This window comes from Mauremys mutica, chromosome 25 (genome assembly GCF_020497125.1).
Source record: "Mauremys mutica isolate MM-2020 ecotype Southern chromosome 25, ASM2049712v1, whole genome shotgun sequence".
NCBI classification, from domain to species: domain Eukaryota; kingdom Metazoa; phylum Chordata; order Testudines; family Geoemydidae; genus Mauremys; species Mauremys mutica.
This window is the reverse complement of record NC_059096.1, coordinates 3,540,256-3,677,646: the sequence shown is the minus strand read 5'-3', so window position 1 is coordinate 3,677,646 and position 137,391 is coordinate 3,540,256. Positions and strand designations below refer to the sequence as shown.

General features: G+C 55.8%; 7 protein-coding genes across 11 annotated transcripts; 5 read left to right on the top strand and 2 right to left on the bottom strand.

Moving 5' to 3' along the window:
• The first annotated feature begins 26,032 nt into the window (after positions 1 to 26,032).
• PPP1R1B (protein phosphatase 1 regulatory inhibitor subunit 1B) lies at positions 26,033 to 49,615 on the top strand. Its single transcript, XM_044999423.1, has 9 exons — positions 26,033 to 26,316; positions 29,958 to 30,018; positions 30,777 to 30,799; positions 32,708 to 32,783; positions 39,861 to 40,037; positions 43,062 to 43,145; positions 45,564 to 45,635; positions 46,626 to 46,775; positions 48,070 to 49,615. Exons 1-9 carry the CDS (start codon positions 26,236 to 26,238, stop codon positions 48,168 to 48,170), a joined length of 825 nt encoding a protein of 274 aa, XP_044855358.1. The 5' UTR covers positions 26,033 to 26,235; the 3' UTR covers positions 48,171 to 49,615.
• A 2,647-nt stretch (positions 49,616 to 52,262) lies between these two features.
• STARD3 (StAR related lipid transfer domain containing 3) lies at positions 52,263 to 84,663 on the top strand. Of its 3 annotated transcripts, none has more exons than XM_044999403.1 (15): positions 52,263 to 52,420; positions 67,826 to 68,107; positions 71,911 to 71,988; positions 72,262 to 72,339; positions 72,437 to 72,490; positions 72,592 to 72,709; positions 73,709 to 73,807; positions 74,504 to 74,559; positions 75,514 to 75,606; positions 76,383 to 76,445; positions 77,402 to 77,497; positions 78,044 to 78,123; positions 78,565 to 78,669; positions 80,553 to 80,646; positions 82,868 to 84,663. In XM_044999403.1, exons 2-15 carry the CDS (start codon positions 67,892 to 67,894, stop codon positions 82,970 to 82,972), a joined length of 1,335 nt encoding a protein of 444 aa, XP_044855338.1. In that variant the 5' UTR covers positions 52,263 to 52,420; positions 67,826 to 67,891; the 3' UTR covers positions 82,973 to 84,663. The 3 variants fall into 3 exon arrangements, with proteins under 3 accessions (XP_044855338.1, XP_044855341.1, XP_044855339.1); XM_044999404.1 differs by lacking the exon at positions 52,263 to 52,420 and adding an exon at positions 67,444 to 67,589; XM_044999406.1 differs by lacking the exon at positions 72,262 to 72,339.
• A 137-nt stretch (positions 84,664 to 84,800) lies between these two features.
• Positions 84,801 to 95,241, top strand: LOC123356295 (melanoregulin-like). 2 transcript variants are annotated; one of them, XM_044999431.1, is made up of 5 exons: positions 84,801 to 87,021; positions 88,463 to 88,622; positions 88,940 to 89,030; positions 89,434 to 89,597; positions 89,804 to 95,241. In XM_044999431.1, exons 1-5 carry the CDS (start codon positions 86,951 to 86,953, stop codon positions 90,014 to 90,016), a joined length of 699 nt encoding a protein of 232 aa, XP_044855366.1. In that variant the 5' UTR covers positions 84,801 to 86,950; the 3' UTR covers positions 90,017 to 95,241. The 2 variants fall into 2 exon arrangements, with proteins under 2 accessions (XP_044855366.1, XP_044855365.1); XM_044999430.1 differs by having other exon boundaries at positions 84,801 to 88,622.
• Positions 95,242 to 96,955: 1,714 nt separating this feature from the next.
• LOC123356298 (telethonin-like) lies at positions 96,956 to 99,303 on the top strand. The gene is made up of 2 exons (XM_044999434.1): positions 96,956 to 97,210; positions 97,809 to 99,303. Exons 1-2 carry the CDS (start codon positions 97,062 to 97,064, stop codon positions 98,227 to 98,229), a joined length of 570 nt encoding a protein of 189 aa, XP_044855369.1. The 5' UTR covers positions 96,956 to 97,061; the 3' UTR covers positions 98,230 to 99,303.
• Positions 99,304 to 102,498: 3,195 nt separating this feature from the next.
• Positions 102,499 to 105,185, bottom strand: LOC123356297 (telethonin-like). The gene is made up of 2 exons (XM_044999433.1): positions 104,446 to 105,185; positions 102,499 to 103,849 (listed from the first exon to the last, which is right to left on the bottom strand). Exons 1-2 carry the CDS (start codon positions 104,592 to 104,594, stop codon positions 103,429 to 103,431), a joined length of 570 nt encoding a protein of 189 aa, XP_044855368.1. The 5' UTR covers positions 104,595 to 105,185; the 3' UTR covers positions 102,499 to 103,428.
• Positions 105,186 to 108,205: 3,020 nt separating this feature from the next.
• On the top strand, positions 108,206 to 113,036 carry PNMT (phenylethanolamine N-methyltransferase). Its single transcript, XM_044999424.1, has 3 exons — positions 108,206 to 108,397; positions 108,980 to 109,187; positions 111,419 to 113,036. Exons 1-3 carry the CDS (start codon positions 108,244 to 108,246, stop codon positions 111,852 to 111,854), a joined length of 798 nt encoding a protein of 265 aa, XP_044855359.1. The 5' UTR covers positions 108,206 to 108,243; the 3' UTR covers positions 111,855 to 113,036.
• A 3,764-nt stretch (positions 113,037 to 116,800) lies between these two features.
• On the bottom strand, positions 116,801 to 136,473 carry PGAP3 (post-GPI attachment to proteins phospholipase 3). 2 transcript variants are annotated; one of them, XM_044999420.1, is made up of 8 exons: positions 136,198 to 136,473; positions 133,795 to 133,892; positions 131,964 to 132,116; positions 125,271 to 125,333; positions 124,249 to 124,310; positions 122,605 to 122,741; positions 120,803 to 121,007; positions 116,801 to 119,367 (listed from the first exon to the last, which is right to left on the bottom strand). In XM_044999420.1, the coding sequence occupies exons 1-8, from the start codon at positions 136,385 to 136,387 to the stop codon at positions 119,304 to 119,306; spliced, it is 972 nt and encodes a 323-aa protein (XP_044855355.1). In that variant the 5' UTR covers positions 136,388 to 136,473; the 3' UTR covers positions 116,801 to 119,303. The 2 variants fall into 2 exon arrangements, with proteins under 2 accessions (XP_044855355.1, XP_044855356.1); XM_044999421.1 differs by lacking the exons at positions 116,801 to 119,367; positions 120,803 to 121,007; positions 122,605 to 122,741; positions 124,249 to 124,310; positions 125,271 to 125,333 and adding an exon at positions 127,745 to 131,223.
• Positions 136,474 to 137,391: the final 918 nt, after the last annotated feature.

Genomic DNA, 137,391 nt, shown 5'->3' with positions numbered 1-137,391 from the left:
CCGTGTGACCGGAGCTAGGCCAGGCGTGTACCACGCACAGAGCCGTGTGACCGGAGCTAGGCCAGGCGTGTACCACGCACTGAGCCGTGTGACCGGAGCTAGGCCAGGCGTGTACCGCGCACTGAGCCGTGTGACCGGAGCTAGGCCAGGCGTGTACCGCGCACAGAGCCGTGTGACCGGAGCTAGGCCAGGCGTGTACCGCGCACAGAGCCGTGTGACCGGAGCTAGGCCAGGCGTGTACCACTCACAGGGGCTGTGTGACCGGAGCTAGGCCAGGCGTGTACCACGCACAGGGGCTGTGCGTTGCTCTAGAACAGGGATACTCCGACCTCAGGGGTTCCAGAGCCATATTCGCGATCTGCATGACCCGGAAGAGCCCCAGGCGTGGGAATTCACTGTTTCATTTACTATAGTGCTTTATAGTCCTATTTAACCAGTGGGACTGGAGATACTTTGTTTTTAAATAGACATTATTCTCACAGCAAAAATGATCAAGTGTTTTATCAACCCCATTTGGTTAATAGGCTAGTAAAAGCCGGCTGCCTGGTTCATAATTAAATCACACCGGGTTTTAATATCCCCTGTTGCAAAGCACTGTGAGAGAGATTAGAGCCCCATGCGACTGGCGAGCCTCAGTCTGAGCACCACTGCTCCGTAGTACAAGCCTCACTAATCATTTGCACGTCTGTTTCACTTTTCATCCCATAATCTCCAAGTGTTTTACGAGGGAAGGTCAGTGTCCCTACCCCATTTTACAGAAGGGGACACTGAGGCAGTGGGCCAGCAAGTCAGTGACGGAGTTGGGAAGAGAACCCCGCCCTGTGCTCACCACGCACGCACACACATCCATTCATAGCTACACAGCATGTCAAGACCCTATACAGTCACAGACAGCCAGACTTGCATACAGACCCGCTGGAATACAGCTCTCCGCCCACAACTCCTTTCCCGGGGCATGCCACGATTCACCCCTTCTCCCTGCTCTCCGCGGCTGCCGCTACCCCCCAAAGAATCCCATTCCTTCACTTATTGGGCCGGATTCCCTCTGGTGGAAACGGGCCCAGCCCCAGTGGACTCAATGGCCAGTTTGTATCTGGCCTGTGGGATTTAGATTTGGGAGTTGCCTTTGGTTTGGGAGGAGAGTTTGGTTTTATTTTCCCCCCCAAGTCTGCCAATAATGATGCAGCCCCTCCTCCCTCATATTGCCAGGGTGGCAATCGCTCCTAACGAAGGCACAGCGTCTTAACGGCCCTATCCCTTTGGGACCCCAATTAAACGGGCTGCCCCCCCCACCCCATTCCTTCACACGTGCAGAAAAACAAACACCAAAAAACCCCATGAATAATTTCATTCTGAAAAGTAAGTGCTTTGCTTTGCCCATATGTTCAGTCCCTTTTAAGAGATTTGCATTTGAAAGTCTCCTTAGCTGAGATTCCTCTGTGTGGAGCCAACTTAAAAGTGCAATTTCTTCATGAAAGGACAAGATTCTTTTCCATCAAACTCATTATCAGATCGTTTCTTTCTCATCCCTTCCCCCCTTCCCCTACTTTCCTGCCTTTTGTCTGACCCTTTTTCCAAGGCATAACATTTGAAATTTTGCCATCTAATCTAACCTATGTTAAAATTACATGCTATCGCTTTCATTTGTAATGGGTTTCCTGGCCCTGCTTGCAGGCTAGGGACCTCTGCAGGGCAGCCTGAGATCTGAGTCAGTTCTGCAGCCAGCCAGCCTAGAATAAGGTGGGGGTAAATTGTGCCTCTCTGCTTTAGGGAGCAGCCTGTTTTGTTTCCCTCTGCTCTTGGGTTCCAATATGTGATCGTTCTGAATTCTAAGGAATCAAGTTGTGAGGGTGCAGCTTTCCAGCAAGAGTCTTATGTTTTTTATCTCACTTCTGTGTGTGTGGTGCCATGAACATAACAGGAACCAGCTGTAAAACTGCCTCCTGCCAGGGGCCTCTGGAGCTGAGCTCCTGATCCAGGCCTGCCACCTCTCGGGGTGGCTTTGAACTGACCGCTGTCTCCATCTCCCAGTTACTTGATCGACCGACTTGAACGAGGCGACTGACCCCACAACCACAAATTCAAATCCAGCAGGAAAATAGCAAAGAGGAGGGATACAGCCTGTATGCTGCTTGTTTACACACACCCCTTCTTATGGATCTAGAATCCTCTCCTCCTCCTAACGGGAGCAAATTGATTTTCGGGGGGTGGAAATCCACAATAATAAATACACAGGGAAGAGTGTGTGAGAGAGAGATGGAAAAACCATCTAGATTAATCTGTTCGTCTCTGCCATCCCAGAGTGCCCTTCTCCTGAGCTGAGGGGTAGTGGATTTGGCAGCTGTTAGCTATTTATTAACCAGTCATGGTTAAATTGGTTTATAAATTAACAGATGTTTTAACTTTATTCTTTCTTCTGGGAATGCAGACAGCAAACGGTTCTGTGATTGTAGCTCAGGCCGGGTGCTGCTGGAGGAGAGGGGAAGGGGTGAGGAGCTTTCCTGCTTCTGTGCTAGCCGTCAGCCCTTTCTCCCTGGTGAAGTCAGAGGATTCCTCTGTGGCAGAAATCTAGCTGTCATCAGTATGTAACAAGCCCCTTTAACTGTAGGATCTGAGCCCCTCACAACCTTCAGTGCATTTCACCTCCCCAGCCCCATGTGGCAGTGCCACTGTTCCCACCTTGAGTGACGTACAGAGAAACTGGCCAACATAGCTGTAGTGATTCCTAGCTCCTTTCATCAGTAGATCTCAAAGCGCTTTACAAAGGAGAGCAGGCTTTTTACAGCTGGGGAAACTGAGGCACGGAGCAGGGGCGTGACTTGCCCAAGGTCACACAGCAGGCCAGTGGCAGAGCTGGGAATAGAGCCGAGGTTTACTGAGGTCCAGGCCGGTATCCCCTAGGCTAACCTGCCTATAGGGGGGATGATCCTTCTGCAATAGCTATGCCCATAGAACTCCCCTGTGAGAACACTCCATTCTGGAAGTGGAGTAATTACTCCCAATTTCCCCATGTAGATGAGCCCACAGATTTGTCCAAGGTCATCTGTCTTTGCTTTTTGACTTAGAGCAAAGGTGTACATCTCCCTACTTGATATTCCGAACCTTTTCCCATCTCCCTTGTACCACTCATGCATTCCCTAATAGCCCAGGGAAGCTATGCCAGAGCAGGGATTTGAAGCCAGCTCAGCGAGATTAGCACCCCGGCCACTGCATCCGCCTTCCTCAGCTGGGCCTGGAGCCCCATTGGCCTGCACCGCATATTGTCCCGGACACCAGTCCAAATCCAGGTATGATCCCCTGACCTCACCTGTGGCTGTGCGGTGTGGATCTCTGACCAGGCTGACGGATCTAACTGGGCTGCATCCTGAACACATGATGCATTGACTTCAAGGTGGCTTTGCTTGAGGGAGGGCTCCATGCTGGGTGCTGAGACAATTGTGTGTGATATGCATGGAAATACGGCCCTGTTAAGCTAAGCGAGGCTTTTCCCACATCTTTTTTCCCCCATCGCAGATGGACGGTTGTAACAAATCCAGATTCTCTCCGAGCTCCTGCTGCCTGCCTTCCCCTGCAGCCTGATATCGCACATCCCACAATGCTCTGCATCGCAGTCATTTCCATGGCAACTATTTGTGAAGTCAGGGATGAGCTATGACATCAGGGTGAGACTGCCTGGGGAAAGAATTCAGAGGTAGAAAAACCAGCAACTGGAGTCCTTGGTTATTAATGAACCATGGGCAGGTTCACTGGGATACAGGATTTGTCTTCACTCCTCGTCCCACACTGAGTTGTGTAGCGTTGCTGCGTGGCGGTTAAGCAGCTGTTGTGCGCCGCCCTAGAGATGGCTGCGTTTCCATAGTAGAGGAAGTGAAAGCACCTATTTTTTGTTTGTTTGTTTTGGTCATGAACCTTCAGGCCATTCTATAACCCAGAACTGTCATTTTCAACAAAATCGGCATCTTTAATCTCACCCAGGCGAAATTCTAAATATAATGTTTTGATGCAAAATGATTTTTCTCTAAAAAAAAGAAATTAGTTGAATGTTTAAACTCTTGCTCAAAAATGGGTCTTCATTCCAAGGGGGGAAATGGAAAGTCTTCCACAAAATTGAGCCATTTGGGAAAATTCAAAGCAAAAAAATACATATGAACATTATTGTGGGATTTGCATTCCATTGAGAACTTCCCCCTCAACCCTAAGATCTGGGAAAGGAGGTTGGAGATGATAATTCACAATTAAGGTACCATGGACCTGGAATTTACCATTATTTTATTTTGCTCTAAGGATGCCCAACTCCATACGAATCCCAAGTGTGTATTTCAAGGAGCTTTGGACAAAGAAGTTTGGTTCAGTCCAAAATAAGGAACTGGGCCATTTGCTCAAATTTGAATTTGGGTTCAAAAAGTGGACACCCCCCACACCCAGAGTTCAGCGGTGTTGGAATCAGGGGTTTGATTTGAGCTTCTAATGTAAACCCGAACTCCTGGGTGGATCATTAGCTTCAGGGATAGAACCTGGCTCTTAATGCACGATCCTCTCCAGCTGTTAACTGTGGCTGCAGCAGGCTTCTCCATCGCTAGTTGGCCTAGCCACCACTAGGGGGGGACAGTGTGCCACACCACACCACCGTAGCTTGCACTAATTATAGGCAGTACGTGTGGTTAAGGTTCCCCAACACTTTCCATTATAAGAACCTGTTTTCAGTTGCTTGTTACCATTTAGGCTGAAATTTACCATGGTGGAAGTCTGCCTCAGGCTTAATTTTCTGGGGAGACGTTTAAGCTAAAACAGTTCGGCCATTTCCAAGAATGAAAGTAGGGAATGATGCGTTGTTTTTGTCCATGTTTAAAAAAAAAAAAAATTCTTACAACCCTTTCCGTGGGAGGCTCTAGTGCCTCCAGGCTGTGACGTAAAGCCTTGAAATTTGGCCGGGGAGTTGCTCCGGGTCAGGGATGTACTTTGGCTGTCCTTGTGAAAATCTGCCCAAAGTTGGCCAAGTTATAAGCCGTCTAAGAAAAATAATCAGTTTGCACATGCTCAGTAGAGACTTGTTAGGGTTTAGCAACGAAACATGCTCCAGCCCCTGGCAGCTCCTCTACACTAACCAGACCCCCATGTGCCAGCCACACCGCGTGACTGAGCATGCTCCTGCTCAGGGCTGCAGGGGCCGTGCAAAACTTCCCCTGCAATTGTGGTGCTGGGCACCAGAACTGCAAGCCGGGAGGCAGCCTCTCGGTGATGCCCTCTGCTGGGTGCAAACCCAAACCCTGAACGTTTCAATCTCAGAGGTGGGTGTTGGTTCATTATTTTCTGAAGTGATCAGCACTTGGGCTGAAAACACAACAAGAAGGGACGCCAGCAGCTCCTGTTAGATGATCTGGTAGTGGAGTAGACTATAAACTCTTCAGGTTAGGACCTGTCTCCTCCTTTGTGACTGTGCAGCAACTCGATTCTGATTAGGGAGCCTAGGTCCTACCATAATATACTTAATAAAGAGTAGGCCCTTGGATTAGAGTTACACCAGGGATGAATTTGGCCCAGTCTGTACCGTCATTTTCTCCTGTGCGCCATCTGCCTTTTGTGTAGCAAGGACCAGGCGGTAACTTGGGGTTTGTCAGTGGGATGAGGCCAGATCCAATCCAGTGCTGTCCTTGCAATACAAGGACTAGGGGACAGCCGATGAATCTGAAAGGAGGCCCTGAGACCAAGGGGATGCTTTTTGTATGCACAGCAGAGGTGGCATGTGGAACTCACTGCCCCAAGATCTGCAGTGAAGCCAAGAGATTTAGCAGGACTCTTTAAAACAGACGATGAGACGTTGATAGGGAGAAACAGGATGAAACGTTTTATTGTAGGAGAGAGAAACACTCCTCCTTCAGGGCCCAAACCGGCCACTCACTGCCTGAACGAAACGTCCCCGAGGGGCTGCTTATTCCATAATTGCCCAGTCGGTGGGGGGGGGGGGCTCTTGCACTGCTCTGAGGCAGCTGGGGCTGGCTGGGGCAGAGACAGGACACTGGGCCAAATGAATCTTGGGGCTGATCTGCTCTGGGAGCTGAGCCAGAATCCTCCCCGCCCTGCCCCATCCAGAACCAGGAAGGTGCTTATAACTTCCCCCCAGGGCGCAGGTGGAGTTTGATCCCAGGCCGTTTGGCACCCCAGGGTGGGGCCCAGACCCCTAGATATGCCTTCAGCTGTCAATTGATGTATTTTTATAGCCCCTGTTGGGGAGTCAGGCTCATTACCCCCATTTCGCAGACGGGGAGACTGAAGCACAGAGCCTGGAAGGGATTCGCAGCAGCTTGGAAGTGGACCCAGGAGTCCTGACTCCTGCTGTAACTACTGACCACGCTGCCTCCCAGTAGCGGGAATAACACTGGGGAATCTGGCTTCCCTGCCCCCCTGTTCTAACAACAACCCCCCGCTCCTCTCTCAGTCATGTGACTAGAACCCAGGCGTCCTGACGTCCCCCCTCACGCGAGTTACTAGACCCCACTCCCCTGCAGAGCCAAGAGGGACCCCGGGCCTCCTGACTCCCAGCCCCAGCTGCCCCGTTTCCAGGGGGGAGACGACTGGATTTATTATTCCGGGGGGTTGGGGCGCACCAAGGTTCAGCTGTTCACACCTTGCTCAGTCATGGCAGTGCCACCTCCCCATCACAGCCCAGCCCCTCAACGTGCTGAGCGTGGGGCTGTGCCAGGGATACCCACGGGGAGCTCAGGCCCTGTCCGGAGCGCAGCCCCCCCGCCCTGCGCCCGGCACTGCCGGCGTTGTGATTCCAAGGGATGCTGGGACCCCCTTGGTCCGCAGCCACGCTTGTTCCCCCCGCCCCATTCTTGCCCTCGTCAGGCTCCCCCGCCCCGGGGGGCTGTTTGCTCTGAGCCCTGCTGCAAGGGGGCGAGGATGGAGGTCACAGCCGAAGCTGACGCCCCGCCGGGATCTTGGCGCCCGAGCAAGCTCCTTGTGCCGCTGCCACCTCTGCGGCGGGGCCGCCGGGCTGCCCCCGAGCCTTGCACGTGGCGTGGGAGGGTGGGTTCCTGACCCCAGGCCTGGCTCCAGCTGGGGAGGCCTCCGGTAGCCTCCAGTGGGGTCTCCGCCATGGGGAGTAGCAGCAGAGCGCAGGGTTTTCAAAGCACAGGGACTCTGGGCCTCAAGTGATCTCCAGGCCCAGGTCTGGAGCCTTGGCCCTCCCTGCGGCTGCAGGTTCAAATCCCAGCTGGGGTCGCGCCGCCCATGGCCCTGCTGTGTGCGGTGGCCCCTTCCAATATCAGGAAGAGAACCCAGGAGTCCTGCTTTCTAGCCCCCGCCTACTCTGCTCTCACCACTAGACCTTGTGACCTTCCCAAGTCGAGCCCCTGCCGATGAGTTTTTCCAAGCCAGCTCGGCGCCCACAAGCCCGACCTGCTGCTTTCCTGACACCGAGCCAAAGCACCTGAAGGTTTGGTTGCCCTCGTGGAAAACCTGGTGCCCAGCTCTTTGTGTGTAGAGATGGGGTGTTTGCCAGGAACCCTCCTGCCCCCGGGGCCGAGTGCTGAAATCTGACGTGTGTTTGCCACAGGTGTTCGAAGCGAATCAGCCGGCAGAGCCTGCATCCCCAGGCGGCAGGTAGAGGGCCCCCTTGGTCTGTTAATTCGCTGGCAAACCCTTCCTCAGCAAATACCATCTGCCAGGGAGGGGAGAGGGTGCCCCTGCCCCACAGTTACGCCCTGCTTGCTGCTCGGACGCTGGCACCAATGGCACCCCTGGCAAAGAGGGGGCACTGAGGGGTGGCATCTCTTCCCTGGAGCAAGCTTCACAGGCTCACTGGGCACAGGTTGGCATTTTCCCCTGGATCATAGGCAGGGAGCTGCCAGTGTCAGGCTCCGGGAACGTGGCAGAGAGAGAAGGGAGAGACACAGGCCACTGTTAGCGGACAAGCTGGGAAAGGACCTTGATTGCCCAGGGAGGCTTGGCAGAGCCGGCCAGCGACAATTTGCCAAATTTGCTCTGATCCAGCCTGTCTCCAAGCCGGATCCCCCGCGCCAAGGTCATTGATCTAATGCCCAGTTCTTAACGTGCGAGGCACCAGCCGTGCCAGCCTGCTGCAGGGTTCTGCCTGCCAACCGCCCGGCCTGCCTGCACACGATGGCTGAGGGCTGACACCCGCTGGCTGTCGGTGGCTCTGCAGCACTTCGACCTTCGCTTGGGCAACACGAGGCTATGAAAATACACAGCAGCACCGAGCGATCGGTCCCATCCCCGCCTGCTGCTTAGGGAGGCAGCGGGGCTTGATTAATTTTCCTGTTGCAGCAGAGTCTGGAGATCTCAACCAAGGTCCTGTTGGGCTGGGCACGTAGTCCCTGCCCAGGCAAGCGTACAGGCCAGATAGACCCTACAGAAAAAAGGTGGGAGGGGAAACTGAGGCACAGAGCGGCACAGTGACTGGCCCAGGCTCATCCAGCAGGTCAGCGGCAGAGCTGGGAACAGGACCCATGTTCTTAAATCCGAGCCTATACATTGCCCTCGCCCTGCGCAGGAGAAGGAGGTTAATGGACGGGACTCCTGGGCTGTGTTCCCAGTTCTAGGACCTTGTCAAAGTTATTCCCCCACCCCTCTGTGCCTCAGTTTCCCCACCTGAGCGAAGGGGGATAGGATGACAACAGGGTGCTAGCTCCTGGGGAAGGGGTGGGTCATAACACTGCCTTCGGGACCCAGGGAAGTGGTGGATTCTCCCTCACTTGATGGCTTCGGATCCAGAGCTGCTGCCGGTCCTGGGCTCGGTACTGGGATCACTGCGGGAGAGTCTCTGCTCTGGGTTTTACAGGGGGGCGGGTCAGACTCGATGGTCTAATGCTCCCTTCTAGCCCTAAACTCTGGGAGGCCTCATAACTCTCATGCAGCGCAACACCACCCTGGCTGAGTCAGTGGCAGGGCTTGTCCCTGGGGCCTCTGGCTTGAGGCACCTGGGCCTCTCTGGCTTGAGCTAACGGCAGCCCCCGGGAGGAAGGTCTCTCCCCAATCTGGCCATTAGAGGGGGCGAGAGAGCTACACAAGACCCATGCGGGCTCCGGGCTGCTCGCCCCCGGACAGGAATGAGTTAAATTCACCCCACCTCACCCCCCACGCACTGCACCCACGCACCACTTCTTCAATGCGGTCCCCACCCACCCCTGTTCTAATGCAGCTCTGCCTCCTCCGCAGTGCTGGGAATATTCCCCTTGCCAGGGCGGCTGGGCCCGTCACGTACGCTCTGATCCACTCCTCCAGAGGAACTTCAGGTTTGCTAAGAGGGAACCCAGGGGGCAGCGTGGCTCAAGCTGGGGAGAGGCGTGTGTCTAGCGATCCCTGGTGTTGGTTGGCACGTGAGTGTCCTTCCCTCTGGCAGTGGGGTGGCCCTGGGGCTTCAGAGGACGTTGAATTCACCCTGAGAACAGTGTGATGGTGCAAGGAGGGTCAGGAGAAAAATCCCCTTCCTGACCCCTGCAAGCAGTGGGCTGCTAGGCCCTGGAGCATGAGGCTTTCCTCATTAAGTCCCTTCCCAGTGCAGTGAGCAGAGGCCAGTTTAGGCCACGCAGCTAGGATCCAAGCAGCCCCAAGTGTAGGGAGGGTCTGGTAAGAGGTCTTGGTCTCTGGGAATCTGTGGCAGAGGGGAAACTTCAGGTTGCCTGTCATGTCAGTGGTTGAGCCAGGAATGAAACCCAGGAGTCCTGCCCTTCCAGCACTCTCCCCCAGCTCTACCCACTAGACCCTCACTGCTTGTTCTAATGCCGGTTGTGCAACTGTGGGCTGGGATCCAGCACTCCCTGTGTGCGTGCCCAGGGGCTGGGGGCTAAGTGAGGTGCAGTGGGTAGAGTGGTTTGGGTCACCAGCCGTGGGAGATTTTCCTCCCCAGCCTCTTGTTTGCTGAAGCCTCCGCTGCCAACTTCCTCGTCCATGAGTGCTCTCACTCCAGCCAAGCCTACCAGCTGCCCAGCTGAAATGGACAAAGCAGCCCAGAGACAGAGAGCTGAGGCGGGGGAGAGGCTGGCAGATCAAACTGCCACCTCCCTTCCCAAGGTTGAGGCACAGTTCCCTGCCAGAGCCGGAGAGCTGTCTGGAACCGGACGCACGGGGACCACCGGAGAGACGCTGAACCTGGGAGTCGCTGCTGAAGTCCCTTCGCAGCGGCTTAGATTGAGTGCATTCTCCACTGCGATGCACAGGCTGCCGTGCTGCAGGCACCACTGGCCCAGCAGTGTGCAGGGAGGGTTTCCCGTTGATTCTTAGATCAGGCTTGTGGCCTGATTCTCAGTTCTCCCATGCCTGCCAGTGTCCGCTAGAGCACCCTCGGGACTGCTCTAACCTGCACTCCGTTCCCCATGCCCCCAGGATGCAGAGACAAGCTCTAAAGCCGTGCGACACCCTTAACACACACCCTAATGCTGGGGGTGGGCGGGGGGCGTGAGCACAGAGCCTTTTGCCAGCGCTACACCAGCCAGGGAGCAGGTGGGATTTCCACTTTGAAGCCCCTTTATGCTGCCGGAGCTGCTTAAAAGGCCCTTAGTATAAGAATCAGACCCCCCAAGGTTCAGGTGCCTATAACCCATGGCATTTTGCAGAGCCCTGATGAATCCAGAGCTAGGCTTTAATAAGTGAAGTTTAACTCCGGTCCCTGGAAGCTGGTGTCTCCCTGATTCGTAGGGCACGGGCCAGGTTAAGAGATTCATTAAGGCCAGGAGGGGCCAGTCTGATCATCTAACCTGATCTCCTGCAGAGCACAGGCCAGACGGCCTCCCCCGACAGTCCCTTCTTCCAGCCCATACCTTGAGGTCGGGTTCTACAGTGTCTCTCTTAAAAAGACACCCAGGCTTAAAGACTTGAAGCGACAGAGAATCCACCCTAACTCTAGTGCACCCTATTGCTAGTCTGAATTTGTCTAGCTTCATCTTCCAGCCGTTGGCTCTCCTTCTGCCGTTGTCTGCTGGACTACAGAGCCCTCTGCTGTCAGAGATTTCTTCCCCGGGTCAGTGCTTGTGCATCACGATCGAGCCACCTCTTAACCTTTGCGTGGATAAACTAGCTGAGCTTCTCTGGTGTCTCACTTTCAGGCAGGTTTTTCCAGCTCAAATTGTTCTTATAGCTTGTCCAAGCTGTCGCCATCCTTCCTGAAGTGTGGTCACCAGAACTGGAGACAGTATCCACTAGTGGTCTGGTTAACGGTCCGTACCCGCTTCCCACCAGCGCAACTGAATCTTCAACTCCTGGGAGCATCTCGACTTCCTGGGGCTCAGCCCCAAACCCGGAATGGTTCTGGGCTCCCCCCCCCCCAGCTGTAACGTCAACGCTGCGTCATGGCGTCTCAAGGTGGCACAATGGCCAGGGGAAGTCTGGGTGCTGTTCACCGTCCTCCTTGGGGGTGGTACAAGAGACCAGGAGTGTCCCACCGACACCAGGGCTCTCCAGCTGGTCGGAAAAGAGGGGGAAATGATTTTAAGATAAATTTCAGAATTGTTTCCTTTTCACAAGGTTCAAAATGGAGCCATTTTCTGGGTTGGGGGAGTCCCTCCCCCAGTTCTCTGAGCTACTTTTCATTGAATTTTTGTATCGACATCGTTTTTGGAAGTTGTTCTTTACCAAAAAGCTGGTTTTCAGCAAGAAAATGCCTTTTTCGGCAAATGCAAACGCTGGATTAAAAACAGTGGGTGAGAATGGAAAATGTTGAGAACACCGACGGCTTTTCACAGGAAGTGTTGGTTTGGGGGGTGTGGGAGGGAGGCTATTTCTAGACCCCAAAGCAGTTCAGTTTTTTCAGCTAGTTCTAACCAGGATGGTGTCAGTTTGGTGGTGGTGGGGGCGGTGTCGCCTTCCCTCAGAGACTTTACGGCCAGAAGGGACCTTGTCTGACCTCCTGCACGTTGCAGGCCACAGAATGCCTGTAACAGCCCCTAATCTCGACCTGAGTCACCCACGTCCTCAGATCGTGAGTTAAAGCCTTCAAGTTACAGAGACGCCACCATTTACCTGCAAGTGACTCGTGCTGCCTGTTCTGTGGGCGTCACTAGTTCAGCGGGCATCTCAGGAGTGGCAGAAGCTTCCTAAAAGTGGGGGGGGGGCGCACCAGCACATGAACCGTGGCCCCAGCCCCTTCACCACCCGTCCCTCGTAGGCTCTGCCCCTGCACTGTCTTCACCCCAAGACGCCGCCCCAGCTCGCTCTTCTCTTCCCCCCCTGCCATCGCTCGCCCTTACAAGTGGTAAAAAGTGGTGGGGCCCTGGCCTCGCCCCCCCCCCCATTCCAATACCCCTGCACTGGGTCCTTCAGCATCTCCCCCTCCTTCGGACAGGCCACTGTCAGATGTTCAAGAGGTTTGGCCCAGCGAGGCTGCCTGTCGCCAGGTGACTGCCCCTTTAAGGGGAGATGGGCCTCAGCCCCACCTGTGCCATGCCACCTCTCCTCCCCAGGTGGGGGGAATGAAGGTCATGTGATGCACTTCAGCTGGGGTAGGTGATAAGGGAGCGTCCTGGGGAGAGCAGCAGCTCCAGGGAGATGGAAGCTGAGGCTTGGCGTGTGCTCCGGATGGCTGGCAAACTGTGTCCCAGCAGAGCTGTCCGTCCATCCATCCACCCACCCAGGAGAGGGAGGTTTCGTGCTCAGCTCTGCTTCCCGACCGCCTGCCTGGGAACCGGAGAAGGGAACTGAAAGGCAGAAGCGGGGGGCCGTGCGATCCCTTCTCCACGGGCGACGGGTTGGAACCTCGAGGCCACTGGAAAGTGTAAAGACCTGGTAAATGAGCCCCCGGAAGGGGACCTGTGTTTTAAAGGCATTGGGAGGAAGCTGAGGGTGGGGAGCCCACAGGGGCCATGAGGGGGCACCCCCCTTACACCGCTGCTGCCCAGCCCCCTTTGGCAACAGTCTCAGCAGAAGGGCCAAGGAGCGTGGGGGCCATGGAGATAGACCCAGGCCCAGGGAGAGGAACTTGAGGCCCCACTGCATCAATCTGCTCCCATTTCAGCCCCGTTACAGATGTTTTGGGGGATCCCTCCCGCTTGCTGGCCCTGGTGAGAACTGTTCTCATCCCCAGAGGGGGTCCCTCCCGGGCAGGAGAAATTCTGCCCTCCGTTACCCATGGATCTCGGGCAAGGGTGTGTGTAACCCATGGGCATGCTGTCCCCCCAAGTCACCCATGCAGCCTTTTCCCAGGGTGCTGGAGGGGTAGGGGCTGGATCTGTGCATCTGGAGGTCCCTGGTGGGGGGGAGAGGGGTATCTGTCGTTTCACCACGTGCCCTGACCCAGAGACCTTCCTTGCACTGTCAAGGTCAGGGGAGGGAACAAACCCACTGAACATACAGAGTGGGGCTTGCGGGGCAGAGCTGAGCATGGGCAGGCGTGTAATTAACACGACTAGGCCTAATCGTTAGTGCCTGTGCGTTGGCCATTGACACCAGTGCAGAGTGGGCGAGAAACACCTCCTGTGCGATCTGGGGGGCTGGGGGCCCAGAGCGGCCCAGAAAAGGCCGGGGCAAGGGACCAGGGACCATGGATGAGTCCCCAGGACTCTGACTCCCGTCTCCTTCTCTGCTTTGTCCTCCCTTCTCTTCCACTCCCCAGATCTCCCCTTCTGCATGAGCCCCACCCCAAGGATCTGCCTTCCAAGCCCCTCCCCCAAACACCTTCCTTTGCAAGCCCCCACCTCAGCTTCTGAGCCCCCTCCTCTTTCTGCCTTCTTCTCCCCCCTCCCCCCGTGAGCTGAAGGCTTCTCTCCGCTGAAAGCAGCCCCGTAATGTTCCATCAAAGCAAATCAAAGTAATAAAATGTAATTTAATTCCTAGAGGAGGGTGAGCCTGTAAGTGGCAATTATCCGAAATGTTCTGCTATTTTTACTCGCTTTTTGCAAGAGAAATTGCTGCTGAGACAATGCGCAGCCCTTTGCACCAGCTCGAAAGCAGATCCGGGTCTTGCCCTCCTGCCACCTCAAGCTCGCTGGGCTAGGGTCAGTGGCACTTCTGCGGGGTGAAACTGGTGGGAGTGGGAGCAGGATCGGCCCCAGTGCATGTGGGTGATGTGTGTTGAGGGGGGGTTGTGTGTTAGTGATGGGTGTGTGTGGGTGTGCACATGCATGTGCATTGGTGTGACCAGGGCTGTGGGAGCTTGTATGTGTGTGCACACACGTGTGGGGATGTGTGTGTGTCTCTCCATGGGTGTTTGTGATGTGTGTGTTAGGGTTGGGGTGTGGGTGTGTGAGGGGGTGTCCATGAATGCGTGTCCATGGGTGTTAGGGGTGTTTGGGGGAGGACATCCTGAGATTTTCCCAGTTCTCTCCCCAGGGCTTCTTGCCTAGGATCAGTTGTCAGAGATGGGTCCTTATTGCTGCATCAGTGACGCCCACCCCCGACCTGCTGGCTAAGGGCCCGCAGGGTGGCTACCGCAGTGCTTGGGTTCAACAGGGGTTGCCTCAGCGATTGGTCCCTGCTAAGGAGGGAAACCATGCAGAGTAGACACTCAGCTGGCATCTAAACCCTCTGGTTTCTGGCTCCTGGAAGGACCCTGCCAGTCACCCTGCCCTCCTGCCTTCCCTCAGACGCAGACTCCAGCAGGAATAGTGGGAGCAAGTGCCCAGCTCTGCTGGTGCCCCTCAATCCTGACCCCTTGTTATCCCAGCCCTGTGCTCTCTCCCCCCACAGCTCTGCTGGTGCCCCTCAATCCTAAGAATATAAGAACAGCCAGACTGTTAGACCAAAGGTCCAGCCAGCCCAGTATCCTGTCTTCTGACAATGGCCAATGCCAGGTGCCCCAGAGGGAATGAACAGAATGGGTAATCATGAAGTGATCCATTCCCTTCTGGCAAACAGAGGCTAGGGATACCATCCCTGCCCAGCCTGGCTAATAGCCAGTGATGGAGCTATCCTCCATTAACTTACCTAGTTCTTTTTTTGAACACTGTTATAGTCTTGGCCTTCACAACCTCCTCTGGCGAGGAGTTCCACAGGTTGACTGTGTTGTGTGAAGAAACACTTCCTTTGGTTTGTTTTAAACCTGCTGCCTATTCATTTTATTTGGTGACCCCTAGTTCTTGTATTATGAGAAGGAGTAAATAACACTTCTTTATTTACCTTCTCCACACCAGTCATGACTTTATAGACCTCTATCATATCCCCCCTCAGTCGTCTCTTTTCCAAGCTGAAAAGTCCCAATCTTATTAATCTCGCCTCATATGGCAGCTGTTCCATGCCCCTAATCATTTTTGTTGCCCTTTTCTGAACTGTTTCCAATTCCAATCTATCTTTTTTGGGATGGGGCGACCACATCTGCACGCAGTATTCTAGATGTGGGCGTACCATGGATTTATATAGCGGCAATATATTTTCTGTCTTATTATCTATCCCTTTCTTGAAGATTCCCAACATGCTGTTCACTTTTTTTGCCTGCACCTGCACATTGAGTGGATGTTTTCAACGAACTATCCACAGTGACTCCAAGATCTTTCTTGAGTGGTAACAGCTAATTTAGACCCCATCATTGTATATGTATAGTTGGGATTATGTTTTCCAATGTGCATCCTGACCCCTTTATATCCCAGCCCTGCCCCGACACACCCAGCTCTGCTGATACCCCTCACTCCCGACCCCAGCACCCTGAAATCCCAGCCCTGCCCCGACACACCCAGCTCCGCTGATACCCATCACTCCCGACCCCAGCACCCTGATATCCCAGCCCTGGCCCCGACACACCCAGGTCTGCTGATACCCCTCACTCCCGACCCCAGCACCCTGATATCCCAGCCCTGCCCCTGACACACCCAGCTCCGCTGATACCCCTCACTCCCGACCCCAGCACCCTGAAATCCCAGCCCTGCCCCTGACACACCCAGCTCTGCTGATACCCCTCACTCCCGACCCCAGCACTCTGCTATCCTGGCCCTGCCCCTGACACACCCAGCTCTGCTGATACCCCTCACTCCCGACCCCAGCACCCTGATATCCCAGCGCTGGCCCCGACACACCCAGCTCTGCTGATACCCCTCACTCCCGACCCCAGCACCCTGATATCCCGGCCCTGCCCCAACACACCCAGCTCCGCTGATACCCCTCACTCCCGACCCCAGCGCCCTGAAATCCCGGCCCTGCCCCTGACACACCCAGCTCTGCTGATACCCCTCACTCCCGACCCCAGCACCCTGAAATCCCAGCCCTGCCCCGACACACCCAGCTCCGCTGATACCCCTCACTCCCGACCCCAGCACTCTGCTATCCCGGCCCTGGCCCTGACACACCCAGCTCCGCTGATACCCCTCACTCCCGACCCCAGCACCCTGAAATCCCGGCCCTGCCCCGACACACCCAGCTCTGCTGATACCCCTCACTCCCGACCCCAGCACCCTGATATCCCAGCCCTGCCCCTGACACACCCAGCTCCGCTGATACCCCTCACTCCCGACCCCAGCACTCTGCTATCCTGGCCCTGGCCCGACACATCCAGCTCCGCTGATACCCCTCACTCCCGACCCCAGCACCCTGATATCCCAGCCCTGGCCCCGACACACCCAGCTCCGCTGATACCCCTCACTCCGGACCCCAGCACCCTGATATCCCGGCCCTGGCCCTGACACACCCAGCTCCGCTGATACCCATCACTCCCGACCCCAGCACCCTGAAATCCCGGCCCTGGCCCGACACATCCAGCTCCGCTGATACCCCTCACTCCCGACCCCAGCACCCTGATATCCCAGCCCTGCCCCGACACACCCAGCTCCGCTGATACCCATCACTCCCGACCCCAGCACCCTGATATCCCAGCGCTGGCCCCGACACACCCAGCTCCGCTGATACCCCTCACTCCCGACCCCAGCACCCTGAAATCCCGGCCCTGCCCCGACACACCCAGCTCCGCTGATACCCCTCACTCCCGACCCCAGCACCCTGAAATCCCGGCCCTGCCCCGACACACCCAGCTCTGCTGATACCCCTCACTCCCGACCCCAGCACCCTGATATCCCAGCCCTGCCCCTGACACACCCAGCTCCGCTGATACCCCTCACTCCCGACCCCAGCACTCTGCTATCCCGGCCCTGCCCCAACACACCCAGCTCTGCTGATACCCCTCACTCCCGACCCCAGCACCCTGATATCCCAGCGCTGCCCCGACACACCCAGTTCCGCTGATACCCCTCACTCCCGACCCCAGCACCCTGATATCCCAGCCCTGCCCCTGACACACCCAGCTCCGCTGATACCCCTCACTCCCGACCCCAGCACCCTGATATCCCAGCCCTGCCCCTGACACACCCAGCTCTGCTGATACCCCTCACTCCCGACCCCAGCACCCTGAAATCCCAGCCCTGCCCCGACACACCCAGCTCCACTGATACCCCTCACTCCCGACCCCAGCACCCTGATATCCCAGCCCTGCCCCGACACACCCAGCTCCGCTGATACCCCTCACTCCCGACCCCAGCACCCTGATATCCCAGCCCTGCCCCGACACACCCAGCTCCGCTGATACCCCTCACTCCCGACCCCAGCACCCTGATATCCCGGCCCTGGCCCTGACACACCCAGCTCCGCTGATACCCCTCACTCCCGACCCCAGCACCCTGAAATCCCGGCCCTGCCCCTGACACACCCAGCTCCGCTGATACCCCTCACTCCCGACCCCAGCACCCTGATATCCCAGCCCTGCCCCTGACACACCCAGCTCTGCTGATACCCCTCACTCCCGACCCCAGCACTCTGCTATCCTGGCCCTGGCCCTGACACACCCAGCTCTGCTGATACCCCTCACTCCCGACCCCAGCACTCTGCTATCCCGGCCCTGCCCCTGACACACCCAGCTCCGCTGATACCCCTCACTCCCGACCCCAGCACCCTGATATCCCAGCCCTGCCCCTGACACACCCAGCTCCGCTGATACCCCTCACTCCCGACCCCAGCACCCTGATATCCCAGCCCTGCCCCTGACACACCCAGCTCCGCTGATACCCCTCACTCCCGACCCCAGCACCCTGATATCCCAGCGCTGGCCCCGACACACCCAGCTCCGCTGATACCCCTCACTCCCGACCCCAGCACCCTGAAATCCCGGCCCTGGCCCTGACACACCCAGCTCCGCTGATACCCCTCACTCCCGACCCCAGCACCCTGATATCCCAGCCCTGCCCCTGACACACCCAGCTCTGCTGATACCCCTCACTCCCGACCCCAGCACCCTGATATCCCAGCCCTGCCCCGACACACCCAGCTCCGCTGATACCCCTCACTCCCGACCCCAGCACTCTGCTATCCCGGCCCTGCCCCGACACACCCAGCTCCGCTGATACCCCTCACTCCCGACCCCAGCACCCTGAAATCCCAGCCCTGCCCCGACACACCCAGCTCTGCTGATACCCCTCACTCCCGACCCCAGCACCCTGATATCCCAGCCCTGCCCCGACACACCCAGCTCCGCTGATACCCCTCACTCCCGACCCCAGCACTCTGCTATCCTGGCCCTGGCCCTGACACACCCAGCTCTGCTGATACCCCTCACTCCCGACCCCAGCACCCTGATATCCCAGCCCTGGCCCCGACACACCCAGCTCCGCTGATACCCCTCACTCCCGACCCCAGCACCCTGCTATCCTGGCCCTGGCCCCAACACACCCAGCTCTGCTGATACCCCTCACTCCCGACCCCAGCACCCTGATATCCCAGCCCTGGCCATGCCCCCTGAGTCTTGTGGTTAGTCCGCACTGTGGTGAGCTGTGCAGCTGAGGCTCAATTACCTGCCGTGCGCCAGGTTCGCTTCCCGTATGGCATGAGCTGGCGTGTGCGCTCTGCCCTCTAGGGAGGAGACCAGCTGGGGGGATGTGCCAGCGGGGAGCGGGAGGGGGGATATTTCCAACCCATGGCTCTCTGGGGTGGCCAGGAAACCGGTCGTGCTGAACACCTGCCATGGAGAATTCACCACGGAAAAACCTCCTGTGGTTAAAAAAAAGTTCCAATCTTCTTTAAGAACAATACAAAAGAACCTGTTGCCATAACAACCTTACGGTCCCTTCCACTCGAGTGTGCCAGCGCCCTGCGAGATCCCACCCTGCTGCCTGCTTGGTGCCAGGGGAGAGCAGCAGGGCGCCTGCAGGGACATGTATCCTAGCCCCATTCGCAGGCTGTCAGCCTGGTAACCCTCTGGCTTTCTGATCCTGGCTCCGGATGAGCCCCTGAGCGGGGCCTTTTGTGCAGCGTAACTAGCTGGCTTGCCGAGGCGCTCGTGGGCACGGAAGGAGCAGGGGGCCCCGGGCCCTTCCTGCCTGGGCCCCGGCAGAGACACGAAATCCCTCTGTGCTGCCCGCCGGGAGGGCGCTGAGTCGACGAGATGGCAAACCCCACCGTGCTGGTGGGAAGTCACACGTGTGGGCGGGCGTGGGGTCGCCAGCGGTCGAGGGAGGCCCTCAGCTGGGCTCTGTCAATATCTTGGGTGATTCCTTTCAAGCCAGGGGGGTTTCAACCTTCTTTGAATCATGCCCCCACCTTAGCTTTTTTTTCTTTAACCTGGAGCCCCCCCCTTACAATACAGGGGCACCAGAAGGGCTGCAGAAGTGTGGGGGTGGCAAGTGCCTGGTCCCGGCGCCAGTTCTGCAGATCCAGCCAGAGAACGGGCTCAGCCTCCCCCGTGCTAGACACACCCCAGGCCAGTCACTGCGTGTTTTCCTGTCCCAGGCCTCGGCTGGGAATGAGGAACGGGGCCGTGTGAATAAGGGGCTAGATTGGGACTGACTCTGGAGACCCCAGCAGCCCTCCGCTTGCTCTCTAGGGCATCTCTTTGGAGGGCCTCCAGCCAGCCCCCCTTACTCACCAGGGCCCCCCTCCAGAGTACAGCCTCAGGGCCCCCCAGCGATCCCCACTCCCTGCAGTGGGGTTGTCCATATTTCACAGCTTGGAGCCATCCCGCTGGCAAGACCCCGGGAACAGACTCCAGCTGCCTCTTGCTTCTGCCTCCTGAGGGCTGGTGACATCCTCCCACTCTCCCTGTAGCAGTGGGGTGGCTCCCCCCTCCCCAGGCTGCGATGGTGGGAGCGCTAGTGTAGAAAGCAGCCGGCCTTCCCCAGGCCTGCTTGGAGCCACAGAGAGACTCGCAGGGTCTGGCTGTGTCCGGCAGCCTCCAGGTGTCCCAGCGGAGCAGCTCCATCCCCACCCTGTGAGCTTGCGTTTCCAGACCCCGGCTGGACCAGCCCCATGCCCGGCTCGCTGCAGGCAGCTGCCTCCTTCCCTCCAGAGCATGCCCCAGCGGTAGCAGCCACCGCGCAGGTCTCCGGAGGGCCCCGGGTGACTCACAGCGCTTTGTGTCACGAGCCTCGAAGCTGCTGCTCCCACCTGCGTCAGGCACAGAGCCCCAGCTGGCACGGAGCTGTGCAGAGCGGAGTCCACCGGGGAGCACGAGGTGGGGGCGGACTGCGGGGGAGGCCAGGAGCCTTCCGCAAAGCGACGGGGGTGGGGAAGGGGAGAGTGCTCGTTCCTTTTGCAGCGCAGAGCGGATTTGGTGCTGGCACCAGCTTCCCGCCCAGGAGACTTAGGCACTTTGAGAGCCAGGCACAGCAGAGGTGGCAGCACAAACAATTTCCCCTACAGTGCCTGAGCGCTGGGCCCTGCGGAGCATTCTCACGCCATTCAGCTCTGTGGGAGGTGGCATGGTCCAGTGGTGAGAGCACTGGCATATCTGGAGGACAGAGGAGACCTGGCCTCTGTTCCATGCTCTGCTGCGTGACCCTGTGTCTGTGCAGCACCCAGGGGGCTCCGACCCCAGCTCGGCTGCTAGGTCCCGCTGCGGTGCTGACACGAACAAGAGGGGTGACTCAGCTCTCGAGGGTGGAGACGCCCCATGACTAGGAACTGGCCTGAGACTCCCCCATGCTGCACAGCCGGGGTAGGCATCCGCTCTGGGTCTGACGGTGCCGGGCTGGGTTTGAACTGGCGCTCTAGGGACTCGGTTCACCATTGCCAGACGCCTCGTGCCCTCATTTGCACCACTGCAAAAAGCGACCCTGGCTGGCAGGTTTTGGCACCTGCTGTGTCCCGGGGCCATTGGCGCTGAATTGGGCTCTGGGCTATTTCTCCGGCCCTGCCCATCCCCACAGGAGCCCCTGAAATTTGGCAGTGGGTCGAAATGAACAGCAGGGTCGGATTTTACCCTCTCCACACAGCCGGCCACAATGATCTCTTTTCTTTTCATCACGTTCTTTTGTTTAATACCTTGTGCTGAATTCCACTGATCTAGGTACCTCTAGCACGAGATGCCACTTACAGGGGGTCGCTTACAAAGGAGTGTTACACAATGAGGCATGTGCCTTTAATTTGGCTTCCTTAAGGTGGGTAGAGAAGGCCCAAACCAAGTGATCTGCTTCCACCTTAAGAGTGACAAATCTGGTTCCCTCCGGATCACCTTCTGGGGGCTCTCTGCACGTGCGGGGAGCCTTTCATACCTTAATGGCAGGGGCAGTGGTGCGAAACATTTAACAAAGGCAATCGGTTCATTAGCCGGGGTGATAGATTTATGTTAACCAAACTGAAGAAATTCCCCACAATTATTCGGGAGGAAAACTTTTCCAGGCTGCTTTTCTCCACGGTCAAGATGCAAAACCCAGCAAAGCTTCAGTTTTGTTTTTCATTTTGCATGTCCTTTAACTGAGCCCTGGGCCAGCATTTCAGGCGCTTGGTGGTGTTTTCCAAAGCCCTCCGTGTTGACCTAACTCTGTTCCCCATTCCAGTCAGGGGGAGTTTTAGCCTTTGAGATCACTGCAGGCCGCTAGGCTGGCTCAGGTGCTGGGATTTTGAGGTGATCCGATCGCTTTAAAGTGGCCAAGTTCCAGCAAAATATTTACCCAGGCAGGGCATCTAGTAACCACAAACCCTGTTCACCCGGATCCTCTGCAGAAAACAAACGGAAAGGTCTGTGCAGGGTGTGTGTGTGGGGCAGGGGCATAGTTACAACAAAGCCACAAACTCTAGTTGAGACAAAAAGCTTCTCCGGTGACCTGCTCACATGTGTTAAAACCAAATCCCTCGTCCACGCTAGAACGCTGCCACATGTGGCAAAAACACACCTCATGTCGCAGCAAAGGCCAAGCCAAAGCTGAAAACAGATGGGGCTCCGAGCTGAATGAGCTGAGTGACATGGGACCTGGCCAAAGACTGGTTTGAGTCTGCTCTACCACAGACTTCCTGGGTGACCTCGGCTGACGGAGCCTCTGTGCCTCAGTTTCCCTCTTTCTGAGGAGTGGCGTGAGGATAAATGCAATAAAGGCTGAGAAGTGCTTTGAGATCGCCTGCTGAAAAGCACCAGATGAGAGCAAGGGATTAAAACAAGCGTCAGGAGCTCACGTTCCAAAGCTTGGTTTTTAGAAGAGCGGCGTGGCTGCTGAATCTCGCTCTCAAGAGCTGGCTGGAAAATGGATTTTATTTCCCAGCAGAATTAAAAATCGTGACTCTTTTCACTGAATTTTTCAGCTTTTGGTTGAAAAACCAAAAAAATGATTCCACCCCCCCCCCAATATTTCAACCCAAAACGGACCACTTTTGACAAGCGAGAAATTGAAAATTACATTTTTTGCCAATGAAAACTTGAAAAATGTAAATGAAAACAACCATCTTCATAAGATTTTCACAGAGGTCATTTTTGGTTGGAAAAATAAAATGCTGGGACTCAATCCCCCTGGGCTCTGCTGTTGACCGAACTCTCCGCAGGCAGTGCCATTCTGGTTGGATGCATTATCAGGCAAATTGGTTCTCTCATTGTTTCTTATTTCATTACTGTAGCCCGCAGTGGCAGGCCAGGACCATGGGGTGCTAGGAGCTGTACAAACACCAAACGAAAGACAGTCATTGTCCCCAGGAGCTTAGAAGCTAAGTACAAGGCAAGAGACACCCGCTGGAGGCAAACAGACCCATGGGGGAGTATGAGGAAACAATGCAACAGCATTGGTCAGTGTGGCAGGCAGCGTCTCAGCTCAGCAGCAGCCTCGCCGGGGTCAAATTTGGGGGAAGTTTGAAGGAGGAGGATGTAGCTTCGTGGATCTCTACAGACAGCGCCTCCCAAGCGGGAGGGGTTGTACTCTGGCCTGTGACCAGCTCTGGGGTTTGCCTTCTCTCCCCAAGGGCCATCGATCTGCAGGCTAAACGAGCAGGACAGTGGGAAGCTGGCTGGGCATAGGTTAGAATAGAGACTGGGGGTGAGCTGCTTGCTTGTGCAATGGCTGGCAGAGCCAACGCGTTCCAGAATGACCTGGGCATGTGCCCTTTGGTGTTGCTGATCCTGGCAGTCAGGTCCGCAGCCCAGACGCCCCCGTGTGTGGAACTGGCTGGCTGCACGCACGCTCCCGCTTCCCCTCTGCAACTGGCGGCTCCTGAAATCACAGGTTAGCATCCAAGGCCCTTCCCGTCCCTCCTGCATCCCCTGGGGCCAGAGCCGTCCCATTCTCGGTTGTACCATGCGACAGCGACAGCGGGACTAGCCTGTTCCTTGCAGCTAATGCACAGTCCTAGGCTTGTCGGGTCAGATCCTCAGCTGGTCGCAATCCACAAACTCAGTGGAGTCACGCTGATTTACACCAGCTGGGGGCCCCTAGGTTTTAAGCCTGGCATTCTGGAGCGAGCAAAGACACCACTTGCAAAGCAATGTTGAGAGCTAAGGAAGACTGAGCCAATGGCTTTAGGTACAGATTGGAAGCACTTTGGGGGCAAAGAGAGTCTTTTTGTTCTGCGTTTGTACAGCCCCTGGCACAATGGGCTCCTGTTCTGTGACTGGGGCTGCGAGTTGCTAATGCAAAGCAAATAATAATGTACAGTGTGTGTCTAGAGATTTGTAGGTTTTGGGGCGGGGGTTAAGGCCAGGTGAGACCACTGTGACCATCTAGTCTGACCTCCTGCATAACACCAGCCAGAGATTCCCACTCAGCAATTCCTGCCACGAGGAGAATTATTCTCCCCTGCCATGAAAGTGACATTAACGAGCCCACAGCGGAATGAGAGCAAATCTTTTAGAAAAGACATCCAGCTTCAATGTTAAAGACTTCAGACGAAAGGATCTTAAATAACTCTGAGTCCCCCGGGTGGGTTTGATGTGTAGCTATGGAAAGTTTTAATCAAAGTTTTAATGGGGAAGTTGGAGCCGCATCTGTTCCACATGCAGCTAGAATTCTCTGGTATCATCTGTTCCACATGATACCAGTGAATTCTAGCTATCAGGGCCAGTGGAAAAATTTCAAGTGAAATATTTTTCCCATCAGAAAATGGGGGGTTTTGTCCAAAAATTTAGTCTTTTTTCTGAGGGGCAAGATCAATTCTGGGAGAATTTTCTGCAGGAAAATCAACACAAAACGGTTAGTTTGGGATTGGGTCTCCATTAATCTTTGCATCGGCCCACTGCAGTGTCTCATGGGAGTTGTAGTTGCAGGTCCCTCATGCATCCATTCTCCCTGTAGGTCATGATCCCTACCTAGACTGCATCTCCCAGGATGCACTGTGGTCTTGCCTCTGAGTGGCCACCGTGCATCATGGGGAAACCGAAACATGTCGATGTTTCTGAGTTGAAGTTTTTTAGAACATTTCGTTCCAAAATAAGTTCCAATCTTTTGACTTTTTGTTCTGAAAACCAGCCCTACTAGATATTTAGCTGATCTTCATACTCATTCATGGATTTTTTCCCCCTCCCAATATCCTTGTGAGGCAGGTGTTATCCTTATTTTGCAGATAGGGAATTGAGGCTCGGGGAGATATAAGTGACTTTGCTAAGGTCGCACAAAGCGTCAGTGGCAGAGCCAGGTCTCCTCTGCCCCTGCCCAGTGTTGTATCCACTACATCTACTAACCTTGCCCTTTGAAATGCAGCAGCTTCCAAATTAGCAGGCTCTTGCTGGAGGGAGAGTGTTTGAATGAGGCGTGTGTTACTCCACAAACACAAAGCTGACATAAACACACCTGCAGGCAGAGCAAAAAATGCATGCTTTCATGTGTACACATTCAAACAGAGTGCGCACACGCACACAACATAACTCACCATGCCAACATGTTCAGCCGATGCACACGTGTGCACACACACATACTGGTGCATACACAAAACCAATGTGCACACATGCAAAGAGCATCCGCCATACACACGCACAACCTTAGATACATGTACACATCCAGCATAGCTCCCCATAGCAAATTACAACAGCACCATGTGGAGGGCTCGGAGGGCAGCGGTGAATGTGTTTGAGAGTTTGACATTCTTTTCCCATCTCCAGTCGGGATGAAACTTTGAAACCTCGAAAGAATTCGCAAACCGAAAAAACAATTTGATTTTTCCCCTTGTTTTGGGTCAGTCGAAAACTTTCACTCGGCTCAGGTCGAAGCGCTTGGTGCAGATTTCAACCTTTCTTCTTGAAACGTCTTTCCAGTAAAACGAGCTTTACAGTTGGGACTGAAACATTGTTTCGTGCCAGGAAAACGGAATTTTTCCTTTGGCAAATGTCAGCGTTCTGAAACCCCGAACGTTTGGTTGCTTTGTTTTCCCTCAACATTATTTTCAAGCTGGGAAATTCATTGCGCCCGACCCTGTCTCGCTAACTGCCGTTTTTTCTGATGCCAAAACGATTCACTGAACAAGTCCCAAGCAGCTCTAATCACTGCCCCTGCTGTCCAGCTGGGGAAACTGAGGCATAGGGCAGCTAACTCAGCCTTAACTCAGCAGCAGCAGAACCGGAATAAAACCCAGGTCTTCTGACTCCCAGCCTAACGCTTTATCTACTGGACAACATCCAGTGCCTGGTTGCCCCACTGGGCAACGCTGCCCATTAGAAAGCATTTGCTTCTGGGGGGGTGTCTCCGCAGCTGGGCGGTGAAAGGGTTAAGACTGGACGTGGGTGGCTTTGTTTGAACCCCCCCCCCCCCGCCAGTTGGCTCCCCACGAGGGCTCATTAAGCTAGCCCTCTGCCCCCCTGCCCAGGGAGATTAATAATTCAGGCTGACTCCAGAGAGCCAGTAATAACTTCTCTCCCCTCCCTCCCTCCCTCCTTCTCTTCTCTCCCTCTGCCTCTCCCCTCCCGTCTCCACCACTCACTGTGCAGCGGGGATGGAGCTGGGCTCAGGAGCTGTCTAACTCTGCTGGGGGCCGGGGCGCAGGCTCACTCGCTGAGGAGCAGAGGGAGAGACCCTGCCGGGCTGGAAGAAGGGGGGGCACACAGCACGGTTCTCCCTGCGCTCAGTTCAGGGGCAGAGCGAGACGTGGACTCGGAGACTCCGCTGGGAAGTGGGAGAGAGCGACGGTGCGATGGACCCCAAGGACCGCAAGAAGATCCAGTTCTCCGTCCCGGCGCCCCCCAGCCAGCTGGACCCCAGGGCAGTGGACATGGTAAGGGGAGCGTGTCGGGACTGGGGGGTGACGGGGCAGGGGGCAGTGACACAGCGGAGAAATGCTGGGTTCTAGGGCTGGCGCCTGCTTGCTAGGGTCGCACACGCACCCCCCGTGCGAACAGGCACATGCTCCTAGACAGTCCTCACAGGTCCAGTCACACACACACACAATTCACACACCCGGTCACCCAGCCGCTCGGGTACACTCGCCCCTGCGCACACTCACCTGGCCCTTCGCACACACCTAGCCCTCCTGCACACCCACCCGCAAAACCAGTGCAAACAAACTCACGCCCCAGGCCACTCGTGCGCACCCCAGGTTCGTACGCCCAGCCGTGCATGCACTAAAATGCACAGTGGTCCGTGCACCCTGCATCCCTCACACCCCCAGCCAGCCAGGACACCGGCACACCAAACAACCTTCCATCTAAAAAAAATAAAAAATCAAAGGTACGCACCCCGCCGTGACACACCCATGCCCAGCGCACACTCACATACACACGCGTCCTTCACACTCACGCCAACAAGCAGCGGGCGGGATCCACTGCTGGTGTGAATCAGTGCGGCTATATTGACATCAGTGGGGCTGATTTACACCAGCTGAGCATCAGACCCTATGTACCGAATGCCCCCCGAACCCGCTGTCTGAGCACAGCCCCGGGAAAGCACCATGCCCCCACCCGTGCCTTCCCTGCTCAGCCCTAACTCCATTTCCTGTCCTAGAGCCGGTCAGCAGGCTGAGGCATCTGGGCATTAAAGGGCTGGAATTTCATAAAAGGCACCTTAGTCCCTTAGCAGCCAGGAGGGCAGAACCTGAGCTTTTTGCAGAAACATGCCCCTGGAGCGAGAACAGCCGTTCGGGTGCTGGCCAGTCACCACGCAGGGTTAAATCCGGTGCTGGCCAGTCACCACGCAGGGTTAAATCCGGTGCTGGCCAGTCACCACGCAGGGTTAAATCCGGTGCTGGCCAGTCACCACGCAGGGTTAAATCCGGTGCTGGCCAGTCACCACGCAGGGTTAAATCCGGCTGCAAAATCCTCCCCCAGCTGCACAGGTGAGGGTGAGTTGTGTTTGTCAAGCCCAGGTGCCTCCAGACAGGCAGCACTGAGGACTGGATTTGCTGAATCCAGATGCGACTTGGCTCTGGGCCCTACGAGCCCCCAGCAAAGAGCAGAAGGGTGGGGAGGGTGTCGGATCAAAGTTCCCCCTGTCTTGGGGGGCCTCCTGCCTGCCTGCCTGAGCTAGGTGGCTTCCGAGTTCCAGGCTGGGCCAGGTGAGATTGCAGACGGTGCATGCCAGGCAGGGCGCTGGAACGACTTGTAGAGGGGTGTGTGTGTGGGGGGGGGGGTGCTGAGAGCCACTGAACCAAACTGTAACCCCTGGATATAATGGAATCCACTTCAAGCCAGGGGGTGCGGCAGCCCCCTCCCCACCCCCCGCCCCAGCCCCCCTCGTTCCAGCACCTATGATGCCAGATGCAATTTCACAAGCAAACCCGGGTTCCGCTCGCGCTGGTGATCCTCGTGAATTGCAAGTCTAACCAATACACTTGTCCCCCCTCCTGCCACATAACCGGCCCAGTGCCTATGTGTTACTGGAGAGGAGCGTGACCTCAGGGTTATCGGTCAGAGATGAAACTTGGTTTCCGTTCCAGGCGTGGGAGTAGTTTGACTCCTATATTTGGGGGGGCAGCTCCAGTCAGGCCAATGGCCCGTCAAGTTACCATCTCATGGAAGTCGGATGCCCCATGTGACCTGAGTTCATGGGCCTCCATCTGGCGGACCTGCGTCCATGTGACAAATCGCACCATTAGCGCCAGCTGGCCTCCGTTAGCAGCCTCAACAGGGAGGCCAAAGGGCTGCGGAGCCTGATTTCCCTTCCCTTCACGTGGGGGCGCCAGCCAGGCCAGGGATGAGGCTGCCATGGTGGTCCCAGCAGCTTGCCCTGATGCTGCCCCACCTGAGCCCCCAGAATGGTCCAAACTGCCCCCCTGTAAGATGCACTCAGCTTTGATCTCACTTCCTCCAGGTGCTTGGCCCCCCAGCCTGGCCTCTGCGAGAGCCGATCTCTCTCCCTTCATCCCGCTGGGCTGGACTGACCAGCCCCTGCAGCGGGACTGCCTGCCCCATCTTCTCCTACCACCTCCTCGCGAGGGAGGCCCTGGGCTTAGACGCTTCCCTGCTTAATAAACCGGGGATGCGGAGAACTTGGTACATCCCCAGGCCCGAGCCCCTTACATCTCCCGTCTCACACTCATGTACACACGCTAGATCGTGTACATACACACTGATACACAACGCCAACACACACGCAGCGCCCATCTCACACACAATCACTTACACCCCGATACATACCAAGGCACACACCACTCAGCCACTTCCCCACAAAGCCAACTCCCGCGCGTGCACAAGGTCACTTACACACAGATACACAAAACTGACACCCCAACTTACACACCCGACACCCATGTAAAATCAATGCACACACTAGATCACTCTGACACTCTCTCTCTCTCGCACACCTCCCCACAAGGGTGTTAGGATTGTCAGCCAGCCTGGCCAGCCCCAGGCATTCCAAAACCACAAGTCAAAGTCCCCCCAGAATATCACAAGATAGGCTAAAAAATCATGAGGTTTTTTTTAAACTAAATAAACTGGGGGTTCTTTTTATTCGCCTGCCGGTTTCTGAGACTTCACCTGTGTCACGTTTCCCTGCTTTCCCCAGCAGCCACGGGGGGCTGCAAACGTCCTTATTTTTAAAAATTGAAATCAGAGATGTTTGTGATTCCAAGGGCCAGGGCTGTCCAATGTCGAGAGAGAAAATCGTGCGCGCTGGCTGCTCTGTCATCTTCAAAGGGCTCCCAGAGGACGTGCAATGTCCAGTGTGGCAGGGCTGGAAACCTGCTCCTACCCCTTGGGAAATCCCCGTTGGCTGTAGCTGTTGCAGGGCTTATAACCTGTAGAGGGTAAATATGTGCAAGTCCAATGCTGCCCAGTAGAGGGCGGTGATGATACGTACATTGTAAGGTTTGTCTGCAGCTTTTTGGTATAGCCAGGTGGTGGACTAGATGAACTTGCCTGGCTTAGGGTGCTGGGTTAGAGGGCCGGTGGGGGGCTGGAGAGGGCATGTGATGGTGAAGGGTTACCTGAGGGGTGCAGGATTTTATTATTATTGGTATTACTGTAGCACCCGGGAGTTCAAGTCCTGCTCCAGGGCCTGTTGCGCTAGGTGCTGTACAAACACACACTAAACAGCTCGCCTCTGCCCCCAAGGAGCTGGCAAGCGAAGCATAACACCAGAGATGGGGTCAGACAGGGGAGCGCCAGGAAACAACGAGACAATATTGGTCAGCTGGGATATCCGGGCCCCTGCGGCCTAACTGTTACCGTGCTCTTCGTAGGCATCGGCACCAAGGATGTCGGAGGGGGCTCCCTGGCTGAGCATCCCGCTGCCCTGGTGCCATGTCCTGGGGACCACAACAACGGCTCTGATGGGGGGGGTGTAGTGGAGGCCGGGGAAACCTGTTCCCTGTGGGCCCAAACGAAGCGAGGTGGAGTGGGGGAGGGAGCAAGGAGTGATCACCTCTCCTCACCCCCATCCCGAATGGTGATGTTCAAATCATTCTCCTCCCCTGTTTAGATCCGGCGCCGGAGGCCCACGCCCGCCATGCTCTTCCAGATGTCGGAGCACTCGTCCCCGGGTGAGTCTGCTCTGGGCGGGGGTCGTGGCCTCCGTCCCAGCCAGGGGGGGACATGGCACAGAACGTGCAGGAGGCCAGGCAGAGGGAGGTCTCCACAAAGGCAGCGGCTCAGCCACCATCAGGGCCCTCATCGGCCTTTCTGGTGGGGAGGAGAGGGCTGGGGGGAGCCAGGTCACAGCTGGTGGTGGCTGGGCCGGGGGGGAGGGGGGGCTCTCGTGGCCATCGCCAGCTAGCTGAGGTGCGCCGGGGCAGCGGGGCGGGTGACCCCTTGCCTGGGAGAAGAGGGATTGAAGCCTGAGGACTCCCCACCCCAACGCCCCCTCCTGGTCCCAGGGGATCCCCCTCCCCTCCCAGCCTGGAGGGCGGATCCCAGACTGAGAGGCCTGGAGGGACGCCCGAGGCGGCTCTCGGTGCCCAGCAGAGCGGGTCTGGCTCTGGGCTGCTATGGCCTGGCGCCGCAGCCCATGCTGGTGCTGGCAGGGGACTCTCTCCCCATTTGGGCACCTCCCTGCCTGGCGACCTCGCTGCAGCCTTGCCTGAGGCTGGCATGGGGGCTGGGGCGAGTGCCTGGCCTTGGGGCCCTGAACTGAAGAGGCATTTGCCTTCCGTTCTCGGCAGCTCTGGCCCCAAGCGCCCGGAGAACTGGGCCCCTCTCTGACCAGGAGTGGGTGCCCCCTGCGGCCGTCCCGCTCCCCTGGCTTGTGTCCTCATTCTCTCTCTCTTCTTCCCTCCTCTCTCCCGCCCTCTTCCTCGTGCAGAAGAGGATTATTCCCCATACCAGGTCAGTGACGGGGCCCTGCGCGGAGGGAGCGGGGAGGATGGGCTGGGTGAATGGAGACGCAGTAAAACGACCAACCCAGGCTCTGACCTGTATCGGCAGCCCCAGGAGCCCCCTCCACCGGCGTCAGTTGGGAGGGTGGAGGCAGTGGCAACACGGATGCTACAAAGGCCTCTTCCTCCAGTGGTGTGACTGGCTCAGAACAGGCACCAACGCGGCCTCCGGGGCATGACCCGTCCCCAGAGAGACTCATCCCAGTTCACCCATTGGTGGAAAAACCTGCTCCCCTGGCATTGCCCGAGCTTGGGCGTGGGGCTCGGGGCATGGGACACGGAGAGGCTAAGGATCAGAATAGCAGCGGGATGGCAGGTCAGGCGTGTGGGGCATTGGCAGAGCTGTGCATTGGACTAGTGGGGGACCGTCGGTCAGGATGGAGGGGCATTGGCAGGGGAAGCTTGCGCTGGTCGCGTACAGCTGCTGCTTTCGGTCGCTACCTATCAGGAGCCCTGCAAGGCACCGCGGTTATTCAGCATTGATTAAGGGAGAAAATGTCAGGGCACCCCCGGCTCATGGCCTTGGGCCTTTTCCTTGCCCTTGTGAAGCCAGCATGACAGTGGTAGATTGCGCGGTGCAAAGTTACCTTGAAAGTTCCCAAACAACTTGAGCTGCCGCAAAGCCCGGCTCAATCCCCAGGCTCCAGGAGCTCGCAGCCAGAGATTCTCTCGGCCCACATTTTCCGTGACTTCTCCTTGATCTCGAATGGAATGAAATTCCTTAATACACGGCAAAGCGCTAAGCTGTAATGGGAGGTGAAGAAGTGAACAGGAGCCAGGAATCTGAAGCTTAGGAACCGGTTAAGGGTTTGGCTGCTGTTCAAGGCCCCCCCCTGCCCCCCTATGATGCAGAGAACTCACAGTTCGTTACTGCAGCGGATTTGCCACTTAGCTCGTCATTGCCACATACTTTCGCCACCTCGCAGTGTACTAACAAAACCAGCCCCTGGCTGGCGGCCATGGACGGTGCCATACGGAACCTTTCACCTCCGTGTGGCCAGTTCAAATCCTGCCCCAGCTCGGTATTGACGGTGAATGAAACTTGTAACCATCTGATGGGTGTTTGACAATGGCCTCAGCCCAGCCCCACAATAGCAAGTGGCACTAACTGGCCTGTCTGAGGAGGGACATCCCACAACCTGCTCTCAGACACAGTCCACTCACATGAGTTAGAATCCAAACTCCCCCGGCCTCTCCCAAGCACCATCCCCACTCCTTGGAGTCTCAGGAATTGACAGAGAAGCAAAGTTCACTTCAAACCCCTTTTCCTCAGGGCTGGCAGCTCCTAGGGCTCCTCCTCCAGGAAATCTCAGCCCACCCTCTAGATCCTCTCTCTCCAGAAAGCCACTCCCACTTCTCTCCCACCCAGGTGGAGTAAGGAGCCAGTTGCTTCCTGGAGTGAACAGAACTGTGCTCCGGTCTGACACACACTGGCAGTGCAGTGACCGCACCGTCCCTGTTCTGTGCAGAGAGGCCCTCAGGTCCTCAAAGATGTTTAGGTGCCAAACTCCCAGTGATGTCAGGGATAGTTAAATACCTTTGCAGTGTTGCCGCTGTATCAGTCCCAGGATATGAGAGAGATGAGCTTGGGGAGGGAATATCTTTTATTGGACCAGCTTCTGTTGGTGAGAGAGGAGCTTTCATGCCACACCGAGCTCTCCCAGAGCATCCCAGAGCACTCCCAGAGCGTCCCAGCTAGATACAAGATGGAACAGGCTGTTAAACATAAGGAGTTAACACATGTTGCAAGAAACCATTCAACCTGAAGTGGGCAACTCCATTCGTAGGCCCATGTTCACTGGAGACTCTTGCTTTCTCTGCTCTGGTACGGTTGACAATCCATTCTCCTCCCTTCCAGAGAACGCTGGGCGAGGGCCACCTGCTTAAAACAAAGAGGACCAACCCGTGTGTCTACACGCCTCCCTCTCTTAAAGGTACAGGTGCTTTCATTTCATCCTTTGCAAAAAGAGAGCCTGGGAGCCGCGGTGAAATTCACCCCTGTGCCGAAAGACAGTGCAAAGTCTATGCATCACCTACATCCCACTTCACCCACAAGGTCTATGTATCACTCGAGTCCTGCTTCATCCCCATGGGATGCGTGGCCTTTTCACTGCCCGCTGCACAGCAGCGTGTTCCATCCTCATTCACTCACCTCCTTGTTGATAGACACCTTCTTGGTCTTCCATCAGCTTTGGGGCAGTGAATCTTACCTGGTCAGTTTCACTTCCTGCTTCTAGTCAGTTTCACATTTCCCTGCAGCCAGTTTCGGTTTCCAAAAGCTACAAGGGAAAAGTTCAAATCCTTAAAGGCCACAAAATCCTTTGGATCATAACTTTGGGGCTTCAACTGCTGCTGCAGAGCCGGGGGAGCCGGCACATTGTTTAGTCCCCCCCCATACCCCATTAAAAATAGCCAGTGTGTTTTATTTTAAATGCCTCAGAGCTGAGTGGCAGTAATTGTGCAGCACTTTAAAAATGCTAAAAGCTCTGCAGAGATCAAATAAGCCCAGCAGCAGCCAGAAGAGGAAGCGAAATAATTCCATCCCTGTTCTACGGGTAGGGAAACTGAGGCACAGAGAGGGGCAGTGACTTGCACTAGGGCCACACAGCAAGTCTGTGGCTCAGCTGGGCTTAGAATAGGGGGATCCTGGCTGCCAGACCCGTGTTCACTCCACTAGTTCCGGCTCCCTCTTTACAGAGGCTTTGTGTTTAAAAAAAGACAGAGTTTGAGACCCAGAATGTGTTCCCTCTGCGATTCTGACAGTTATATGGTCCGATCTTGGGGGTTAAAGAGCTGTGCTTTTCTCTCTGGGTTTGCCTATGGCCAAGTTGTCTTCATCAGCAAAAGACCTTTGTTGCCTTTTGTGAGCAATGGGCCAGCATATATTTTGTGCATTGCTGATATCCCACTTAAGCTTATTTTGAAGTCGTTAAATGGGACTTGGATGGTACATGACGTTTGGGAAGGACCCTCTCCGCCGAGGTGAATGTTTCTCGCTTCCTCCCAAGTTCTCTTCCATTATTATATTACAGGAGCTTGTGGAGGCCAACCAGATTGAGCCCCGTTGTGCTAAGCTCTGTACAAATACTTCTTCTGGCTGATTTCAGTGGAGTTAACAGGCTTGGCCCTGTTTTTCTTAGCAAGGGTCCCTGTCGGAGCTGTCAGATGTTGCCAGGTGAAAGAGTGTAATGTACCAACCCCACACCAAACCCAAATCTCTCATTAGCACCTTTTGAGCTGAATGAGCGACAATGGGAAAATCAGAGGGCCCGGTTCTCCTCTCTCCTCTTCCCAGTGTAAATCAGGAGCGACATGTCGGGAGCGGGTGGAGTTACACCAATGTCAGAGCGAGATGAATCAGGCCCAGCGTGTTTACTGACATGATCTATTTAAAGCCCTAATTTGACGCCGTGTGTGCGTTCGACAATCTGTCTGTGCTGCAGACGCTGCCAGGTATTTAAGAGTTTACTGCCCCGCAGGGATCTCGTTGCAGGGTGCGTGGCGATGGGGCCGCCTCAACAGGGGGTGAGATCCAGAGAGAGGGTCCTCGCTGCGCCTAGCTCACCCCTTCTGACTGCCGCCCTGGGGATCTCAGTGTGCAGGGCAGACAGCCTGGAGTTCAGGCTCACCCCCACTCCCACGTTACAGACGGGGAAACTGAGGCCTGGAGCGGGGCCATGAATGGTGGATAGTGGGGATGAGGAGTGGATTTAGGCAACACGTTCCTTGCTCGGCTGCTTCTCCCTCTCCCACACATACACAATCACCCAGTTTCGCTCCTGCACGCTCATACGCGCGCACACACACTGTCTCTCTCTCGCACGCACGCACACACACTGCGTCAAGCTCGCACATACGTGCACACACGCTCTGTACCGTACATAGCAATTTCCCATCAGCCGCATGCTCCCACGTAATCCGCACGCACCTATTGTTCTCACCTGTCTCTGTCACATCTCGGGTTCTGTGAAATCTGCCAGGACTCGGGCTCTGCTCTCCCTCCCCCGTGTTCCCTCCCAGCCCCCTGCTTTGTTCCGGCACGTTGCCTCCCGCATGGCAGCGAGAGAGGGAAGGACCCAGATGGTGCTGGGGGGCTGCGTTACCTGCTGGAGCTGAGGCCTATGGGGCTATAGAGGGGTGTGTAATTTGCGGGAAGCAAGGGGGAAATCATGCCCTGGGTCGATATCGCTCACAAAACGGGCATCCCAGAGGGAGCATGGCTAGAGAAGGGCCCAGCCTGGATGATCCTGGGCCAGCAAAGGCCTCACAGCTTGGAAAAACCCCGAAGCGCCTTGGGCTCAGACCCTCAGCTGATGTGAACCAGGGGTGCCTCTGGCGCAGGGGTGCCCGTTCGCACCAGTGGAGGATCTAGCCCCGAATCTGGCTTTGTTTCAGCTCCACATGGTGAAATCCATCAAGGCCAGGACCAAGTCTCTCACACCCAAGATTTCTCTGTGCATCACGGCGCACGTCTACACTGCAGTCTGAGCCCCGGTCAGCTGACTCACAGGGTTCGGGCTGCAGGCCTGAAAATAGCCAGAGGGACATGCAGGCTTGGGCTGAAGCCCAGGCTCTGGGAGCCGCCCCGTGCAGCAGTTTTACTGCCCTGCAGCCCAGGCCTGTGTCAGCTGACCCGGGCCAGCTGTGGCCCTGCCATGGGTCTTTTCCTGCTGTGCAGATGGACCCAAGGAGTCACAGGATTCATCAGAGTTTAAGGCCAGAAGGGACAATGGGCTCCTGTAGTCGGGACCCTTGTAAATTTCACCCAGTTACCCCCGTGCCGAGCCCAGGGAATTGTTAACCTCCCCACCCCCCGGGAAGTTTTACACCCTTGTGCCTTTAAAATGACCCACCCAAGGGCCAGTTCTTCAGCTTCCAATGGCCCCTGTGATCTGGAAGCCCCGTGCCCCATGAATCGTCCCCTTTCCACGGCCAGTGCTGGGAGCAGGACAGGGTGGACAGGGGCAGGAGGGGGTATGGCCAGGGTGTTCCCATGCCCCGCTCCCCTGGGTGGCTCCGATGCCCATTGGCCATGGGGGCTCAAGGCCCCTCTAACTCTGTCCAGGGCCAGAGCAGGCCCCAGGCCTAGAGAGGCGCATCCCTCTCTCCCTTCGGTCCCCGTGCCAGCGCTGGGGTGAATCAGGGCCCAAGGGTCAGTGGAATGAAGAGAGGGTCAATATCGCCCGGCCCTGAGTACAGCAGGGGCTGGGATGGTCTGTTCCAGCCTGGCCTCGGGGCATCCCAGCCAGTGTTGGGGAGCCCCAAACGTCGGCCATGCCGATCGCTGGCCCTCCGGCCGCCGAGCCAGCCACTCTGGCTTGGCTCCTGCCTCTTGGCTCCCATGCAGGCACTGGCTGGTTTCAAGGCCGGCCGGAGAGGGAGGCCCGGCAGGCTCCTTTGTGCTGCCTTCAAGGCTGGAGGAGGGTGCTTCCCCCCGCCTGCTTTGCCATCACTCTCTCTCTCCCCCTGAGCTTATCACTAAGTTCTCTGGCTCCTCTCCCAACCTCCCGCACTCCCCTTCAGTGCATTGGCAGCTGGGCTGGGTGCAGCGTTAGCTGCCTCAGAGCCAGTGGAGGCTGAAGCGTGGCCCTGGGGTGGGGGGTGCGCTCTGGCACAGCCTCCCTCTCCTCTAATCCAGGGGGGAGGCAGCAGGGCCCCGCCCGCCATTCCCCCTGCCCTCAGTCCTGCGTCACTGGTGGAACAAGCTAACTGGCGTGTTAAAGGGACAGTGGCTTCAGGTCGCACCTGCCCAGGCCCAGCTGGGATTTGGCCTCCCGGTTCCCGCTGCCTCAGTTCCTAGGATCAAGGGGGTTGAGACACCTACACTGACCAGCCCAGGATAGAACCCAGGCCCCTGCTCTAACCACTGGACCATACTCCCTCTCAGAGCCAGGAATAGAAGCCAGTTGGGGCCCCCAACCCTGTGATCCAGCCACTAGACTGTATTCCCTCTCCCCACCAGGAACAGAACTCAGCCGTCCTGACTGCCGGGAGGCCCCTGCTTTATCCAACGTACCCCACTTCCTCCTGCAGCTACAAACCAAGAAACCTGACTCCCTTGCCTCCTGCTGTAATCAACAGCCAGGAAGAGACCCCAGGAGTCCTGCCTCCCTGTCCCCCCTTTATCCCCAAACCCCTATTTCCCCTCGGCTCACAGCTGCGATAGCACTTGCATTTCAGACGGCTGCTGAGTGCCCGTAACCACCTCTTTCCGGCCCTGTCCTCAGCCCCTTAGCTCCCACAAAGCACCTGGTTCCTCGTTCTTCAGCCTGGGCAGGGATGTAGATCTCAGCCAGGGATGGGACCCGCCTTGTCTGGGGAAATAAAACCGATCCGCGGGACAGAGACAAGTGTCCACTGTTGACAGGGTTCTCAGCAGGGCCGACGAGAGGGGGGGAAGCCAGTACAAATTACCGGGCCCGGCGGTCTGGAAGGGGGCCCGGGGCCCGGCTTCCCCGGCCCTGTTTAGCCAGCCTGCCCTTGCTGGGGGGCCCGGAATTTTTTTTTCACCTCGGCGGCCCTGGTTCTCAGCAGCCCCAATTGTCAGCTGAGCTCAGCTCGCATTGAGGCGTCTAAGTAAGGACTCACCCCCCCCACTGTGACGCCACGGCCGGGTTTTCAGGTCGGGGGTGATCTCCGGCCTGGGAGGGCAGGTGCTGGCTCGGACGGGGTGGCAATTCCGCGCTGTTCGCACCGTCTCAAGGTCACTGATAAAGCACCAGGGTCTCTAGGGAGGGGGTGTGGAGGAGCAGGCCGCAGAGGCTTTGTCTACGCTGCAGCTGGGAGCGGATCGCCCTGCTCACGTAAGCAGACTCGTGCTAGCAGTGGGGGGTTCTCAAGCCGAGGGGGCTCGAAAGCTCGGGCACCTGCCTGAGCCGGAAGATCCATGCACCGCGCTAGCGCGAGTCTGTCTGCCTGGGCCGGGAGGCTGGTTCCCAGCTGCACTGTGAACATTACCTAGCGTGTTCCCTGGGGGCAGTATGAGGTCGATAGCCTAGGGTCACCCAGAGGTGGGGCAAGTGGGGCAATTTGCCCCAGGCCCCGCAGAGGCCCCCACGAGAATATACTATTCTAGAGTATTGCAACTTTTTTTTATGGAAGGGGCCCCCAAAATTGCTTTGCCCCAGACCCCCCGAATCCTCTGGGCGGCCCCACACCCAGCTGCAAACTCCCCTGGCTGGGAAGTTAGTGGCTGGCGCTGGTTTCACGGAGGCTGCCACGCTGCTTGGAACCCTGCTGAGCCGCCTCTGTACCGCAGCCAGGGCGAGCAGGTAGGAAGGTTCCCCACTTCGTCCCCTGGTGGTGAAGGGGAGGAGGCGGATGAAGACCCGGACCCGGTCAGCATGTCCAGTGCTCAAAGCGCTGAGGCAGCGCCGGATTCATTTGAGGGAGGGAGGGTTTTCCCCCGTGTGCTTTGTCTGTTTCACTGGCCGTGAAGCTAATTCCTCTTGCCCACCGGGGTGTGAGCGGCAGCGTGATCTGCTGACGGGCCAATCATCCCGGTGGGAGCTGGCGCCGTATTAAATCCTGGGTGCTTCCCCACTTCACTTCCTGGCCAGGTTTTCCGCTCTGGCTCGTTTGATGCTTCATGAGATCCCGTGGAGCCCTTCAAAGAGGGGCGCTAGGGGTATGTCTACAGTGGGGGTCTCATCGCCCAGGCTCCAGACAGAGCCCAAACATCTCCACTGCAATTTGAGAGCCCCGCAGCCCGAGCCCCGCAAGCCCAGATCAGCTGACCCAGGCTCTGAGACTGGGTGTGGACAGCTGACCTCTGAGCTTTCATACGATCCCCAGGCAGGCTGGGGGAAGGTCGTGGGAAGCTGCAGCATTGAGTTGTTACTCTGAAGCTGTGTGTCTCCAATCTGCTGGCCGGTCCGTTAGCAGGCTAGAGGCGTCTGTCCGGAGCACACGCGCACACACGCACTCACACAGTCTGGGGCGGGGGGGCGAGCGTATGCAGGCACTGACATTTGCTGTCATAGGGCTGCCCTGTGTACTGCACTGAGCCGGCGTACCCAGAGGTTTGCCAGGGCTGGGTTTCCAGGCACATGTGCAGATTGGTTCAGCAGAGGGCTGATGTGTGCAGGCCTGGTGGGTCTCTACCATGCAACCAGGCTTCGCTGCTCCCAGGAGGAGATTGCCTCCTCCGCTGGGTCCGCTAGTCCGGGGAGAACCAAGGGCATCCAGAAAGCAGCTCCGCAAACACGCCCAGAGCGCAGGGGGATCAGAGCTCAGGCACTGATGCTTCTATGAAGGCGCTGTCAGCGCCTGCCGAGCCCACCACTCGGGGAACTGCCCTGCAATGACAAACCCGTGCCCGTGGGCCTGTGCTTACTAGCCACCCACAATAGCCAAGCAGTGTTCACGTGTCACAAGCAACCCTGTAACAAACAGGCCGGCATGCACACGGGATGGAGGGGAAAAACTGGTCAGGAAACAAACTTTAGGTTCACAGGTGCTGTTACAGTAACACCAATGGTGTGAAGAATACATTGGTAATGTCCTTGATAGAGCTCAGACTTGATAACATTCTCTCAGCAACTGAAATCAGGTTTAACTCCTCTGAAATCAGTGTGTAAACTTGGGAATAAAACTGATGCGAGTGAAAGAAGAATCTGGTCTGTGAGGAGTTCCGAGAGAAAGGTGAAGTAGTTAGAAGACAGGCCTGGGAGCCAGGACTCCTGGGTTCTGTTCCAGCTCTAGCCACTGACTGGGTTTGATCTCAGGTAAGTGACTTCCTCGCTCTGTGCCTCAGTTTCCCCCCATCTGTGCAGCAGGGATAGCACTGACCTGCTGTGAGAGAGGCTGTGAATGTCACCTGGGGGTTGTGAAGTGCTTTGCCATCCTACAGAGAGATGGCTAGTGGGGTGTGGCTCCCGTCTCTCGGATCCCGCCGCACTCCACTGCTTGGTGCCGGAGACCACAGAGGCTGGGTCGCCTGGAACCTGCACTGGCTGGACCCGGCTCCCACTGGCACGACATGGCTCTTCCTCCCTCCTTGTGCATTCCAGCCATGCAGCGCATTGTGCAGTCGCACCTGGAGGCTGGCAGCGGCCTGGAGGACGAGGAGGCTGCCGAGCAGGAGGACAGCTCCGAAGGGGAGGCCGAGGACGACAAGCCCTGTGACCCAGACGACATCGACTCCGAGATCCCCGGCCCGTGTGAACTCGAGAGCAGCGGCGCTCCTGGTAAGAGACGTGCAGGATAAATAGCCACTTGGGGGGAGGCAGGAGCAGCTGGTGCCCAAAGCTAGTGGTGTAGGGCTGCAGGTGCAGGCAGGCACCCCTGGACTCGGCCCCACCAGGTTCCCTGCTCTGGGTCTGCACATCCTGCAGCACCCAAAATTCCCCCTTAGGGGCAGCTAGTTGGCTGCATCCCAGTGGCAGCAGTTGGTACTGCAACTTGCCGTACATCCATGTAACACAGCGGTGCCATTGCCTGGGAAGAGGGGTAATGGAAAACCAGAGGGGAAGCTCAGGTCGTTAGATCTTCCCTCAGGAGGGGAGCCCAGGGCCGTGCGATGCAGCATGATCATGTCCTACAAGGACGGGCCTGGGAGCCAGGCAGACGGGCGTCTAGTCCTGGATCCCGTAAGGTTGGCGCTATGTTTCCAACAGCCCCGGGAGAATGGTCCTTTGCAAATCATGCAGCCAAGAAACGTAGCCAGTGGCTGGCGGCTGCTGCAGCTCTCCCTTCACTGCCAGGCGGGGACTCAGGAGAGGTGCTTTCCGGCTGACCTTGGGGACCTGCTCTGGGCCTCAGTTTCTCCATGTGGGGACAGTGCTAGACGCCAGCACACATCACAGCTCTCTGGCTAGCAGGGTTGTCCCATTCGGTATCACGGCGATGGGAATCGCTGCTTTCCTCCCTGTGCTGAGTCCATCCCTGGGGTGCCTCGCGAAGCCTGAGGAGCCGTCCCGGAACCGGAGAGCGGGACGAGCCATCGGTTTAGGCTCAGCGGGAGCTGCGGGATGACTCGTCCTGCTCCTGGCTGCCAGTGTTGGCGGAGAGTTCGTATCTGTTCTCCAGCTCAAAGGGTGGCTCAGCAGTTCCCAGGGCATTTTGCTGGCCTTGCTCTGCTGAGATTCCTCTTTGAAAGAAGGAGGTTTCCAAGCCTGGTGCCCTGGGGCAATGGATCCCTGTGCAGGGCTCAGCTGCTTAGGTTCCCTGGATGCTCAGATATCCAGGGACGAGCACCACCAGACTCCAGCAGGGACACCAGTGCAAAGGCACTCAGGGATGCTACCCGATCAGAGCCCAGAATAGGCTGGTCAAAGGCCCTGGGGTGGAGCGCAGAGGGCAGATGGGGCTTGCTTGGCCATTTATGGGAAGCAGGGGGTGGGGTGGGGGTTCTGACCGCTCTGAGCCCTGGAAGGAAGTGATGTGGGGGACAGGAGAGCCGTTGGGAAGGAAATTCCTGCTCATTTGCTTTAGTCCAGGGCAGTTTTCCCTGGATCCGAGTCTGGCGGTCAAGGAGTTTGGAAGCAGGTGGGAGGCTGCCAGCGTAGCAAGATTCTATTTAAAGGCCTCACTATTCCCCCCCACCCCCCTCGGATCCCACTCACCAGGGACCCGCTGCGCATACTAAAATATCCCTTCGTTTAGCGCCTTTGCTGCTAGGGAGAAACCTGTAAATATTCCCCCCCGCCGCCACGCAGACGCTCCCTCCCTGGTACAATGAGCCGTCAGTCACCTAGGAAACCATCCCTGTTGCTTGGCACGAAGGAGCGGTGAGCCTGGTGCCTTGGCATTCAGGCAGAGACACACACCCACCCCAGCCCACCCACCTGCTTTCCCTGCACTGTTGGGGGATGGCGAGATTCCCCCCACCACCACCCCGGTTAAATTCAGGGGGGTGGGAATCGGGGACGTTTATCTTGGCACTTCGGCACCTCAGCTCCCTTCCGCTCCGGGAAAGGCTGGTTGGGGTTAGAGTTAAGTTCTTTGTTTCTTTCATCGTCCTGGGCTCCCACCCCACCGCTCCATCGACGCTGCTCCATTCAGACGCACATTCCCCCTCTGCGATCCCAGCCTGGGGCTCCCCCTCTCCACAGCTCTGTCCGTGCCCCTCAGTCCTGCCCCGCAGCCCCCTCCCCTTCCAATCCGGGGCTCCCCACACACACCGAGCGCTGCCAGCACAATGGTAGTGAAATCTATTTGGGAATCTGTCATGTGCCCCTCCCCCAAGCACCTGAGTGTCCATTTCCGATTTGTGTCCCAGTAGCGGTTAAAAGCCCCGGTCAGGATCGGGGCCCCATGAGGCAAGGCCCTGCACCAACACTTGGGAAAACTCGGCACTTGTCCCATCTCCCAGCAAACTTACAGTCTAAGGAGACGAGTCGGGTCTGAAGTCGAGGGGGTGGCTGGGGGAGGGGAGGATATAATCAGACAGATACAATCTGATAGACATCGATACCTTTGCAATTAGCAATAGCCAGAGCACCAGCTGTCCCAGTCTGCCCCTCCAGCCGTCGCCAATTGGCTGGTTTCTGATAGGCCACATGGTAGCAGCGGAGGCATCTGAAGGAAGGAAGGGTAGCAGCTGCAGAGGGTTCTCCCTGCGTTCTGTGATTTAGATCTATTACAGAGGTATCTAGAGGCCTCGGCAGCAATCAAGGGCCCATGGTGCAGGGAATTGTACGGACCTATAGCAAGAAGCAGCCTCTGCCCCACCCCCCAGTTACTTACTGTCTAAATAGAGGAGGTAACGGATGGGAGGGGAAACTGAGGCACGGAGTTGCCCTGAGGCCCCTGCCAGAACTCAGACTAGAGCACAGGTCTCCTGAATCCAAACCCCCAGGCCATGGCGGCACGAGGAATCTGGCCCAGTGGGGCTGTATCCTGACCTGGTGGCAACGTTGTAGGGCTGAGAGGGGCAGCCAATCTCCAGGCCCCGTTCAGTCCTTGGCTGCTCTGCTGCGGCCGAAGACAAAGGGGGATTAGCAGAGGCACCTGCAGCAGGGGGAGATTTTTCCTGTGTTATTTGCAACTGGGCCAAGACTTGCCAAGCTCGCCCCACCAAACGGCCATCAGAGGGTAGCAAGAGCGATGGGGCGTTGGGGTGACAGAGAGTGGCTGAACTGGGCTGAAATTGCCGGTGACAGCGGAGTGGGGGAGGGACAGGATTTGTGCTCCGCAGACGGCGCGCCAGCCGCCCTGACCTTCGTTGGTCGCTCCCCAGATGGCTTATCTTGCTCCTGTATTCATTCCAGGAGCCCAGGCGATGAAGGAGCTGCCTCTGGCACCTGAGGCAGCAGCAGCCCGTCCCAAGCCAGCTCTGCCAAAGCAGCACTCCGGTAAGGGAATGGCTCCCTCTTGTGCGAGGCCAGGGAAGAGGGATTGTACAAGAAGTACCACGGAAAGAAAGAAAACGGTTCCAGCCAAATCTGGGGAAACAGCTGATGCTGCTTTTCACAGGCTCGCACCCCTTCCCGAGTGTGCACGCACACTCCCCGCCCTGCTGCTAAGCTCCAGAGGCGCCGGGAAGCTGGTGATTACAGCAGAGAGACATTTTATCGGGACAGGAGGCACATGTCTTCGCGGCGGGCGGCATCTCTCACCTCGGGGAGCCGGGCCTGGGGTTTCACGCCTGCACTGGTGTCCAGGCTTCTTGCAAGCACAACAGCCAGAGGTTCTGGAGGGGGCGGCAAGGCAGGTGTGCGGGGGAGGAGGGGCAGGTGGAGCGTAGAAAGGTTGACATGGCAGAACGCAGGGTGTTGAGCAAGTCTTGGAGGCAGAGAGAACCGTGATGTCCGTCTGCATCCAGCAGGCGTAATGAAGGAACCCCCTTTGCATTCACTGCCCCAGAGTCCTCTCTTTCCTGCCACAACAGATCATTGATTTGGTTGGCGCTGTTCTGTTTTGAAAGGGAGGTTGCCAAGAAAAAATTGGGGGCCAGAATCTGCTGTCAGTTCCTCCGAGGCAAAACCAGAGAGACATGAATGGAGCCGCTCTGGATTTACTCTGGGGTAATTCACACCAGACGCTGGCCCCTGTGTTTGGTAACAAAATCAGATTCTGATCTCATTTCCACCCATGTAAATCTGGAGTAACTCCAGTGAAGTCAATGGAATTTCTCCAGATTTATGCTGGTTTAACTGAGATCAGCATCTGGCCCGACGTTTCCTTCTCTGGGTCACGACAAATTAGAATTGAAAGCATCAAAAACCCAAACCCTCAACCTTCAGTTTAGTCTTTGTGGCTGGTGCCATTTTAACTTTCGTTGCCATTTCTGGAGTGTGCTGGCTCAGGGCACACGTGGACAGGGAGCAGCCCGCCCAGACTCCAGCAGTCACAGTTACACACACACACAAGGAAACTAAGCCCATCAGTTTCCCTTTCTGCTACTACTTCAGTTTCCCTTGGCAGCAGCAAGGGACAAAACCCAGCTGTGCCCTTGGGGCGTGGCTGCACTGCAGAGTTAATGATCTAGCCCTGGGGTGAGCAGCAGGCAGGCCCCAGTTAACGGGCCCTCACTCCTGTGTGTGTTGCTAGGACTTCCCAGGGGGGAAGATCCCTTGGTTCTTTGCGTGCAGGGAGCTGGGCTGTCTAGGATTCTTTGCCAGTCAGCTGTGGAGAGAATCGGTCTGTCCTGGGCGCATGGGGGGAATTGTGGGAAAGCCCTGGAGGACAATAAGCACTCAAATGGTTTGGCCAGTGTTAAACTAGAGCCCAGGGGCTAACCCAGCCCCATCCTGGTCAGCTAGCCTGGGCTTAAGACTCACCAAGTCCGAGAGGGTCGGTTGGTGGGCAGAGGTTGGAGCTAAAACTGGATAAGAGCCTGGGTTAGCTGCAGTGAAGACAGACCCACTTGGGCAACAGGATTGTGTGTGGACAGGAGAGGGCTTGGAGACCACGCCAGAGTTAACTCTGCAGCGACGACACCCTGGGTTTGCAAAACCTCCTTCGGCAGGAGTTTGCTTTGTGATTCTCCAACTGGAGGCCGTTCCCTTTGGGTCCCATTTTCCCTTCCCTCTCAGCCCCCAAAGCTGTGGGTGTGGAGGGGCTGGTGTAACCCATTGTTTGGGAGGTTCTCCCCTCTCAGCTTCCTGGCTCTCCCAAACTAGCTAGTTCCCCTTGGCGTTGGGTTCTTCCCACTGCAGGGAAGCACGTTAACCCGACAAAGTCTGATCTCTCCCCATTCAAAGTGCAGGCAACACCTCTAGTTTTCGGGAAAGCTGAACGCTGAGGGCGTAACTCACCTAGGGGGTGGTCTCATGCTGTGTGAAACCAACGGCAATGCCACAACCCACTTCCCCTGGTGGGGGATCACTCGGAGGGCACCAGTATCCTCTAGCTCTCCGAGATGATTGTCCTAGCTCTGGGTTCCTCCCGGCCTAGGGACCTGATCCTTGGACTGTAAAGGAGTCGTTTCAGATTGAGACCAGTGTAAATCAGAGAATCACTCTCCCCCAACCCCCTCACTCTGAGTCGGGGCTCTCACCGGGCATTTGATGGCCCCTAATACTGTGCTGCTCAGGATCTACCGTCCTTGATTTGTGCCTGGACACGGTGAGCATGTCCCACCGTTCAGCTTAGCTATGAGAGGGGAGCCCGTCTGTACCCCTGCAGGGCCGTTGCTCAGAGCACATCGAGTTGTGACATGGGTTTGGCCCGCTTGCCGATTTGTTTATCCCCTTTGTTAATATTTCCGACGGAGAATTCTGTGCAATGCGTCTTGTTCTTTTTCTCATTCGCTGCTGCCCACCGAGAAGCCCCAGGAACTGAGGCCAGAGCATTTGAACCCCGTATCTATCCAGCTGTCGTCAAGTCACACAAAAGGAAAGGTAATCTGCCGGCGCGATAGACAATGGCGGATCAATGGGGATTTGCTGTGGTGGGTGGGAGACCCAGCTATGCCTCCAGGGTTAAGGGTCAGTTAGCAGCTCCATTATGCTTTCAGAGGAGGCACCTACCTGGCCTGGCGCTAACCTGGGGCCCAGGCTTTATCAGCCCTGGTTTTGGTCTCCCTTTGCATTTTCCTTGTTTGGGTTTTGAAGCATCAAGGCTAAAATTAGCACCATTTTCAAGCCCCCAGCCCGAAAGCCAGGTGTCCGCTACAAAGTCTTGTCAGAATAGCTAATGTTGTTCAGGGAGGTGGTCTTGCTCTGCCAACAGAGAAACGCCATCTGCTGGCACAAGCTGCGTCTACACCAGGGGGTTGCCAGGATGGCATTTGTAGTGTAGACAAGGCCTAATTTTCAGAGGACATAGATCACCCGCAGCTCCCGTCCATTTGTCCATCTGCCCTCTTCTTCCTCAGTCAGCTGGGCCCCGGGCCAAGGTGTCTCAGAAATTGAGATACCGCAAATAGGGTGACCAGACAGCAAGTGCGAACAATCAGGATGGGGGTGAGGGGTAATAGGCGCCTATATAAGAAAAAGCCCCAAATATCGGGACTGTCCCAATAAAATCGGGACATCTGGTCACCCTAACCCCAAATCAGTGGCTTTTTGTGGCTGCAAATTAATCAGGCTCCCAAAGGTCTTTAATTAGCCTTTCCGGAGCGTGTAGATTGGTGGGCTGCCTGGGAGGAACTTTGGAGCCTTGGGTAGAAGAAACTAGGGGAAGGGTCTTTCCAGAGGATCCTAATGTTAATTTGGGGGGAAGGAGGGCTTGGATCCGGATCTGCCCTGGGCTCGATCGATCATCAGGATTTCACTGATTCATGGTGGCGTTTTAAAGCACTTGTCTGATTGTTGCATGAAGCCTGGACCCCTCAGTGATGGGGGATGGAGACTCCCATCATTTAACATGCGGGTGTTTACTCCCGGTAGGTGGCCAGAAAGTGTCCTTTGCAGGCGGGATAGCAGAGCTTGGGGATGAACTGAACTCGCTCACTGAATGGGAGAAACCTGAAGCTACTGAAGGAGACGGGACCAAGGCCCAAGAACCAGATCCAGGACAGGACAGTCCTTCCCCAAGCGGTAACGTCATGAGCCTGAGGAGCAAGAATGGTGGTGGGGGTGTAGCAGGAGCAACGACAGAATTAATCAGGGCTGGATGCAGAGTCCATAAATACAGCCAATTAATGCAGAGCACGTTAACACTTCAGGGGTACCCGCTCCTTGGGCGGCTCTGACAGCTTCACAAACATTCATTAAAGAAGCCTCATCTAACCCACAACAGTGGGGTAAGCAAAGGAAAACGCAAGAGCCACATCCCCAGTGCTGAAATGCAGCCAGCTCTGGGGTGGAACGTGGCTACTGTTTTAACAGCGCACGGCAACTAACAGCTGGGAACACAAAGCAAAGGGGGAACCTGCATCCTGTTGAAACCGCATGGAGAAGCTTGGCTCAGCAGAAAGGCCTCCCCTGAGCTCGAGTTTGGCCACAACACTCTGGTTAACCCCAGACTCTCACAAAAAGAGCCACGTGGCTCTTTTAACAGCTACAAGCTGGGCTCCCTGCCCCAGAGGCTCGCTTGGTGGGATCCATGGAATGGATTTTCCCCCTCAATCATGCATCTGGATTGCAAAGGGTAACGGCTTTGCAAATGACAGAGTGTTGGGTGGAAGCAAGGTCCTCCCATTAGATAAAGGGATCTCAGCCTGGGGCAGTTTGGAGAGCCGCTTTCATGATTATTGTCATCCCAGTAGTCTCTACATGTTAGGAACCGGGACGCAGGCAGTCTGGCCCAATAGGAAGGACTCGGATCAGTGCTTGGGGGGTCAGGTCAGAGTCAGTAGGCAGCCGACGAGCCAGGCTCAGAGCCGGGTCTGCTGGCCAGCGGTCAGGAATGCAGCGAATGGGCAGTAGCCAGAGACGAGGCAAGGAGCAGGAGGAGCCGAGGGCACGGGCAGGTGTGAAGTGGGAATGGGCTGGAGGCAGATTGCAGGAGATAGGCAAGAGCGGACTCTGATGCAGCGGCAATGGAGAGCATGCAGGGTCACGCAGCCACCCTCGCGGGTCACTTCCTGGCTGAAGCAGGGGCGCACACTTTGGCCACTGCGACAGGACTTCCTGCGGGGCCTGAGCTTCCAGGATTGGTGAGGTGATTTTACAGGGACAGTCCCTTGGTGGTGACAAGGGACTGGCAGAGACCCAGGGCCCCCACAGCCCCAGGCTCTAAGGACCTGCACCTCAGAGCCATAAACTGACTCCTGTCAATCCAGGATCCGTGCACTAGGTAACATGTAAACAAATAACAGGTGACCCCTGCCCTGGGGAGCTCACAATCTACAGCTTCTGCATCTTTTTCTTTCCCTTTTCCCCTCCCCAGAACACAAGGAGCGGAGACACGTTGGCTTTGCAGAGAGACCTCCACGCTCCGTTAACGTAGAGAACTGCTCCGCCACCTCCCCGCTGGGAGGCACCAGTTAGCTGGGGTGGCAGAAGGAAGATGGAGGAAGCCGTCTCAGAGGTGGAACGCACTCATCTTCCCGCTCCACGTTATGGATTCTCTTTCCTTAACGGCCTCGTTTACTTTATCTCCCCCCCACACACACACACTTCCTTTCTCATCTTTCTGATTTTTCCCGTAACCTGCCAATGGATGGCTCGTTTCTGTTAAGTGAATTTAGTGCTGGCGAAAGGTGGCAGCTGGACCAGATGTTTGAAAGCCTCGGCATGTCCATCTAGACGATAGAGATGGGCAAGTCCTCTTGCTATGGGGCATCTAATCCATCCCAGGCCGGAGGCTAATGCAAGATTTCCCCTATTCTCCATTTACTAGTGCCCTGTCCTGTCCGTCTAACGGTGCCAAACAATGGGGCTTCGGCCCCTTCCCTTAGGAGACAATCACACGTCCCAGTGCAGTACAGGAGGCAGCAATGCAAGCTTCCCCCATGCCTTCAACCCTACAGAAAGGCCCTTCCTTTGGACAGTTCAGTCTTTTTGGTCCCTTTAGTCCTTGCCCTCTTTGCTTGAGCCTGCTAAAAGAAAACCGGCCCTGGGCTTCTCTGACAGACCACAGAGCGAGAGAGGAACACGCGAGCAAACTCCAGCTCCGTGTGGCAGGGGGAAGCCCAGTGCTGCTAGGGGAGTGCTGACCAGAGGAGAAAGCTTGATGATTCCACCCTCTAGAGCATCTCCATGACTTTCAGTGGACCAGAGTGTGGGTGTAGGGGCACTGAACACAGGGGAGACAGGGCAGGTGGGATTACTTTAAAATTAAAATGTGAAATGGCACTGGACAATTGAAGAGGTGGAGCCAAATCACAGTGTTGGTTCACCAGCCCTGGAGCCTGAAGTCCTCTAGTTTATATCCTAGGGCAGATAGGGTCAAGCTTCCCCCACCAACGTGCCTCAAGCTGGATCTGCAGGAAGGACCCTGTCTCAGATCCTCAAAGCTTTTGTAGGTGCCTAACTCCCCTTGAGCCCCTGTCTCTAGCGAGGGAGAAGGCCTCCCACTCGATCCTTGGCTTCTCTGCTGACGCTGCCTAGCAGAAGAGGCCAGTTTGTGCCAGTGAGGGTGATTTTTGTCATGTGGCCACTTATCTACTGGGACCTGCGCCAAGAACCCATTAACTTGTTTCACAGGAACCACCACACATCTTACAATGGCTAGCGGCTTGAGCTGGATTTGAACCAGCCCCCTGGAGGGAACGTTAACATGGAAAATGCAAGAAGCTCCTGTTTGCCAAATTCAAATGCTGTTTTCCATGGTTAGATCATCCCTAATGGGGACTGCAAGCAAGAGGCAGCTGTTTAGTTTAGTTTAGGTCTCTCTCTCTCTCTCTCCTTCTCTCTATCTCATTCTGTACCCTTTGATCCTGTATTGAGCAATGCCCCTTCCATGCACCTCACTGCGGTAATAAAGCTTTGTAAATAAATCGTTGCAGTGTGTTTTATTGGGAGAGGGTAAAGGAGGAGCTGCTCAGATACGATGGGCCTGGCTAGTCCTCCTTCTGTCACCAAGCGCCCAGGAACGACTCCAAGGCCTCCCAACAGCAGGTTTGCCAGGGTACAGTAAGTGCATGAGGCTGGCACCTAACTATGGGGCTGGTGTAGTGGTTAATGCCTCAATGCCGGTAAGCAGAAGACTCGGCCGCAACTCACAATCCCTTATGCTCCGTAGGGTGCTAGGGCCCTGGAGAGCTGGTGACAGAGGGAGCGTGGGCTGGAGTCACTGCAATGCCAGATGGTGAGAGAGCAGGTTCTTGTCTTAGACTCAGAACAGTGGCTGTTAGGCTCTCTCTACAAGGATGGGAAAGGCAGGGGACATAGGGTCAGGTACAGGATGGGCTCGTACTGACCTGCCAGGTTCCCCTCTCAGAGTGAAAGGGGCAGTCAGGGTCCAGTCAGTCTTTGGCCTCTCTGCTGAGGCTGCCAAGGAGGTGGAGCGGTGGTGGGTTTTTGTGATATGGAGCCACACCTGCTAGGATCAGACAGTAACAACTTCCCACCCAAGCTGGGCCAGGGTAGAAGCAGTGACCTAGGTCTAAGGGTCTCTGTAATCCACCACCAGCCCCTGAATTCTGCTGCAGTGCTATTGGTAACAGTTGGCCATAAAGTCCCATGACCCATATGCTGTACTCAAGAGATGCCACTGAAATCAACAAGTGTTAGGTTAGGTGCCTAAATAGTTTTGAGGATCTGGGCCCTAATCTGTTTTCTTGCCTCTGGAAGTTATTAGTCCAGCTAATCCCACCTCACTGCACCTTATTGTGCTCCTCCCAGTCTGTGCTTTAAGTACACACATGGGTTTGGCTGCCCAACGCAGCGTCATCAAGGGGCACCTTTGTTTTTGTCCAGGAACTGGTTTTTGCTTTGGCAAGGGCATTGTTGCTCAGGAGCAGCGTTTTGAGTGAAGCCAGCAATACCCTCGTTCCACCAATTGACTTTTCACAAGGAAATACATAGAGCTGCCAAGATGCAGTGTCCTGGCACCTGTCCCACTGTGGACAAGGGCCGGTTTCATGTTGTTAACAAATTCAATCTGCATTCTCCAGTCAACACAAGCCTGTTTCTTTTCCTGATCCCTTCCCGCGGGAAGGTGGCAGACTTGTAAGGGCTTGTTCTCGGCTGATCCAACGAGGAATGCAGTGGACTACCCACGTCTCTGGACTGGAAATTCTGGCTCAGAGGGGGCTGGCTACCATATCGTACTGCCACTTAGGGCACACGGATTTGGGGGACAGAGATTAAATGATTTCTCCAAGGTCATGCTGAATACATTTTTCCTGACTTCCAGTCCTCTAGCCAGAGAACCACAGACTCCACTGGCCTCCGTGGGTTTCCTCCCTCACTAGCAATGGCTACCAGCAAATGAGCTGAAAGTCAGGTGATGTGCAATACCAACTCCAATCCATCGCTTTCCGAGCGCCTGTGCTCACCCCACAGCCTCAAGGGCCCAACTCTTCTCTTGGTTACGCTTGCTTTGCAGCAAAGCAACTCCACTAACTTTAGTAGTTACTTGTGATTTGCCCCAGTGTAAGCAAGACGGGCTTGAGGAGTTTGAGGCGAACTGCTGAGGCTCCGAAGGGAGAACAGAGGCTGATGAAAACCTTGGACCGTTTCTAGACAGACAGTTGTCCATTCTCCCCTGCACCTCCCTGCTGCCTGGACCTCAGGACAAGCTCCTGGTCCCGTGCTCAGATCACAGCTCATCCCAGTCAGTTGAGAAAGTTGGAAATCAAGGCAGACAGCCCTGAGCAGGAGGGGGGCGGGGGCCATCCGCAGCACAGAGAGCCGGCACCAGCTCACAGTCACGTTCTATTATCGGGGGGAAAGGGGGTGTCCTAGGGCTCCTATCTCCATGAGCCAAGCAGGAACCAGGATGCTGGCAGCTCCGCAGATTCCTTAGCCTGAAGAGATTCTGCCCTATGCCAGCGTCTGCCTGCGCCGCGCCCATCCCCACAGGGAGCCCCTTACATTAGACCCTTCCTAGCGCAGGGGCAGTGAGAGGGGGGGTGCCATCCATCCCCATGAAGGGGTGTCCTCCCCCCACAAACAGGGGCTCTCTCCCCCCACATTTGGGGGGCTCCCCCCATGTAGGGGTGTCCTCCCCCCACAAACAGGGGCTCTTCCCCCACATTTGGGGGGCTCCCCCCATGTAGGGGTGTCCTCCCCCCACAAACAGGGGCTCTCTCCCCCCACATTTGGGGGGCTCCCCCCATGTAGGGGTGTCCTCCCCCCACAAACAGGGGCTCTCCCCCCACATTTGGGGCTCCCCCCATCTAGGGGTGTCATCCTCCCACAAACAGGGGCTCTCTCCCCCCACATTTGGGGGCTCCCCCCATGTAGGGGTGTCTTTCCCCCACAAACAGGGTCTCTCTTTCCCCCCACAAACAGGGGCTCCCCCATCTAGGGGTATCCTCCCCCCACAAACAGGGGCTCCCCCGCTTTGCTTGTCCAATGCCCCGCAGCCCGGCTCCCGTCCCCCTCTCCCCGCGATGGTTTCTCCCCAGTGTCTCTCCCCCGCCCCCATCCCGGATGGTCTCTCCCACAAGCGGGGAGGGGGAGTCTCGATCTCTTCCGGGGTCGGGGGTCACGCCGGCGCCGTGTGGAAGCGCCCTATGGGTAGCGCGGGGCCCGGAAGCTGCCTGTCCCGAGCCGGGATTTGCTTCCGGCCTGAAGCTGTCACCGGCGCCGGGAGTTGAGCCGCGGGAGGCGGTTGGGGCCATGAGCAGGTACCGATGGGGCCGTCTCGTGCCCGGGCCCCCGGGGTCCGCCCGCCCTGAGACACCCCCCCCCGCGTCCGTCTGTCCCTCCCCCCCCTGCGTCCCTCCCCCCCCCCCGCGTCCGTCTGTCCCTCCCCCCCCTGCGTCCCTCCCCCCCCCCGCGTCCGTCTGTCTGTCCCCCCCCTGCGTCCCTCCCCCCCCGCCGCGTCCGTCTGTCCCGCTTCCCCTCCCTGCGTCCGTGCGGCCCGGACCCCCGCCGCGTCCGTCCTGCCCCCCCTCCCTGCGTCCGTCCGTCTGTCCCGCCTCCCCCCGCGTCCGTGCGGCCCGGACCCCCCCACCGCCGCGTCCGCCCCTCCCTCCGCGTCCGTCTGTCTGTTCCGGACCCCCCCCCCACCGCCGCGTCTGTCTGCCCCCCTCCCCCCCGCGTACCCGCCCCACCTCCCGTGTCTGTTTGTCCCGGACCCCCCCCCCCGCCGCGTCCGTCTGTCCCCCACCCCCCGGGTTCGTCTGTCTGTTCCGCCTCCCCCATCCCCCGGGTCCGTCTGTCTCTCTCCCCCTCCCGCGTCCGTCTGTCTGTCTCGGACCCCCCCTCACCGCCGCGTCCGTCTATCTGTCCCGCCTCCCCCCACCCCCCGCGTCTGTCTGTCCCAGGGACCCTTCTCGCTTGCCCACTCCCCTCTCGGTGTCTGTCCCAGGGGCCTTTATTTCTCCCCCCCCCAATTGGTGTCTGTCTGTCCGTCCCCCTCGACATGCTGCGGGGGGGTGTCAGGCTTTCCCCTCTTCTGGGATGTGTCCCCTGCTCTGATCCAGGAGGGGGCGGGGTTGCAGGCTGCGATCTGTGCCAGGCGTGGGGAGCTGGGGGCTGGTTAGCAGGCTCAGTCTGACTCTAATGAAGCCTCCCCACTTGAGGAGGATGCCCGGGGGGCGGCTCTTTCTGTTCAGCGCCCTTGTCCGAGGCGCCCAGCTGACCCCTTTCATTGGCCCTGTGGTGACGCTTTTGTCCTCATTGTGCACGATTTGCCTGTTAGCCCCATGGAAAGGCAGCTGGTTTGGAGGGGAGAAATAAGAGAACACTGATTCCCACAAATCCTCTGGGGGTGACACATGTAACAGTGTTCAAGGCTGGGGGTCAGGACTCCTGACTCTGCTACTGAGTGGCTGTGTGACTGGGCAAGTCCCACCCTCTCTCTGTACTAATGATACTAGCTTCCATTTGTGTCAAGTATCAGCGGGGGAGCCGTGTTAGTCTGGATCTGTAAAAGCAGCAAAGAATCCTGTGGCACCTTATAGACTAACAGACGTTTTGCAGCATGAGCTTTCGTGGGTGATACCCACGAAAGCTCATGCTGCAAAACGACTGTTAGTCTATAAGGTGCCACAGGATTCTTTGCTGCTTTTAGCTTCCATTTGTAAATTGCTTTGAGGTCCACAGGGGAAGAAGTGGTATCTATGTATCACGTCTCCTACTCATCCGCAGGACAGCTCCATCCATATAAGAGAGATTCCTCTCATCGGCCACTGCCAATACACCGCCTTCATATTCTCTCTGTCCTGGTGGTCCCGAAAAGTCTTTGAGAAACGCTGGTCCCTTGGTACCAGCTATCATAGTGTGATGGCTTACCTGGGGGCTCAGATTCTGGATTTTTCTCCCATTAATAACCCAAGTGTTTGCAAATGTTTTTTTCAAAACTTTAGCATTATCCTGATTCTTGGTAATGTTAAAAATTCCCAAATTTCTAATAATTTTAGATTTTAAAAAACTGAACATTTAAAATGTACTTTTTGTGGATTTTTTTTTAAATAAATGTTTCTCACAGTTCTGCAAATAAACACTTCAGCAGACTGGTTATAAAAATTTTCACTCTTTCCAGTCGGTCTTTGAGTCACTTCCACTTTTAATTTTTTCCGTTCTACAGGAGAACGTATTAGGTTTCTATTGGAATTTTTTAAAACTTATGGAATTTAAAATCTGAGCCAGGTTTGACCCTTTTACATTTTTGTACTAGCAGGAAATATAAAAACAAACCCTCGATACTTATTACTCTTGTTATTGGCATTGCAGTAGAGCTTGATGCTGTGTTCAGGACTGGAGTCACGTTGTGCTGAGTGTTGTGTAATTTAAATTGTTAAGCTGTTAAAACAGGATCTGTTTCTTATTCTGTTTGTCTAGCATAATAGGGCTCCAGTCAATCTAGATACTTACTTGGCCCTCATCCTATGGCATCTGAATGCATCGCAATTATTAATATATTTTATTTTTGCAACATCACTGTGAGGGAGGGAAATATTATTCCCACAGGGAAGGTTCGTTGATTTGCCCAAGTTTACATACGAAGTCTGGAGCTAAACAGGGATTTGAAGACAGATCTCCTGAGTCCAAATCCAGTGTCTTATCCCTTAGATCATCCTTCTGTATTGGTTGGGGCCTCTGGATGCTACAGGATTACAAAGAAGAAATAATACTAACATAGTTAAGAGTGAGTAAAGTCCCTGCCCCAAAGTGCCAACAGTCTGGCTAAACAAAGCAGATGAAGGGCCTGGGGAACGGGTTGCAGCATGCTAAAGCAGGGGAGGGCAGACTCTTTGGCCTGAGGGCCACATAGGGGTATGGAAATAGTATGGCGGGCCATGAATGCTCACAAAATTAGGGGTAGGGGTATGGGAGTGGGTGAGGGCTCTGGCTGGGGGATGCGGGCTCTGGGGTGGGGCTGGAAATGAGGAGTTTGGGGTGCAGGAGGGGGCTCTGGGTTGGGGTGCAGCGGGGGGGTGGGCTCAGGGGGGCTGGGGATGAGGGATTTGGGAAGCAGGAGGGGGCTCCAGGCTGGGATCGAGGGGTTTAGAGGGCAGGAGGGGGATCGGGGCAGGGTGTGAGGGCTCTGGCTGGGGCTGTAGGCTCTCAGTGGGGCTGGGGAGGAGGGGCTTGGGGTACAGGATGGGGCTCTGGGCTGGGATTGAGGGGTTTGGAGGTGGGAGGGGGATCAGAGCTGTAGCAGGGGATTGGGGTGGGGGGGCCTCAGGAATGCAGGCTCCAGGCAGCACTTATCGCAAGTAGCTCCCGGAAGCATGTCCCCACTCCAGCTACGAGGTGCAGCCTGGTGGCTCTGCACGCTGCCCTGTCCACAGACACCACCCCTGCAGCTGCCATTGGCCGGGAACTGTGGCCAATGGGAGCTGTGGGGGCGGTGCCTGTGGATGGCAGCGCACTGCGCATACTACGTAGGAGCCAGAGGGGGATCATGCCGGCTGCTTCCTGGGAGCCGCATGGAGCGGGGCAAGCCCCGGACCCCGCTCTCCAGCAGGAACTGAGGGCCGGATTAAATGGTCTGATGGGCTGGCTGTGGCCCGCGGGCTGTAGTTTGCCCACCTCTGTGCTAAAGATAGGTAGATCCAATGTGTAAAATCGCACTTGATCATATTTCACATTAGTCATTGATTAATAGATAAAACCGAGAGCAAATAAGGGGCACCAGTTGTCTAGAAGAGTAGCAGTGCTATGGTGTGGGGTTCTCGCTGCAAATCTTGATTGGCAATGGAATCTGATGTTTGAGTGAGGGAGAAACTGATGATTACCAATGACTTTCTGATTTAAATCAAATCCTTCCAAAGCTGCTTTATTCACTCATTCGCCAAGGGCACCATTACGTTTAAGTGGCTTAAAATGATCTGATCTGGTTTTTTGGCTGTAGTGATAATAAACAGGAGAGTCGACCTAGCAGTGAGGGGAGAGCACTCTGCAGACGGTAAACGTTTATTAGAAGCATTCAGAGACAGAGAGATGGGGAGCTAAAAGCTGTAGCAATGTTTCCTAATGCCACCTTATGCTTCCATCCAGAGACCTCAAGGTGCTATTATAAATATTAACTAGTTAAGCCTCTCAACCCTTGCTGGGAAGTGGTATCATCTGCCTGCAGATGGGGAAACTAATGCATACAGAGATGAAGTGATTTGCTTAAAGTCACGCCAAATCATGGATAGAGCTGAGAGCAGATCTCTGTTCCTGCCTTGCAGACCCGCCGCTCTATCTGTTTAACAACACTTACCTGAAGGAATAAGTGAAGAACATCCCTAGAGCTTGCTGTGACTTCCAGTGTCGATGAAGCTGTGTGGTAGTCACTCATCTCTAACATGTAACATGAAAGGCTGGTGCTTATGTAGTAGTGGAATATTCTATTTTCAGAGGCTTGTGTTGCAAACGCTGCCTTTGCTGGGCAGCTTGTCAGCATTAACTCTTTGTTTTTGTTTTTTCTTGGGGCTATTTTTTTTTTGAAGTCTAAATACTACTATTGTTTCTCTTTTCTGGGGGTAGGAGGGCATTTCATAGGGGTCTGACTATGTTTACACCAGGAGAATGACTCATGGTAGGAAATGTTTATCCTATTAATCAATGCAATTTTGTCCAGAATGAGGACAAACGTTCATGTTTAAAAAACACGTTAGCTGGTTGTGATTAACCCTAACTTGTCCTGTCTCCATTGGCTTCTAAGCCATATTTAAAATCTTGTTAGTTAAGATGTTTTCCGACGTGATGTGTAGTCATCACCTCAGAGCCTTTATGATTCTCCACTTTCCTGTTCTTGCATTGTTGCTGCCCTTACTTTTCAAGCTAAGGACAAGGCTAGAGGGCAGGACTTTCAGGGGTCTGCCTGTCCAACCTGCCCGGTGGTGTCCCTGCTTTCCCTCCACACCCAACCTCTGCTGATATACCTCGCCCCTTCTACTTCAGCCCTGGGATCCCTGCACAGCAGAAGTGTTGGATATGTCCGCTTTTGCCATTGCTGCTAATGATTTTTCACTGGGTGCTGCTACGAGTATTGTCCAAACTTGGGGGCTGTAAAACTTTATGGTGTGAGGAAAATGCTGTTGTGTGTCTTGGAGCGCTGCATTGATCTGAAAACGCAGACAGTGTGGCATGCTTCTTGTTGGTCTGCTTGAAAGCAAAGATTCAAAGGTGTGCTTTGGCCCTGGCAGCAGCTGCATGAGCAAACAAAGTGACCTAACTTTGCGAAAACTGTTGCAACTCTCCCCACCCTACAGTAACGCTGGTTACAGTCCAGAAGAACTTTGTACTGATCAGTGGGAAGTTCCTCATGTCTTTATAAATCTGAATCTTTCTAAGAGTTTGTGTCACATGGCTCACCATTGGATCTGGGCACCTAGCGAAAGGTGATGACGCAAGTGAGAGAGGATTTTGTAACTTTAAATAAATCTCCATTAAAAGTACAGTGTAATCTGATCAGTCTCTTTACACTGTGTAAATACACTTTATTGTTGATGCACTGCTGTTGAGTGCATGAAACTTTGTAGACAAATACATCCACCGTTTCCCTGTTCTGAGCAGCATACAAACTGAACCCAAGCCCTTGAGTGAATAAGTGGTCTCTTGGTAAAATTAATGGCAGATTAAATTTAGATGAAATAAAAGGAAATGCTACTTCGCATGGAATGTAATCAGCCTGTGGCAGTCACAATTCCAGGAAGCTAGTGGCAAACTGGATTTTATCCACAACTGCATAGTAACATCTGAAGTGCTACGGTGGTCATGACAGTTCTCCACCCATGAGCCCCTTAATGCTAGGAGTAGTTTGTGGATATGAGGTGAATTTTATTTCCTTTAAAAGCATCCGATATTGGTCACTGCCTGAGGCCAGAAACTTAATGGAGTAATGGCCTAATAGCAAAACTTGCATTTCCTAAACCTACTTTCAGATAAACTTGATCGGTTGCATGTTTAATTCTAATCTTTGCATGAGGCCCTGAGAGCCTCCTCATTAAGGTCGGTCTCTAAACTCAAGCTGGCAGCTGCTGGTGATCGTTAATAAAAACAGTGATTAATTACATCAGACCTTGAGATTTCATCGCACAGTTGTGAGACCTTGAGTTGCCAGTCTGCACGCTGGAGTTTCGCAGCTGATCTGCAGTGGCATGGAAATCAGCCTTCCTGAATACTTAGGCAGGGTGTTTTTTCTGCTGACTTGCCGGCGCAGGGAGGGGAGGGAAGTGGTCGGTGTCAGACAGTAAACTCCAGGGGAGCTGGGCAGGAGGGAAGGGAAGAAGTGTAAACCCCGGACTCAAAGCTGCTGTGATCAGAGAGCACAATGGAGTTGGTGTGAATCAAAGGCTCGAACAATTAACTTGCCACTGACGTGTTTTGAAAATTGTTTTGATAGTGTGAAGGGCTAATGAGGCGGCTGCACTGGGCGGGGGGGGGGTTGTTCGCTCGAGTGGTGGAGACGGCAAATTGGATGCAGACAGGCTACTGTCGTTTTGAATAAAGAAGGAACCTAGATATGGCTGCACAGTGTGATCCTGATTTTTTTTTCTATAGGTTTCCAGGGATGTTGGAAAAATGGGGTGAGTCACAAGGCTTTGGGGGGGGCTCTTTTGATACCCTAGTCACAGAGCACGGCTGTGAGGTGCTGTCCGTCTTTATAGTGGCTCTCTGCAATTAGCACGGCCCTTGCAAAGCCCGTTGCCATTCTTCGCCATGCTCGGGCACACACACCAGTAACATAGCCAGAATGCAGTACATTGGGGAGCTGCCCTGAGGCTGGCAGGGATTGTGTGTCACACAGCCTGCTCTGTCCAAATTGTTCTGCCCCTAGGAAAGGAGAGGGAGGGAGCTACCTCAGGGCAGGATCAGCAGGCTGCATGGCTCAGACAACACAGGGCTTTGGAGGAAGGCTCTTGTGGGCAGTGAGATTAAATGCCAGAAAAGAGTTCTTTGCGGGGACCCCGTCATTGTGCTAGATCCGTGATACTCAGCCGCAAGTGGCTCTTTAATGTGTCTCCTCTTTGCAGCACATATTAAACCCCTGTGTGAGTTCATTATTAACCAATCAGGATGTTTTACTGTGCTATTAACCAATTGTAGTTGCTAAAATAATCCTCCTAGGTCAGTCATTTTGCTGTGAGGAAAATATACAATATATATCAATAGTAAGTAATGAATTCACACTGCTATGGCTCTTTTGGGTAATGTTGATCATTAATTTGGCTCCTGACGGTCTGAGTATCTGTGTGCTGCATGGTCCTGAATGAGCACACGGGATCGAAACCCCCCACTCACATGTCCGCGTTTGGCTCCAAATTGCAGTTTGGGTTCAGTTTCCTAACGTACCCCGGGCCCGCTGCTGACCCAGGACTATTAGGAAGAGGCTGATGCCTTGTCAGTTTTGATTGGCAGCAGGAGGAAGTCAGGGTGTGAAGGAATGGGGGGAGGGGAGCCTGTCCTTCAGCAGTGCTGCTGTTGAGTCACCGCCGTGTGACTGAGTAACCCCAAGTGCATTGTTTTAAAACAGCCCTCGGACCAAGAGTGAATTCTCAAGTTGAGAATCCCTTGTCTGTCTTCCTGCTGCCCTAAATGTTGCCTGGTGTCTAGCGAAAGAAGCTCCAGACATCAAGTGGCTTAAAGGTCACTGCTCTCCTGCTTGTGGGGGAGGACGTGCGCAGCTTTGGGTTTCGATTAACCTCTTCTTGAACACCAAGTACTTGATTACTGTTGAGGCACCTGACTGTAATGCCCCACGTCTCCTGGGAGCATCTGGTTCAGTGACGGAAAGTCTCACTGGGTAGGGGAGGGAGAGTCACCGGTGGAAACTGAGCCTTGTGGTAAGGAGTGTGTCATCGCTAGAGCTCTGACAGCAATTCGTCTGAGCTCTGGGATGGTGACCCCTGACGGAGGGGCTGGGTTGGAGAAACAAGGGGCCTGTCTGCATCCGGATCTGAGCAAAAATCTGAACTGGGAAGGGGGAAATGGAGCCCATCAGACAAATCCACCTTTGATTAATGTCAGGCCTACTCCATGGGGAGGCTGCACCCTGTTCCGGGGTGGGAGCGAGAGCCGGTAATAAGGACTCGAAGAGTTGAGCGTAGTACAGTCAAATACACAGTGTGGTTCAGTTGGGACCTGACGGGGCTGGAATTGTGCAGCATGAAATGGGAGGCAGGGTCCTCACATCGCTGAGTAGCCATCCCGGCTCTGGGGGAGTCTCGTTTGACTCCCAAAGAAGATGCGTGTCCCTGGGTCAGAGCTGGCTGCAATACCAAGCGTTGGGTGTCTGAGAGGAAACCGTCTGAGCTCTTCCTTGTTCCTTCTCGTGGGGTGGGGTGGGGTGGGGGGTAGTGGCAGTTTGTGGGGATCTGCCCTTCAGGGGAAGGGAAAAGCTGTTTCTGCAGAGGGGCACTCGGGTGGGGTACTGAAAACCACCCCGGGGTTAAATACAGCCCAGGCTCACGCCTCCGCCTGTGCTGCTGGTATGTGGCCTTCCTGCCCTTCTGTCCCTCCCAGGCAGGGCTTTCATGAGAGGAACCAGGATCAAGGGGTCTGAGGCACTGGCCCTTCAGCAGCGTTGTGGCGTGGAGCATGTCCTCCTCCTGCTTGCAGAGGGAAATTCTGAGGTCAGGCTGCCAGCTGGGGGGGAGGATTTAGGCATAGCCTGGATGGCACCTGCCTAGAGCACCGCTCTATAGGAAGGATTCTGCTACAGAAAGAAACTGTCTTTGCAATGCGCCATCAGCGACGCCGTGGGAGAGCACCCTGTGAGCGAGAAGGATTGGCGGTGCCCCATGGAAAGGATGTGCTCGGAGTCCTAAGGGAAGCAGAGGTGAGAGGGCACCAAAATATTGTGTGGGGCACCAATATACTTCTGCCCAGCCCTGCTCCCAGCTCACACTTCTAATAGGGCTGCTCTTTGGGCAGGCGGGGGGGAGGGTTTCTTCTGTGTTGCACTTCTACAAACATCTCAGCAGCTGTTTCCCCCAGGCGTGGAGCCCCCTTCCTCAGCCAGTTCACATGCCCACCTCTTCAGGTGACAATCCAGCTGTTAATAGCGGAGTTCGTAGAGGATGTTGAGAGGCTGGTTCTATGGATAAGCCCCCACCCAAAACTTGTGTGAAAAGTAAAACTTTGTATTATCAGAATGGAGTCAAGAACCAGATTACTGCCTTGCTTCTGCTCGGTGTCCCCGTCAGGCTCCCTTCTTATGACCCTTTGGCCGCACTCCTGTTCCTGTTCTTTTATTAGCTGTACCCCAAAATTAGTGGGTTTCTGAGGTCCTGTAGATCCTCCCCTTAGGCTGGGGGGGTCCTTTAGCATTGGGCAGGCTTCCGCCCGGCCAGTTCCCAGAAACCCAATAGATACTTTGCTATTCACTATTCTCCTCTCTCCCTCCCTCCAGCCTTGTCTTTGTTCTCTCACTTCACAATCTTAGCTCTTTGGGACAGGCCCTAACACAGGGGTCAGCAACCTTTCAGACGTGCTGTGCCGAGCCTTCATTTATTCGCTCTTATTTAAGGTTTTGCGTGCCAGTCATATATTTAAACATTTTTAGAAGGTCTCTTTCTATAAGTCTATAATATAGAACAAATCTATTGTTGTATGTAAAGTAAATAAGGTTTTTAAAATATTGAAGAAGCTTCATTTAAAATTAAATTAAAATGCAGAGCCCCCCAGCCCGGTGGCCAGGACCCGGGCAGTGTCAGTGCCACTGAAAATCAGCTCGCGTGCTGAAGGTTGCCTTACCCCTGCCTTAGCATTTTGTGGGAGCTACCAGAAACAAATACATAATAGGACCCAGGTGGTAACCTTCAGAAGCATTGGTACAGACGCTAATTTGTCCTGAAAGACTTTAAAGAGAAGCTGCAAAAGTTTGCTTTCAAAATCACGCCCCAAATTTTATAAGATTCCAGCACCAGGGGAAAGTGTATTCAGTAGATAATCTGTACTTGCCTTCTGGGGTGTTGAACATTAATTAACATTTGTAAAGTGGTGTGTGAGTGCTAATTATTGTTATGATCAAAAATGTAATTGCTGTGTGTTAACAAAATTACCTCTCTGCGATCCTGAGAGAGAGAGAGATCTGAGCTGTCTATGCTATGTCACTCTGGCAAAGAAACAGAGAAATTTGCAATGTGGATTTCTCCCCTTTATTAGGGAGTACAGTGATGGTTACATTTAAAAACGTGTCTATTCTCTAGGGAATCCAGGACTCTTTTTTTTTTTTAACTTCTTGTAAATCCTCTGTAGTTCATCTCTTTGAAAGGATCCAAGTCTAATAATCTCTTGAGGCAGTTTGTCTTCTGATACAGTATTTGGTGTAAAATCTGCAACTATCAAAGGAGGTGACTTGAGAATTAGTTGTTAAAGCCATTTTATGAGCTGAGAAGACACATCGGTAATGGGAAGTCTAGAGAGTGAGAGGCAGAGAGTCTTCTTACTGCAAGACATGTAATTAACATGCAAACATGTGCTAATGGGAAGCTTATTACTTAAATCAGCAGAAGCCAGGCAGTCCAAGTGGATGTTGCCGTGGTAGGCCTGAAGTGTGGCTATGTGCAGTGCATAGGATATGACCTAATCACACACATCCCTGCAGTGTTTTGACACAGGTGTCTCTTTTGGGTCATAACATCTGTGTGTGTTAGCACGTCAGGCCTCAGAGGACAGATCTGCGTGAATTCTCTTCACCTTCATCTGATACTTGAAAAGTCTGTTGACAAGTTCGGGTTCTTGGGCCCACTCGCTGCTGACTAAAGGGAGGGGCTGGCGAGATCCCAGAGTAGTGTGGACAGGTGCTATGCAAGCCACTTTGCCAGCGTCTCTCAACCCTGACCTGCAGCGCCGTCTGCTCTTCCAGGCTTGGCCTTCTCGAACAGACGAACAGCCAATCTCACTGAATCCCGAGGTGTCTTTATGATGCGGATATTGATCTGCTGCTGGCTAAGGTGAGGCCCATCCCCTTTCACTTGCAGTGTAACTACTATCTTTGAGTTCTTGGCATCTCTAGATGATACTTGGCACTGAGTAGTACAATACAAACACCGAGTAATTCTTGCAATACAGCTGTGTGAGGTAGGTATTGTGCCCCTTGTACAGATAAACTCTATCTCAGCTTCCCTAAGTGACTCACCCAGGGCCACGCAGTCAGTGGCGGAGCTGGGTTTTTATTATCAATATGCAGTAGCACTGAGGAGACCCAGTCGTGGACTGGAACCCTGTTGTGCCAAGCACTGTACAGACACAGAACAAAGAAGGTGTCTGTCCCAAGGAGCTTACGATTTAAGTCTGAGATGAAAAACAGGTGGATGGAGACAGAAGCGGGAACACAAGGAGACAATAAACAATATTGATTGGAAGAACAGGCAGTGATCTCAGCTCACCAGTGACCCAACGGAGAGGTTTATGGAGGGATTTGCAGGAGGACAGTGAAGTAGGTTTGTGGATGCTGACAGTGAGGGGCAGCATGGAGGAAAGCAAGAAGGCACTTGTTTGAAAATCTGACTTGCGGGCGATAGAGGCTGCGGTTGGCCCATCGAAGGTGGGAGTCAATATCTCGATCAGAGAATGAAAGATGATGGGATAGGTCATTAAAGGCCTCGAAAATTAAGACAAGTACTTCATGTTTGATGCAGGAGCCTCCTGTCTCCCAAATTCCTGCTCAAATCACTAGAAACACTTTCTCATCAGAGAGGACAAAGTTGGTTAGTGAACTATCCCAGTGTACGGCCCGTGCCTGAAACACTAACTCTGAGGAGTAAGGAAAAAAACCCCCAACTCTCCTCCTTAAAGACGTTAATAATGTTACCGCTGCTTTTTGAATCAGAAAAGTGTCATAGGACATTCTAGCTTCCGGGTGCCTTTTCTGAGTCATATCACTGCCCATGGAATTTCTCAAGGCAGCGAGTGCTGTTTCTCTTCTCTCTGCTGCTCTTTCTCAAACCCTGTCTTCTCTGGAAGTCGAGCATCACCCCTTGAGCAGCACCATAAAACCAAGTGTCTCTCTTCCTCGATTGAGCTGACATCCTGCTACAAAAAGAGAGACTTCAGAGAATATATAAATATGTAATGGAGCACTAGGAAGCTCTCTAATTAATCTTTCACACAGAAGAGAGCTTGTGTAAAAAAACAAACAAACAAACAAAAACCCCTCTGGTATGCTGCTGTTCCCTCTCCAAACTCCATCCCTGTCTAATGGAACAGGCCTGTGTTGGGAGCACCCAGAAAAGAAATGCATCACATCAGACCTTATAATGAGCTTCTAAGATCACTTGCTTATCAGAATTCTGCAGTACCATAACCTGTGCTTAACCTGTGCTTTGGAATTCATCTCTTTAGAATTGCTTGGAAACAAGAAATCCTCTTTCCCTCAGGTCTGTTTCTAGCTGGGTTTAGTGCAAAATTTGACTTGCTCTTTGCATGTTGAAGGGCAAGAGAGAGAACTAGCGATAGTCCACATGTTCTTAATCAGCGTGTTGGTCTTGCCGCAGGTCAAGTCTTAAAAAAAACCCCCCCCCCCCCCCCCCCCCCCCCCCCCCCCCCCAAGTAACAAGGTCTATTTTGGTTTTCTCTAGAAAGGCAGAGCTGTTTTAGACAGAGCATGGTGTGGGAACCAGGAATGTCTGAACTCTTTTAGTTCTGGTTGTGTGTGATCTTGGGCAAGTTACTTCCCACCCCATATCCCCAGCTGTAAAAAAGGGGGTTCCGCTATTTATGCATCTGGCTGGGGGGCGGCGGCTGTGAGGAATTGATGGCTGATTTCAAAGTACTTGGAAGTTGCAGAGGACTGTAAGTGCAAAATGTTGTTCGAGCTGAGAACACAGTGACACTCTAACGTTGAGAACGGGGCACTGTGTACGTGTCAATATATTATTTAGCTCCCACAGATGTCTTAACTTTTTTCAGTTAGAGACTCTTCCCCGTCGCTCGTAGCAGTGGAAGGGCTTGTTATTACTGTTTATATAAAGTGACATCTCTCTTCTAAAGTGCTGCTGTTGTCAGAAACGTGACTATAAAAATGACTTGTAGGGCTCCATGCCTCTCTGGTCCTTCCTAGCCTACAGTGATCCACACAGCTGGGGAATGTGGTGGAGCACCCTCAGTGTTAGAGAGCATGGTGGCTTCTTGCGTATATGGACAGGAAAAAACACATTTGAACCATGTTAAGGTTACTGTGCAAACTGCACCTCTGAGCCTTCCTGGTCTCGTCAAGTGCACCTGCTCTCAGGCCTTGAGCCATCACCTGGCTCGCGGTGGTATCACATGATTCTCCCACTCTCAGACCAGGCTCTGGATTGCAGGCCCTGCTATTAACTGTGATGGCCTCAGAATATCGCACTTAGGGCATGTCTATCCTAGAAACTCTCCACTGCCAGGAGCCGGCTGCCCCCCGAGCTCCCAGGAGCCCCCCCGAGTTCCCAGGAGCCTGGCTGGGGGCAGGGAGCCAGTGGGGAGTGGGGAGCCAGACGAGCATAGCCCAGCTGGGAGCGGGGAGCCAGTGGGGAGTGGGGAGCCGGCTGGGCGTAGCCCAGTGGGGAGCGGGGAGCCGGCTGGGCGTAGCCCAGTGGGGAGCGGGGAGCCGGCTGGGCGTAGCCGAGCGGGGAGCCATGAAATTGACAAGAATGGCAGCCAACAGCTGATAAGTAACCCCCAGTGTCTACACAGACACGGCGTCGCCCGAACGACACCAACATAAGCCCTACGCATCTCGTGGCAGTGGAGTTATTCTATCGGTGCAGCAGGGCACTTGCTCCCGCCGATGTAAGGCTCTAGTGTGGACGCTGACGTAATTAGGTCGACGTAAGCAGCGACCTGACTCTGTGGTGTAGACCAGGTCATAGGCTCAGGCCCTGCAGTCTTTTCCCTCTGCGAGCAATGGCTGTGGTTAGTGCGGTGACCAGAAAGCCTCCTTGTGGCAAAAAGTAAACTAGAACAAAAGCATGTGAGAGAAAACATCAAGTTTCCCCCGAGGCTGGCTGTTCCCTGGACATGGGCGGGCCCAGCTGCTTCAGACTCCCTCTGCCTGCTCTCTCTGGCAGCCTGTCTCCATACGGAGCTGTTGACAAGTGACTCCCCTTAAAAAGGACTTTAAAACTCTTTTCTCTTGCTCTCCAGTCTCCTAGCTTGGGCAAAACCAGACTTGCAGCTTCCTTGGAGACAGGCTCGTGGAAGCTAACAGCGTGTGCCGTGGTCTTGTGCCTGCGCACAGGGGTGTTCTTATCATTGCTTTCTGTCTGCTCTTCCCACAGCTCCCTGTCAAGCTGGATCATTACAGTCCCACAGGAAATTCTAAACACCCACTGTGGTGTGACAGGAACGGTCTCGCTGACCAGTCATATCCAGCATTCATGACTTACTGCATCTCAGTATTTTTTAGGAAGCAGCATCCCAGTACCTGGCAGGGTTAAACCCGGTTCTTTATGTGATTGCAACATGGCATTTTCCTGTTGACCACAGACAAGGAAAAAATTGGTCGAGTGCAACAGGTCACAAGTGCGTTTAAACCAGGCGTTGTAGGGCAGCCTAATGCCTTCCTGCTCAAACTCGCCCCGCTCACAGGTCTGGGCTAAATGCCCAGCACCGCCCGCTTTCTCTGGGGGTGAAAATGCAGCTGTTCTCTCTCTCTCTCCTTTAGTCTACGTGCAGCAATAAAGATGCTGCAGTCAGAGCTTGGCTGTCAGGGTAGTCGATACAGGAGGCAGAATAAAATGCACCTCACTTTGCAGTTCTAACAGGAGCTTTGAAAAAAGCGTCTGTGTAGTCAGCAGCTCTGACTCAGGCGCACAGGGAGCGGCTCCGCTGTGCGACTTAAACACAGGCCGCGCGTCTGTCAGTGGGATGGGCAACCAATGGCGCAAAGTAAGGTGAATATCCAAGAGCCGTGTGCAAGGGTTAGCCCTTGGGGACCATCCATCCCCCCTAGACTGACTTGTTCCACCACAGCTGGGTGGCTTGAGAGTGTTCCTGGAATCCTGTATTAAAGGACCCCTTGCCCATCTCTCTGCCTCTGCAAAAACATCTCATGTGCGTCTTTCCCCAAGGCCATGCCACCCTGATCACCTTGGTGGCAAAGGCTAAGATTCTGCAGTCAAAGCAGCAAGCAGGCCAGCTTTGTGTGCCGGCAAAGCGTGCTCTGAAGCAGGAGAGCATGGACAGATTTAGTTTGGAGTGAAATTGCACTTAGTGACCACTGGGACTCTTTCAGCCAGACCCTTTTGTGGCACATCCTCACTCCCCTGAAGCGAGTGTGAATGTGGGGCGTGGCAGAAAGCTGAGGGAGGCAAAAGAGGTTCCTGCTCATGTTGACAGGCTCGGAGGACAAGTGTGCAACGGGGCAGGAAAAATAACCCAAACGCTTCCTGCTGATGACACAAGAGCTCTCGTAACATTGGCCTCTCCTGCCAGGTATTGCTTATAGCTGGGGGAATTAATTCTGTTGAATTGGGGGTGGGGATGATTTTCAAAGGTGAAGAAGGGGGTGAGGCAGCTGGCTCCCGTGTGGGCTGAATGTATTGGAGGGGCCAGTCTCCTAGCTTGGGATCCTTTGGGGCTGCAAGGCAGTTAATAAGAATTGGCTCAGCTAGTAAAGTAAACCAAGCATCCCTTTAAGTGTCTAAAGGTCTCCTCCATCTTCCCCGCAGTTGATACGGTGACGAGCTCACAGATGCTGCCCCGATCGCTGCTGGACGTTGTCGTTTCAGCCGAGGATGAACAAGCCCAGAGACTCGCAGCATGACCTGGAGCAGAGCCTCCCAGCCATTGCGTCCATGAGCACCTCCCTCTCGCAGAGCCAGGGCTTCTCCCCGCACTGTTACTTCCCGCCGGAGAAGAGGAAAGCCATCTCGGACGTCAGGAGGACTTTCTGCCTCTTCGTCACCTTCGACCTGCTGTTTGTCTCTCTGCTGTGGATAATTGAGCTGAATGTGAGTCCTGGGTCCTTTTTGGTGGGGAAGCAGTGACTGAATCTCTCCTGTTGCTTTTGGGATGCCGTCCACCCATTTTAACAGCCCCATTCTGAAACCCTGGGGTCAGGTCCTCAGCTGATTGCCAGGGCACTGCACACTTCCCGCCAGCTGTTACAAACAGAGATCCTCATCCATTCCCTGGGCTTGGCACTGGGCACATGGTGACTGTGACAGGATCCCCAGGGTGCAGCCTGGGACTGTGGGACCACTACCCCCCTGAACTCTTTCCAGCCTGGGTTGCGTTTCACAATGCCTTGCTAGTGACCAGCAGCAACCCCTCCAGGCGCTGGGATCACTCAGCACAACCGCAGATGGAGACCCAACACCCTGCTAGATTGCATGAATGCGCCCAGAGCCACTCATGAATCACACAGGAAAAAGCACCAGCCAGATCCCCCCAGCTCCCAGCCTTGCACCTCAGGAATATACCGTCCTGCACTGCTCAAGACGAGCAGTGCAAATTTATTAATTGGTTCGCCACTTCATCAATGGAAAGTGGATATACACTCGCCTTCCCAAAACCTGAGCAGGCTTGCCACACACTTCATACAAACTCACCGGTAAAGATAAACAGTAAAACAAATGTATTGACTACAAAAGATAGATTTTAAGTGATAGGCAAAAAGTCAGAGTCAGTTACCAAAAGAAAAGAAAATCTAAGCACACAGTCTAAACCCTCAACCCCATTACGCTGGGTAACATCTAGATTAAGCAGTTTTTCTCATCCCACTGGATGTTGCAGTTCATAGTACACAGATTTTACCCTTGAAATCTGGGCCAGTCTCCTCTGCTTAAGTCTTCTTAGTGTCTTTGTTGCTTGCAGCATGGGTGGGGGCAGGAGAAAGGCGAAGAATGGGCCTGCTGTTGTATTTTAGTCCCATGTGCCCTTGGGAATCCAGGCCTGTCTGGGGGGGCGTTGCTGAGTCCCCAGGCAAGGGTGAGCAGTTCCCCTGGTGTGGTCTCGTGCAGGTGAGTCATTGAATTGCAGCTCCCTTGCTGGACAATGGCTCCCCACTCGGGCGTTGGTTACTTTCCTTGCTGTTGCCTCTGGGGAGCTAAGATCTGGCTGATTTCCCCAACTTACAGCATGTTTTAGTGACAACCATACGTGGTTTATATGCTTTATATGCAAGATCACAATTGTATATAAATGAGAAACGTGGGGGGGGGTTACAGGGCGCTCCCTTGCGTGTGATATTAATAAGTGGTCAGAAAAGCAGCATCTCAACAGCATGGTGCTACCATCCCAGCTGGAAACGAGTCTGTTTTGAGATCCTGTGGATACCTGTATTGCTCAGTCTGAGCATCGGGTCTGTTCTGCCCAAGCTCCTCTCCTGTGTCCCCCTTAGTAAAGGGGAACTGATGGGCTTTTTGCTGGCCACTGCCTGTGTCTTGGGTTGTGTTGTTCCCTGCCTCTGCCAGGTGATGGCGATGTCACGTTTTGCAGGGAGAGACTTCTTGCTTACACATTTGCGGTTGGGCTTTGAAGCTGCATGTGCTGCTGTTCTATCTGTTATGGTTGGAGCAGAAAGGAGATGATTGGAGCTGCATCTCCAATTCTACGTGCAGCCCTCACCGGCCTGGCCTTATTTATTATGACTGGATCCCTGAGGACATATTAGCTATTATCTTCATGTCCTGTTTACCTCGTTCAGAGTCTGCACTTAACAGTTTATCTCAGTCCGCAGTTCAGTTCACGCCACCCCCCAGAAATGATGTGAGTAGGACTGAGGGTCTGTCTAGGAACCACAGCAGCAAGGAAATTAACAGCCAGTGTTCCATTAGGGCCAATGGGTTACAGTAGAAACCCCTTGTGGGACCTGTCCTCTTGTGAATTCCCTTGACCCTGTGGGATTGCCCTCCTCCAGGGCTGGTGGGAGGGGAAGGAGGGATCACTTGTATTTTGATTTGCAACGTGACTCATGGAAATAAAACTAGTGTCCAAGGTACCAAATTATATTTCATGCTCCAGTTTTGCTCACAGCTATGTTAGCTCGTGAGTTGCCCTGAACTGAGACTAGCTGGTAACCTATGGGCCTTGTGCCCAGAAGCTGTATGTTTGAAAATGTTAAGAAGGCTCATTTGCACTGCTGTGAAAAGTACCAGGTTTGTGCAGTGACTCATGCTTCTAAAACACTCAAATGGTTCTCTCTCGCTTGTTGCAATATTGGCAACTCCTTCAGTTCTCATTAAGTGCACCAGTCACCTGCAAACTTGAATTGTCCAAGCACATTCATTTCTGAGTTAAAGGAACTCCCCAAACAGTCTCTTTTGTCTGTTCAGGGCAGCGATGTTTGTTTAAACTTTCATTTTTTCCAAGAAATTTAGCCCAAAGCCCTCATCCCTTTCCTCCGGGGGTGAGAGCTCTTGTCAAATTCTGTCGTGGAATGAATTTTTAAGCTGCAGCTCTGTGAAGCCTGCTGGATTGCCAGCCCTGGAGACCGAACTCCTCTCGCCGCAGAACAGATACAGCATGACAGCAGCAGTGCAGAACCACTGCTCTCCTCCAGTCTGCCCCAGCCCTGATCTATGGGGAATGCTTTTTGATGGCTGCCTAGTCAGTCCTTGGCTTCTCCTCCAGCAAAGGAGTTCGCGTTACAGCTCTTCTGATGCGAATGGCTGTCCGCTAAGGACGAAGACCCACCAACTGGTTTCTCATAGACCATGAAACAGCTGTCAGGTTGTAACAACTTCCAGTCCAGCTGGGCTGTATTCCACCCAATAGCCTGAAGGTGAAAGGCTGGTTCCAATTACCTGAACCATCCAGTCCCTCATAAGCCACAGTTCCAAGCCTCTAAAAATAGGGTTTGTGGTACAAAAATCCCACTGGCAGGCCCTTAACTATGCTCTGAAGCAGAGTTATTTTGACACAATAGATGCTAGACCCTTAATAGCATTCCTATACAGAATGAATAGGCTTCCTTTTTTCCCGTCTGCCTCGAGCCACAGCACATTTACCTGGGAGTTGACTGAATGCCTGTTAAGAGATATCGTCCAAGAACAGATCTGAAGTAGTCTTGAAGAGATCTTGTATGGAATAACTTGTAAAAGAACAGGAATATTTATGTAGACAACACTCTGTGGAAGCGACATCAATCTCACAACCTTCCGAGTTCTTTCTTCGTCAATGGTCCTTTAAGAAAACCAGTTATTTTTTTCAATTCCATTCAGAGCACACTTCCAATAACTGCATCTGAAAAGCAACACAGAGTCCTATGGCACCTTGTAGACTAACAGATGTATTGGAGCATAAGCTTTTGTGGGTGAATACCCACTTTGTCAGAGGTGTGTCTGGATCCGAAAAGAAAATGTTTGTTTGAAATCCTACAGGTCAACATGGCTGCGTATTCCGTGGGCGTGGGATTGCAAGGGGTCCTTGGTTAGCATCAGGAACCAAGTGGAAAAAAGACACAAAAACAGTTTTCTTAAGGAAGCTTGTTTTCAGTGTCTTGTTTGTTTGTTTAAATCAGTGGGTGTTTTTTCAATACTTTCTGGTACTCAAGCCCTTTCTTAATGCATTTACATGCTGCTTCTGCTCTGTGTTACTTGGGTGTGAAACAGACAGTGAAATGGACGTGAAGTGGGGTGTTGCATACATTCATGGCTAAACATTTGCTGATGAGTCCACTGATGCATTGAGCAGACAGCCCTGATACCTAACTTGAGCTGACTAATGTTTAAACAGAACTATCTGATTTGTATCCTCTTTAGTTTATCTCTGCACTCAACATCTCTCTGTTTCCATTCTCTCTAACCCTCAGACCAACAATGGCATTCAGAAGAACTTGGAGATTGAAATCATTGAGTACCGGTTTAAAACCTCATTCTTTGATATATTTGTAAGTATGCTAAACCGCCGAAGGGAAAGACATTTCGCTCTAAGATAGTGGCAGGGTGGCTTATCGGATAGGGCACTGGTTTCTGTGCCTAGCTCTGCACTGACCTGCTGAGGGACCTTGGGCTGTTCCCCTCCCACCTCTTGTCTTGACTATTTAGCTAGTCCGTGCCCTGAAGATCTTGCTCTGTCTGTGTGGCACCCTGCATGTTTGGCATGAGTGTAATGGAAATAGTAATGACTCTGTCCTTATCTGTGCCTTTTTTGTTTTTTAAAGGTCTTGGCTTTTTTCCGGTTTTCTGTGTTACTTCTGGGCTATGCACTCTTAAAACTGCGCCACTGGTGGGTCATCGCGGTAAGGAATCCATTTCCTGTTGTTGATGTATTGGACTTTTTCTCTCTTTAAACTGAAGCTGGCGTGTAGATTTGTGTAACTGTCTTCCCTTTTCCAGTTCACTACGCTGGTGTCCAGTGCCTTCCTCATCGTGAAGGTCATCCTCTCTGAGGTCAGTTGCTCTCAAGGGCTCTAATGGGAGATTTTGTTTTGTCTCATGCGGTGACTTCCCAGCTTGTGTAAACTCCCTGTGGCTTTCTTTTCCTCCCCCAGCTGCTAGTCAAGGGGGCCTTTGGGTACGTACTTCCCATCGTCTCTTTCGTTATCGCCTGGCTTGAAACGTGGTTCCTGGATTTTAAAGTCCTGTCTCAGGAGGCGGAAGAGGAACGATGTAAGTCACTTTCCTTCTTCGCAGCTGGAACAAACAAACCGGCTGGGGCTTTGGCAGCAGCTTGTCGCCAGGTGGTGTGTGGGAAGGGGAACCAGGATTAGACGTTATCTCCAGGCAGGTTGTGGGGATCAATTGCCTCGTCTGACTTGATTATGGTATAGAAATGCCTTTCCAGGGAGACAATACCAGCTGCTAAAAGGACCCTTACCGTAAAGGGGAGAGGCAGAATGAGAACCAGCGGTTGGAAGTTTAAAGTCAGGCCAATTCAAATTAGAAATAAGGCCTTAATATTTAACAGTGAGAGTGATTAGCCACTGGCACAATCTCCCAAGAGGAGAGTTGGATTCTCCATCTTTTGAAGTCAAGACCGTGTGCCCGTCTGGAAGCGATGCTTTAGCCAAACCCCTGTTGCTGGGATCGACACAGGGGAGACTGGCTGAAATTCTCCAGCCGAGGCTATATGGCAGCTCAGACTGGATGATCGAATGGGCCCTTCTGGCCTCAAACGCTAGGACTTTTTCCAAGGTGCTGAGCACCCACAGGTCCCATGGCGTCTAAACCAGGAAGAATTTGTCGAGTGAGACTCGATCGCAAATGCATCGATGGGCTGGGAAAAACCAGAGAACGTTTGGGTCTTGTGAGGAGGTTTTAAGATGAAAAATGAGCAAGTGTTTAATGCCCCTATTGGATTAAGAGCGTGTTCTGGATTGCTTCGAGGGAAAGTTCTTATTTAATTAGGCGCTTAATCACCTTTGGATTTGACAGGCAAGAGTCCATTGATCTCTGTGCAGATAAAGTGCTGTGTCTCACATGAAAAGTGAGGGAAGAGGGACTGAACGCTCCCTCCAGGCTGGGCTGTGTCCCCCAGAGACCGCCTGGGTCCCAGAACAGAGCTGTGTTCCAAGCGTCAGTTAACTGGGGTAGTTTGACCTGGAGGAATGTTAAGAGTAAACTCTGGCTTCTGTAGAGATTGACTCTGTGTGTCCCTTGGTTCCCTAGGGTACTTGGCAGCGCAGGCCGCAGCCTTCCGGGGCCCTCTGCTCTATTCCGGAGCCCTCTCGGACGGGCAGTTCTATTCCCCTCCGGAGTCCTTGGCAGGTGACGAATGATTTTGCCTCTTCTTGGCATGCAGTGACCTTTTGTATGTGGGTTGAGTTGCTTTCTCAGCTTGTTCCACTTGCAGGATCCCCTGGGTTTCCTTTTCCCTGTTGTTGCCTCTCAAAGTTCCTCGCTGAGCTTTGCCTAATTAGACCGACCTTTTGAGCAGTGTTACAACACGGTGCCACGAAATCCCCTTTGCTTCCAGTGCCGGGGGAAGGTTATGTTGTGTAGCTGCTTTTGTGCCCAGCTGTGGGGTCGGAAAGAGATTGTCAGGAGGTGGAGAAGTAGCCACTTACTTTGCATTTTGATGCCTGACTTTCCAGTGCTACCAAAATCCATTCTCAGCTGTGTTTTAAACCAAAGCTCCAGGCCTCAGGACACCGGGTTTGAAATGCACAGTCGGAGGTTGCTCTGGGAAGAACAAAGGCCTCACCCTGGACACCCAAAGAGCTAGTGTGAGCTGCACAGCTTGCTGCAGAAAAGGGTGTTCCCCTGGTGGCTTTGGTGCGTTTTCGGAGGGGACTGCATTGGGGCTGGGGGACTGGAGCATTTCCCATTGTAACCACTGTCGCTGTCCCTGTAAGAACGCACAGACTAGCCTGCATGAATCTGTGCATCTGGAGGCCCCCCCCCCCTTCATAAAATCATACCAGCAGGATCTCTAGCTGCCTCCAACTCTGTACCTTTCTTTAGGATCGGACGACGAGTCTGATGAAGACGGTGTGGGGAGGAAAGCGTTAACAGCCCAGGTAAATGGAGCAGCGGTGATCTTGCCATTTTAGAGACCCGCTTTTGCCACCGTTAGTTCCGAGCATCTCTGTGTCTGGCTCCGATGGCTGCTTAATGCATGTGGCCATGAGGGTTTGTAATCAGCTAATTACTCCAGCACGTACCACCAGGGTGCTGAATAAATCGAGGGGTGAAAGGGGACAGAATCTTTCTTCTTCTCCTCTCAGAACTGAAGGTCAGGAAATATGTTACTTGCTGCCAAGAAACAGGGGCAAATCATTCCCTGAGCTGAGCGATGTTGCTCATGTGCTCTGGGAAGAACTGCTCTGACTCAGTATCCAGTCACCCCTCGTTACTGAGAATCATTCGCTCATGTGCAGCATCACTTACTTTGCCCTTCACCCCCGTCCTGTAGTTGGCTTTTAAAGGCATCTGTGGCTCTGGCAGCAGCTCGTCTCCTTCCTGCTCCCTCCAGTTTCCTTTGCTCTTACTGGTTACATGGTGACTTTGCTGAAGGAGGAAGGGGGGTATTGACTCCACTATCTTGTCAAATTCCAGCTTGGGTAACAGCCTTCTACCTCCCTAACGTCCCACTATAGTTTCACTTGGACACACAATTCTTCACATCCTTTCCAAAACAGCTGTGCAGCTAAGCCGCTGCTGGTTCACCCCAGAGGTGGCTGCAGCTCAGTGGGAGGAGAAGTGATCTCATTGTGGTTTGTACCATTTCATCTGGCAAAAATGGCGGGGGACTCTCTCGGGATGAAGGGCATGGCAACTGTGGAGAGACGCAGCTAGGCCTGCTAGGTGCAACACGCTCGCCTCCGCCACCCGAGTGAAAGGAGGATCTGTAGCAGGCACAGTAGTGGAAAGTCCCTTCCTCTGTTGCCCAACCACTAGGAGGCGAACTCACTCATTCGCACACCCAGGCTTGTGACTAAAGGGAGCAGTAAATAGATTGCGTTTCCTCCTAGGAGAAGGGATACGTCCAACAAGGCAAAGAAGCAATGGAGGTTGTGGATCAAATCCTAGCCCAGGAGGAGAACTGGAAATTCGAAAAAAACAATGCAAGTATCACCCCTCTTTGCCGCTGAAAGCACGGAGGGGTTAGCACAGACCACAGAACGACGCGGCTTTCAGAACCTGGTTACGCCACGAAAAATTAACAAGCATTACAATGACGTGATTGAATTAGGAATCTTATTCCAGTTCAGTTAAATGTAAATCGCCTCTTATTTAATTAGGTGTTCAATTACCTTCGTGTTTGACAGGAGAGGGAACCCATCAGTCTTTCCACAGGCAGGTGAAGGAGTGTGGTTAGCCTTTAATTGCAGTTATGGTGTGGAACTGCGGTTGACTGAATGGGAAAGGATCAAAGGCGTTTGTTGGTAAAACAAGGGAGTGAGTAGTGCCATTTTGAAAAACACCATGCCTCGCATTAAGGGAGCTGTCACATGCAATAGACTCCTTCCCTTTGCTACGCATCCAGCTACAGATTCATCCCATTTCTGTGCCTTGTCATGCTTATGCCACTGCGTGTTGCATTCTGTTTGCAGCCATCGATACATGTGGATTTTTGGAAGTGTGTTAAAATTCAGCTGGAGACAGTCTTCACTTCCTGTCCTAAACTTGCTGCAGAGTGTCGAGCTGTACTTTTTAAAAGGTCCCGCCATGGAGGGGGTTGCGTTTTAGTGCTGACTCTAGTGAGGGCAGCAGGACTGCCGTTCTGCAGCCTGGCTAGTGACACAAGTCTAAAATGTGCTTGGAGATCCTGGGGTGAAAGGTGCTACAGGCGCGTGAAGTATTGTGCATGTGAAGTGTGACTTGACTGTCTCTTGTACAGGAGTTTGGCGATGTTGTTTACACCATTGAAATTCCTTTCCACGGCAAGACCTTTATTTTAAAGGTAAGGACCTATGGCCTCCACCTCCTTGCTTGTTAAGTTGCAGCTTTGTTGTAGGGGCATAACCCACGTGCAGTAACTGCTTAATGCCCCAGCACAGCTGGTCACTCATGCTCTTCTGTGGCTACAGCAGTACAGGTCAAACTGCAACGCATGTGGCATTGTAAGGCCCGTTCTGCTGGTTGGAGGGACTTTCGGTAATACAACTCTGCTGCGTTCTTACACTGAGCTCTGTTCTGCTGCCCGGGTAACACCCAGGCTTGCCATCCAAAACTAGACCAGTCCAACCCCCCACAAATACACTGGCATCCAATGGCAGATAGATGGACCAGGTGACCAAAGCATCCTGTTCCAACCTCAGCTTCCAGGACTACAGTGAGATAGTGACTGACTGTCCAGCAAGATCAGGGTTGATCCCACTTCAGGTACAATCTGGCATTAACAGATGTTTGGCAGTGACTTACTGTAGTGGCTTGGCTATAAGCAATCTCTTAGTGAAGGCCCATTGCCGTGGCGACTTGTCTTTGTGCCAGTACGTACGTTGCAAGAACTGCACAGGAAAAGGCTCTTAATGAACGGAGATCTGGGTGACCCCATGTTACTGCATTATCCCTCTGCCTCTAAAGACTTACCCGAGGCTGCAGATGAATGCGAGTGTTTCATTTTTGCTGACGCACTTAGTAGCCTTCCATGAGCCTCCCGAAACAGCTGTCCGCTTCGGTAGAAGTGTAGACGCTGGAGTAGCCCAGGGTGGAATAGCAGGGGTTGTTCTGCTCAGGATGGAGGTTCGCTATTCCTGTCTGCACTGTCTGGCTGCAGCCAGTAGTTCTGAGATCGCTTCTCATGAGCGCTTGTTTCACTCCATTGTTGTCCCTAATGATCTTTATCATGTGCTGTTGAATACACGCCCCAGGGAAGGCAACTGGGCCAAACTGTTAACTGTCTGGTCCTTTTCTCAGGCCTTCATGCAGTGTCCTGCTGAAACAGTCTACCAGGAGGTGATTCTCCAACCTGAGAGGATGATCCTGTGGAATAAAACGGTGGCAGCTTGCCAGGCAAGTGCTTTGTGACGATGGCATTTTAATAACCCTTTGGGGCTGGAACTTCCCAGCACAGAGCCTACTGCATGCAGTGCCTGGCCCTGCAGGAGCTGGGTTGGCTGCATTTGTAATCCCGATGCATTGCTCATCCAGGCAGTGTGAACGTGCCGAAGTAGCTAGTTGCACCAAAAGCCGGTCTGTCCGAAAGCCCCAGGGCACGGGCCGAGGAGCAGAGCCAAGGTCGTTCTTGCTGCCTTGGCTTGGAGGCACTTACTCATCCTAGGCAGTTGCTGTGTCCAGGATGCGAAGGAAATGCCTGCTCGCTAGACAGAAGGGCAGAGCAGACCAGACCAGACCATTCCCAACACCAGAAGGTGAACGTGGTCCTGCTAATGCTGGACTCTCCAAGGCCCGTATTCGTCAGATCTGCCGCTAAAGGCTCTTCACTTGTTTTAGATCCATGGGCAATTTTGAGGGAGGCTCCTTATTCCTAGCTGTTGGCATGTACGGATCCACAGGCGGGTGCGAGGAAGCATCTTATTCTGTCCTCCTTTCACTCAGATCTTACAGCGCGTTGAAGATAACACCATTATCTCATACGATGTTGCAGCAGGGGCTGCAGGGGGTGTAGTGTCGCCCAGGTGAGTTTATTCCGCCCCGGTGCCCAGTCAGACAAGCACCTAGAACACGTCAGGGAGATTCTGTGTGAGGGAGCTCCAGGCCAACCATCGTCTTATACACGAAACATACGATGGGTCCAAGAGGGTGCTTCTAGCCTGCCCTGTTGGTGGGTAACATAGTGGAGTATGTAGTGTAATGACTTGCCCAAGGTCCTATGCCGAGACTGATAGCCAAGCCCGGACGAGAACCAGGAGTCTTGGCTCCAAGCCTCTGTCCGAGTCACTAAATACCTGGTCTGTCCCTTTAAGAACCATAAATGTACATAGCGTCTCCATATTAAAATACGTTTTGCCACACCTTTTCCATAGGGCTTAGATTGAATGTTGGCCCTTCCACGTCTGTGCCGTCCTAAAGCTCCCAGGCAGACCCCAGAGCAGTTGCCTTCCCCTTTATTTACACAGGGACTTTGTAAACGTGCGTCGCATTGAGCGAAGGCGAGACCGCTATATTTCCTCAGGGATGTCAACCACTCATGGTTTGAAGCCTCCGCTGTCCAAATACGTCAGGTAAGAGTTTTGATTTTGGCATGGGGAACTGTCTAATTTTTCTTAGAGCGCACGCTGCTACGTAATATTATATGTTCACTGCAAACAGACGCTTGAGTTTAAAAAAGGGTGGGAGGGAATTTCTTGTCACTGTTTAAAGGAAGCTGCCGCTTTACAAAAACGCTGGCAGCCCATCTGTCTGCGGAACTGTATTCTGCTTCCCGTGTTCCTCTTCCTTTGTTTAAAGAACAATAGGTATGGAATCGGCGTGTTGCTTAGGAGGTCAGCAGCAGCTCGGGTTGAGGCAGTGGGGCAGGGTACGGGGGACGACAGATCAAAACCCCTGACCGACTCCACATCCCGTTGCTGTGGAATTAGCTCTCACGCAGGGACAGTTGCAACTTCAAAGGGGGACTAAGCCGCTGAACTCCTCCTGTGTTTTGTTTGTTATGCATGTGCCCTTTTCTTCTCTCATGCCTGGCCTTAGTTTTAATAGAGGCCCAGGGCACAGAGAGACGGAGCAGGCGGTGTAAACAGAGGGCCCTTCCATACGGAGCCTCTCTCAAAGCACTCGCCAAGGTCTCTGGCATTTCTCTACTCCAAGCTACAGTGGCCGGCTGCCTTGTGATGCATTAATCTGGCTTTGAATCTCTTCCAACAAGGCCTCTCTGTTACAGTCAGGCTGTGCCTCAGGTGGCTAGTGACCAGCTCAGCTGCTTCTCTTACGGACTTTGTTTTTCTGAGTAATCTGATTAAAGTAATTGACATTTAACTCACAGGCTCAGTAACTGCCTCAGTCTATTTAGGTGCTGGGGCTTTTCAGGCCTCGAATCTTTTTAAGGCCATATCCAGCAGAAATGTACGTAGCGTCGCAAAGCTGGGAAGTGGTGACGTGCGTCTCCTTTTAAACCTATCTGGGTGGATAGGGGCCTTTCGCCTCTTAGTCACAAATCTGGCACATATCAGTAGGGATCAGTCGGTATCTGCCCCTGCTAAGCAGACCAAGAGCAGTGAAGGGGAGGCTGACCATGAAGGGTTTCGTTCTCTACAGCGCTCAGCAACATGGGACCTTTCCACCAGCACCTGCGTTGAAAAAGGGTTTGCTTTTCAATATCCAGCAAATGTAGTGCTGGTGAGACAGCCCCCACCGACAGCCACTGGAGCAGCGGTTCTCAACCTGCGGCCCAATCCGCACACAGCTGTGGCCCATGTGACATCCTCCCTGCCGTACAGGTAGTATATATATTGCGTGGATGCGGCCTGCGTTATACATGGAGAGCTGCGTGTGCAGGCCTCGATGGTAAACAGGTTGAGAACCACCGCCCTGGAGCCGGAAGGCCCTCTCTGTCCCCAGAGCAGAGCCCAAGTAGCAGGACTGCAAGGCAGCATTTGCCAGTGTGAGCTAATCCTGCCATAGCACCCCCAGTAGGTAGAGAGGCATCTTCTCGGCCCATCCATGTCTGTGCCTCTGCTGGGGCCAGTGGAAGTAGCAGGGAATGTTGTGATTTGGAAACGCCTACTAGCCCCCACCACGTCCCTTCCCACAGGCCACTGGACCTCGCTTAGCTCTTCCCATGGAAATAAAAGCTGAAGGTGTGGGATGAGCGGGAATCCCTTACATGGCAGCTGAAGATGCGGCATCCTCTGGCAGCCGAGCCAGCGAGCTCCTTCCCGCTTTGTTTCCCAGTTAGGTTTGCCCAAGGACTGCTCCAGCTCTGACATCCTGCCTCCCCGTGCACCCAAGTGCGGTAATGGATCATTTGAACGTACTGGTGTCCTTGCACTGCATGGGCGCGTTCAGGATCCCAGCTGCATGCGTGTGCATCTGCCCGGTAGTGTGTGTTTGTGACACGGCATCCACAGAGCCTCACAGCTGTGCAATCTTTGTGCTGTTCCTTTCCAAGGGGCGAGAACGGGCCCGGAGGCTTCATTGTACTGAAATGTGCCAACAATCCCAAAGTGTGCACCTTCATCTGGATCCTCAACACGGACCTCAAGGTAAAGCAGGTTCCATGTCGGCGTGTGCCTGGGCTCCCTGGAGCACAAGGTGGAGAATCTGGCTCGCGGCTCTGCCAGTATTTGCAAGCAGTGAGATCTAATCCCCACCCAGGAGAACTCAAACCTGTGGTGCTAACAGTGCAACCAAACCCATCTCCTCATGTGCCTGTGTCCCAAAGGCAGCCGGCTCACACCCTGCCACAAAGCCCTTGAGGATTGACATGTGGGTGTATCAGGTGCTTTCAAAAATGATCTTGGGGACCCAGCTTGGGACACTTTAACGGGCCCTGATTCTTCCAGGGGTGGGTGCTGAGCCCTTTCGGAACATCTGGCCCCTTTCAGGTGTGCTGAGCTGCCCCTCTCCCCCAAAATCACCGCTGATTCCTAAAAATCTTGACCATAAACCTGAGTTCTTGGTGCAGAATAGACCGGCCGAGAGAAGAACTGTTTGTATCTTTTGTACTGCTTGGGTACCAGAAGTCAACTGTCCTCGTGCAGTTGTCTTGCTGTCCCAAAGCTTGCCCGCCCTTGTGTCCGTTGCCGCCGGTAACCTGCAATCGAAACAGCCTCCCCTCGCATGCTTAGCTTCTGCACGCGTGGAGCAAACACGGCGAGTGGCCCCGAGCTGGAGCCGTTGGCTGCACCGCTGCGTTTGCTCCCTGCTGTCTGCTCGGACAAGGGATACAAAAACAGAAGAGCTGCCAGCCAGGGTCAGGTGCGGGGGGCTGGTGGGAGATGAGCTCTCCCGTTGTTGTCGTGGTAACCCGCCGCTGCAGCAGGGAAGCACAAAGTCCTCATTCATCGGGGAAGTCGGCCGGTTAGTCTGTTGCTCGTAACATGACTGAAAAGCACTTGCAAAATCAGCCGTCCTGCTGGGGTATCAAACGGGGGGGTGTAGCCGAGAGCAGCAAAAAGCAGCTGTGCCTCTCACGCGGGCTGTTGTGTCCAGTGCTTTGTGTCTGGGTTTGCTTTATGGGAACTGGCTCTGGAGTTTGTCCAGCCTCTAAAGGAATCGGCCGTTTGCACAGTTCTGTGCGACAGGCCCTCAGCCCCTGCTAGCTGCTGCCTGGGAGGAAGAAACCTCTGTAGCAGTCAAGCTATTCGGAATTGGCCATTAGCCAGCTCTCGCCTGAGCCATCTGGGGCTAACCACTGTCTGAGACTGGCTACCGAGCCAGGCGGACCCACGGGTCCATCCCTCCTGGTATATCCTGTGTCCCTGAAGAAATGCCTGTAAAACGCACCCATGGTTACATCCTCTGTGATGAAGGCCGAGAGCTCCAGTGAATTTGTTCTGATCTGAAGATTCCCCCAAGCTCTCTAGGTGCACGTGTTATAAAAACAGACACCCTGAAACGCCCTTGGGTCAATATCCTTCTTGGTGCCCCGGGGGACAGCCGTTGGTGGTCTTTTCGACCAGCGCCTAACACAACGGGATCCTGGTCAATGACAGGCTACCAGGGTGGTACAGCAGTGCAAATACTTCATAGTACCCTGCAGAGCGGCCTCCCACCAAACACCCTCTCGGCCCCTTCCCTGCAGTCCCCACAGGGACGGGCTGGCAAAATCGGCCTTGCTGCAGGCCCTCGAAGTTACAAGATCTGGGCCTTGGTGGGGATCCCGTGGTGAATTATTGCTGTTATTGATGATCTGTTTTGCGGTAGCGTCTAGGAGCCGCAGTCACGGACCAGCACCCCACTGCGCAAGGCATTGTACAACCACAGGAGACAGATTGCCCCTGCCTCACCTTCTGCCCTCAGCCCCCTGCCGTTGGGTGAGGACTGTCTGAATGCCACTGCTGCTGGCTACTGCTGCAGTTTGGCACGGGGCAGCTGAGGACTCAAACCATGCAGGGTTTTTTATAGACCTCAAAACACTTTGTTGCGCTCAAAAGCAGCTCGAAGCAGCTGGGAGCTGTCACTGCTCTTTGCTGTGGTTCTCGCCAATCTGCCAGGCAGGGCCCGTCCTGTTACCGCACTGATGCGGTCCTTTTAAAAAGCTCTGAGATGCTCTGGTTCATACTCGGTGGAACCCATCTCGAGCGGCCACAGAGACCTGTGCAGGAAACATGGTGCTGGCTTTGAGTGGGACTTAAAACGAGCAGTGCCCCTGAGACACGAGCCGTAGCACGGCTTTCCCCAGGATTCAGGTGCAGGATAGGAACCAGGTACAATCATAATCAGCAAAATAACCCCGTGTTCCGTTGTGTTGTTTTTCTGTAGGGTCGGCTTCCCCGTTACCTTATCCATCAAAGCCTGGCAGCTACCATGTTCGAGTTTGCGTTCCACCTGCGGCAGCGGGTCAGCGAGGTGCCGGGCAGGCCTTGAGCTGCAGCGCCTGACTCTCCACGGGACATTCCTTCACCCTCTCTCAACGCAGAGTGGGGAACAACTTCCAAGGGGCCGGAGCCAGCCTGCCAGGGAGCCGCCTGCGTGGAACGCAGACCTCTTCCCTCCCCCCAGGACGGGCTGAGCCAGACCATGGACCAGGGAGGTGTATCACTGCAACAATACTAACACTGGAGCAACCTTTGCAGAAATGCAGAAAGGGGGGTGGATGCCTTGAGAGGCCCAAGGGACGCCTCAGTCCCTCCCCACTCCCGCAGATCCCTTTCTCTTCACCCCTCCAATCACGGATCAAACTAACTGAGCTGCTATGGGAATCAGCGGAGCCTTTTGTGATTTAAACATGTGCCAAACCCCTTTGTTTTCCCTCGCCATACCCAGCGGAGGTGGCAGTTCCTGGCTGGATAAGCCCACCACTTCCCCAGTTTGTCTCCCGTCCTTTTTTAAAACGTTCTGATAATTGGGTGTGACTTTCATCCGTCTGGAGCTCCTGCATTTACCTAAACGCCTTGTGGAGGCGAGGGAAGGGCGGGGCCAGGCATCCCTGTTCATTTTGCTGCTGGAGGATGGTTAAAGTGGGAAATGGAGAAACTCTCACCATCAGGTAGCGTGCGACGGCCTTTGCTTCTGATCTGCTGCCAGGCATTGCTTCACGTGGCATGGCTGGTAGCTCGCACCCTGTAGGCACTTGGCTACCCCTTGTCATTCCTCGGCTGCCAGGGATCGGCTGTGCGAACACACTGATAAGGGTATTGCCAGGCAGTGGCTGATTAGTTTAGGCCTTTGTGGTCCACAAAAGGCTGTGAAATATACCCAGGGCAGCGTCTCTGCAGGTCTAGAACGGTTCTGCAGCCCCAGCTGGGGGCATCTCTGGGTCTCCGATGTGACTGGGCCTGGGGGAAGGGCACCCACAAGGGAAAACACTATTCAGATAACAGCTGCTCCAGCTCTCGCAGCTCTTTCCCTGTTGAGAAGTCGTGTCCCCCACGAGCTCCGGCGAAGGGCCTCCGAGCAGTGGAGCCTTGCCAAGCCTGTTCCATTGCCCTAGTTCACTGACGTACCAGCCGCGGCGCCTGGGGGCGGGGTGCTGGGGAGGGCACGGTTCTGAACTCGGAGAAGAATCGCCCGCTTCCAGGAAACACTTCAGTCCGGGAACGAGCGACCTTGGCAAGTCCCTTTTGGCTGCGTAGGGCGGTCAAAGGAAGGCGACGGCTACTGGGCCTCCGAGGCTGTGACCCCGTTTTCCTAAGGAAGTGCCGTAGGCCCCTGCTCTGGGCTTAGACTAACGCTCATGAGCATGAAGGAGAGGGGAGTGCAGGTGAGGGGGGATGATGCAGCCTTGTGGGGCGGGGGAAGGAAGAAGAAATTCTGACCTCCGCTTGTTCACTGGTTTCAACGGGCCTGTGAAACCAATCTCCATCCAGTTAACTCACTCCCCTAAGCCCGATTTCCCCCCGCACGGCGCACACAGGGACGTGAGGCTTTTGAACGATCGCCTCGGCGCAAAGCGCCTGTTGGGGACCTCATGCACCCCCCTGGGGACTGTGGTGAGTTCCAGGGGGGTTGTGGTTCTTCCAGGGCGAGCCTGGTTAGAAAGCCTGTCGCTCTAATAACCTGCTGCCTCCCGCCGGGAACCTTTGTACCCTCGTCTAATAAAAACCTACAACAGAAAAGAGCCTCTGACCCGTGTCGCCCAGCGTCACACCACGCCCCACTGGGTTGTCATTTGGGCCTCTCAGAGCCGCTGTAGCCCAGTGCGCGTACTGTACAAGCATGTGCTTACGCGCTTTCCTGGAGCGGGGCCGTGCGGGGTGGGGGGATGCGTGGAAGACGTTCATTGGCCAGCTAGAAAGCAGCCCTGGTGCACTGGGATAATGACAGAAACAAGTCGCCAGTGCTTAGATCTGCGGTAACTTTGAGCGCGATCATGAGAGGTGATGGGCAGCCCTTCAGCCTCGCGTTTCGAGGGTTGGTTCCCTGCTTCAGGCAGCGTGGGCCAGTGGCTAGCGCAGAGGACGGGGGATCCAGAGTTCTGGGCCCAGCTCTGCTGTGTGACCCTTGGGAAATCGGTGACTTTCCCTGTGCCTGGTTTCCCCACCTCTAACCCAGGCCCCGTCTTTTGGGTAAAGTGCTTGTGCTCTTGCTGCGACAGTGATACCTGTGGCTGGTTATGAATCTGCACAGCCAGGGGACAGAGGGCTCCCGTGCACCTTGGCTGGCGTTCTGGTGCTGGAGGCCCTGAAGAGGGTGGATCAAATTCGCACCTGCTTTTTCCAAAAGTCTGTCTCTGGGGGATCACTGAACGCTCTGGAACTGCCGCCCGTACACCCAGGCTGCGTTTGGCCCCTTGGCTCCTGCTCTTTTAAACGAAGCAAAGAACGAAGAAGCCCTGAGCCTGTGAAACGAACCAGCCAGCAACTCGGCGAGGAAGCCGGTTCCACCGCACCTGGCAGCGAATCTCTCTTGCGTGAACCCCTGCCCGTGGCGTGTGCTCGCCGTGGCCGCACTGACGCTCCGGCGCCTTTCTGCCCACCTCCCACGCCTGGCTGGTGTTGACGATGGCGAGAGGCAGCTCGCAAATAGCCGTCCCCTAAAGGGTGTGAAGCCCTGGGGTGCGGGGAGCAGCAGCATCAGACCTTTCTCATTAATCATTTAGTAAAACAGAGCCTGTGTAAGTGGGGGGTGGTCGCACTATTGGGGGGGACTTTGCTGGCTTATGCACTGTCCCGGTGAAGTGGGACGGCAAAAGGATCTGAGTCCTCGCTCCCACTTCCTTTACCCAGAGCCCTGCCTGACCTCAGGGCTCCCCTTCCACTCTCCTGTGGCAGAGTCCTCGGAACCCCAACAAGGCTGGCAGCTGGCCACCCAAACACCCCCACTGAGCCTTAGCGAGGGGCCAGCAGTCCACTTCCACCTGCACTGCCCCTGCCGGCTGGGAGCACCGAGCCTGCCTGGCCCGGGCTCACCAAAGGGCCTTAAAAGCAGCGGTGACGGCCACTTGCGAGTCCCACCTACTGCAGATGGGGCCCCACCCTTCCCCCGCCGACAGAGGGGTAACCCCGGGGCCAGGGACTGCGCACGAGTCCAGTGCATCCTGCAGTTCTCCGGCCCCTGGTGCTCCTGCTGCAAGGCGGCGTAAACCGCACATGCCTCCAGCAGGATTCTGATCCCCCGGCCCAGGCCCTCTCCAGCTGGGAGCGGGACCCAGTTACATGGAGGCAGAGGAAAGTTGCCCTGGGCTTTGCTTGGGGGGGTAGAGAAGGGTGCAAGGGATTCTTCCAGATCCGGGCAGGCACCTGGCATCCACAGGCCGCAGCATCCCTTTTTGCCCCGGTATTTGTCTCCAGCAGGGTCACCACCTTTTCGGGGTGGAGGGGAGGAAGGCTGCCACCCCCACGGGGGAGGGGGATTTCTCCAGGAGTAGGTGGGTTTCTGTGCCCCAGACAGTTCTTGCTCTGCTGAGCCTGAGTGTACCGGCCGGCCGGTAAGCACCGACTGGCCTGTCTGCTAAAGCAGCCCTATTTCCACGGGATCTGAGCAGCTCCCCCCACGAGGTACTGGGAGAGGTGACAGCCCTGCCTTGCACCCTAATCCCCCAGCCTTCCCGGACAGGGTCATCGTATTCCTGGGCTGGGCCTGGCGTGTATTTACAGCCATTACGGACCACGGGTTTGCTTTCTGCTAGGAAGGAAACAGACCCGCTTTCATTGCCCAGTAACCCCAAGCGATGCAGAGAAGAGCCTCCTTTTTAGCAAGGCTGCGTCCCCCCCTTGCTTAAGGCTGTGAGCCCTGGTGAAGGGGGGATCTCACATGATCGGGGCTTATGACTTGCTTTTTTCTTAAATTTAGAACACACTGAACGTCCCACTCACTCTTCTTCAGAGCCGTTTCCTTGCAGGAGAAAAGGATCTGCTGCCCCTTCAAGAGACTTGTGCTGCTGTTCCTCTGGGTTTAATTAATATGGATGTTTGGCACCAAATCTGCTGCTGCTCCTGTGCACAAGAAGAGCCAGAGAACAATCCACTCCTCAGGTATTTATTAATGTCGTTAGGGTAGTGAGACTGGCGCCCTGTTGGGTGAGGCACTGCACGAAGTGCGAGGCCGTCCCTTCGCTGTAGAATGGGATGCAAAAGGAAGCATTATTCGCCTCAGTTTAAAGTTGGGGAAACCGAGGCACGGAGCAAGGCCACGACATGCGGTATGTGTGGCTGAGCTCTGAGTGGAACTGAGTCCCAGGTCAGTGCTTTAAACCGTGTCCCTCCTTCCCCTCTGTTCCACATCGGAGTGAATTCCGTGTTTGTGTCCAGTGCTATGGTAGCAGCCATGGGAAGCAAAATCCTTTGTCTTCACAGCAGGGTGAATCAGCTACAGTCCACCCTTAACCCCAGCGCTGGGCTCTTAAAAATCCCATATTGCTTTTCACAAGAGCAGAGAACTTTAGCCCAAGTTTTCTGGCTAATCACATTCTGTTTCACTTCCTGCCGTCGAGGCGTTCTCCCACGCGTGCCTGTGCTCAGCTGCTTGGAACAGCATCCCTGCACGCTGGTCAGCAGCCGCCACGTTCCGCAGTGGGGTCAGCTGCATTTCTGTGCCGTGATCCCGGCACCATGGCAGGCGTTCATACAAGGCTGGAGAAAGATGGGCTCATGGCTGCAGGGCAGATGCCTCTGAACCCCGCTTCCAAATTGCCTTTGTTCCCCTTTCCTCTACAAGGATGGGGGCTTCTTTGGTGGGGGGCTGATGGGGACAGAGAGGGGCTCTCCAGCCAGGTCCTACAACCACTAGATCGGGATTTGCAGAAGGAGCGTTTCCACGGCTGCTACCAGTGAGCTGGGATCTTCCTCCCCAGTCAATGTTCCTAGAGCCCCCCCGACGCATTCCCCACAAAGATCTAAAGGGGAGGGCTGAAATGCCCCTTTAAAAACAAACCCACCCGGCACCTGGGCAAGGAAGCCTTGGTCTGAAACTTCCCTGCTGCCCATTTTGGTACCCGCCTCCCCCCACTCACCCCTTGCCCGTGACTGCGAGATTCCTGCTGGCTCGACTGCCTCTTGCAGGTGGGGGCATGAGCTCCCTTTCCCGGTTACCTGCCAGGACCCTGCATTCTCCACCAGGCCGCATGAGCCTGTGGGGGGCTTGAGGGGGTCCCCTTCCCCTGGAGCCACTGGCTCTGGGCTACCACTGGAGGAGGATATTGGATGAGCAATTGTTACAACCTGCAACAGCAGCTCCTCAGCACCCACCTGGCTTCCCCCACCCCCAGCCCTGCAGCGAGGGGCTTGGGAAGGGAGGGATCCATGACTGCTGTGTTGGGGGCCACCCCGAGGTGCCTGGGCAAAGCTGCCCCACTGCTTAGGAAAGTGGCCCCATTTGCATGGCAGTGTCTGGCCGAGCCAGCCAGTGCTGCCTGGGTGCCAGGCTGGGGCCATGCCCCGCGCTCTCTCGCCCGGGCCCGCTCTCCTCTCGTTGCAGTGAGATGCTCCGGTACTTCGATCAGCTGGGGAAACGCAAACGGGCCCAGGCCACCAACCTGTGGAACGAGCCCGCGGACGACACCCACATGGAGCGCGACGACGACCGCGAACTCTACAACCTGCTGCAGAAACGGGCCAGGCTGCGCCGGGGCTCGGAGGTCGGTGCCCCCGGCCCACGCGGGCCCCGGGGACTCGCTGAGGGCCCCGCTGTGCATGCCGAACCGCAGGGAGCTTTCATCTTCCCTGGGGCTGGAGACGTAGGGCTCCGAACGGGGCCCCGGGAGGCCTGGGTGCTGTGCCTGGCTCTGCCACTGACCGGTGCTGTGACCATTGGCAAGTCCAGGCTGGGACCATGGCTGCAGGCCAACCAGTGGCGCTGGTGCACGGCAGCCAGGACTGGATAGGGAAGGGAAGAGGGGGTGAGCTGGTGCATTGTGGTTTCTGGGGTCTGACCCCCCCAGTCTCTCTCCCGTAGGGCTACCGACGCCTGAGCTTCGACATCAGCGCCCACCGCCAGATCCGCCGCGAGGTGAAGGACCGATGGAGGCAGATCCTAGAGGTCCTGGGTACGGCGGCTGCTTCCCTGCAGGCGGAGAGGGGGGTGGGGTGGGTTGCAGGCTTTGCCCGCTGCGCCTGGCCCTGCCTTGCAGCCTTAGCCAGGGCTGAATGGCTGGGCCCTCTCGCCGGGAGGCCGTGCAGCCAAGGGGCTTGTTCAATGGGGTGCAGGGCCCCACGGAGCACGTGCCATTGGACCCAGAGAGCAGGCCTGACCCTGCCTCTCCTGAGTGCTGGAGTCTCTGAGCCTCACCCGCATGGGCGGAGCATTAACGAGCCCAGGGCTGGAGGAGTAACTCCTCTGGCGCCTGGTAGCAGTAGTAGGCTCTTATCCCCTCGAAGAGACAGGCCCCATGCAGCTCTAACGAGGGCGAGTATGGGCTCAAAGGCCTCTCTCCTCCCACCCCTGGGCAGGGTTCAGCGCCGAGGCAGACAGCTTGCTCGACATCACCTCCACGGCCTCCTACAGCTCCCTGCGCCAGCCCCTGCAGGCCCGCCAGCTCCTCACCGCCCTGGCCGAGCAGACCAGCCTCTTCGACCGCCACTGCAGCCTGCCCGAGCGATACCTCTTCGTCCTGGTGTGTGGGGTGGGCGGGGGGGCAGCTGGTGGGGGGGCCCCTTCTCCCCGTGTCTGCAGTCATGGGGTGCAGAGTTTGCAGCTGCAGTGAGGGATGATGGGTAACTGCTGTTCTTGCCCCACACACACGTGGGGGATGCGGGTCTCACTCTGGCCTGACCGTGTGCCCCTCCCCATGTCAGCCTGGCTGTCTCTCCCCTTCCCCAGGACCGGCTGCTCATCCTGGACGCTGGCGATGACTTCCTCTCCGCCGCCCGGCGCTACTACCCCCTGGAGGCCGAGGAGGGGCCCCCCAGCGAGGAGGAGCCCCCCAGCCCGGAGGCCGTGCTGGTGACGCTGAGCCCAGCGCCCCAAGGCGGGGAAGAGGAGACGGCTGCAGTGCTGGATGAAGAGTCCTTGTTGGTCAAGCTGATTGAGTGAGGCCTGCCCTCGGGGGCAGCCGGGTTAGGCTGAGCGCTGTCCCGGTGGGTCCTGCTGCTGCTGCTGGTGGGCACGGTGCTGAGCAGGGGGTCACGGCCCCCCCTCACTGCGCTGGGGCCTGTTGGCCGCCTGAATCTGCTGGGTGCCCCCCTCTGCTGCCCTCTTACCCACCTGCAAAACCCCCTCCCCTCCCGCTGCCTGGCCTGCCTAGCCCCCACCCTTCCCCGGCTGGGCTTGGGGCCACCTGGCCCTTCCTGCATTGTTGAGGGGGGGGGGGAGACAAGGCGCCGTCCTGTTGGGAATGAGGGTCTGGCGGTGCCTGTCGTCTGGAACAGGCTGGGATGTGCCTGCTCAGCCGGTGGAGTTGCTCCTGCCTGCTGTCCTCACTCCCATGCAGCCACCTCTGGGGTGGAACGCAGCGGCTGCTTACTAGCAATGCTACTCCCCGGTTACGGGGGAGTCCTAGACCACGTCTGTCAGTGAGGGCATCTGCAAACCATTCGGCTTTTCTACGAGCCTTGGCCCTGGGCTGCAGTGATTCATGCTGGGATACCTGGGAGCTGGGCTGGAGACTTACAGCGGGAGGGGTCCCTGCAGCTCGGCCTGTTGCTGTTCATCCTTTCCTGGGCGGGCTGGTTGTGTGTGAATGTTCCCTGCCAAAGCCAGTTGGTGTGGGGGGGGGGAGGCGCCCCCCATGGCTCACTGGTGTATTGACAATGGACCGAACCTGGGGGGAGGTGCTGTCATTCTAGTGTAATGAAGGTCAGTCACAGAAGCAGGGTGTGGGGGGTTGTGGAGCAGTTCACCCCCCCCCCTCCATCTTTTATCATCGACTTCCCTGCAGTGGGTTTCTGCCTCAATTTCTCAGCATGGTTCGTAGATGGAGAGAGACGTCTCTCATCGAGCTGGCAGGGAGCCTGGAAGGTCAGCGAGTCCAGCCCCCTGCCTTCACTAGCAGGACCAATTTTTGCCCCAGATCCCTAAGTGGCCTCCTCAAGGATTGAACTCACAACCCTGGGTTTAGGAGGCCAATGCTCAAACCACTGAGCTGTTCCCCCCCCTCCCCCTTCAGAGAAATGATGTGGCTTTTCTGACACCAATCCAATCCCCCACTCCCTGCCACAACCCGGCTCCAGCCCCCCCCCCCCATTCCAGACCTGAGCCGTGCAGCATTGCAGCACACCCCGCAACACGGAGCTGCAGCCGTCCACCTGTTGGTTTATTTCAGCCACCTGGTGTGTGTACGTACAGTGCCTGGCATGGCGGTTGGGGGGGGGGGGGCTGAGACTGGGTGTGGGGTGTGTGTGTGTTAGGGTGACCAGACAGCAACTGTGAAAAATCAGCACGGGGAGTGGGAGGTAATAGGAGCCTATATAAGACAAAGACCAAAAATTGGGACTGTCCCTATAAAATCAGGACATTTGGTCACCCTAGTGTGTGTATGTCCAGTGCCTGGCACGGGAGGGAGGGCCCTGATCCCTGACCAGTGCCTCTGGCCCTTACCCCGGTTCTAGCTAATGACTCAGTAGAGCGGGGGATGAAGACGGTGCCGTTCCCCTTCCCCTGCAGCCCAGCACGGGGCAGCAGAGGGGCGGCTGTGGCCGGCGTTGCTGCTGCAGGGCTGGCTCATGTGTCACCCCCAAGCTGGGGGATTTAGGAGGCGTCTAGCTTTGTGCTAGTTCAAAGCGCACACGCACCCTGGCTTTGGCAGCGGGCCCCGGGAAGCAGTGAACAAGTCTCTGATTAGGCTGTTTACCCGACCCCTCCCTGTCCATCTTCCTCCCTTCGCTGCCCGGGCGCCCAGGCCAGGCTGGAGCTTTGCGTGGGGCGCCAGCAGCGGCGGGGGGGTGGAGAAGAGGCGTGAGGGCAGATTGCCTTCGAGGGCTCGTCTGTTTCAGCGGCAGGGAGTGGGTGCTGGCGGCCAGCTGGCCAGTCCAAAGGGCAAGCACGCGGTGTCCCCGGGCTGGGGAAAGGTCAGCCACGCTCTATGCGCCAGGCTGGGATTAGAGGCCGCCTCTTGGGGCCGGGTTCCAGCCTCTGGGGCGCAAAGGGACAGGGGGAGCTTTGCTGCCTGGCAGGGCACCTGTGGCATCAAGAGGAGACGAACGAGGCAGAGGCTGGGATCAGGACAGGCTGAGGGGGGCTCCCTGATCTTAGGTGTAATGGTGTAACTTCTGCCCTGACCCCCGTGCTCCTGTCCCCTTCCCCAGCCCAGAGTCAACGTGACTCTGTATGACCGGGTCAAGCATCCCTAAAAGGGCTGGGAAGGCACATTGGTGGGGGGGGCATCTCCTGGGGGGAATGGGTGTTACATGCAGAAGGGGCTCTTACAACCCCTTGCCTGGGCACTGGGATTACAGCTCCAGCTTCTGGAGTCAGGGGCTGAGAGTTTGGCTTTAAAATAAAAAAGACAGAGAGAAAACATATTGCTAGTCCTCAAGGATGCAAAGAAAAAGTTTGAAAATGTGACCTGGGGTTGGGGGTATCACCACTGCCTGCCTGAGTCTGCAGAGAGCCTAAAACAACAGCGCCAAGAGGGGTGAAATTGGCCCATTCATCTTAACGCTGACAGCTGCCGTCACCCCGTGGAGGGGCAGGGCCGTGGCCCGCAGGTGGGACGATGGGGCACAAGGTGGATTGAGTCCAGTGCCCCATATTGCCTTGGTTCGGCTACGGTGGCTGTTGGGCTGTCAGTACTCACAGCCATGGCCCCTGGGCTGTGGGGGTGGGGTGGATGGGGCCGGAGCCACTGCTCTGGGGTAGCCCTTAGCCAGCAGCAATGGCAGCCACGTGGCTATCTGCGCCCCTAGAGCACAAGCCATTGGCGGCTTTGCCAGTGGGCTACTGCAGCTGTGGGCACTCGGCCCTGCTTGGGCCCAGGGATCATGACATTGCAGCGGGGGGATCAGGGTCCCGCTGTCCAGGCGCTGACAGGCTGCTGTCTGCTTAGTCACATCAGGGTGGTGGTGGGAGGGGGGAATAGCTGAACATCCCCCCCCCCCCACCAAACATGGGAGCAGGCGGGACGTAATGAGGCCCCACAGCCAGCGTTGCCTTCAGGCAGGGCACAGAGCTCGTCTATCCTGGGAGTGGAAAAATCAGCGGGTGGGCCGAGCCCGCGGTGCATTGCGACCCCAATCACAGCGGCAACAGCTGCTCTGCCCTGTCCCCGCTTTCCCAAGCTCCCCCTACTGCACCCCAGCATGGACAGACCCTGCACCCCCCCGCCCGCGCTGGGTTAGCTGTTCGAGCCCACAGTGCCCCAGTTCAGCTGTGATCTGCGAGGGGAGGGCTGAACCCCCCCCCCCACTAATCACATAGGCCTCTGTGTTGGTAGGGGGTCAGGAATGCAACCGGGCATGGGGCAGCGCGCACAGCGGCTAAGCCAGAGTCCTCGCTGTTTCGGGCCAGCTGCTCCCAGGGTCAGGTGCGGTTGTTAACTGCGTGCCAGGCGTTCCTAGCTAATCCCAGCGGTTCTGATGGGCCCCTCCCCGAGGCAGCAGCGTGTCAGGTGCTGGGAAGGAGGCCAACTCCATTCACCAACCTCGCTGGAGGGCGGGGGCCCAGCGGGGCCATTAGCCGGCCTGCGGCTAAGCGAGGGACCGGACGGCCTGTATGACAAGAGGCACAGTTGTGGGTGCCCTCGGAAGTTCATATGTACTTAGTGAAAAACGCAGGGTCAGTCAGACCCCTTGGTTTTAACGTTTATTTTTACGCAATTAAAAAATAAAGCCCTATTTATGTGTTTGCTCTGTCTAAGAATATTCAAGCATTTAAAACATTCAGAGTCAGAAATGTAAAAGACTAGAGCATAATGTGAAAGTGCCGTGTAATGCCAAAACTGGTCATAAACGAAAGTTGCTGCCTTCCTGGCGAATGGTGTCTGAATTCTGCCACAAAGACAGCCCGGGTCAGTCTTGAAGTCAAATCACTTTCCTGTACAGGCGAATTAGGTTTCTCTCTGTCCTGGGTCATGCTTGTCCTTTGGTGTGCAAAGGAATTCTCACACCTTGCAGACGCTGCTCCAAACAAGACCCCCGTAGACATTTTGTGGGCACAGAGCTCCGTCCTGGATGTCAGATGCTCCAGGCCAGTGTGGCAGCACCACACCCCTGCTCAGATTTGGGTGGTCTGGATGCTAAGTGGGTGGGCCGTGGCTCCGCCCCTGCCTGAAGGACAGCCATTTCCATTTTCACCTGCTCAATCTCTAATCCAAGCAAGCCAGTCAAAGCACACAGAGATTCCAGTCTCAGGGAGTCTGGAGCGCCGGTGGAGTGGAATACATTGCCGACAAGGTTTTGTGTGTCAGGTATTTGCTTGTTTAATTTCTCTTATCAAGGCATTTTGTACACTGCCTGACATAAGACTGGCGCCATCAAAGCAAGAACATCAAGTGTTTTTCGGGTCACGACCCAGTTCATGGAGGTCTTTCAAAATGTGTTGTGTAATAGCTTCAGCAGTGAGGCCATGCACTTGGGCTACTCCACGAAGGGCTTTGCCACCCACAGAGTAGCATCAAACAGTGGATGCATTTTCTACATTCACAGCATCCCTTGTCGTGTCATATTTTAAGCAGAACAACTTGACATAACTGTCAAGGTTTTTAAATACTACCTGTTTCTTTCCACTTGTGAGGGTGACACCAAAGCAGCCATTGTGGCACCTGAAAAAGGAAGTTGTGATCAAATAAATATAAAAATCAAATTCATAATTGTGGAATGTTCCCGAGCAAATGAACACACTGAAATAATAAACTCGGGGCATTTTTTGTATGCTGGATCTTACAATCAAGTTGTGGAGCTTTCCTCAAGCACGAAGATTGAACGTTTGTAGGTGCTGATGAAGGGCCAGTTTTCAAAAGGCTGGTTTGGTGTTTTGTCCTCTGGGCCTGGTGATTCATAGTTAAAAATTCCTCCTTTCTTAGTTAGGGTTTTCTTTTCACTTTCAAGTTGTTTCAGTGTTTTCCCAGTAACTTTAGTGGTTCCCCAGTGTCTGTTCCTAGGTTGTACAATGCTACTTGGAGCTAGACGTTGCCTGTTGGGGACCCAGTCCCTCCCCGTCCCTGATTGCTTCTCCTCCCTGTCCTAGTGGAGCTTAGCCGCACAAATTATGAGCAGTTGTATATACACAACTACATCAATTCATAACCACAGTTTGTAGCCAGAGCTTATAATGACCCTCAGGTTTAGAACAGTCCAAGCTTTCATAAGAAATCCTGCTCAACATCTATTTATTACACAATAACATTGTACAGAAAATACAACCAGTTGATTCACCTGCATATTCTTTGAGGTTTTTTGCTCTCCCTGTGGGGTGTCACACAAATGTCGACTTAGCATTACCTGTAGCTTCTCTTTTCCTTGCTTCAGTTCAATCAGCCATTGCATCCAAGGGGGCTAAGCAGCTTTCAGGTTTGATGAAACCTTTGCCTCGCGAAAGTGCGTTTTTCCAATTGCAATAGCCAGATGTGATAAAAACCGTGCCAGCTCCCATTCCACCAGCATTGTCGGGGCATGCACCCAATGGAGCAGGCAAACAAAAGGCCTTACCGGCATCTTCCAACCTTGGCTGGGTTCAGGGGCCACGTCTCCCTAAAGCAACACAGCGCCCCGCCGAGCTTGGACTGAGGAAAATCCATTTTCGGTTGAGCTGTTTTGTGAGTTCCAAGATCCGACGGCATCAACGAGCCTTTCATGTCTCTCACCTCCCTGGGTTCAGCATTATCGTAAGGGGCTGGGGAGCTTGGGCAAGTCTTTTTATGAGAAGGACACAGGGCACGTGTCCATTTTGAGAACTATTCGTAGCCCCTGGTCTGCTCCTACGAGGGGCCTGCGTCCATCGGGCCGCGTGGCGTTGCCCTGGTGTAGGGTGTCGTAGCGTTAGTAGGGCAGATAAGCTGCAGAGTCTATGCAACGTGCCGGTGGCCAAGCTTCAGGTCTTGTGGGGAATTTGGGAGGAAGGCAACCTGGCTTCCCATGGGCCCGGCCATCACCAGAGCTCTGGCAGGGGGTGGCAGATATGAATTTCTGGCTCTGCTGCGTGGCTGGTCCTACTGCCCTGCTGGGGCCAGGGGAGGGATGGGTCTTCTCGGCCCAGGGGGAATTCAGAGCACAAAAGGTTTGATCTCCACTCCAGAGGGGATCGACTGGGGTGAAGGAAAGCAAAGCCATGTAGAAACAGGCTCCCCATCCCGCAGTCTCTGGGCGAGGTGGTACAGCAGCCCTGGCGCCCCCCAGTCACAGGACAGGCAGCTACGTTTGGTCTGGGCTCCAGGGGAGTGTTCCCGGCCCGGTCGGCCCCTGCGCGCCCCAGGAGCAGCGTCCTCCTCGCTCTGCGGCCAGAGGGAACGGTCCCTGCTCCCCTCTGCGCCAGCGGGCAGGGGCTGCTCACAGCACAGAGCCCGGAGCTCCCACCTGGCTGCTTCGTCAGCCGCCCGTTTCCCAGGGTCGCCCCTCTCTGAGTCCTGCTGGAGCAGCAGCGTCCTGCGGCCGCCAGCGTCACTCGCTGAAACGCAGTCGGCCTGGCCCTCGGCTGCTGGAACTGTGACGGCTCCGTGGGCTTAGGCCTGCGTCACTCACCTGAGCAAACTGGGAGTAAGAAACCAGGTGGGGATGATTTCCAGGGGGACAGTGCCCCCCCCGCAGCTATGGGCTTTGTTAACCTTGGCTTGGAGCATTGGCCCTGGGAGTATTACTCCTATACATCCGATGGCTGGCTACACACACACACACACACACACACGTACCTCTGGGCATGACTGTGCAGCATGTGCACACCCACACAGTGCCAGCAACACCTCCCAAAATAGCACTGGGAAGGCTATTTAAACCCTGGCCCTGGCCAGGCGGCCAAGTACCCAGGGCTCACACACACACAACCGGGCTCACACACACACACAACCGGGGCTCACACACACACAACCGGGGCTCTCACACACAGCCGGGGTCACACACACACACAACTGGGCTCACACACACGCACAGCCGGGCTCACACACAGAGCCAGGCTCATCGCCCCCCCAAGCCAGGCGTCCCGCAGGGCGAGGATGTTCGGCAAGAGCGTGGTGCTGCGCAGTGCGGGGGTGCTGGCGGCGGCCGAGCTGGGCTGCCTGGTGCAGGAGGAGGACGTGCTGCGGCACGAATCCTTCACGGCCGAATGGAGGGACCTGTCGCTCTCCACCAGGCCCGAGGAGCGGTGAGTGTGGGGCGCGGGCACCCTGGGCAGCGGGGCAGGGCGCTGGGCTCCCCGTGGCCCCGTCCCTGGGCTGAGCGGAGCCCTGGGAGTTTCAGCCGGGGGTGGGGGGCCCTGGAGCAGAGCAGGATCCCTGTCCTGGCCCTCACTCCGTGCCCAGCCAGCCTGGGGCAGAGGGGTCGCAGCCCCCGGGCACAGCGGTGCCCCTTCCCCTCTCCAGCCCCAGCCCAGGCCCCTCCCCCTGCGGCTGCCCCGTCCCCCTGGCCAGGAGAGAGGCAGCCCCAGCTCTGGGCCGTGCCCCCAGCCCCCCAGCCCTGGGTACAGCGTCTGACTGGGAGCAGCGGGTGGGGGATGGGGTGGAGCGAGGCCCCCGCTGCCCCCAGGCCTGCAGGGCACCTCCCCCATCGCGGGCATCTGTGGCGCTCAGGGCAGAAGTGGCCCCAGAGTCTCTCGCTGCCCCATGGCTCCAGGGGTCGCAGCCCCACAGCCTCGGGGGGCGGGTTGGGTCCTGGGGCTTGTCTGGGCTCCCAGGAGGAGATGGGGGGGCTGCCGGGTGCTGCTCCCGGGTCCCTAATGCTTCCCCCCCCATCCCCGTCCCCAGCTGCTCCCTGCGGGAGGCGGACGATCGGCGCAAGGAGACGTACTGGCAGCAGCAGGAGACGCGCTTCGTGGTGCAGCGATCGCCCTGGCTCATCGTGTGGCTGGGCCGGCTGGGCGAGCCCCTGGCCCGCTACCCCCTGCCCTACCAGCGGGCGCTGCCCCTGCCCCTCTTCGTGCCGGCCGACCTGAGCGCCAAGGCCGAGCGGGGAGCCACCCCGCCCCAGCTGCGCCGCATGATGGACTTCGAGACGGCGCTGGCCGGGGGCTCCCCGCCCAACGGGCAGTGCCGGGACAAGAAGGCCGTGGCAGAGATCACCAAGGAGCTGCCCCCCGTCGTCCAGCCCAGCCGGCCCGACTTCGGCAAGGGTGACCTCCCCCGCTCCCTGTCCCGCTCCCTGTCCCAGGAGGCGCAGAGGGGCTGAGGGGAGACGATGCCTAGCCCCAGGGTTGCCCAGGTGCGACCCCCTTGTGCTGTCTGTGTTAGCGCTGTGTCTGTGTGGCACCCACGGCGGGTGCCAGGCTGGAGCGGTGTCTTGCCATGGGCACAGGGCACCACCCCGAGTGCCCCTCACCGAGCTTTCCTTAGTTCCCAAGGGTTTGTACAAGGCAGGAGCCGACAAGCGGGAAGCGGGCTCCACTCCCCTCTGTTACACCCTCCTGGCTAAGGCTGGGAATGGGGGCTCCTGGGTCCCGTTCCTGGGTCTGGGACACAACGTGTATGTCTACACGGCACACCAAGCCCCAGATCTGACGTGGGGTCAAGCCCAAGGCTCCATTTTGCCCACACAGACATTACTCTGACTCAGTTGGGGAACCTGTCCTGCCATTGCTGTGCGGACCCTCAAGTGCAGGCTTGGAAATGAGGCCACGAGCCGGGGTCCCGTGGTGAGCAGTGTAGACATGGGGCAGGACCTCTGGGTTGTGTTCCAGTACGTTACAGGGGGGAGGATGGGATCAGGACTCCTGGGTTCCGTCCCCAGCGCTGGGAGTGGAGTGGGGTCTAGTGGTTTTTAGAGCAGGGGGATCAGGACTCCTGGGTTCTCTGCCCAGCTCTTCCACTGACTCACTGGGTGGCCTGGGGCAGATTCACTGTGACAGGGTGACTGAGCTGCCTCCCTGGGGCTGGGGGATCCCCTATGGAAAGTGCTTTGAGCGCTCAGAGGCGAGGGGAGGGCTGGTTCTCGCATCCCTGCTCCTGGAGGAGGAGGGAGCTGGGACCAGCCTGATTTCACGCCCCTCCCTGATGGCAAGTGAGCAGAGGGGGCAGGAAGGGCCAGGCGAGGTCCTGCCTGGGGGGACGGGGGACGGCACCGTGGCCGCTGAAGGACAATGCAGGAAGGGATGGAGCAAAGGGGCCACCACGGGTGAGATCAAGGGGAATCCCAGCCCCTTCACTGGGCGAAGTAACCCACGTCCCGCTGCCGGCGTGGGAGCCCTGAAACACCAGCGTGACGGGGAGGAGCGCGCTGGGGGCTGCAGGGCCGCGATGGGGGACCCACGGGGAAATCAGCCAGGGGTGGGAGCTGCCGCGGTGCGGCTCCGGGGGTGTGTGTATTAGCTGCTGGGGTGGGGTGGGGGGACGGTTTCTATCCACGTGACTTTTCCTTGTACTGCAATAAAACTCCAGTCTTGACCCCATGGTCCCGCCTTGGTCCTGTTCCTTTGAAATGCGCAAGCGATTGCTGGGTGGGGGGGCGGCCTGCACTGACCCTGCCCCCAACAGCTGGATGAGCTCTGAGCTAGCCCAGCGGTGGTGCTGGCCACAGCTGGAATTGCCCCCTGCCTGGCGTGGCCGGGCCTGGTTCCATACCCTGCTCCCCCCGTCGCAGCCCAGTGACTCCGGCTGAAAGGCTGATGAAGATTTGCACGGGGAGAGAGGTGGCCATTGGGCTGATAGGGGCTGAGCCCCCCGCTGGCCCCTCTCCTTGGAAAGGGGCAGGGTGGGGCAAGGAGCAGGGGGCTTCCCAGCCGTCAATCTGCCCGCGATGCAGGAGCCATCCCAGCAGCTGGGCTCTCAGTGGGGAACGCTGCACTCAGGCCCGGCTGGAGGGGACTGCAGGGCAGACAGCAGCAGGACAAGAGTTAACGGGCGCCAGGAGAAAGCCCAGAGCTGGGGTTCCAGGAGGTCGAGGTGGGGGGGGGGGGGCAGAGGGTACACGCTTCATTTATTAAAGGGGCGCGGATGGTTTCAGGACCATGACTTGTAGCAATGTAGGACTGGGACCCAGGACTCCTGGGTTCCACTCCCAGCTCTGATATGTGACCCCGGCCTGGTGCCTCAGTTTCCCCACTGTCTTTTCACAGGCCCTGCTCGGTGCCTCCCTGCCCAGAAGCCATGGTGGTGTGAGGCCTCCAGGGATGCGCTGCACGAGCCTGAAGGCAGCAGCGGTTTGGGCAGGGCCAAGGGGGGAACGGGCTGAGAGGAGACAAGGATCTGGTGGGGGGTCCATGTTCTGTTCCCCTCGCCCACACACGTAGCAGCAGGCGTAGGTGCCCTGGCTCCCTGCTGGCCCGCGGAAGGGGTTAATGGGCTGGCTACAGCTGTGGCTGGGAGCAAATCCTGCCGGGCCCAGCTGAGACAGGACCTGCTCCCGCTGGGGTCTGGCGGGCAGAGGCGGGCACTGCCCCCAGAGGCTCCTGCCTGAGAGCCCAGGAGGGGATTGGGACCGGCCCTTCCAGAATGGCCTCCTGGGCTTAAATCTAGCCCGGGGAGGGAGCCGCTTTCAGAGCCGGGCTAGGCCGGGTCCCGTGCCCAGCCGGCCGGGGGGGGGGTGCTGTCAAGGCGATGGCTCTAAACAGAGGCGCTTGGCCGGGGACCAGAGCCTGCAGGGGCCATTGCACTGTTATTTTTAAAGGCAGCGGCCCCCCCCCCCCCCCCCGGCTTCGTCCCGTGCTGGCGCTGGATGCGATACCCGCACGGGCCGCTCCACGTGTCCAAGGCGCAGAGCAGCCCAGCCACGTGCCTGCTGCCAGGGCCGGGACACTAGTGCAGCAGGGACGTGTCTGTGTGTCCATCCCACCCCCGCACCCGCCCCGGCGCCACCTGCTCCTGGCCTGAGTGCAGAACGTTAACAAGGCCATAAACAGCTTCTGTCCTTGGCACCGCCAGGATCCAGGGGGGGGCAGGGGAAGGACCGGAGGTTTGGCCAGAGGCTCTTTAACCTCTGCAAGGGGGGGGGGGCACCTGGCATGGCACTCCCTGCTGGCGCCTCACACAGGGGTCCAGCAAGTGGGGACGCCTGAGGCCAGCGGAAGGTGGCCTGGCCTGCCCAGAGCCCTGCAAGGGGGAGCTGGGGTGGATGGCCATGGGGCAGAGCCCAGGTCTCTGGCTGCGCGCGCGCGCGCGCGCACACACACACACACACACACACACACACACACACACACACACACACACACAATGGCAAATCCCACCGGGGCCTGCCCGGAGCAGGACCCCACCCCCCCACCCCCCGGGATTAGCTGTTCTGGCCCGGCCCGTATGTGCCATGTCCTGGCCACCCCCTTCTGGCCCCAGCTCCCTGGCTGCCAGCCCTGCTGCACTCGCCCGCCCAGCATCCTATGGCGCTTCTCAGCCGTGCTGTGCTGAGCTGAGCAGGCTGTGCTGGCCGGTGCTGGACTGGGGGTGGGGGGGGGGACTGTGCACCCCACTGCGTCCAGGCAGGCTGGGTCAGTCATGCAGCTGCTCAGAGCAGGAGCTCTCCCTGCCCCCCACGCTCTTAGCCCCCCCCCCAAAATGGGTGCACCCCCCCCACACACACCCACACCCTTGGGTGCAGCCCCTGCCCCGCCACGCGCACACATCCACAGCGGCATCCTCTCCCCCCCCCCCCCAGGCTTCCTTTCACCTCGTTTTTCTTCCACTTGACAACACCAAGTCCTGGCCTGGGGTGGGGGACAGTGATGCGGGTTTCCCCCCCCGGCAAAAAGCAGCAAACTACTCCTAGCTGTGGCATCCATCTATCTCCCAGGAGCCCTTGGGGGCCAGCGGGGGGCCAGGCTTCAAGGGGACGCTGCCTACCAGGCTGCCCTGATCCCCAAAACTCTCTGGGGCGGGCGCATGGCCTCGACCCGCTGCCCTGCAGCGTCTCCCTGAGCTCAGCTGGCAAAGGCCTGTACCCGGGGGAACCAAAGGCCCTGAGGCGTCACCGGGGGTGGCCTGGCATGTGCTGTAGCCACGCAGCTGGCAGCAAAGGTGCTGCCCTGGGGGTTGGGGGCGTTATGGCAGCAGGAGTCACCAGCTGTGACAGACTTACCTGTGCACCGTCTTCGCGCCCTAGAACTGCGGCGTCAGTGTGAGGCACGGGCCACGCAGGCTCCGGCCGGGGGGCTGTGGCCAGCGGGAAGCGTTTGCTCTCCGCCTTGTTCGCCAAGTGCAGTCAAGTCTGGGGTGCCAGGGAGCCAGGCAGGGCCTCCCGACTCAGGCGTTTGCCTGCGTGGCGTACGTGCCCTCCTCTGCGCTAGGAGGGGGCCGTGTGGTGTGAACGAACAGGGAAAATAGCCAGGCTCAGCATCACGGCTTGGTTCTCAGCTGGGAGACTCGCCTCTGCCAGCCCCCAGCAGCAGGATGCCCCCACTGCAAACATCCCCCCCTTGTGTGCTGGCCTGGGGCCCCGTCCCGTCCCGTCCCCCGGGCTCCCCCTGCCAGGACGGCAAACGCGGCGAATGGAAGGAGAGAGTCGTGCCGCCTTTACTCCTTTTATTACCCCGACAGCCTCATACACCGAGTGCCCCAGCACGGGGACGCTGACAGTCAATTCCTTGCCCCAGAATATCAGCCCAGGGGATTGAGGATGCAAATGAGCTCCCGGGGTCACCCCTGTCCTGACGTCTCGGGGGAGCCACTCGTCCCCCGCATGCACTAATCCTTCTCCTGCAGCGCCGGCTGGCTGAGCATCGCCTTGTGCTTCCCCCCTGCCAGCAACTGCAACCTCCGGGTCTGCCCTCGTCTCCACTTAATCACTGGTCCTCCCCGGGCTAGGGACAGGACCCCGCTCTCTCCACTCCCAGTCACTTGCATTAACCACTAGCCCACACGCCCCTCCTGGAGCTGGGAATAGAACCCAGGAGTCCTGGCTCCCAGCTCCCTCTACCCAACGCTCCTCTGCCAGAGCTGGGACTAGAACCCAGGAGTCCTGGCTCCCAGCTCCCCCCATTTCTCTACCTATTAGCCAACACTCCTCTGCCGGAGCTGGGGCTAGAACCCAGGAGTCCTGGCTCCCTGCCCCTGACTGCTCTAACCATTAGCCCACACTCCCTCCCCCCACTGTGCTGTTAGACCCAAAGATCATCAGCTGCTGTGACAGCCTTGCTGACAGCTGATTGACAGCTCAGCCGGGAAGGCCGTTCTTAAAGCGACAGAGTTCCAATTGCAGCCCCATCAGCATGCATGGTGCTGTACGAATCCATGGTCCCGGCCCCACAGAGCTCACAGTCTAACTCGAAAAGCCACATGCAGCCACGGCGTAACCTCGCTGAGCTTACGCCCGGGATGGCTTTGGCCCGGGGATGGGCCTCTACAGTAACCCTGCGTTGCCCGGCTCACCGTGGGTATTTCTCATGCAGGGGGAGCCGTGAGCTGGGAACGCAGAGCCCTACGGGCAGGTCCGTGCCCCGGCCCCTCAGCCCCTCTGCGCCTCCTGGGACAGGGAGCGGGACAGGGAGCGGGGGAGGTCACCCTTGCCGAAGTCGGGCCGGCTGGGCTGGACGACGGGGGGCAGCTCCTTGGTGATCTCCGCCACGGCCTTCTTGTCCCGGCACTGCCCGTTGGGCGGGGAGCCCCCGGCCAGCGCCGTCTCGAAGTCCATCATGCGGCGCAGCTGGGGCGGGGTGGCTCCCCGCTCGGCCTTGGCGCTCAGGTCGGCCGGCACGAAGAGGGGCAGGGGCAGCGCCCGCTGGTAGGGCAGGTGGTAGCGGGCCAGGGGCTCGCCCAGCCGGCCCAGCCGCAGGATGAGCCAGGGCGATCGCTGCACCACGAAGCGCGTCTCCTGCTGCTGCCAGTACGTCTCCTTGCGCCGATCGTCCGCCTCCCGCAGGGAGCAGCTGGGGACGGGGGGGGGGGAGCATTAGGGACCCAGGGAGCAGCACCCGGCAGCCCCCCCCATCTCCTCCTAGGAGCCCAGACAAGCCCCAGGACCCAACCCGCCCCCCGAGGCTGTGGGGCTGCGACCCCTGGAGCCACGGGGCAGCGAGAGACTCTGGGGCCACTTCTGCCCTGAGCGCCACAGATGCCCGCGATGGGGAAGGTGCCCTGCAGGCCTGGGGGCAGCGGGGGCCTCGCTCCACCCCATCCCCCACCCGCTGCTCCCAGTCAGATGCTGTACCCAGGGCTGGGGGGCTGGGGGCACGGCCCAGAGCTGGGGCTGCCTCTCTCCTGGCCAGGGGGACGGGGCAGCCGCAGGGGGAGGGGCCTGGGCTGGGGCTGGAGAGGGGAAGGGGCACCGCTGTGCCCGGGGGCTGCGACCCCTCTGCCCCAGGCTGGCTGGGCACGGAGTGGGGGCCAGGACAGGGATCCTGCTCTGCTCCAGGGCCCCCCACCCCCGGCTGAAACTCCCAGGGCTCCGCTCAGCCCAGGGACGGGGCCACGGGGAGCCCAGCGCCCTGCCCCGCTGCCCAGGGTGCCCGCGCCCCACACTCACCGCTCCTCGGGCCTGGTGGAGAGCGACAGGTCCCTCCATTCGGCCGTGAAGGATTCGTGCCGCAGCACGTCCTCCTCCTGCACCAGGCAGCCCAGCTCGGCCGCCGCCAGCACCCCCGCACTGCGCAGCACCACGCTCTTGCCGAACATCCTCGCCCTGCGGGACGCCTGGCTTGGGGGGGGCGATGAGCCTGGCTGTGCGTGTGTGTGTGAGCCTGGCTCTGTGTGTGAGCCCGGCTGTGCGTGTGTGTGAGCCTGGCTCTGTGTGTGAGCCCGGCTGTGTGTGCGAGAGTCCGGCTGCGTGTCTGAGCCCTGGCACTTGGCCGCCCGGGCCAGGGTTTATATAGCTTCCCTGCTGCTATTTCCGAGCTGCGTCGTCAGGGGCTATATCCGCCCCACGCGGTCACTCGCCAGCGCTCCAGACACCGGACACCACCCGAGTTGGTTGTTTACTGGAAACCAGCCCTGGCCCAGAGCTCACCCTGCCAGGCCAACGTTTGCACCCCCCGCCCCTCGCGGCGCCTTTGGGAAACTGCGGGGGTCTCAGCTATGGGGGGTGGGCGGGTTAGTCCTGGGCCACTGTCCACACCAGGTGGCCCAAATTAACCCTTTGCAACTCCCCAGCCCAATGGCGGAGGAGAGCTCTGGTCACAGGGCGGGGACGTGATCTACTCTGGGGCTCCGCGGGAATCAGTGGAAGAGCTGGGAATTCTGATACCCTCGCCTACCCTGCTCTAACCACTAGACACCACTCCCCTCCCAGAGCTGGGAATGGAACCCAGGAGTCCTGGCCCCCAGCCCATCCCACCGCCCCCCCGCTGTAACTGACTGGAGCCCACACCTCTCCCTCCCACAACTTCAAAGGCCGGGGCTCTGGGGAAAAGGGGTGGTGGCGCTTTTAAAGGGCTCTCCCCGGCCCCGGAGCTGGGGGGGTGGTGATACCACCGGAGCTGGCCGGCCGGCTGCCTGGGGGGCCCCAAATGAGCCAGTGGCCCCTGGATGGCGGAGCCCAGAGGTCCCCAGCGAGCATGTGGAAGCTGGACCGAGAGCTGGGGCGGGTCTCAGACTGGGTGTCTCATTGACGGGCCGGGCTCGGCGCTGCCCCAGCCCACGGAGCACAGGGGCCTGTTTGGGGGATGAGCTTATCCTGAAACCTGACCCTGGAGACCCCCGTGTTAGTGGCTCCCCCGGCGGGCGAGCTCCCAGCCCCGTGTTCGGCAGGCCCACCCGGGGCAGTGACAACTGCGTGAGCCCGTGCGCTCAGCACCCTCCCCCGGCCCGAGACGCAATGTGAAAACCTCGCCCGGCCGGGAGAAAATGTGCTGAGCAGCCCAGGCTGGCTGTCCCGCCAGGCCAAGGGGATGAGGCTAATTATAGCTGCCCTGGGTCCAAGGATTCCTGGGGTGGGGGGAGAGTGCGGCAGCATGTGAAGGACTCACACTTTCCGGGTGGAGACTTGGGGCTTAGAGCTGGGGGGGCAGGGAGCCAGGACTCCTGGGTCCTACTCCCAGCTCTGGGAGGGGAGTGGTGTCTAGTGGTTAGCGGGAGCAGGAGAGGGGGAGGTCTGGGAGCCAGGACTCCTGGGTTCTATCCCAGCTCTGGGAGAGGAGTAGCTTAGAGCAGGTCACATGGAGCCAGGACTCCTGGGTTCTAAGCTGATCATTGGGTGGCAGGTGCTATAATACTCATATTATTATTCCCCACTTGCTGGGGGACTCTTCTAGTGCCCTTCCCCCACAGCACCTCCATTCCCTGCCTCCCTCCCCCGCCCCCCCAACCCTAGTGAAATGGGGCTAGCAACATAAATGGCATCAGGACGCCTGGTCAGTGCCCCTCCTCGGCTGGCAGAAAGGGCCCCGGGAGCCTTCCTGGCCAGTAAGTGGCTTCCGGGTGTTGGTCTCAGCGGGAAGCCCAACGACTGACCAGGCTGATGACGCGGGGGGGGGGGGAGCAGCCCCTGCTGGGTGGGTCAGCAGAGGACCCTGGGCTGTGGAGTTGCTGCTCTTCCACCAGCTCTGGTAGCGCATGGCGGGGGCTGGAGAATCGGCTGCCAGCCTGGCCCCGGCAGACACCCCCCCTCCATGCAGCCAGTGACAATTCCCACCCCCCTCGAAAAGCCCCCGCCAGCCGCTCACGGATCAAAACACGTTTGCCCCACCAGAGAGCTGGGATCGGTCCCATTTAATGGCCTTCCGCTGACATAATTTATGAGCTGAGGCAGCTTTTCCAAAACAGCCTGAAAGCCTCTGGGGCCGCTAACCTGTTCCAGGCCTGGCGTTATCAGCTGCACCAGAGATATTTCACAAGCACAATTGACAGGGCCCTGAGGCCGCCCCCCCCTTGCCTGCTAACTCCATTACCGCCCTGGTTTGCATTGCGCCAATGAGCCCCTTCCCATCACGCGGGTGGGGGCCGGGGGGCTGGGAGCGGATCCAGCTGCCATGAACGGGCTGGTTTGTCCCCACCTGGGAGGCTGAAATAAGCGAAGCGGCTGAAATTGGAGGCGAGGTGGCAAAGGGACGCCCCCTGCCCCTTCCCCCCTGGCTGCGATGGATCTCCCCCGGCCAGACCAGTGCTGGGAATGGTCCTAATGCCTGGTGTCTCAGGACAGCCCCATCTCGCCCCTGCCACGGGAAGCACCAGGGAGCCAGGGTGGAGCGACGGGGATGGGCAGGTGGTGGCTGAGAGCTGGGGTCCGGCTGGTGCAACGTGCTGCCTCCTTGAGGAGCACGTCACAGAACCAGCCAGCAGTTAAAGAGCAATTAACAACCTGTGTCCGGAGGGGCCTACGTGGAAAGGAATCAATAGAACTGTGTGTTGGGGGAGACCCATGGCTGAGCTGGCAGGGGGCTGTGGGTGGGGGACTGAGGGGCACTGGCAGAGCTCTGCAGGGAGCACAGGGCTGGAATAGCAATGGGGCTGCGGGTCGGGATTGAGGGGCACCGGCAGAGCCATGCGGGGAGCACAGGGCCGGAATAGCAACGGGGCTGCGGGTCGGGATTGAGGGGCACTGGCAGAGCCGTGGGGGGAGCACAGGGCCGGAATAGCAATGGGGCTGCGGGTCGGGACTGAGGGGCACCGGCAGAGCTGTGCGGGGAGCACAGGGCTGGAATAGCAATGGGGCTGCGGGTCGGGACTGAGGGGCACCGGCAGAGCCATGCGGGGAGCACAGGGCTGGAATAGCAATGGGGCTGCGGGTCGGGACTGACGGGCACCGGCAGAGCCATGCGGGGAGCTGGCACTTCCCTTATTCTCCTCTTCACAAGCTTTACGTTCACTGTGAAAACCCAGAGCCCGTCAGCAGGCTGAGCTGGTGGGGGTGGAACGGCCGCTCTGCCGGAGCGGCAGGACGTGGGTCCGGCCCCCCCCGGCGCTGACACTAACCTGGTTAGCCGGGATGAACGGCCACAATAAAATCGCCTTTCAATACACTTGGCAAATGATCATCCGGTGCAAGATAAACTAATCTCCCACCCCACCCCCAACGTGTCTCTGGAGCCTCCATTAACTCCCCTAAATGTCCAGCCAATCACTGCAGACAGCTTCCTCCCCGCCTGGCTGGGCCGGGGGGCCGGCGTGGTTGGAGGGGGGGGGGCGGAGGGGGGCAGCTAGAGAAATGGCCTCAATTTCCATCCGCCCTGCGGGGAGCACCAGGTCCCATCTGCCTGCCGCACGTTGGGCCCTAATCAGATTGGGCCGATTAGCGCATTGCGACGCCCTGAGCCACCCAGGGCAGGGGCTATAAAGGTGGCTCCCTCGGCCCCAGCTGGGCGTGAGCCGGCCGGCCGATCCCCCAGCCATGAGCGGCATCGCGGCCGTCGGGGAGAGCTACCAGAAGTTCAACCCCAGAGCCTACCTGCAAAACAACTACATGCCGCCCCGGGCCGACTTCGGCTCCGAGGACTGCGTGGTGCCCTGGAAGCTGCGCTGCCTGGCCGAGGCCTTCGCCACAGGTGAGCGGTGGCGTGAGACAGACACTGGGAATGAGCCTTTAAAGGGCTTTGCAGGCATCAGTGGATGAAGCCTCCGAGCTGCCTTGGGAGGGAGGAGAGTGTCACGGCCTCTCTGTTACTGATGGGGAAACTGAGGCACAGACTGACGCCAGCACTAGTGGCAGATCTGGGAACAGAACCCAGGAGTCCTGGTGCCCAACCTGACACTCTGACCACTACACTCCTTTCCCCTGGCAGCTCGGGGGAGCGAACCCAGGAGCCACGATTCCCACCCCTCACCTCTGCTAGGCTCAACGTCTTGTGACTTCTAGCACAGAAAAAGCCTTTGTGGCCAAGGCTCAGCTCGGGTGGAGAATGGGTATAAGGAACTCTTGGCCGGGCTGAGGGCGTCTCCCCGCAGGTTTGCTGTACCCGTACAGCTGTCAGGGAAACGCTTCCCAGCAGAGACCGGGCCTGGGTCTTGGCTGAAATTCTCCTTCCATTTCCGCTCTCTCAGCCTCCTCCACCGCAAAGCGGGTAACCCAAAAACTCACTCCCCCCCCCCCAGCACACGTCCCTGTACCGGTCTCCCTCACCTCCCAGGCGACATCCACGGCCGCACCCTGCTCGACATCGGCTCCGGCCCCACCATCTACCAGCTCCTGAGCGCCTGCGACCACTTCGAGGAGATCATTGCCACCGACTACCTGGAGGTGAACCGGGAGGTGCTGCGCCGGTGGGTGCAGGACGAGCCTGACGGCTTCGACTGGAGCCCGTACATCAAACACGTCTGCCGGATTGAGGGCAAAGGGTAGGCGGCTGGGGGTGCGGGAGGGGGCAGCCTGCAAACCAGGCTGGCCGGTGGCACCAGAGCCGGGGGAAGAGCTGCCGGTGCTGCGTGTGGGAGCAAGGGGCGTTCGAGCAGGACTGGATGGAGCAGCCGGTCTGGCTGATGCTCCGTGGTCCGGGCTGGTTGTGTGACCTGAGGGTGTCGCTTGAATTCCCAAACTCGCTGTTTGCCGGATGGAAACGGACCTGGGGGGTGGGGGGGGGAGATTTAGCAACTGGGTGACAAGCACCTAGGGCAGAGTGGGGGTTGCTGAGACACAGAGTTAAAGGAGCCGGGGTGGCCTCGGCGTTGTTAGCCAGCAGACGCGTGTGCATGCAGCGTGTGTCACAGGGAGCGCACCACTGCCCAGTCGTGTCCCACACGTTCACACACACACTGACACCCCCCCAATCACTTAGCTCACCCAGTGACTGCCCCGGGCGTCGCTCCCTCTCCTCTGCTCACCCGGAGCCAGCGTTACAAAGTTAACACCCAGCAAGCCCCAGTGTCCTGGGCCCGCTCACCGGCCACCTGGCCTCACCCCCAGGGCTTTGCCCTGCCAGCCAGGCGGCGTGGCACTGGGGGATTGGAAGCACAAGGCGCTCGCACCAGACTCGCTTGTGTCAGGAAACGTGGGGGAGTCAGGGCCCTGCACCCCCCAACTTCCTGCGATTCACCGGGACTCTCAGCCAGGCAGTAAAACAGGTGGTTTATTGGACAACAGGAACCCAGCCCAAACCAGAGCTTGTAGGCACAGACAACAGGACCCCCACAGTCAGGTCCATCTTGGGGGGCAGGGAACTGAGACCCCAGCCCTGGGGCTGCCTCCGTTTCCCCAGCCAGCTCCAAACTGAAACACCCTCCAGCCGTCTCCCCCAGCCTCCTCCCAGCTCCTCCCCCTGCCATTTCCCAGGCCAAGGTGTCACCTGGCCCCAACCCCCCTCCCGGGCTCAGGTATCGTCCCCCAAGGGAAGTCAGCCCCTGATATCCCCATCACCAATGCAGACAGTCCCAGGTCGATCCGCCCCAGCCCCTGCTCCCTCACAGCTTGTCAGCCCAGGCTCCCTGGCCGGAGGGCCCGGCTCCTGGAGCAGGGCTGGGGGTAGGAGCTGCTCGGGGAAAGCAAATTGCTGGCTCCAAATAACAACCGGAGAGTATCAGTGATGGGGGGGGCTCATGGGTCTGGTAACGTCACTTCTCCAGCTCTGGGTAGGGCACAGGGCCCCAGCGGCATCACTGCAAAGCCCCGCATTGATCTCCCAGCCTGCAAAGCAACCAGGGTGCTCCCCAGGGTACGGGGTACCCTCCCCAGGGCCAGGGGCTCTGACCACCCTGCTTGGGAGCAGCGAGAGATGGGGAATGATCTCCCGAGTGCAGAGAAGGTAAAACCTACACCCACACCCTTGTGACCCCAGAACTCAGAGCTGGGACCACCCTGCCCTCAGAAAGGGGAGTCGCCCACAGCCTTGTGCCAAAACAGCCGTGGCAGCGTGAACCCCACCTGCTTCCACGCTGCGTTTGGGACAACCTGGAGCTGGAAACAGCCAGATCTCGCTGTGTAACCTGACGTTCCCCTGCTGCCAGGCTCCCCAGCATGGCCCGGCTCCTCTGCCTCAGAGGCTGGGAGCTCCAAGGAGCATGGACGTGATGCTGGTGAGCGCGTAGCCGAATGGGGCTGGTTTTGCACAGAGCCCTGAGCTCCTACCCCCGGGAAAGTCAGGTCAGTTCTGCCCAGCAGCTCCGGAGTCCCTCCCCGCTCTAGCTTGCCCAGGGCTCTGTCTAGCCTAGGTTATACGGCTCCTCAGGGAAGCGGCTGGGCAGCTAAACCCCCGCTTCCTAGGAGTCTCAGCTATGGAGATGGGTCCCTCTCCATAGGAACCGACCATGGCTCTGATCTCTCCAGCACTGAGGTGGGCTGGAGGGGTGCAGCGGGGGGGAAGCTCCATGTCAGACTCTGGTGTTATCACCACAGCACTTTGAGTGGGCATAAAATTCTCACCCCACCCCCTCGGGCGCTTTTCCGTGGGCTGGTTCGGCCTGAATTTCCCTTTGGCTCCTCTGAGCCCATCATCCCCCTTGGAGCACCCTAAACACCCACTCTCCCTCCTTGGTGCAGCTGGGTACACTGCCCCCCACCCCACGCCGCTGCCCATTGCTCGACTCCCACGCTCCCTTTCTCACGGCCAGGCCTCATTCTTGTCTGGCTTACACAGGGAGCAGTGGAAGGAGAAAGAGCAGAAGCTGAGAAGGAAACTGAGGCAGATCCTGCCCATCGACGTCCACCAGCCCGAGCCGCTGGGCTCCCAGTTGTGCCAGCCGGCCGACGCCCTGGTCTCCACCTTCTGCCTGGAGGCGGTGAGCCCCGACCGGCCGAGCTTCGAGAGAGCCCTGCGTAACATCACCACCTTGCTGCAGCCTGGCGGCCACTTCCTCCTCATTGGCGCCCTGGAGGAGACTTTCTACCTGGCTGGCGAGGCCAAGCTCTCGGTGGTGCCGGTGAGCGAGGCCGACGTCAGGGAGGCCTTGAGCAAGAGCGGCTACCACATCCACGACTTCCGCTCCTACCTCATGCCGCCCGGCCTGAAAATCGGCGTGGATGACGTGAGTGGGGTCTTCTTTGTCCACGCACAGAAGAAGCCCGTGGCCTGAGGCCCATGGCAAGGCAGGCCTGGGCAATCCTCTTGTTCTTTGCTAAGATGCACGTCCCACAGCAGAGTGAAGCTTGGTAGCTAGAAATGCAATAGATGCATCCATCCTAGGCAGATAACCTGAGATGCTGCGTGATTCTCCTTAACACCCCCTCCACCAGAGCTCTTCTCCTTTGCATGTGGTAGCTGGTTTAGCAGTGAAGGGGTTTAAATAAAACGGGAGGCAGGTGGATTAGCTGGTTCTCTGAGGGTCTCTTCATTCATAAATTCTAGGCTTCTATTAATGGCAGGTCCTGTTCCCCTGTGTCCGTGTAGGGCCAAGCGGGGTGTGAGCAGCTACTGGAGCATCAGGCAGGGCTGGCTTGCTGCAGCACCCAGGTTCTCCTTGTGCCGTACAAACAGAGTGAAATCCTACCTGGGGCATGCGTTTCTAGAGCCCCTCCCTATCGGCTCTGGGTGCTTTTACAGCACTTTGGGGGGTTCAAAATGCTTACATCCTTCAATCAATCTGCATACCAGCCTGTGAAGCAGCTCTGCCTTACCACCCTTGTTTTATAAACAGGGAAACTGAGTCACAGAAACTAAGTGGGGGCGAGTTAGAGAGCGAGAGCTGGGATTAGAACTCAGCCAATTCCTGATCCTGCACTCAAATGCACTAGTTTCTCTCTCTCCACGTGACATGCAGCCACCTCTGGGGCAGAACTCACCAGCTGCTAAAGGGCAGACAGTACCATTCCACAAGAGTTTAGAACAGGTGATGAAAAACCACCTCCCACTCCCTCTGAAAGTGAAAGGGAAGTAGGAGGCAGGCAGAATATAAATGACCCAATCTGGAATTTCACTGTAGAGGAAGAAGACAAAACTAGCTGAGGTAGAATTTCAGCAGGATTCCAACTTCAGAATTAGCACAATTTAGTTTTGGTACCAATCCCATCTGCTGAAGAATTTTAGTGGGAACCCCAGATAATTTAGGCCCAACAGATAGAATTTTACTGTATGTTTAAAAAAAACCTTCCAGAGAACCTAATAATGCCGAGATGTTTTCATGATTTCCACGGCACTTTATCTAGATAGTTATTGGGTGGCTATAGATACGTATTCCATGCTGTCCTCTGAGAGCTACACACTCTGCCTTTGTTTTACTGCATGAGAATCCATTGAAAATAAAAGCTATAAAAATCAAGGCAAACGGGCTGTCTAGATTCACTCTGAGGGGGGAAGTGTAAACGTTAAACAAACAGCCTACAAAGCAGATGCGAGTCTCTATTTAAGGAATCCCAACCTGGTTAATAGTTCAGCTGACGACTTTAATAAATAGAGGATGTTGAATTTGGAACCAACCCTTTAAAGAAATGTTTTTTGGGGAAAAAAATAGGTCTTTCCCCAAGGTGGGGGGCACAGTAACCCCACATTGACCCCCTCTAGTTAACTCTCTCTAGTAAAAAATGGTTTGGAAGCCAAGGGTGGGATTTTATGGTGCTTAAGTGAGTTAAGAGCATCGCCCTTGGCCGGTCTCTCTAATCTCCTCTCGGGCCCGTGCGGGACCTGCAGGTCGCATTGGTGAGGCGTGAGGTAGCTTAAAGCCACAGCGTCTTTCAGAGGCCCGACTCCGTGCCCCACAATGTCACTGAAAATGGACGTGGCGGCTCCCCAGCACCATGGGCCGTCAGTCTGACAGGCTGTCTCTCTACTGCTTCCCGCCAGCTCGTGCTCCTTCGTCACCACACACAAATACCTGCCTTGGAGCGTGCCAGGTCGGTAATGACGTCACCGCTTCTTTAGCCATCAGGTCACAATGGCACCAGGCTGGCCTCATTCTGCTAGGGGGCTGGTTAGTTCATGCAGCTGGGAGTGGGGAAGGAATTCAAGGCTTCAAGTGAGCATCCAGTCTTTAAATCCAATCCCCGCCCCAGCAGCAGCGCAGAGGGATTTAGGCTCGTGCGTGAGGCCAGTGAGTAACGTTACTATCCAGAGACCTGACATCACACCCGTCAGCACGGTCTGTAGCCGCGGGGGACAGGACAGCGAGCCCCGTTCAAGGGATTAACTGATCACCAGGGAGGTTAGGTGGAAGTTCCCCTTCCCGAGCTTCAGCTGCTGCTGGGAGGCAGGAGCTAGGCCTGGCTGCGTCATTGCTGTGCCCAGTGACAACCCCCCCCACCCCTTCCCAATTCCTGTCTCTAGAGCGGGATTTGGCAGAGAGCGCACAAGCTGCGTTCAGTAAAGCCACTTTTATTTACAGCTCTTGCATCCTTAGGCACAGAAGCTTCCCCATGGCCTGACTGCCAGGCGCTCCCCCACATCTCGTCAGCCTCAGCCCAGCAAAGCACAGGTCAGAGCCCACCTGCCTTGGAGTTGCTGATTCGATTGTAGTTTTCTGCCTCGTCTAAAGAGTATCAGAACCGCGCCATCAATCCAAACGCTGGGAAGGCCGGAAATATGGGCCAGGTTTTATCCACAGAGCGTAAGCCGAATCTGTGACTGCAGCCGAGTCTCCTGGCTGGCCCCTAGCCATGCGGTTTAGAGAGTGGCTGGGATCCTGCTCTAATCAGGTTTCCTGGTAAGAAGCCCAGCCCTGCTCCCAACTGCAGTGGGTCTGTCCATTGTTAATGACGGGAGGTCAGAGAACTGGCACCACCAACCCCACTCCAGCTCCCATCTCACCCTCACTTCTTCCAATCAATTCTCCCTCCATCCCAACCCAGTAACTCCTGGACCTGATCCCCGGCTGGAGGTGGCTGCTTCCTGGCCTGGAGTTCAACGCCGTGACCCTCCCAGTCCCGCTCTCCAGCTGGCCACGTGACAGCACTCCACTTAATTCAGGATTTGAGGCAGAGAGGGGATTAAAGAGTGATCATTATTCATATTTTTGGCAACTCCAAATGGGTTTTTCTTTTAGGTGGAGATTTGGGGGCAAAAAATCAACAGATAAAGAGAGTGGAGATTATTAGATTCATTACAAATTTATTCTCAGAGAACCCAGGACAATAATACTGCCAAAGGTTCGTTTGCAAAAATCGCCGACTTGACCCAAGTCTAATACAATTAATTGATCACGCTCCAAAGGGCTGATTTAAGAAGTGAAACAGCAATAGAACACACATCAGTCACATTCACATCCCCATACGACACGTGTGGGGGCTGCACAGTGATAGAAAATCTGCCCCCATTCCCTTATTACCATGATATATACAGATGATCCCAACCCATCACCTGTATAACCAGAAAAGGAAATATCCTCGGAAACGGAGGAGGAAAAAGAAACCCACAAATCTACACTCTCCCCTTCCCCCGCAGCAAAGCAGCTGCTCCCACCAACAGCACTTTCAGGTCACCTTCAGGACATTCTGTTACCAAGCCCAGCTGAAGTGGCTGGCAGGGGCGATGCCAGCAGAATGTCCGGTCATTTTCCACGTGAAAAACAGATGCCAGGCTCTGGTGATAGCGCCGAGGGTGCCCGGACAGCGAGCGAGCACACAATGTGCTGCATTGGCTGGGAGGTATCTGGGGAGGATGTGCTGTTTGTTTACTACTTCTAAAATTACACACTGGGACGTTTCAGTAAGATGTTGGCACAGAGCTCTGAGGCCAGGAGCTGCTTTTGCAGCGGGGTCAATCGTTTCACACACACACCCCCCACCTGCTTTCACTGTACCATCACCTGTTGCACACCCTGGCATGCACAGCCATCAGTCTGTTCTTGGCAAGAATTCCCACGAGAAGCCTCCATTACAACCCTGCTAACTGCAGCGTCACACCAAATGCCTCCTCCCTGCTAGGGTACCGCACTCCGGTGGAAAGCCAGGGGGAGGGAGGGCTCCCAGTGCAACAGGAGTTTTTAAACTGGCCTGAAAACTCTTTGCTCCAGCACATGTACAAGCGCAGCGAACAAGGAAAACTAAGGGTTAAAACCAGGGGCAGGGCATTTTGCTTCCCCTGAGACTCAGGACACGGACTACGGCGGGAATAAGGCAAGGCCCTGGGATGGCTGCTGGACGGAAAGGTGAGGTCAGAGCCCTGGGCCTGCAGAGCAGTGCGGAGAAGGGCCGCTGGCCCCAGCGAGTCTAATGCCAGCCCTGCCCTCTGGGTGATTTTAGCGGAGCCCTGCTTAGAGCCACGGCTCTGGACCGCTGCATGGCCACAGGGTGGGACTGCGAGTGAAGACGAGGGAGAGGAGAGGGCCTGGCCTTGTGGAACCACATGGGCCGGTGCCGGGAAGACACAGAATCCCTCCAGGGAAGAGACCAGCTAAATCCACTGGCTGCAGGAGAGGTCCCAGCGAGTCAGGCACATCACTGCCCAGCTGGGCTCTGCCAGAGAAGGATCCCTCTACCATGCACTGAATGTGGGAAAAGCTTCAGCCAGTTCCAGCCACCCGGCACCAGCTGCCATCCCATCAGCTCCATTCATCCCCCGCGCGGCTCGTGATCAGTGCACATCATGCCTGGAGGAGGATGAGCCCCCCCGATTTCTGCCCTCCATTTAGCACTCAGGTTTTCAAACTGTGGGGCCCATCGTCTCTTGCCAGGAGCCAGAGGATTGGAAGCTGGTGGGAAGCTGCCCAGCCCGCGTGGGCCCCCGGCTCTGTGCTGTGGGAGCCGGAGCGCTGGCTGGCCTCTGCACGGCTGGGCGCTCCCCGGGCAGGGCGGGCAGCACAGCTCTGAGCTGAGCCCCGATGTGCTCTTGCCTCGCCCCCTGAAAGAGGCCAGCACTGACCGGGCCAGCTCCTGCCAGCTGCCATGAGATGTTCCCTGAGGCCCTCGCTTTCCGCTGCCTTGGCCCTCCTGCTGCTCCTCAGCCCAGGGGACGTGTGTGAGGCAGTCACGCCCCCCCCCCGAACCCTTAAATTGTACCCCGCCCCCCATCAAGAGTTACGCATCGTCTCTAATCACCCCACTTCCAACATGAAATCCCAGGGCCTGCCTTGAAAGCCGGCCTGCCTAGAGCTTTCAACACCGAGCCGATGGAGAGCCTGGCCCGCGCTGCTCAGATCCACCCGCGTGGGGACGACCCTTCCTGTGCAGCAGGTTCTGCACCCCTCCGCAAACGGCTCTCACCCGCAGGAAGAGGATTCTACTTGTTACCCTGAGATTTCCCTGCCCCAGCAGCTGGCTGGACTTGGCATTCTCCGCTAGCCAGACAACAAAGTGCTGCTGAGTCAACCATCTCCTCCGTTCGCTCACTCTGCCTATGGCTCTGCAAAGTTACGGGCCCCTGCACCCAGGGGTCTGGCTAGTCTGGGATCTCTGTGAAGCAAGATGAATGGAGGATACCAGGGTAGAGTGTTTGGAATTCGGAGCAGGGACTAATAAGCGATAAGGACCAGGATTGTGCTGGCCTCTACTTTTCCTAAAGCTTTCAAGGTGGCCTGTCTGGACTGATCTTTCCACAGACGTCTCTCTCTGCATTAAGCGGCTCAGTGCAGCTGGGCAGCGGTGGAATTTACAAGCTCTGGAATTGGAAGAGAGCCAGGGCATTGGGTGGTTTCTCTGGGAAGGGGACAGGCAGGTTAAACGAGGGGGAAGGCAGAAGAGAAGAGAGAAACACATACGTAGCTCGGACAAACATACGGGCTGTAGATTTCCTCATCACCGGGACAAGGATGTTACAGGCAGCTTAAGTTCAAGAGTTTGGGTTTTGAACAATAAGACAAAGCAGCGACAGAGATACAGATGGACAGACATCTGCCCCAGGCAGGGGCAAACATCATGGTATGTAGTCAGTTACATCTAGGTGCACACACACACACTGGAGCCCCACGCAGACTAGACGTCTGAGCTAATAACTCCAAGCCTTTAACAGAACCACGAACGGTCCTAACGGGGTCACACACAGGCTGGGCCCATTCAGACACAAGGCATGAATTCGCTGGAGGACGCCCAAGCCAATGGAAGATGCCCAGACTGATGGGCTCCCCAGCCTGTCGGGTGGCACAGGGCACACGGGTGCCAGAGAGCTTTCAGGAGAACCGAACCAGCCCAGCTGTAAACCTCAGACAGGGAGAGATGGAGTTTGAAATGTCAATGGATTGGCAACGCTCGCCACCTAGTGGTGGCACAGCAACACAGCAATAGTCATAACACCTGCGACGAGCTAACATCTACTTCATTAACTCCCTTTGGCCATCAGGAAGGCACTTGCTGAGCCCTTCGGCTTCCTGCCGCATTCCTGGTCTCTCTGCTTTTACCAGCGGAGCCCAGAGCACTCAGCCTTTCACTTTACTCAGTAAGGCCTTAATCCTGTAACATACAGCAGGCCCCTGACTAATGCAATTGCAAAGGGGAAGCCAGGAATGTCATTATGCACAGAATGGTCCTGTTCTGTTTTTCATCTGCTCCCCTCAGCAACTGGAATAATGGGGGGGGGTCACCCCCCTCCTCTAGCCCTCATCTCAGCGCTGCAGGGAGTCCCTTCTCAGCACTTAACAGCCAGAAAGGATGGTGGACTAGCCACAACATGTGGGTGACAAAGTGGCATGCAGGGACTAGGGAATCTTTGGGGGACCTTAGCACCCCCTCCCCTTGCAAGAAAGGGGCATTTTCCCCTGTAGGGCACACAGGATTCATCAGAGCAGGTTTGTCAAGGAGCGGAAAAATAAGTGTTGAACTGCCCGAGTCAGCCTGGCATTTCACACTGCACCGAGAATCCCATTTCAAAAACATTATCATCTCCGCACAGCAAAGAGCTTCCACATTCCCCCCAAGTGTCCAGTAACCTGGGAGATCCACCTCCCCACAACTACTGAAGGTGGTTTCGCGGCGCAGAACCACAGGCTCTATTCTCAGAGGACGAGTGAATCCAAGGTACAGAGCAGCGTATGTCGTATTTACACAGATTTACAACAACCCATTTCTGCAGCGGCTGACTGCAGAGTCTGAGGTCCTGTGGGCCACACGGCTTTATGACCAGATGTCCCCACAACGTGCTCGTGACATCTTCCAAGTCTACCGAGTCACCAGTTGGTTCACCAACATTTCCCACTTCGCCTGAAATCCCTCAGCAAGCTGAGAATCAAACAGATTTCATAACAGTGGAAACGGAAACGCACCATGCTGCCCGGTAGCACAGAAGAGCATTAATTACAGTGTGTGGGGGGGAGCGTGTGGGCGAGATGGATCGTTGATGTTCTAATGGAACGAGTCATGGGATTAGAATTAAAACTTCTGAAGGCAAAAAAAAAGAGGAAACAAAACTAAGCTCTGGTGGAGGGTGACGTTTACCCAGGATTCTGGTGCACCCAGGAGTCAAAGGCGGCAGAGAGCAGGTCTCGGCATGGCCACAGGTTCTGGACAGGGACTCCATGAAAGTGCACAACATCACCGCTTCTCGAGAGCGGCTGGCCTGAGACCCGGCACGCTGCTGGGAAAGGCACTCAGAAGGTCTCGCGTGACAGTTTCCACCAGGGAGGGGACGGCTCCTCTCCGCACGGCAGGCCCCCTCCCCGACAGCTTTAGTCTATTTTCAGAACGTCCGAGTTCGCCTTCAAGAGGTGCAGGCTGTCGTCACGGAGGAAACTGCAAGGATAATGAGAGCAGCGTGAGCGAGTTGGAGGCGGCGTGGCCTGGGGGGGTTCTAGCCAGAAACTGCCCCATTTGAACTGAAGCCATTGCAGTGGCAGCTAGTTCAGGCTAATTCCAAAAGAAAAGGGTCTTTTTTGTCGGAAATATCCAGCCAATGCAATATGGAGTCAGTGCCAGGGCAGAAGGGACACCGGGTCACCCAGTCTGACCTGTACCAGGCCACCATCTCTTCCCAGCAGCCGCACTCTGAACCCACCATTTTGTGTTCGCTATAGATCAGAAGTTGCAAGGAGGTTGGGGGTGCTGGCAGCTGGGTCAGGGGACCAGGAAGGCATGGGGGGTGGGGGGGAGCTTTGGGAATGGGATGCATCTTCTCTTTGGGTGGGATAGGGTGGACAGGCACAGTCTGGGTGGGTGATGTCCAAATGCAGATCCTGGGGAGGGAGAGATGGGGGGGAAAACGGACTCCTGCACAACTGGACATAACACCGTCCCCCTCCGACCCAAACAGGCCTACCCAGCACGAGCGTCCTTGGGCAGAAGTGAAGTTGTGAGCTCCCATCTGGAGCGGCAGCTAGGCCTGGCCGCCAGCGAGCAGTGCTCTAAAGGGCACCGCTCACATAATTAGTGCCTACAGCTCACACCCTGTTAGCTTGTTAACCGTAATGAGCTCACATGACATTTACTCCGTCTGAAAACATCAACGGTGCCAAGTCCTTGCCCCGCGTTGGCTCCTGTGCTGCCAACACACGCGGCTCTGCACCGGGGGGCTTCCCTGCTGGGTTCCTGGTTTAGGCTATGTGGGCTGCTGGGACACTAATGGGGCCGGATTACACTCATGCTGAGGGATCCCGCACACTGCCTAGGTACTTGTATGGCCAACCGTCCCTCGTACCTGAGCATCTCAGACTCGTTAATGCATTTACCCGCCGGTACAGGTAGGGAAACTGAGGCACAGAGCCATTAGGTGACTTGCCCAAGATCAAACAGGGAGGCTGTGGTCTCCAGAGTCCCAGGCCAGCAGCCTAACCACGAGATCTCCCTTCCTCCCTGCTCTCAATGTTGGTGGGTCGTAAGATTTGCCTGTCCGGACTATGCTCCCATTTGGGAAGAACTCACCATGAAACTGCTTGCTGCTGTGATGCCAAAGGCTAGAGACAGTTCCCACTTTGCGAGTCAAGGGCACCCCTTCCCAGGCGTGGCTTGGTCTAACCCACCCTGCCAAGCTGGCGAGATCGGCTGGAGCTGCAGCACATGGCAGCGTGGCTGCATAACAGGGGATTACATTTCAGAGCTTCTTGCTGCGCTGTCTGCGTTCCTGCTGTAGCCACCCCAGGGAGTGGATCTCAAAGGGGGGAATTGCCTGGCGAATCATTACACCGTTCGGTCGCCCAGACAGCCCCCCGGAGACCGCACACCCGAGGCTGACCTGTAGAAGAGGACGTTGACAGGAATGGTGCTGATGTGCCAGATGGCGTGTGCGTCGAAGACCCAGAAGAGGGGTGGGAAGTCGAGGAGCTCGAGCAGCGCCAAGCCCTGAAGGAGCAGCACCACCACCACGCACTTCCGCACGTACGGGAGGCGCTGCTGGTTCCTGACGCACCAGCCCAGCCACCAGAAGAGGTTGAGAAGACCTGGAAGGCAAGAGGGACGGGGCGGTGGATCTCACGGTCCCAGGAAGCAGGACTTGCTCTTTGGGCTGGGTGGATGTTTGCTGCTCTGACGGAAGGGCTGCGAAGGAGTCACCTCCTCTGCTCCACACCCACACGGTCACTCCCCACCTCCTGGAGCCCCACCCTGAACTCAGCTCCTCTTACCAATCTCGCTAGCCAGGATCAGAGCTGGCCAAACACCCTGACCACCCTTGCCTTGCCTCCCCTCCCGCAAAGGCTGAGCTCACCCTCTTGGGGGGTGTTTCTGTCCTCTGCCAGCCCAAGGGCACAGAACCTGGCTGTAGAGACCGGGCCCTATAAGTGACTCAGCCCTCGCTTCACTCACCCACAGCACGGCTCACAAGCCGATACGAGTGTCATTTAAATGTGCCTCTGCCACGACGTCAGCTCCCCTCTCCCCGGCTAGCCCAAGAGGCAGGCAGCTCTCAGATCCAGGATGCATCCCACTGGGATGGGGGGAGACTATATTCCCCTCCAGCCACAACTGCCAACCGTCCCACAGTGCCTAACGTTGCCACGTCCCTTCCTCTTCTCCCCATAGTCACCCTTCCCCACTCCCCCGAACACGTCACCCTCAGGCCAATTAACAAGCCGCTGGCCAATCAGTGTCCTGATCACTTGCTCCTCTCAATTTGTCCCTATGGCCCCACCGTCCAGAGCCCCCCAGCGGTGCACTCTGGGCCCTGCCTCAGGACCACGCTGACCCTGCAGTACCACAGAGCTGTAGGGACATAGGGACATCAGCCTCCCTGCTGCCAGCGTAGCAAGGAGGCAGAGCGTGGCTGGAGGAAGGGGCATGACCACGGTGCCCATGTGGCACCCAGGCTTCAGTTGCACAGTCAGCTTCTCGTAGCCATCTACAGCCCATTCTGCCTTCCTCTTTTTGAGCCTTTACGACTCACCCAGGGTCACGTTTTCACACTTGCCTCTGAAGCCAAGAGGGCTGCAAAGTTACCCTGTTAAAAACGATGAAAACCGACTCTCACAAAACACGATGCCAGGAGCTGGGGCTCAAAGTAAAACATGGAGTAATGTGAGACTCGCGAGAGCACGGAGAGCTGGGGACGTGGGAAATGGAGGCACCAGGGGAGAATGACCGGCCTGACACCACAAGTCAATGGCAGGGGTCTGGGGCGGTGCCAGGCTACTCAGAAAATGGCATTTCCATTAACTCGAAGGGGGAAGTCGGACTAGCACCATGTCAGGACTGTCCTGGTGATTTCCCCAGCCACACAAGCTGCAGTCCTTAGATTTAGCAGACAAACAGCCACCCCACCTTGTGCTACAGAGAACACCAATTCCCAGGGACTGGATCAGCCCCTCTTTCCTCAGCACACAGATGCAGTGGAATAGCTAGGAGACGCCATCGCCAGAAAGTAGAGCCAGACAGACTCTCTAACCACCGCGGATTCCCAAATCCCACCCAGGGGGTGACACTGAGCAGCATGTGGCTGTGTGTGAATTACATACAGTCCCATTGCTTATGTTCATTCCAAGTCACTACCAAAAACCGACCCGCCCACCCCGCCCCCACCTTCCAGCCTCCCCCGGGCCTTACCGATCGCCACGTTTGCGGCCATGTTGTAGCCATAGTCAAAGCGCACGAGCGTCAGGTACGAGACATGGCAGGCCAGGAAGAGGATCAGAAAACCCCCAAAGGCATTAGCAAAGGCTGGACGTTTCAGACCCAGGGTCCTACAATGGAAACCGAAACAATGCAGAGAAGCTCTCAGACGCCAGCAGCTTACACAGCTCCTGCAGGACACACCAGCGGCTTCACCCCAGCTCCTGCAAGTCCAGGAGGTCTCACCTGATCTATTCCCAGCTGCTAGAGAGTCCCAGACTTCAAGGCCGGAAGGGACATCAGATCATCCCATCTGACCTCCTGTATAGCACCCGCCACCAACTCCTCCCAGCACCCGCATGCTAACCCCAAGCACCGAACGAGAGCCAAGTATCACAGCCCAGGGGAGACTGGATTGCTATGTGCCGCAGGCAGAGAACAGGAGGGACCGAGGTGCACCAGTGCCCAGGGCACCCCCACAACGGCACAGAAACGATTAAGTGAGATACCCCAGAAAATCCTGGCAAGTGACCCATCCCCACATGCTGCGGAGGAAGGTGAAAAAGCCCCATGGTCACTGCCAATCTTATGTGGGAGAAAATTCCTTCCCAGCCCCACATATGGAGACCTGATAGACCCTGAGCATGTGAGCAAGAACCAGCCAGCCAAGGCCCTGAGAGAGAGAGAGAGAGAGACTGACTGCTCGGGGTCACCTCAGAACCCTGGCCCACCCCGCCGCCCAGTGCCCACCTCCAGCCACGGCCTTCCTCAACACTTCAGAGGAAGGGGATAAAACAAGACGCACCCCCCGCCCCAGGGACTCAATGGCATCTTCCTTTCTCTCCCTATGGCCCACAATCGGGCTCGGTCTGGGGCAGCTGGTGCCACACAGGAGGTCAGACTAGCAGATCTAAAAGACCCTTCTGGCCTTATGCTCTTGGAAGTATAGAAGCTGTTTAGTATCTGACACAACCCCCTGGCAGAGGATGGATCTGCCCTTGCAGGGCAGAAGTCCGTGAACTCAGAGGTCTTTCTGCCTTTTAACTGCTATGGATCTCATAGCTCACCTTCCTGCCCCAGAAACAGCCAGGTACGGCGAGGCACTGGTGTACACCAGCGCTTACAGCTGAAGGCGTTGGGCTGTGCTGACAGACAGCAATAAGAAGCCCCAAGCCCTGGGACACTAGCAGAATACAAACCTCGCTGGCACTTACAGATAGCTACTTCTGTTCCTGAAGTGACTAACCCTAGCATGGGCACACGCCAGCTCTGGCCAGGTCCAGATAATCCTTAGCCCAGCCATGAGTGCAGGGGACTGGACTAGATGACCTCTTGAGATCCCTTCCAGTCCTACGATCCTATGATGGGTCTCTCTCCTTCACTCCCTGAATGTTAGGCTGCAGCAATGCTGCTGTCCCTTATCGGAAGTTCAGAGCATTCCCCTCGGTGTGAGAAGTGGCACTCCCCAGCTCCTTGGCTAAACAAAGCCGCAGTCAGGTTCCCATAGCACAGAGGGGAGGAGGAAAGTAAATACCAGGTTCCAGCTTATCTAGCTGCAGGGCTGCCAGCCAACTCTGTAGCTGTGAAGCCAGAGACACGCCCATCATCTCAGGGAGACAGGGACCGTAGGAAGCTCACCTGACACAGCACAGGTAGATGGAGTGCAGGATGACGGTGGAAGCGCAGAAGTAATCCATTTTCTGTGGGACAAGAGGCCGGGTTAGATCATTGGTAGAAGAGCAACAAAGAACCAAGGAGGGACAGCAGAGACACTGACGAGCGTCAGGCAGATCAGGGTTTTAAAGGGCTGAGAGTTCTACAAATGGAACTTCCCACCATTTCTTTTCAAGAGTCTTTGGAACATATGTTGTGCACAGGAAGGCAACAATATCAGATTAGTTTCCAGGGGACTTAACTCCATCCTTACCCAGGAGCCACTGACAGTTTGCTCGAGTGAGCACTCCTCGGACTTGGCACACAGTGAACATAAATGGGCCATAATGCTGAGAGACTATGTACTGGTCAAATCGACTGGATCAGGGCCCAGACAGACAGGACACAACGCGGTACAAGAAGAAATGCAGCCAGCTAGTCTCCGTGTGAATTCAATGTCTTTTCAGATGCTACAACGGGCTGCCTGTTTCTGGTATTTGTCCGGCAGTAGCACCTGGCAGCCCCACTCCTGGCCAGGACCCCACTGTGCTAGGTGCGGTACAAACAGAGAACAAAGAGACAGCCCCCAGCCCAAACAGCTGACAGTCCAAGTGTCAGAGACAAGCACTGGAGTCTGTGGTTTTACAGTCAGTCACATTTTCGTAGGTTTATCTCACATCACAGAGGGCACTGACACCTCTTGGAGGCTGCACAGATTTGTTAAACAGACCCATTTTTCAGGTCAGACAGATTCACCAGATCCCTTTCTGCAGCCCCCCAACTTCACGCCAGCAGCATAGGGGCATCTTAGAACATTATGGAGGTAAGGGCAGGTCTCTCTCAGCCATGTCTCAGCAGACACTGAACTAGAGAATAGCCATGTGTTCCTCAACCCCATTCACACCCAGGGTTTGCCTTGTAGATTTCAGGGGGTTTAGAAGCAAGGGTAGACAGCAGATCCTCAACTGCCGAGACATGCAAAGCTCCCACAGCAGGGTAACACTCACCTCGGTTACATCAGTCTCCCTTGTATGGAAGAGTGTAGACCAGAACCAGGCATTTAATGAAACCTAAGAGAGGGCAGACAGTTAGATGTTCTGTATGAGACAGTCCCGAGAGAGCTGACGGTCTAAGAGAAACACAAGAGATGGGATTCAGTCGAGAGCACGCACAAAAGGACAACCTGGGGGCAGACTTTTTACAAACCCTTTAATGTTTAATAAGTGAAGGCACCATTGAACCAGAAAGGACATTTAATAGATGGGTCGACATCTGTTCTCATGTGTACCCTGCAACACCACGGACACCAACAGAACTGCACAGAAGGAACTGAGGGCCTAACCTGACCTCCAGTCTATCACCAGCTGTTGCCAAAGATCCTAGCGCTGTCCAACCACTGTCATAGATCCCTCCGGCCAGAAGGGACCATTACACTCATCTAGTCTGAGCTGCAGTATCACAGGCCATAGAACTTCATCCAGTAATTCCTGCGTCAAGCCCATGCCTCGTGGTAGGACGAGGGCCCTGTTCTCCTGACCTCTTGGTAAAACCTACAAGAGCACTTAGGAGAATTTCTTTTACTTTCTTTAAAGCTCGTTTCTACATGGTTTTGAGGTTTTCACCGTTTACATTTTTTTCTTTCTGCTGCAGTGTATCTATTTAAAAATAAAACAGAACTGAGGCATAGCTCCTAGATGACATTTATTGCAATTCTGTTTATACAGCTAAACTGGCAAAAATAATACCTGCTTCTCAGGGATTTTGTGAGCTTAATTAAATGCCTGGAGAAAGCTTTGCAATCCTTAGGTGAAAACACATTGTACCTCCAGCACGGTGCCTGCTATCTTATATAAGAGTTCCACGCCTCCTGATGCACAATTAACACCTGTTTTTTCCAGTCTCTCGCTCTCCCCTGCAACGCTTTAATCCCTGCAAGCAAATGAGCTCTTTCAAACAGGGTTATAAGATCATTAAATCAACAGCTTTGGGCTACATACCTGAGATGTTCATAGGGCCCACACCTAAATAATGCCCTCTGGCTCTTCCAAAAGTATCAGCCCACAAGCCACAGTGAAGATTCAAAAAGGGGGACCCTGACCAGCTTTTCTTATTTTATTAAGGATAAACCTGAAGCAGCTCAGCCTCGCCGGGTGGGGATGTGGTGGAAAACAATCTACATAAAGTGATCTAGAACAGAGGAAGCAGAGCCCAGAGGTGTCTCCGATTACTAGATTAAGAAGATGCTCCTAAGTGACACAGGTAGGAGCTTCAATTGCCAGAGTGAAATCAATCATCGTGCAGAACTAAAGGAACCAGAAGCTGACTAAGCCCAAAGAAACAATCCAAGCAAAGGTTAGAGTCCCTGGGCTGAAGCTTGGGCTCTGATGCCCAGGGAGGGGTGTGGGTTTCGGAGTTAGCTAAGGGAGGGATACGGCCCAGTGTATTGCAAAGAGAAGCAAGACTCCGATTTCCCTTTATGCTTCATCATCTCGTTAGCCAAGGCATGGGGTGGATGGGAGAGGATTAAGTGACTACCGCTATTCGCTAAGTGCCAATTGTTCATTTGAATCACGTTTCCACTAAACAGCCCGTCAATCTCATTATCAAGATTCCACGAAAACTGGATTTGAAGAAGCATGTAGCAAGGACTGGCAGCAGCTAATGGGGCTGTGCACATTTTTGGGATCAGCTGTTTATTTAAATGCTCTGGAGCAGGGGTGGGCAAACTATGGCCTGCGAGCTGTTTTAAGCCGGCCCGCTAGGTCCTGCTGGGGGGCGGGGTTGGGGGCCAGACCACCTGGCCCGGCCACACTCTGGCCAGGGCGCTGGGTCGGGAGCTGGACCATGCTGCACGGCTCGGTCCCGCTCCGGCCGGGGTGCTGGTTCAGGGGCTGCTCTGGTGCTCTGGTTGGGGGCCGCACCACAGGGTCGGCTCCACTCCAGCCAGGGCACTGAGTCGGGGGCCGCACCACGCGGCTTCCACAGCATGGACCCGCTCTGGTGCTCTAGCCAGGGCGCAGGGTTGGGGGCTGCACCACACGGCTCCCGGAAGCCGCAGCATGGCCCCGCTCCGGCTCCTATGCACTCCAATGGCCCCCTCCGGCGCTCCAATGGGAGCTGCAGAGGTGGTGCCTGCGGATGGGGCAGCGTGCAGAGCCACCTGGCCGCATCTCCACGTAGGAGACGGAAAAGGGACATGCCGCTGCTTCTGAGAGCTGCTTCAGGTAAGTGCCGCTCAGAGCCTGCACCTCTGAGCCGCTCCCCACACTCCAACCCCCTGCCCCAGCCCTGATCCTTCTCCCCAAACCCCTCGATCCCAGCCCGGAGCACCATCCTGCACCCCAAACCTCTCATGCCCAGCCCCACCCCAGAGCCCGCAGTTCCAGCCGGAACCTGCACCTCTTCCCGCACCCCTGCCCCAGCCCTCCAAACCCCTCAGTCACAGCCCCACCCCAGAGCCTTCACCCCCAATTTTGTGAGCATTCATGGCCCACCATACAATTTCTATTCCCAATGTGGCCCTCGGGCCACAAAGTTTGCCCTCCCCTGCTCTGGAGACAAACGAGCAGCCTTTGTTCACTATTAACGGTGCCTGGCCTGCCCTAGAACGGTAATTGCAGGTGCTTTGATAAGCAGATCCAAAGGTTGTCAAATTTTGGTGGCGCTCCCATATATGCCTCTTTGTAGGCTCTGCTAAGACGCTGTAGTACAACTTCCTACAATGCTACGCCTGGATCAGCTGCCATCTCCACCCCACATGACTTCGCTGCACCTCCCGTGGTAACACTGCACGAAGAGATGGGCTGCACTTGGAAAGCTACCCAGTGTTAGAACATGCGTTAACCACCCCGTATCAAACACAGTTTAGTCCTGGTCTCCAGCGAATGCTGTGGTGTTTAACAGCATGTCAGCCGGTCGTTATCTTGATAGGACACTGGGATTAACCCCAGCCGGCCCACACAATGTTAAACACATTCAACTGCCAAGAGTGGGCCAGACCCATGGTCCATGTGTCCTGCAGAGGCAGGTGTAGGATAAACTGCCACCCCACATCAAGTCTCATTGTGACTTAAGCACACAACAGTCCTTGTCCACACTTGGGCTCAGATCCTTAGAAGGTACCCAGGCACCTAAAGAGGCACACGGCCGCCTACATCCACCATTTTAGGTGCCACTGACATTTTCAAAACGGCCGCTCCACAGCTGCATTTGCAAAGCACTGACCTTGCCCGACAGCTGCTCAGAGCCCTAGTTCAAGCCGAAGCCCAGAAGCAGGAACTCCAATTTCGCCAGCAGAGCCTGGTCCTGCAGGCGTGCTCCCAGCACACCTAACACCTGTTACCTGCCCCCCGACATCAGGAGGGCTGGAGGCAGCCAGCCAATCGGTGGAGAGGCTGCAGAGCATCCACACGAGACAGTCGGGGTACAGGGTAATGCAGAGCAAGAGTGAGAAGAAGTGTCCAGTGAAACAGGAAACAAAGAGACAGGGATTTGGCTGCTAGGGCACATGTGACTTAGGCACCTAAGCCAGGTCAGCCCTTACCTCCAGGATCCTGGGCAGACGAAGGCACTTCTCTCAGACTGTGTGCACCAAGCCAGCCCCTTCAGTGCCTAAGTCTCTCTCCTCAGCTAGCTTACGCAGCTCCCCACCCAGCTAGCCAGAGGCTGAAAAAAATCCTTTCCTGAGGCACCCAGCTCTCCCCATGCACTGCGTGCCCTGCTCTGGCTGAGAGTTGCACTGGGCAGCAGGCCCCCTAGGAGTCAGGCCGGGAGGAGAACTCTAGATACCTTTAAGAGTTAGGGCCTTTGCATTTCAGATTGTATAGTTAATAGCATTCCAACTCCCAGTGCCGACAAAGCCTATGAGAGAATCCTTTCCTGTATCCAGCACTGGAATCACAACAGTCACAAAACACTGTTGAACACAAGCCTGTTCTACACAGATACCAGCCAACCCTCCACCTAGGGCCTGCTCTTGTACTGAAGTCCAAGGGAGCTGACAACACTCAGCATCTCATAAGACCAGTTCCCTAACGCACAGGCATAGGGCCAGACAACACAAGCACCGTTACAAGATTTAAAAGGCCAAGACGAGGGCTGGACAACTTTATGATCGATATCATCAGTAATGATGCACTGAGAGTAAATCAAATTTCATGCTTCAGGGAACAGACTGACAACCACAGGGTCAGGAAGAAAACTCCCCACCACATGCAACTGTGCACGGTTAGCCAGGAGCGTTTTCCACCTTCCCCTAAAGCATCAGGTGTTGGCGTCGGCTGGAGGCAGAATCCTGATTTAATGGACCAGGGTAAGTTCTATGCACCTGTGAAGTTCCAACCGTAAGCTCAGTGACAGAGCCCTGGCTACCGGGGACAAATAACCGGGTGACCATCTGAGTAAAAGTCCTTCTACCAGGTTCTAGCAAACTCACAAAAGAAAGTCAATAGGGACACTGTGAAGGAGCCAGACAAGGCAGTTAAAGGAAGACGAAATGTTTAAGGCGTAGATGACAGCTGGGTAATGGAAGAATAAGAACAAAGGGGGAAAAAACCCTCCGTGGAGCTGTAAGAAATAAATCGCATTTCAAGGAGGAAGGAAAACCAAGCCAAAGGCTAAATTAATAAACCCAGGAAGCAAACATGGTTTAATCAGTTGAAAATTGATATTATCGAATAGCATGGTGCTGAAAGCTGGAGCAGTGACGCGTAGTCATCTTGCAACAGACAAAAAGAGGCAAATCCTGCTCTCAGCAGCAGGCGTAAGCCAGAGTAACTCGATTCATTCGGCTGGTGCTCGTCCTGATTTAACTGATGAAACCCAGGAGAATTTGGCCTGGCTGGATTAAAATAGAGCAATTTTCCAACAGAACCCAGAATACTAAGCAGCACTCTTACAGGCACTGCTGTACTAGGCTGCCACAGAGCTGCCAGATAATCCAGCACCACACAGTACAGCACCTGCAGCAAGTCTAGGAGGCTGCAACCCAAGGAACTCAACAATACAGAATGAGTCAAGTTAATCAGTTGCATTAAAATGGCAATTCACAGCCTCAGACAGTGACAGCAGAGGGTCTGTTCTCTTCCACGTACACACAGCACTATTCATTGCTAACTCAAGAGCACTGCTCTTTACTCTGCCCCATAATGTGCGGTTGGGAACAATACACAAGGGGAATTTATAATCCCCTTTGGGCAAGGTGCAAGGTCATGTTTCCTTGTATCCTAAAGGAAACCTGAGTAGTGTACTCCCCCATCTATCTGTCCTCAGTGCACGTATGCAGTTTGCACACTGCTTTCACTGTCCTAGAAGTAGGCAAGCTATTGAGCAGGAATTATTTTTGCTAATCCACCAATTCACCTTTTTAAAAAACTTTGAATTTGGAGTGAAGCAGGTTTGTTGCCATCTTGGATGACCTCATAATAGGACCCCATAATAAAGGACAATTGATCTCTCTTTTCTTTTTTAAAGCAGTGCGTGTTATTAACCATTAGAACCAACTAGCTTCAAATCAGGCCTGGATGCTCGTTTGGAAGAGATGCTGTTGCCAAACACAAGTAATGGGGCTCAGATTCTATGGTGTGTGTTAGAGGTCAGATGATCGAATGGTCCCTCAGGATGCCTCAGACTCTGAGCAGTCCGCAGTCTTGCACTGCAGAGATGGACGTAACCACCATGTGCAGCCCGGCAAAAATCAGCGCAAACATTCACCAATCCAGGCACGACGGCCACTCACATCCCTTAGCCCAAAGCGGAGGAAATTATATTTTCAATGCCCATGAATAGGGTCTAAATCGCTCTGTCACAAGTTCCCATTTAGTCCCTGGGGATAAAGGAATAACAGGGCTGTGGAGGATTTCTCTTTCGAAGGCTCTTCATGACAAGGATGTCCTGAATGGCAGCTGTTTACAGCCGAGACCCCGGTCAGGCTCCATGAGAACTGGGGTTGTGGTCAGCACACTGGGAGAGACAGAGATAAGACACGAATCATTTCTAATTCTCTAGGCACTAAATGTGGCTAGAGCCGAGCTCTATCCAGCGAACCTGCTTCTAGAAGACCCTTGAAGTGGGATTCCAGACACAAGTTCATGCGTTCTCCAGACTCTCTCCTCCTTGGACACAAATTGTTACACCCAGTATTTACAAGTGAGGGCCAAAATCTGGTCCCTGTCTCCAGAATCACAGAAACGGCTTGGGCAGCCAGGCACAGGACAGGACAGGACAAGACATGGATGGGCCTTTGCCCAGTGCCTGGCCAGGCTACTTGCATGGTGTCAATTTCAGGATCAAGAGCAATGTGTGTGAAATCTCTGCCATCACTTAGCAGGGATGTGCTTCCTAAAAAAAATCTAAGCCGTTCAAAGTGAAAGCCGCAAGTTACACGAGTGTCTTTCTTTTTCAGGGAGAAACTCCTCCTGGGGCTATTGTATTCTTCCTCCCTCAAGTACCTCCTCAGTTTCAACAGATCTGATACCCCTTGCGCTTTCAAACAGCTCCTGCATGCCACTCCAGAGGTGGCTGCATTTTAGCAAGCCCTTCTGCAAATGGCTGGGGATGAAAAGCGCTATCTAAATGAAAGTTATTATAAACAGTCACTATTAAAAACAGAACAAAACAGGAAGTTCTATAAAGGGGTTGGGGAGGAGGAATGAAAGGAAGGAGGAGAGGGAACACGCCACAGAAGTTTCCAAGCTACCTACCCAGGCAAAGGCGATACAGGTGTGGTACATGGGAGATGAAGGCGGGACGGATGCTTTGTATCTAGTCAACATCACAAAGTTGGCAAGTCCGTTAAGGAAAGAAGCAAAGGCAGATGCAGGTTCCTGGAAGAACAGGAAGCGGGAAAAGGGCCACTAAAAAATAAAAGTACAAGGGGAAGGGAAAAGAGGGACACAGTTAACAAGACGAATTCACGCTTCCCATTTTTCCCTGCCAGCTGGAGGTGTCAGGAGTTAAACCTTCTACCCTGCTGGAACAGCCAGACTGGAGCTCCAGGTGAAAAACATTTCAAACACTCTGTTCTAGGAACAAGTCTGAGCTATGTTTTAAATCTCACCTGCTGTCATAGTAACTTTCATCTTCCTCTTTCTAGCTGCTGAGGCCGGCCAGCCAGCCTGGGGATTAACGGTTAAGGCAGGTTAACTGGTAAGACTAACACTTACCATTAACATTTTACATCCCTAACAGAGACCAACTTGCCCAAGGTCATACAGGACAGTCTGTGGCAGAGCCAAGAATTAAGTCCCGTTCCAAGTGCCTGAACCACAAGCCAAACCTGTCTCTCTATACATTCCTCAGGATGCCTAATGGAAACAGGATCAGTGCTGAAATCAGAGCTAAGTCAAGCCCAGACACGCATGCTTAAGGCTCTTCCACTCACCGGGTTATCAGGGGCATTTGGCACAGAAACAGGAGTGGAACGGGGGGGGTTAAATGATCTTGTTTAAAATTCTTCTGAGCCTCTCTGAAGATGCCAGGCTCCCCTGGGTTCAGTAGCGATGCACCATTCAGAGAAGTCACAGGATCCAGAAAGCCCTGACAGGCTCCTGGTATCAGCGATGGGCTAGAAAAATGGCATTTGGGGCCTCTCTAGTGAACCCAGAAGTGCCGGCAGATTTTTATGGAAAGGATTTTTTTTTTGTTTAGAAGTTTCATAAAAAAAATGTGTGTGCTGGATGCTCCCAGTAGGCTTCTCAGTGGGAGCCTTCAAGCACATATGAAAACAATAAATAATTCAGAATACTCTGCCTTTCCTCTCACCTTCCACGCCAGGTTCTCAGAGAGCTTGGCAAACATTAATGAATTTAGCCACGGTAACCCCCCTGTACGTTCATATTATTCCCCCACTCTTATTTTTACTTTTTACACAGCCCTTCCATGAGGGGTTCAGACCAAGGCATTGCAGGTCTGATTTTCAGAGGAAGCAGCGTGCCCAGCCCTTCAACTGAAGTCAATGGGAGCTGCAGGCATCCAGCACTGCTGAAAAACAGGACCTGGGCATCTTAAGGCGGGCACTTAAAAAACAGAAGAGCCTAAACTAGATGGTACTTTTGAAAACCCCAAAGTCAAATCTAGGTCTGCCGACTCCCAGGTTTAACCACAGCCCATCCTTACTTTCCACAGCATTAGGTACCAATCACCTGCACAAAAAAAGATCCTGTTTCTCATGCAGAGATCAAGGGGTGAGAAACACAGACAAAAGAACTTGCAGGAGATGAATAGTTTCTAAATAACAAGTCACCTTCCCCCTGCACTGGCAGGTTGCTAATGGTACCAACCAAGTCATCCTTTCTATGAAGCAAAGGACTTCATGGCACAGGTCGGGTGGTGAACTGGAACCAAGTGCCCATAGGCAGGGCACAAGCAGTTCCCTGAAATTACAGGACTCTCTTTTGCCACAAGGTTGATCCAAGAACCAACAGCTGGTAGTTTGCCAAACCAGGCAAAGATAGAGGCATTCCCATGGCTGCAGCACAGGTCACAGGAGTTCTGATCTGGGGCCAAATGGCTCTGTGCCAAATGACAGCTCACCTTGCCATGGAACTGAGGCACTCTGTAACCTTCCTGGACATAAAGCCCCACTGTAAGCCACATGCACTCATATTTACAGTCATCTCTGCAGGTCCAGCCTGAAAGAGACACAAAGAGGAGACACGGAGCCACTTATTCGGAGGTGGTGACAATGTCATGTCGAGTTTATTTTAGCAGTTCAGGCTGCTCACATCCCCAGCAGACGGAGGAGGAGGATGGGACAGAAAGGTCTCTGCGGAACGTAGCTCAACACCCAGGTGCCTATTGCACGAGTTGATCTGACTATCCCTTTGGTAGTGTCAACATCCCCTTTCATACCTCCTGCTTTGCATATGTAATAAGCTAAGGTACAAGGAAATCAACTAACTGACTTAAGCTCTGAAGGCACTGGCACTAGGTGGCGTTTTCTGACTGCTATTCTTGCGCATTTGCAGTAAGTTACCGTCAAAAATAAACAAGGAACCTGAGAATATGATCTGCAACAGGCAAAGGTGACTGTTCCGAATTCTGAGGCCCTTCTACTGGTTCAGAGGACACGTCTACTCAGCAAAGAAAAACCCAGGGCTGGCCTGTGCCTGCTGACACAAGTTTGCAGGGCTCGGGCTGTGGGGCTGTTTCACTGCAGTGTAGATTTCTGGGCTTGGGCAGGAGCTTGAACTCTGGGACCCTCGCAGGGTCCTGGAGCCCAGAAGTCTATACAGCAATGAAACAGCCCCACAGCCTGAGCCCCACAAGCCCAAGTTGGCTGGCACGGACCAGCCAAGGGTTTTTCTTTGCTGTGTAGGCATGCCCAGAGCAGGTACAGTGCAGGCAGCAGCACTGCAAGACCCTATGCCCACATACCTCAGTCTGAACAGGAAACGACACCTCTAGAGGAAAGGTTTCTGCAGCCCATTTAGTCCTCAGTACACCTGCTAAGATTATCCACAAGCAGGCCAAACAGGGAGGTGGGTTGTGTGACGTGGACACCCGCCCACTAGAACTGTGCTGAGAACCACCCTACCACTCATCAATGGAGCAGCCAGAGGGTCACAACTTTTACTACTGCTATCAAATGGATTTAGATGGTCCCATCGGTTCCATAAAATCTTTCCTCTCCCCTGGGTGATCCAGTTTGTGTTAAAGGTTGGTGCTGATTCACTTCTGCTACTTGTGTGCTCTCTCTCTCTCTCTCTCTCTCTCTCTCTCATGTTATCTATCATTCTCATGACCGCTGCACCTCCAAGGCATCTGGTGTAACAGAGGCTAGGTCTACACTGGTGGGGGAGGGGGAAAGAGTTGACCTAAGATACGCAACTTCAGCTACGTCGGCGTATCTTAGGTCGATTTACCTGGCCGTGAGGACGGTAGCGAGTCGACCGCTGCCGCTCCCCCGTTGACTCCGCTTCCGCCTCTCGCGCGCGGTGGAGTTCCGGAGTCAACAGCAGAGTGATCGGGGATCAATTTTATCGCGTCTAGTGTAGACGCAATAAATTTATCCTCAGTAGATCAATCACTACCCGCCGATCTGGTAGGTAGTGTAGACATACCCTAAGCAACTGAACCCACCCACAGGATCAAAAACATAGCAAGGAGACCCACAGGGCAAAACTGGTTCCTCTGAACAGCCTCAGGATCAGTTTACTTCTCTCACTTAAATTCTAGACAAGCCTGGGACCTTAAATTCAAAATTTTGTATCATGGACTTAATAAAGACCCTGGATGTACGGCTCATTACAATAATCTATAACCCACTAACCCTCCTTTGTCCTACTACCGCAGAGGTGTTGACTGCCCTCTTCACCTTGAAAAGTCTCTTACATGCTCACTCCGTATGCAAAGCAACCTGCTCCACCTCGTATTTAGCGGCAACACTCAGATTACCTTTCCTAGAGCTGAAAAGCGCTCGACGGAAGCACGGACGTCAGTCCAATCAGAGATAGGACCTCACCCACCTTGGCTCACTGGCTGCACTGTCAGCCTGGACGTGTCCCCGTTTCACCTCTGTCAGGATGCCCAGAACCTGTTCCCTTTCGAGTGACTTATCACGAGGTTTGAGGGAACCAGGTTCCAGGCAGGGAAGGGAGAGAGCTGGGCTCTGGGAGAACAGGTGGGGGGGGGGGGGTTGCCGAGGATGCTGATGGCAGGAGTTTTGTGGCTCGGGGGGGGGGGGGAGGTGCCCCACAGGCGGGGGTCTGGGAACGCCAGAGCAGGCACGTGCTGGGGACTAGGGGGTGAGGACAAGGAGCCGGGGGGGGGGAGAGGCACAGCATGGGGGGGGGGCACCAGCAATGGAGCCAGGAGAGGGGCTGCTGCCAGGCCACTAAGAGGCGCCTGGGGCCGGGTGCCCGCCTAAAGGGGAGGGGCTCCAAGCGGAGTGGGCGTGGCCAGGACCCCGAGGGGGCGGGGCTCGGCCGGCGGTACCTGTCAGGCTCATGTAGAGCGGCTGCCGGGAGCGGAAGTGCCGCAGGCCGGCCCCCGAGCAGTTGCGCCGCTCGCACTGGGCCAGGCAGTCCCGATACACGGGCTCCCGATCCCCCTGCGAGCCCCGCACCGGGCCCGGCGCCGCTGCCGCCCCGAGCAGCAGCAGCAGCGCGGCCCCTTTCGCCGCCATCCCGCCGCCGGACCATGGGAGTACCGCTTCCGGCCGCACCGGAAGGGGCCGCTTCCCCCCGGAAACACGGGCCGCGCACAAACGTTCCTCGCTGCGGGCGAAGGGGCTCATGGGAAAAAATATCTGGCCAACCCCCACCCGGACAGAGGGGATCATGGGAAATAGTGACTGACAGCCCCACAGGGCAGAGGGGTTCATGGGAAATAGTGTCTACTCCCAGGGCAGAGAGGATCATGGGAAATAGTGACTGACAGCCTCACAGGGCAGAGGGGATCATGGGAAATAGTGTCTACTCCCAGGGCAGAGAGGATCATGGGAAATAGTGACTGACAGCCTCACAGGGCAGAGGGGATCATGGGAAATAGTGCCTGACAGCCCAACAGGGCAGAGAGGATCATGGGAAATAATGTCTTATCCTCCCAGGGCAGAGAGGCTCATGGGAAAGTGTCTGTTCCTCCACCCCCCCAGGGCAGAGAGGATCAGGTACACAGACACTGAGGTTCATGGGAAAGCATCCCACCCACACCCGGAGAAGAGAGGATAATGGGAAATGGTGTCTGTCTCTCCAGGTTGAGAGGCTTATGGGAATGAATATCCAGTCCCCAGGTTTCCACTGAGGTAGTTGAGCTCTGAAGGGAACATTGTCTAGTGGTTAGAGCAGGGGAGTCTGGAATCCTGGGATTGGATATTGGTTCCCATAATCCTGCTCTCCAAACTCCCCTGCTCTAACTACTAGACTCCAGTCCTGTCAGAGCTCGACAGTCTGAGCACACACAAGAGCAAGGACCCTAGATTTCAGTGGCCTGCTTCTGGTTTGCAATTTCTAAGCCATTCCCTATGGTGCCTTCCTAAAGCCCTAATACCGTAACAGTCAGCAGCTGCAACCTGGGAGACCTTCTTCTGTTTGCAGTAACAGGGTTTGTATCCTCTTGGCTGCAACTGCTAGATGGTAACATGATCACAAACACACAGGCAGGTCTGTGTTCAGTACAGGTGCAGAGTCC

Bases quoted from the DNA above. Each gene is read 5' to 3' on its own strand.
- PNMT (XM_044999424.1), top strand. From the start codon at position 108,244: ATGAGCGGCATCGCGGCCGTCGGGGAGAGCTACCAGAAGTTCAACCCC. The intron at 108,398-108,979 runs GTGAGCGGTGGC...CTCACCTCCCAG, and splicing joins GGCCGAGGCCTTCGCCACAG to GCGACATCCACGGCCGCACC. The intron at 109,188-111,418 runs GTAGGCGGCTGG...TGGCTTACACAG, and splicing joins TGCCGGATTGAGGGCAAAGG to GGAGCAGTGGAAGGAGAAAG.
- LOC123356295 (XM_044999430.1), top strand. From the start codon at position 88,365: ATGGCAGTGTCTGGCCGAGCCAGCCAGTGCTGCCTGGGTGCCAGGCTG. The intron at 88,623-88,939 runs GTCGGTGCCCCC...TCTCTCCCGTAG, and splicing joins GGCTGCGCCGGGGCTCGGAG to GGCTACCGACGCCTGAGCTT. The intron at 89,031-89,433 runs GTACGGCGGCTG...ACCCCTGGGCAG, and splicing joins GCAGATCCTAGAGGTCCTGG to GGTTCAGCGCCGAGGCAGAC.
- LOC123356298 (XM_044999434.1), top strand. From the start codon at position 97,062: ATGTTCGGCAAGAGCGTGGTGCTGCGCAGTGCGGGGGTGCTGGCGGCG. The intron at 97,211-97,808 runs GTGAGTGTGGGG...CCCCGTCCCCAG, and splicing joins TCCACCAGGCCCGAGGAGCG to CTGCTCCCTGCGGGAGGCGG.
- STARD3 (XM_044999403.1), top strand. From the start codon at position 67,892: ATGAACAAGCCCAGAGACTCGCAGCATGACCTGGAGCAGAGCCTCCCA. The intron at 74,560-75,513 runs GTAAATGGAGCA...GTTTCCTCCTAG, and splicing joins GGAAAGCGTTAACAGCCCAG to GAGAAGGGATACGTCCAACA. The intron at 76,446-77,401 runs GTAAGGACCTAT...TCCTTTTCTCAG, and splicing joins GCAAGACCTTTATTTTAAAG to GCCTTCATGCAGTGTCCTGC.
- PPP1R1B (XM_044999423.1), top strand. From the start codon at position 26,236: ATGGACCCCAAGGACCGCAAGAAGATCCAGTTCTCCGTCCCGGCGCCC. The intron at 30,019-30,776 runs GTGAGTCTGCTC...TTCCTCGTGCAG, and splicing joins GTCGGAGCACTCGTCCCCGG to AAGAGGATTATTCCCCATAC. The intron at 30,800-32,707 runs GTCAGTGACGGG...CCTCCCTTCCAG, and splicing joins AGGATTATTCCCCATACCAG to AGAACGCTGGGCGAGGGCCA.
- PGAP3 (XM_044999420.1), bottom strand. From the start codon at position 136,387: ATGGCGGCGAAAGGGGCCGCGCTGCTGCTGCTGCTCGGGGCGGCAGCG. The intron at 125,334-131,963 runs GTAGGTAGCTTG...GCCCTCTCTTAG, and splicing joins CCTGTATCGCCTTTGCCTGG to GTTTCATTAAATGCCTGGTT. The intron at 124,311-125,270 runs GTGAGTGTTACC...CTTGTCCCACAG, and splicing joins GGGAGACTGATGTAACCGAG to AAAATGGATTACTTCTGCGC.
- LOC123356297 (XM_044999433.1), bottom strand. From the start codon at position 104,594: ATGTTCGGCAAGAGCGTGGTGCTGCGCAGTGCGGGGGTGCTGGCGGCG. The intron at 103,850-104,445 runs GTGAGTGTGGGG...CCCCGTCCCCAG, and splicing joins TCCACCAGGCCCGAGGAGCG to CTGCTCCCTGCGGGAGGCGG.